The 144,179-nt window shown below is 43.5% G+C and overlaps 2 protein-coding genes across 3 annotated transcripts; both read right to left on the bottom strand.

Moving 5' to 3' along the window:
• Positions 1-4,435: 4,435 nt before the first annotated feature.
• On the bottom strand, positions 4,436-17,505 carry ISM2 (isthmin 2). 2 transcript variants are annotated; one of them, XM_037031619.1, is made up of 5 exons: positions 17,108-17,505; positions 11,011-11,223; positions 9,162-9,549; positions 7,414-7,497; positions 4,436-6,024 (listed from the first exon to the last, which is right to left on the bottom strand). In XM_037031619.1, the coding sequence occupies exons 1-5, from the start codon at positions 17,246-17,248 to the stop codon at positions 5,507-5,509; spliced, it is 1,344 nt and encodes a 447-aa protein (XP_036887514.1). In that variant the 5' UTR covers positions 17,249-17,505; the 3' UTR covers positions 4,436-5,506. The 2 variants fall into 2 exon arrangements, with proteins under 2 accessions (XP_036887514.1, XP_036887515.1); XM_037031620.1 differs by lacking the exon at positions 7,414-7,497.
• A 9,616-nt stretch (positions 17,506-27,121) lies between these two features.
• SPTLC2 (serine palmitoyltransferase long chain base subunit 2) lies at positions 27,122-134,015 on the bottom strand. Its single transcript, XM_037031125.1, has 12 exons — positions 133,729-134,015; positions 111,530-111,724; positions 97,015-97,169; positions 95,575-95,723; positions 90,378-90,502; positions 85,372-85,465; positions 81,794-81,899; positions 80,999-81,218; positions 78,770-78,896; positions 35,315-35,450; positions 32,911-33,040; positions 27,122-27,764 (listed from the first exon to the last, which is right to left on the bottom strand). The coding sequence occupies exons 1-12, from the start codon at positions 133,855-133,857 to the stop codon at positions 27,645-27,647; spliced, it is 1,686 nt and encodes a 561-aa protein (XP_036887020.1). The 5' UTR covers positions 133,858-134,015; the 3' UTR covers positions 27,122-27,644.
• Between the last annotated feature and the right edge of the window lie 10,164 nt (positions 134,016-144,179).

Raw genomic sequence — 144,179 nt, 5'->3', positions numbered from 1 at the left:
TTTCCTAACACCTTCACACAAATGAACACCAAGCCAAGAATCTTCCAGGTGAAGTGCCGGGTAACAGGCCACGCCCCCAGCACCAGCACCAAGGGCTGTTGCGGCTTTCACTGCTGTTTGCAGTTAGCTACTGCATTGACAAGGCAGAGTGATGCAACTAGAAACCATGGACTTGGATGGACTGGCGTTGGAGCTGTAAATATGCCACTTCCCAACAAGCAGGACGAACTGCCTCAACTGCATTGTGGGTACGCCAGGTGCCTCGTGAGCATTTGAGCTGATGGACGCGGAAATGCTGGCAACTGGCGGCACTCGGCAAACGCACCTGCTACCTCTGCGCTCGTGAGCCCAGGCATTTTCCCTGGAGCGAAAATTATTTGAAAAGATGTTTAATAGGCCACATTGCAAATCCTAGGCCAAGAAGTCACCTCACATAAGAACACCTATTAAATGTAGAAAGTGAATCTCACCTCTAGAGATTCTCACTGAGTGGGTATAGCCCATGAACTTGCTTACTTTTTTAAAAAATTATTGATTGGACTTCCGCCAAGATGGAAGCATAGGTGGAAACACTGTGCCTTCTCCCACAACCAAGTTTGACTACAACAAAAGTTTTGGAGAACTAGGACACACCCAAAGACCAGAAAACGGAATTATATGGAAGTCCGACAGCTACGAACTGTTCAACGGGGACAGTAAGAGAGGCGTAGCCAACAGCAGAGCTGGGTCGGGCAGGACAGATCCCCCGACCTAGGCGCTAGACGTGCGGGCAGCCCAAAGCCAGTCGGGGTGCAGGGCAGACTGACCAAGGACGCACATTTGCGCACAGTGAGACGAACCACGCAGGCCCCAGGGGACGAACCCAGTGGTGGAGGGCCGACAGCAGTGGCACACTCGAGTACAGTGGAACGAAACGCGTGGGCCTGGTGATAGTGGTGGCTGCGGTGCCGGTGGGGGTCGAGGCAGCGGGCAGCAGAGGGAAGCCATTGTACCTCTTTGACCCCGCCCCCACATACAGCATCACAACCCAGCGACTGAGTTGCCCTGCTCTGGTGAAAACCTAGGGCTCCGATCCTGCTACTTAACAGGCACGAACAGCCCAAAAGATGGCGCAAGAGGAACTCAAAGTCCCAGAGCCAATAACTCTAAGTGACCAACAGATTGCCAGCCTCTCAGAAGCCCAATTTAAGACAATATTTATCAGGATGCTCACAGAATTGGTAGAGTACAGTCACAAATTAGAGGAACATATGAAGGCTAAACTAATTGAAATGAAGGGAGATGTCCAGGAAACCAATAGCGATGGAAAGGAAACTGGGACTCAAATCAATGGAATGGACCAGAACAAAGAACAAAACATCCAACCAGAAAAGAATGAAGAAATGAGAATTCAAAAAAATGAGGAGAGGCTTAGGAACCTCCAGGACATCTTTAAACGTTCCAACATCCGGATTATAGGGGTACCAGAAGGGGGAAAGAAACAGCCACGAGTGGAAAACTTATTTGAACAAATAATAAAGGAGAACTTCCCCAGTCTGGCAAAGGAAATAGACTTCCAGGAAATCCAGGAAGCTCAGAGAGTCCCAAAGAAGTTGGACCCAAGAAGGAACACACCAAGGCACATCATAATTACATTAGCCAAGACTAAAATGAAGGAGAGAATCCTAGAAGCAGCAAGGGATAAGGGGACAGTCACCTACAAAGGAGTACCCATCAGACTGTCAGCGGATTTCTCAAAAGAGACCTTACAGGCAAGAAGGGGCTGGAAAGAAGTATTCCAAGTCATGAAATCCAAAGACCTACAGCCAAGATTGCTTTATCCAGCAAAACTTTCATTTAGAATGGAAGGACAGATAAAGTGCTTCTCAGATAAGGTCAAGATCAAGGAGTTCATCATCACCAAGCCCTTATTATATGAAATGCTAAAGGGACTTATATAAGAAAAAGATGATGAAAAATAGGAACAGTGAAAGGACAGCAAACACACAGTTATTAACAACCACACCTAAAACAAAAGCAAACCAAGAGGACAGCTAGATCAGGAGTGGAACCATAGAAATGAAGAACACATGGAGGGTTAGAAATGGGGGTGGGAGGAGGAGAAGGGGGGAGAAGGCAGAGAAAATAGCATAGATGGTAGGTAGAAAATAGGGGGGAGGGCAAGAATAGTGGGGGAAATATAGAATCTAAAGAAACTGAGACACGTGGTTATAAACTAAGGGGGGGAGAATAGTGGGGGAGGGAGTGTGCGGGTGGAGGGGAATGAAGGGGGGAATAGAACAACTGTAATGGTATAATCAATAAAATATATTAAAAAATTATTGATTGATTTTAGAGCGGAAAGGGAGGGGGAAGAGAGAGGGAGACATCAACCGGTTGCCTCTCATATGCACCCCAACTGGGGGTTGAACCCACAACCTAGGCATGCGCCCTGGATGGGAATTGAACCTGCAACCTTTCAGTTACAGGACGAGACTGAATAAGCCAAATAAGCCACATGGCCAGGGCATGAACTTTCATTTTAATAAACATCTCAGCTGATTTCACTATCAGGAATTAAGCTTGAGAAGTGCCTCAGCATGTGAAGAAAATCTAATTGTAATGGGGGAGCCAAAGCAGCGCACTTGGGTCTCTTTGGTGAATGACAGGACGAAGGGTCTGAAGCACCCTGTCTTCCGGGAGATGAGGGCGGCCGGCAGGATCTGACGGCGTTCGTGCTGTTGGTTGTTTCAAAGCCTAGGAAGAATCCAATTTGACCAGTCTAACCTACCCTATGACCCTTCAACCAGAGGGGGAGAATTGGGCAAAACCCTCTTGGCGGCTGGAGCAGCTCAGTGGGAAACAGTTGCCGTGGCCATAAGTGATACATGGCCAGGGCGGCTCCCAGCGTTTGGGACACGAAGAGTAAATCACACGGGTGACATGACTGACACCGGATCAGAGTGGGGGGAGGTGCCCTCTGATTTCACGGGCCCCTCCTGGCAGATACCAGCTCCCCATGGGGGCTGGGCGCTCTCCCCGACTTCCTCCTCGCACACAGGTGTCCCCTAGGCCTGCAGCGACCTGCACATCTCTTTCTCTTCAGAGTCTGAACCATTTTAGAGCTGACCTCCTCCCCAGCCCCTTCAAGGCTCCATTCAGCCTCTTCTTAAGTTTCTCTCATCTGTGGCCTGACAGGGTAGCAATTTAGTGTGTCACTAGGTTTACAGATTAAAAATGGGACTGGCCACATACTCTTTGCGTAATAAACAGCCATGAGGTACAGATTAAATTTAGACCGCGTGTGTAAGTGTCAAGGTGAGTTATATTAGAAAGGAGGGGAGCCTGGACCAGGTAGTTCAGCTGGTTAGAGAGTCGTCCCGATATACCAAGGTTGTGAGTTCAATCCCCAGTCAGGGCACATACGAGAATCAGCCCATGAATGCACATATTATAAATGGAACAACAAATCAATATTTCTCTTTCTCCCCTTTCCTCTCTCTAAAAAAATCCATAAGTTCCAAAGAAAAAGGAGGGGAATTTGCAGTTTTCTGTGAAAACAGACTCTAGGACAGGGATGTCAAACTCATTTTCACCAGGGGCCAGCCACATCAGCCTCACGGTTGCCTTCAAAGGGCTGCATGTAATTTTAGGACTGTATGCATGTAACTGCTCCTTAACAGCTAAGCGAGAGCTCAGTGCTGCCTCTGGGTAGAAACAAGGTGCCGGGCCAGATAAAACAAGGTGGAGGGCCGGGTTTGGCCCTCGGGCCTTGCGTTTGCCACCTGGGCTCTAGGAAGTCCCTTACTTACACCTTTTGCCTCATTCTTTATTTATTTTAAAGAATTTATTTTTAGAGAGAAGGGGAGGGACAGAGAAAGAAAGGGAAAGAAACATGCATCAGTTGTCTCTTATGTGGGCCCCATTCAGGGACTGAACCCACAACCCAGACATGGGCCCTGACTGGGAATCGAACCAGTTACTTTGGTTTACAGGACGATGAGCAACAAACTGAGCCACGCGGGTCAAGGCTTGTTCTACTTTCTGTTTCCTTGACGTGTCTCCTTCCCCAAAGGCCAGGAGTGATCACCGAGCATCTGGTAAGGGTACCAGCTAAGGCGGGGCACTGGCCCCTCCCTGCCACCGTATTGGCCCAGTCTGTGGCAGCTCTGGGCCGGATCCCCTTGCAGTGAGTTATCTGGGGGAGTGGGGCCACTTCCTCTGGAGTAAATGCAATTCACCTCTTGGACCAAAAACCTCAGAGGGAAGGTGCCTCCCAGGCAGCCCTTTACAAGTGTGGGTGTGGCCTCATCTCTGTCCCCAGGAGCTCCCTCTGCCCAGCTGGCTGAGTGGTCCGATACAACCTGTGGGGACTGGGAATTTGGCTTGGGCTGGATGCAAAGGCTCGCCACCCAGCCCTGCACAGCTGGGCCCCAATTTCTTCATCAGACAGAACTGGAAACTAAAGTGCTTTATTGCCGAGGATCCCAGAGAGCTTCGAGACAGCAGTCCAGGGGCTGGAGTGAAATCCCCTACCTGTGGAGGAGGCCTTTGTGGACAGGGATCACCGGTACTTCAGCATTTTGACCCCATAGAAGGCAAGGAAGTGCAGGTTGGGGCCGTGCAGAGGCAGGAAGAGGCGCGAGCTGTGCTGGGAGATCAGACTGCGCGCATCTCTGCTCCACTCTGAGCTCAGTGCATCCAGTGCCTTTGCTGTGGGAGCCCAAAGTGGGCCACGGCGGGAGTGTCTACAGCACAGAAGGGGGCCCCTTCCCAGGGAACTGCTTTACCGGTGCGCCACAGGGGCGTGGCACACTCCTGAGCTGGTTCTCAGTCCACCCCAAGCCTGGCCGCTGTGACAGCTGGGGCGGTGCCATTTCCCAGCCCTGCCCACCCGGGCAACCTGGATGGAACACAGGTGGACTGGACCAAGGGGCCTGAACTGGGTGGTCCTTTCCCCACCTGGGGCCTGTCTTGGCTTGGCTACCTCGGCCTGTTTGTCCACTGATAGCCTTCAGCCCTGGACTGAAGTGGTGTCCACTGAAAGGCAGCTTGCAGCCCGGGAGCAGCCCTCTGCTCCGCAGCTCCCAGCAGGCAGTGGGGCAAGAGGGCCAGGTGCAGCCCCTCAGAGATAGCGGAGGGCTGGTTGCCCAGGGCTGACAAAGGGCAGCTGTGGGGTGGCTGTAGTGAAGGGCTGGCTCTCAGGGCTGGGGTCTGAGCGAGTCACCACAGGTCCTGGGGCCAGGCCGAGTGTGGCAGCCTGAGGGCCTGGCTCACATTGCTGTGCACACCCAGGGCAGGGGAACCCAGCTCAAGGGAGGGCAGGAGCACGAGCGAGCCAGGCAGGGAGAGCGTCTCCTTGCAGGCAGGAGAGGGAGGCCCCACAGACAGAGATCCCCACTGTACCCCCCGGGCCTTGGGGCTGGGCTCCTGCTCTGCACCCTGGGGCCTATGCACCCCTCATCCTTCTCTCCAACCCAACCCAGGTGCTGACCTGCCTGGGTTCATAGGCCAAGGGGCCTCCTCCTCAGTACTCCTTGGCCTCCTGCAGCTGGGCCAGGAACTCCTCCTTGGGAGGGTTGTCAGCACAGGCCAGGCCATTGTTGGGGGGCCGCGCAACATGGTAGCGGCTCCAGTCCCCCTTACACAGGATCCAGGGCTGCTTGTCCACCTTGAAGTGCAGCTCAGGGGAGAAGTCGGTGCTGACAAGGTCTGGCGTGCCAGCGCCCTTGCCACGGGTCAGCAGCCGGCCGCTCGCGTCGTAGCAGCAGTGCTGGGCGGCCGGGGTGCTGCGGTCCTTGGACAGCAGGGAGCGCAGGCAGAGGCGTGCTGTGGGCTGGTACACATCCAGGCGCTCTCTCGCACCACTGGCGTCCTTCCACTGGAAGCTGCGGCCCTGGTGCTCGTCCTGCAGGCTCACAGCCTTGTCTGCAGCCTCCAGCGGGTATGTGCATGGGCAGCTGGGCAGGTCCCGCAGCACCTGGCTCAGGTACTGGGCAAGGAAGTCACTCCTGCAGTTCAGCCACTTCTCACAGCTGTCCACATCTGCAGTGGGCAGGGAAGTGGGGGAGGGGTGGTCAGTCCCTTGGTGTGGTGTCGGGGATGCTGATCAAGGGCCAGTGTGGGGGGAAGAGGCCAGCCCCAGCGGGTACACAAGTGTGGCCTGGTAGGGCCTTAGGACCCACACTAGAACTGGGGGCAGTTGGACCTGGCCTCCTGTGCTGGCAGGCAGGGGCTTCCACACAACACCCGGGCAGGCTGCAGCAAGAGGCCATGGTTTGAAACAGACCCTGGCCAAGGAGCTGGAGGAGGGGCCCAGATGCCCTCTGCTCTGCCAGCTGTTGATCCTTTAGGTGCTGGGAGGTGGGCAAGGCCCTGGGGAAGGAGCTGCGCATTTGGGGCAGGGAGAGCAGTTTAACCAAATGGTAAGAAAGTGTTTCAATTCAGAGTGGGGCAAAAGTAGGTTTACAGTTGTTCATATGGAAATAATACAGTCATTAAATAATAATACAAGAACGAACTCTGTTTGCATACTCACAACTGGACACCTACTTGGGCCCCACCCTATCTTTACCCACCGGCCCATTCTTGTCCTTCACGCTGCCTTTTTCAGGCCACTTGACCTTGGGTCAGTCACCGTGCCACTGCAGGCCCCCAGGGGCCCCCTCACCTCTCTACTTTGAGAAAAGTGGCTTCTGACGCCCAGCACACAGAATGAATTGCTCCTTCCTGTGCTCCAGACGTCTGGGCACACCTTTCAATGCAGCACTCATGGTGGCCACGGGGCTCACCCCAAAGACCTGAGCCCCTCAAGGACAGGCACCAGACCGTGGTCCTCTGGGAATCCCCTGGCCCAGCACACTGCCCGTGCACAGTGAGCTTCTACACTGTAGAATCTAGTGTTGAACAGGGGCCTCCTCTGCAAGGGAGGCTGTCAGCAGCCTGCAGGCCCCTTTCGAGGTGCAGCTGAGATACAGGGACAGATGTCGAGCGTGCTGGTAAGAGCACAGCCGGCTCCAAGCTGCTGGAAGGAGCAGTCCAGAAGATGCGGGCCCCGACCCACTCCTGACCGCAGCCCCTTCCCAGACAAAGCCTGCCCAGGAGTCTCCAAGGGGGACCCAGGAGTGAAAGCCAGAATGGCCCCTTCCCACCCTGCTGCCAGGGAGAATAGGCCCTATAGGATGTTCTCCACACTCTGTGGCTCCCATCAAGCCCTTCTCAGCAGGAGTACCAGGCTGGGAGAGGCCATGGGCCTGCCCAGGGGGCAGCTCAGAAATGCTAGGGCCGCCTTGCTGGGGAGGCTAACCTTCCAGCTGGAGGATGTGCTCTGTACCTCAGTGGATGGAAGCGAGATTGTGACCCTGCAATGACCTCCTGAAGCTCCACCTCCAGAGAAAGGTCCTTCCCCACCCCCAGGCCTAGCCCCGCACTGACCTGGGCCAAGCATGTCCGTGGCATTGTAGATCAGGGGATGCCCCTCCTCACTGCGGAAGCCCAAGGGCTCCTCAGCCTTGGTGCCTTTGGGAAGAGAGGAGGCCAGGCTGGTGGTGCCCCAGGGCACCTCTGTGCTCCCACTGGGGAAGCCCAGCCCTCACTAGGCTCTCAGTGCCCATAGCATCCGGGACAGACCTGGGATGAGGCAGGACGGCCATGTTTGTGAGCTCCCTGCATCCCTTCTGCCAAGTCCACCCCTGGTACAGGGCCCACATGTCCATGTTCCCAGGGGACCAAGCCCAGAGTGTAAGGCATTCCCTGTGCAGGAGCCATGACACATCTCACCAGGGCGGAGAGACAGTGCAGGCCACGTCCTATGCTGGCTGCCACCACCGCTGCAGCTCACACTGTAGGGAGACCAGGGGCCTCACTCCTCTTGAGGCTCATAATCTGGGTCAAGGCAGGGAGCCGGGGGTGAGCGAGCACAGCCCACAGGGCACATTGGAGAAAATGAGCAAAAGGCACCCTTTCCTAAGCAGGACACAGCACGCGCCAGGGCTCCAATACTAGTGGATGGAGCAGGGGCTGGGTTTCAGCACCCACTGCACAGTGAACACCTGGCAAATGGAGGAGGTGGCCCTGAAGAGCGAGCCCAACCCCCAGCCACACACTCTGCGCCAACATAGCAACAAAGAGGCAAAGACGGCCGGGCTGGGGGCTGCCTGGCCACTGTCGGTGTGACCTTGAGCAAGTCCCTCTCCACCCCTGAGCTATAGCTTTGTCAGTCAAAACCCAGGGTGACAATACTCCCCTGCCCCTGGGGGTATTAAAGAATGCCCCTGCCACCCATGTTAGGAAGCGGTCCTAGGGGGAGACCTGAAACACGCTGGGACTGCACCCTCTGGCTGTGCAGGGCCCGAGGCCCAGGGCTGTCTGCGGATCCCCCCAACTAATGACACAGCCGGTTCTCCTAGGTCTCACCAGGCCCACGCAGAACGGCACCACAAGCTTACGGATAACTAATGGAAGGAAAGTTGAATGTCATGAAACCTCTGCCTGTTAGTTCACCTTATTTTGGTGAATTGGGAAGAGCCTGCCACGATGTGGTCTTAATCATAGGCACCCCCATCCAATGACAGCACCAGGGCCACGGGAGAATGGCCACACGTCTGAGTGGAGTCGTCTGCACCCGGGGAGACCCTGAGCTGCAACCTGCAAAACTAAAAGTGGCCGTCACGGGGGTGGGGCTGCTGGCAGGCTTTAGGTAATATTCTCTGAATAGACTGGATTGTATTTTTTCTAATAAAAATCATCCAGACAGTGTTTACTGTAGGCTGGCACTTTAAATGTATTAACTGACTTCATGCCCTCTACACCCAGTCCCGTGTAGTGAGGGCTGTGCCATTTTCGGTATACGCAGGGCACGAAACTGAGGCACGGAGAGGTGAGGTGTGAGTGGTGGGATTTATAATATTTTCCAATTTGGGGGGAACATAGACCTGAGTATCTGTAATATTAAAAATGTCTGTCTTGCTTAGGGGATCTCAGGGCTGCTGTGAGGGTCAAATGGGGAAGAAACTTTGCAAGCCATGGGCGAAGTCACCATTTGGCTGGTGGCGTTTGCAGCCCTGAACTCCTGGTCTCCAGGCTGCCCCGTCCAGGAAGCTCTCAGCCCTCTCTCTCTACCCGCATTTCCACTCCTGGCCATGAGGGGCAGCAGCCAGGGGTACCAAGATGGGAGTGCTCACCGTAGCTGCCCGGCAGCTTGAAGTCCCAGTCCCTGGGGGCTAGCCAGCCTTGCTCCCGGCCGCCTGTGGCCCCACTGAACCCAGCCTTCTCCTTGTCGTCATCTTCCTTGTCATTGCTCTCCTGGGCCTCGCTTTCTCTGTACTCTGGAAGGTAGTCCTCCTCCTCCTCCTCACTGTACTCTGAAGGGTAGTCCTCTTCGTCCCCTGGGACGCTGCCCTTGAGACTGGACCCCGCCTCCTCTCCCTCTGTGTAGCCCCAGAAGAGGGGCCAGAAGAGCTCCTTGGTAGGCTGCCAGCTGGGGGCGCCCTGGAGCCCATGACTGCTTGGCTCAGCCAACAGGTCCATCTCCACCTGGGCCTGGGGGTCCTCCACCACCTCAATGGTCACCTGCAGGGGGACAGACCCCAGGCCGGTCAGTGAGGGAGGGCTCAGAGCTAGACACCAAGGAGAAGGAAGATGACAAGGGCCGGAGCAGTGGGGGAGGAGCCCGACATCCTTGGCCTTCTAGGGCACGTGGGGCTCCAGCTTACAACCTGGCTGTGCACCAGAATCCCCTGGAGATTTTTGTTTTTAAGATGTTATGTATTTATTTCCAGAGAGAGGAGAAGAGAAGGAAAAACAAAAGGAGAGAAACATCGATGTGTGAGAGAAACATCAACTGCCTCTCGCACATCCCCCCACAGGGGTCCCGGCCTGCAGCCCAGGCATGTGCCCTGACTGGGAATTGAACCAGTGACTGTTTGGTTCACAGGCCAGTGCTCAATCCATTGAGCCATACCAGCCGGGGCTCCCCTGGAGATTTTTGACTCCCCAATACAGCCTCAGACATGGATTTAACTGGTCTTAGGTGGGGCTGGGCACGGCGGCTCTAACACGTGTCTGGGTAGAGACCCACTTGTGTAAGAGAAGCTGGCTTTCAATTCTGGCTCCACCAGCCTGCAGGCTGCACAGCCTCAGGGGCCACTCACAGCCCCGAGCCTCCGTGTCCTCATTGGTGAACCAGAAACTAACAGCAAAGGCAGCAGAGCCCCTGCCCCTGTCCCAGGGGAGCGAAAGCAGGGGCTCTCTTCCGCCACCTTGTGGAGGGGAAGTAAGTAACATGAAATCATTTATGTGAAAGTGAACTGTCAAAACACCATTTGAGGTCATTATAAATGAATCTGAGATCACTGAACAAAATTCGGTGGGGGGGGGGTGGAACACAGCGGAACAGAAGGAAGCAAGTGAGCATCACCCACACCCCATCACCAGCAGAGGACGTTTTGGAGATTAGCTCCCAGGTGTCACATGGGCACCTGCACACACACACACACACACACACACACACACACGCTTTCAACAAAGTTAGTTATGTTCTACACTCTTCTCCTTTGGGGAAAGTGTTTTGTAACTATAGATGCTACACAAAAATGCAGAATTATTACCACCAGGGATTCAGCACCGGCTGTGGAGTATGTAACCCGGAAGTGCCCCGTCCCCCCACCAGCCCTTCAGGGGGCAGCACTGAGGAAGGGGTTGGGCCTGGGTGGGGAGCAGACCTTCAAGCTTTTCCATGAGGCCACTCCCCAGATTTCTGGAACCCACTGCAGCTCAGAAAGCCTTCTCCACTCATTTGGTCCTCATGACACCTAGCCGGGTGTCTGTCCCTTGCTAGGGAGTGGGAGGCACGGTCGTTGCTCACAGCCTGCAGTTTGAAAGCGGAGAAGCAGGCCCTCCCAGCCTACAACTCCACAGGGACAGCGCAGGGCGTCAACTTATCCCACACCTGCGCCTGAGCTTGGAGTGGGCCACTGAGCCCAGCTCTTCCGCAGGTGGTCACTGGGCCCGTAGTCCTTCTGTGGCTCTCACCTGGATTTTGGGGTCTGGGGTACTCAAGTCTGTATTGACCAATCCTGGCAGCTTCTGCAGCTCCAGCAGCAAGGGAGTGTCCTCCTGGGTCCCAGCAGAGGCCGCCCCTTCCAGGCTCAGGGCTGCGTGTGGCCCCGCCTGGAGGCGGGTTCCTGGGAATGGTGGCGTCTGCTCCTCTTCCCTGGGAGAGCTGGGATCTGGGGAGGCTGAGACCTAAGGAGGAGAGAAGGGGAGGAGGAGGTCATGGAGGTCAGGGCTCGCCCCATGTGCACCTAAAAAAGGCTGGTCAAGGGCAGTGGGGGGAATTCAGGAGCCGGGGCTCTGGCCGATCACAAACCCACCTGTGACTGTGCATCCAAACACGACCACTTGAAGGCCTCGGAGGGTGAGTGAGGCATTTCCACAAGGCACTTGGACAAATGGTGCCAACGTGAAGCATGAGAGGAGGGTTAAAATCAGGGTTCTACACAGGGAAGACACAGTCAGCCTCCTCGTTTTTCTGAGGAAGAAACTGAGGCACGGCACTCCCTCTGTCTGTAGCCTCTGGGGCACAGGGACAAGCAGGCTTGAGGCAGCAAGAGTTCAGGGTCATGCAGCCTTTCTGGCTGACCCAGAATCCCTTGCCTCCCTGGGCAGGTGGTTAAGCAGTGGTTCTCCTCTGGGGACATTTGGCAATGCCTGGGGACCCCTGTGATTGTCACAACCGGAGAGGGGTGCTCTTGGCAACTAGGAGGTAGAGGTCAAAGATCCCACAATGCATTGGACAGCCCTTGCGACAAGAATGACCCAACCCAGGATGTCAACAGTGCTGCAGTTAAGAAGCCCTGCTCCAGGGTCAGGCTCTCTGGGTCTGAGTCCCGGCAGTGGCTAGCATCTGACCTGTGGGACTGTGGCAGGGGACATAACCTCTGTGAGTGTTCTTACCTGTAAAATAGGGACAATGACGGGAAAGAGCTGGAACCTAGCAAGTGCTGAGCATGTTCAGTCCCAGCTCTCCCAGGTGGACCAGATGATGAGCCAAGGCCCTAGAAAGCCCTGGCTAAACATCGAAGCCACGCATGCCCCGCCTCTGGTGGAGCCTCCTGCTCCATGCATCAGCCCAGGGGGCTTCCTGGGTGTGGACAGGGAAGGGGTAGGGGGAGCCAGAGACAAGGATTCAAGGGCACGTAGTGCCTTTGGAAGGTGATCTGATCCCCAGAGACACCACTGTTGGGAGGGTTGCAGGGAGACACAAAGTCAGGAAGGGAGGCAGCCAATAAAGAATACTCCATCAGGCTAGTGACCAACGTGGGCAACTGGAGAGCAATCCCAGTGGGCACCTCAGTTATCCCCCTGGAGAGGAGGGGAGCTGGGCTGTCTACCTACCAACCCCACCAGCCTTTGGCTGAGGGCTGCTGGGGGCTGGGGAGAGGGTCTGCTCTGCAGTGAACGCTCTTGAGCAGCTGGACACTGGCTGTATCTTCCCCCCTTTTCTTTGTAAGTCTTCCTGGATTTTTTTTTCAGTTAGCAAAAACAGGTATTAATGGGAGTCTTCTATAAAAGTGAAGTGATGTAATGTGAACTTTCGCAAAGCGGGGCACGACTAGATGTGGATAGCTCTCCCCTATTTTCTCTGTCTCTGACACACACACGCACACACACAGCATGCCTACACATACCCTCCCCAGGCTTGGCCAGCAGCCCTGACCCACCTGTTTCCAGCTGACACAAGAGCCCTCATACCCACAAACCCTTCCTGCACTGCACCAGACTGCTTGCTGACCTGTTGCAGCCCCGCTGCGGCTCCCCTGGTCTCCCATCTCCTCTCTGGCTTGGGTCGGGAACCTGTTCTGGATAACAAGATCTGGTTGCCAGGTGCTGACCAGCACCTCCCCTCCCCGCGGCCCCAGCTGCTGAGGCCCAGGCCCACGCACACAGAGCCAGGCTGCACGCAGTCACTGTGGTCTCCCAGGAGGGGCTGGAGACCCAGCACTGAACAGCGATCACCTCCTCAGCCAGGCAAGAGGACCACAGGCTGCAGGAGGGCACTGGGCTTCACCCTCCTTGCCAGTGTACACCACTCTACCCCAGCCCACCCTGGCACCCCGTGGAGACCTCAAAGCTCCTTGCTGTAATAAGAGTACTCCTGACAGAGCACAGCATCCAAGCACCAGGGCTGGCTCATGCCGAGTGACCTGTGCCCAGGGCACAGCGCCTCGTTTAATGCTCTGCTGCGGTGTTCTGCACTGAGCCCCACAAACAACGCAGCAAGTCCTGCCGGGTGCCCTGTATGTGTGGACTCCAGCCCACTTGGGGCAGGTACTAGCATCCTCTCCATTCCAGGGATGAGGCAGTCAAGGGTCAGAGAGGTGAAGGAATGTGCTTGGGTCAGAAGGGGCTGGCAGGGCAGGTTAGAGGCAGGTGGTCTGGCGAGACTCTGCTCTGCCACCTCCAGGCAGGGGCTGCGCCTTCTGGTTCATGCCACTCTGAGTGCATGGAATGAACAAAACGCCAGAACAGGATGTTCTACTTCCCACATCCATCTTTCCCTTTGATCCTCGTATCAACCCAGTGGGGGGCCAAGGGGAGGACCTTGATTAGGAGACTGAGATCTGGGGAGGTTGGGGACTTGCCTGGGACCACGAGTGGCCTGCCCGGTCCTGTACTTCTCTTGCTCCATCAACCAGCTTTCTGGTGATTCTGAGCTCCAGTAGCAAAAGAAATGGTCTGGAGGGAGAATGAGGGGCACAGTCAAGGACCAGAGAGGTGCACAACTGCAGGAGGGACTAAGAGGTAGGGCCACAGGCTCCGTGCTGTGTGGACCTGGGTTCAAGTTCCCCTCTGACACTTACAGATTGGGCTAGGAAGACCCCCACCGAAGAACGCCAATCTTCAGGAAAATACCTGCTTCTTGGTGGAGGCTCCTCCCGCTGAGTGTCGCTCCTATCTCAGCCCATCCCCTTGCAAAGTGCCTTCTTCCCTGGCGAGTGGGTCTGCTGCTGCAGCAGGCACCTCCTCCACGCTGCCCCACATGGGACCCCTTCCTGCCGGACAGCCCCTGCAGCCTGCAAGGACTGTTCTCTCAGTTCTTCTCTCTTGCTTATTCGAATCTCCGTCGCCCTCTTTTATACACTAATAGCATGGCCCAAGCTCTGCCCCAAGTCCCCAGCACCCCTTCCCCACAGCCCAGTTTTCCTTTGCCTGCCTAGGAGGTGGTGGGCGCCAGGACTGGTGCTCAGGGTCCTAGAACTGAGCAAAGCTGGGTTTGGATCCTGGCCCACCACTTACTAGCTGCGTAGCCATAGGCTACTTACTGGATCCACTGTCAGTCCCCAAAGTGAGGACAGCAAGAAACAAAATGCCAGGCACAGTGACTGTGAGGCTGCCACTCTAATCTTAACAAAGGACACCCCGGGCAGAGCTGTGCCATTCTTTGCCTGTTCAGTACCTGGGAACAAACAGCCAGGCCCCAGCCCCTGGTGACGACGCTGCCTCCCATGCACACGTGCTGTGCTTCCACACCCGGCATTCACCGGACAGAACAGGGCTTCTCGTTTCCATCTGACTGGGAGTAAACTGAGGCCCGGCAACGGGCCTGCCCAGAGAAGGGGTGGCAGGTTTTGTTCAAGACGCTTATGATTTCAAGACTTTTCAAGGGTTTTGATGAACGTGCTGCGTCATGACATGCAAAGACAGCTCTTGAAATGACAGACCTGGCTCCCAATCCCAGCTAGGTTTAATGCCTCTGTGCCTCAATGTTCTTATCTGGAAAATGGGGATAATGCCCAAGTCGTAATGGTGTGACAACGGAGTAACATCATGCGAAGTCTTCGAACCCCCTCTGCAAGGCCCAGGGAATGCTTGCTCCCCCTCAGCCACCCTCCCCCTTTACATTTGGGGAGTTCATGTTCTTCGGTTCCTTCATAAAGCTCTTTGGGTTGGTCGGTTATTCCTGACATACCATCCAAGGCCTTAGAATAGCAGTCTGTGTTCTCTCAGCGATTCCCTGGCTACCATCTTTGATGAGTAACAGCTTGCACGGACGTCACACAGTCGCGTGGAGCAACGTGTGAGCTGGACAGGACCATGGAGATGACTTAGGCCCTTGTTTTAAAGGCCAGGAAACCATCCAAAGTGAGTCACACATGAGTTATTGCTGCCCTGGGACCCAAACCCCAGGCCCTGGCTCCAAGCTCGGTTTTTTCCCCTCCATGGCACTAATTTGCTTTAACATGTTGTTGAGCCCTGACCGATGTGGCTCAGTTGGTTGGATGTCATTCTGCCAAGTAAAGGGTCGCTGTTTCGATTCTAGTCAGGGCACAGGTCTGGGTCGTGGGCACTGTCCCCAGTAAGGGGTGTGTGAGAGGCAACTTGACACACATTTTACACATCGATGTTTCTCTCCCTCTTTCTCCCTCCCTTCCCTTCTCTCTAAAAATAAATAAATAAATCTTTTAAAAAATGTTGTTGAGGACTCAGCCAGGCCTTGTTGGGGCTGGGGATATGACTTTGGCTCTGAAATAACTCCTTCTCTAGGCTGGTTTTGGGGAAAGATCTGGCAAACCTACAAAAAGAATTACCATACAAAGCTGTTAAGCACTAACATAGGAAGTGTGTATGTCAAATACGTAGAAAAAACGCCAGTTGAATTCATTTTATGACCACTGCCATCTTTAATTAGGAGAGGGGACTGGTCAGAGGCTGCCCGGTGGCTCGGGACTGTCCACAGCACTGGTTTCCAGGGGACTGGTTCCCAGGAGCACACAGCACAGCCCGGCTCTGTCAGGGAGGGGTGCTTCAGGCGGCAAGTAAGTAGAGGCCAGGGATGCTGCCAAACACCCCACAGCGCGTGACAGAGAATTAGGCACCTCCAGATGGCAGTGGTGTGGAGGTTGAGAAACGTAGACGAAGGGGTATACTTCCAGGGGCAAAAATTGGCTCTCCGGGCATCTAAGAGCATCTAAGACTCTTAGATGCTCCAATGGTTTGTAACACTCCAAAAGGCCACATCCATGAACAGTAGATCTGTGTTAGTAAATTTTCATGGTGGGGGGCACTGAAAAACTGTCTGAAAAGCTCCTTAGGGCACCAGTATTGAAAAAAGGTGGACACACCCAGGGCCACACTGACCCCCCTCAAGTGCAGCCTGGGGTCCTTTCCTCCCTTTGCCTCTGGAGGGCCTCAGCAGCCTGGGCGCCGATAGCTTGTCCCCAGCTGGCTCTCACGCACCAGTCCCTGCACCCTGCACACCTGTCTGCACCCCTCCGTGTCCTCCTCTGGAAAATGGGAGAAACTGCTCAGCACTCCTCCAAGAACAGCTCCGTGCAGGGGAGGGGCAGGGACCCCTACCACACAGGCCCGCTCCTGCATACCTTGGAACGAGTCCGGCAGGTTTCATCCGCAACAGGATGAACGGTCCACTCCCGTCCAGGGAGGGACAGCTGGACTGTGGACCGCGGTGACGGCTGACACAGGTTTCTCAGACTACGGTTTCTCTCCATGGCTAACACCACTCTCTAACGCCTTACTCCTGTCCTGCACCCAGCTCCAAGGCCCACTCACAGGCCGTCCAGGAAGTGCCCCCCGACGTCTCGGCGACGTCTTCTGCTTTTCCAAGTTCATAATAATATAAAGGTCCCAGGTGGAGAACTCACACCCAGCAAGTTGGAGGACTCCACTCACTATCTCACCTTGTCCCAATTCCTGCCCAAAGGGACTCAAACCCTTTGCAGATTTAAGAGGCTGCACCTTGACCGTTTGAACCGTGGCACGTCCAGCCCCCTGCCTGGCAAAGCGCCCAGCACCGGCTCCTCTCCTGTCCCGAACCCTCGGAGCTCGCACCTGGACTGAGCGGCTGCAGAGGTGAGTTTAGGGAGAGGCAACAACGAGAGGAAGCCGGGGCTTTCCTGGGTGTCTGCGCTCCTCACTCAGCAGACAAGTTGAACTTTATCCCAGGCTTGCGCGCTAGGCAGCCCGGGCAGTGGGGGCTCCTGAGGCCCCACGCACCTGGCCCTCGCCCCGCCGCCCAGCCCTAGCACCTGGTGGTCGCGTCCCCGCCCTGCTCCCCGCGAGGCCAGAGCGGGCGGGCCAGGACCAAGCGCGCAGCCCCGCCGCTCACCTCCGCCAGTCTCGCGTGGCTCCGAGGCCGGAGCCAGGGACCCCACGGCTTCTTCATGGGGAGCCCCCGCCCCAACTCCAGCAGCGCCATCAGCAGCACCACGCCGAAGAGGAGCCGCGCTCTGCCAGGGAGCTGAGGCATCCTGTCCCGCCGAAGCCACTCCACAAGCGCCTCTGCACCCACGCCGGCGACTTTATTGGGTCCGGGCTTTGCCTCCTTCAGGGGCGGGAAGTTGAGGGGCGGTGGCTCAGGCCTGGCCGTTGGGGCGCACGGGGTGGGGGCGGACGGCGCGCCGCCCTCTCCTGCCTGAGCCCCGGGAGGGGCGCATGCACTGCTCTCCGGGTCAGGGCCCGGGACGTCCCCTGCCCTCCCGGGAGGGCTGGCCTCTCGGCTCTTCCTTTGATGTGGCCTCCTCCCTGCCCTCTGTACCCGCCGCTGTGGCCCTCGCAGCTCTAAGGGAATTCTTGTAATGGGGAATTTGCAGCGCGCCCGCAGACGCTCTCTAGGCCTGGCTAGGACTCTGCGAGGGTCGCCCTTCCCGCGGGTGCTCTGACTGCGGCACTGGGGCACGCGGACGACCAGGGCCTCGCGATCGAGGGATGCGCTGCAGCCCAATGCCAGGCCCTTCAGATCTTGGGCCAATGTTTATGTTTGACTCCAGATAGGTTTGCTTGGGGAGGAAGGCCTGGAAGTAACTCCCCAGGCTCTCCCAGCTCCCCTCCTGGATGCTGAGACCACCAACACACCGGCCACTCCGCACCTCGTTTTCTCAGGGTGTTTGTTCTCTGAACACTGCAAAAACCAGCTTGAGACTTAGATGTGAGGACTAAAGGGAACCAAAGTTTTGCCACCCCGAAGCAACCTTTTTGGGATATTGATTTTAAGTGTTTATTAAGAGAGAGAACCTTTGACCCACCCCCTTTCCTGCCCAAGAGATTCAGACAGAAAAACCTGTTTCAGGAAGATCTTAGGATGCTGCCTTAGCCTAACTTGATTTGAGTATAGTGAATACTTGTATCTGTGGCTCTGTCCGGGGAGGCAGAAAAAGGACAGAAAAGGGACAGTGGCCTCTGCTCACCCTTTTGTCTGGGAGAAAGCTGCCCCCAGCTCCCACCTTGATGTCAGACTTTCAGTTTCTCCCTGTGTCCGTCTGGTGCCTTTCAAGCTGCTACCCCAGGGCTGAAGCTCGGAGGATGTTGCAGACCCTGTCCAGCAGAGTCCGCCTGTTGTGGCTGACGACGAGAATCAATGCACAGGTGACCACAATCCTGTGTGGAAAAAGGGAACAGGCACGACTACTCTCTCAAGGGGAGAGTGCCTATGGGGGCCTCCGCCACTCCCTCAAGAGGGGAGCGCCCCGACCCTGGCCTAGACAGGCTTTTATTGTTTTCCTGGGGTCTTACATCATAGAAAGATTTATTATCTATCATGTAGAATATTATTGTCTACATTCTAGGTACAATCAAGGAAATGAAAATGACATGCAGAGGGGGGTGGCAATGAGCTCATTAGCTCTGTCCTTGGGAGAGCTCACACAGGCTTTGGAAATTACCTTGAAGATAGACAGTACACATTTGTTGCTTTAGACCAGGGTGAGGGAGTTTTAGCAAGAGCAAGCCATAACAGTCTGTAAGTATTTTCTAGGCCCGATTCCCATGGGAAAATTCGGTTTGCAAGTCTGGCTCCTGCCCACCACTTCGCATCTGTAGGTTTTCCATACAGAGCTTGAGTCACCTTTGCCAGGCCAAGACAAACCGGTCCCCTACAGGAGGGAGTGAGTCTGAATAAGTCTGCATGTGGGTTACGAGAAACTTCTTGGAACTCCAGAAGTTTTTTCCACCAACTCAATCCCCACTGGATTTTTGCAGCCCGAAGTTATGGGGACTTATCTTCCTAGTACTGGAACCCTGGGCTAGGGGGCCTGGGGCGGGGCTGGGACTCCTCACTACTAAAATATCCCTCCCAGATTTTTATCCACTGCTCTAGGTGAGGGACCAACCAGCCCCTTCAGCACTCCATGCCTCCATCTCTCCAGCCATTCTGGACATGTTACTGAGCAGCACTCTGGAGTCCTGCCGCCTGCGGCCACCCTCTAGGCAAAGTTTCTGAGGCAAATGCTTGGTGATAAAGGAAAGGAGTCTTTTTCAAAAGTGACACACTCTTGGAATAACAGCTTTCAACAAGAATTACTGTATTTTGCTATGTACAAGGTACATTTTTGCCCAAATTTTTGAGGGGAAAAAATAAGGATGTGCATTAAACATGGGTAGTACTAATTCTGTATTTATACAAATGTTTTTAATTTTTATTTATGCTTGTGCATTAAACGTGTAACTCTACAAAGTAATAATGGTATCCATATGCAAAATAATACCCTGGAATACGATCATCAGTTTTGTTTCTAAATATCAATTAAAAATTGAATTAAAGCCCTGGCTGGTGTACCTCAGTGGATTGAGCGCGGGCCTGCGAACTACACGATTGTGGTTCGGTTCCCAGTCAGGGCACATGCCTGGATTGCAGGCCAGTTTGCAGCAGGGGACTCACGAGAGGCAACCATACATTGATATTTCTCTCCTTCTCTCTTTCCCTTCCCCTCTAAAGATAAATAAAGAAAATCTTTTAAAATTGTGAATTAAAAAGTTAAAACACAAGATTTTTTTCCCTGAAAGTTTGGGCCAAAAACATGGGTGTACATTATACATGGGAGGTCACTGTACATGGGAGGTCACTGTACACGGGAGGTCACTGTACACGGGAGGTCACTGTACATGGGAGGTCAATGTACATGGGAGGTCACTGTACATGGGAGGTCACTGTACGTGGTAAAATGCTGGTGGTGCTCGGGGTTATCAACTAAGACTAAACTCTTTAGATGCAGCTTTAATCACTTAAGCCCATCAACTAAGGCTCAACTCTAACACCTGGGTTCTCCTGGCATTCCCCCCCCCCACACCCGTTAGTTTTCAGTTATTTCTATAGGGTTAGTTTATACACTAAAAAAATGTAAGACACAACAATTCTGGGAGAACTGCAGGCTTCTGTCTCAGAGCTCGTCCCCTCGAGAACACCCATGAGAACACCCAAAGAACACGCCTGCCACCCTCTGCCAGGCCAGCCCGCTGCGAGGCTGTGCCGAGTTCCCTCCCATCCAAAATACTGTCCTTTGGGAAACACAGGAGCTGCAGCACGGTCGCCCAGGCGTTCTCGAGGAAGAAGGGCCCTTCTGAGTCAGAGTCTGCCGAGTCAGAGCGCCAGCCCTCTTCTCACTTCCCTGCGCTCTGAAGGCGTTCGGCTTCTCTGCCAGTCCTGTGCTCGGCTGCTTGCCCTTGCCCGACAGCCGTCTGCAGTCTCCCCCGACTCCTCTCCAGAGGTCTGATCAGATCTTTCTGTACCGGGCGGATGTGGTTTAATTCCGTGGTTGTCGGACTTCCATTCAACTTGACTTCTGATGGTTCTGAGTGGTGTCGTTCTATAGTAATTTTGTCAGTTTGTCAGTTTGTGCGAGGAGGTAAGTCATGTTTCACCTATGCCTTCATCTTAACCAGAAGTCCCAAGTTTATCAATGTTTTGTCATGTTTTTTGTGTCCTAAGAAATTGTTGCCTAACCAAAGTCACATATTTCCTTTTGCGTTCTCTCCTAGAAGTCCCGCATTTTAGTTTTTATGTTCAGATCTATGAGTTAATTGTTGTACATGATGTGAAGGTTGAAGCTGTGGATGGAGATGGGTCCACAAACTAGACCTCTGGAGCTCAGGGGAGGCCGGCCTTGCAGGCCCTGCAAACTCATAGCCCAAAGGTCACCGCATGGGCTAGTCTGAACACACCAATGCCTGACTAACTTCGCAGGTCACAGCCCGTTTACTGTTTTTGCACCCAGGGTGACGTATCTTTGAAATGGCAGAGAACTCTCCTTTCTGGACCCTCAGGGCACTGTCTCCCACTGGAGCAGGAGACCACAGGATCCCATTATCTTGTTCCCCAAACACCCTCTCCGTGTGCTGTGTGTTATTTATTAACTGTCCTGTGCCCTCCAATGCAGAACAAGCATGTGTCTGCCTTACATTTTACCCAACCCCAGAGATGTCCCTGCTTTGTGTTTCCCCACCCCCTCAATTGACCGCCAGTGGATTTCATGTAACCCCCCCTCTGATGCTCATCATGTATAAAGGCAGCCGAGGACCTGCCACTCTCCAGGGCGTTTTCTTGACCGCTTGAGGTTTTGCTTCCTGGCAACTGTCAGTTTGGCTCAGATAAACTTAAAAAGTCTCAGCAGGCTTGGACCTTGACAAAGGTCATTTCCCCTAGACACTTAGCTGTTCTAGCACCGTAAGTGGAGGCACTCTCCTTTCCCATTGAATCAACCTGGCACTTTTGTCAAAAATCAACTAACCCCATCTATGTGGGTGTATTTCCGAACTCTAGTCTGTCTGTCTTACCGTTCAGTCTGTCCGCCCTAATGCCAACTGCGCAGTCTTGGCTACTGCAGGTTTATAAGGCTCTGAGATCAGGCAGTGTAGGGACGGGAACGGCACTCCACATTTACGGGGTGACCCCCCTTTCCCTCTGGTCATCACTATACTGTCTTGTGTCTGTGAAGTTTTGTTTGGTTTTGCTTAACCCCTCACCTTTTCACCCAGCCCTGCAAACCTACTCCCCGGAAACCCTTCAGGTCTCGACAGGCGCTCTCAGAGGTCCCGCACCGAAAACTCACACCTGCTATTTATAGAGCTTCAGTCATCCAACAAAGTTAAAGGAAAAATCACTTGGCAAAAAAGGGAGACAGGGATAAGGAAGAGAGAGCAACATTTTAACACTTTACTTAAGTTGTTATTGACATCTCCCCTTCTCTCACTTTCTCAGATTATATGAGCATTGCAGCTACGGAGAGGGGTTACCACGGCTACTAGGTTACAGGTAAGTTGGGCAATGGAAAAATGAGGACCAACAAAGTAAGGTATCAGCTCCCCATAAGCCATTTCTCTATCCCTACTCTCTCTCTTCCCCCTTCCCTTAATGCTACTTTTACGCAGAGAGGGATGGACTTCAGGCGGGCGCGCTGGCTGAAGCCTTGGTGGTTTCACCAGTACCTGTGATGGCCCATCAAGGATGCTTTTTGTCCTTCCGACCCCCGGTTTAACATCACAGAGGTGAGACCTAAGGGCTAGGGTGCAGACAAGCTTCCCTTCCACCCTAGTCAGTGACAGGGCCCACACTCCCTTGGAAGGCTGGGCCAAGTGGCCAAGCTTTGCACAAGGAACTTGGGAACCGTGTTGCAAAAAGCGGACCCTGACTTGGCTCCAGGGTCCACATATGTGGAAGGAGCCACTTACCCATGCAGATGGCAGCGAGGCGGTCAGCACCACCTCGAGGTACTGCTTACCTGTCTTTCAACCTCCCACAACGGCTCCAAAAGAACCGAGTTTTGGGTATTGCTTCATTAGAAACACAGTAACTGCAGTCTAACAGCCAATGCATTCTTTAGGGTCGGTCAGTTTATTATCTCATCATACCACAAAGAATCACAGTTTAAGGCCATTTTTCACGTCTGCTATGCAGTAAGCAAGACCTCACCCACAGCTCCCCAGCCAAGCCACCCACCAGGGTGGACTGGAACGTGATACCTGCAGACTCGCCACAGAAAACCTGAACAAACATTTTCAATAAAGGCTGCAGATAATCCCTTTGGTTTCCTCCCTAGAAAAGGTTCCCCAGCAGAACGTGCTTGGAATACAGGTCACTGGAAACAACAAAAGGGGTGGCAGCATTTTCTATACAATTAAAAGCAAATGGATCATTGGCTGGTCCTAGCGCTTCTTCAGGATGAGAAGGCAGGAAACCAGCCCTCTATTTCGGCTATCTGGGCACCTGGCAACTGGAGCCTGGATGCTACAGTCCACGGGGACAAAGCTGAGGAGAGAACAGACGTGCTTTTCTCCACACAAAAGTTAGTTTGATTAACTGGCTTAATGGATTAAGAGCTTCTATGATAAACTGGTAGTAGCACTGTCCAAAAAACTGTCCTGGGGCTGCCCCTTGATGGGGACGCTCGAGAATTGGATAATTTTAGTTTTAGGTAAGAGTTAATAAGCCTTCTAATGAATGCATGTAAAACACTATTGTTTCAGGAACAGGATATGACCCACCCTGACTCCAGGACACCACCGGCAATCGGACCTCTGTGCCCCAAGAAGGGGGTGGGTGGGGGGGAACTGCAAGCAATCACGGTGGTGTTTGAGCCACTGGGTTCTGGGGGAAGACATTCACCACTCGGACATAGGACACAGATACAGAGTGGCCCAGGACGCAGATAAAGAATCACCAGTCAACAGATGAGAAGATGCTAGGGAAACTGCCGGGCTGCAGCTTTTAGCTGATTAACCTTTTTCTGAATTCCAAATCCCTTTTTCCTCCTTATAAAAATGCTGATTAGAAATGAAATGTAAGACAGTCTTTTGGGGTACATAACCCGCTGTATTCTCAGGTCGCCGACTATCTGAATGAAGCGCCCATAAAGATTCAATCCTGTCTTTACTTTTTGGTTCTGGTGGCGACAGGCAGCACGAACACTGGCTTTTCCCATTTCCCATTTAAGCGGAACAGCTGCTCAAGTGCCACGAACCCTTTCATTCTCGTAACAACCCTTTTTCACTGAGCTGATTTTCCCTGTGTGAAATGCTCAACAATCCCCTTGATCTTCATGAAGGTGGACAGACGGGAAACCACCACTCTCCCCCCTCCCCAACCACACAAGTCACATTAACTGCATTTCGGCTGACCTAGGACACTAGGAGACACCCTGGGAATGAGGACACAGCGATTCTTGGAGAACCAGGTGACAGTCCACTGTATTGAACTTCCTGCAGGTGGCTCTGCCACATCCCTACGCATTCCTACAAAGCAAGAATCACTCCAGTTCTTTCTCCTCTGCCTGCGGCATTGCCAGTTCTGTGCTGTTGCTCAGTCCAGTGTGACCAGGAACCAGAGGGCCTCATCAATTTGGAAAGGGAGGCAGAGGGAAATGTCACTTTGTGTCCCCTTCTCTGAAAACCAGGAAACCTCTCCCTGCACGTAAGTAAGCCACTCTTCCTCCTGGTTGTCACCAATAGGAAGAAGTGAAGTGCCTTCCACACTCTAACACTCCACGTAAGTGCTCGTCTTAAGCTTAGAGGCAGGCTCCCTCAAGTAGGGAAGAAAGGAGGCCCTCATCTCCTCCTGAAACCTAAGGCTGCGTGTACAAGGAGAACAAAGAATCTGACTTAGCAACCGTCCAAACGCAGCACCGCCGCAGACCAGTTATCCCCGGAGTTGGACTTCTGCAAGTCAAGAATGAGGGGAGGGAGGGAGAGAAAGAAAGGCCAACTACAGGAAGGAAGGATTGCACAGACAAGTCCTCGGACGCCTCTTTTATTCCTTGGCTTCTGATGGGGCGTGAGGCAAACACACAGCCCACCATGGTGTGTAGGATGCGCCTGTTCCCTATGTGGCTACACGAGGAAGCAGCGTGTTTGGCCTGCCTGAAGTCCTCACCCTTCGTCACAGTTAAAGAGAGTGACTGAAAGACTAAGATGCCGCGTTCTTCAAACAAGCCAGCAGCACTTTGGGGTTCTGGAGGCTAGAAGGTTTTATAGAGAGAAGGTATTTTCCAAAGCAAAGCAGTAAGTTAAAAAAGTGCTCCCAAGCCCCTGGATGTTTTCAACATTTACTTGCTTTAGGAAGTACATTGTATTCTAGGGTAAAGGTGGGAGGACGCTCTGCCACTTGCTCCATCCTGCGCCTGTGATTTCCATGACCCCTCATTATAGATTTTCTGGTTTTGATGTGATCTGCAGACAAAGGTCTCATAAACCTGAAATGGACCAAGGCAATGCTCAATAAAGAGGGGTGAGAAAACGTGATAAGCATTCGTCACACCTGTGCTGACTGATTCTGGTTATCATCAGCTCTGGTGGTCCTGGTTAGCTGGTGCGCCTTTGAGTCCCATCAGATTCTCAAGTCAGGCTGACTTGAGAATAGTCTTAAACCACGCACTACACAACACTTACACGTCCCAGATTTCTATTCATTTCCGACGACTGTAATCATATGCACTTGTATCTCCCCAAGTTCTTGGTTGAATGATACTTGTTATACGACTGGACCCTAGATTTATATTACAGTTTCAAGAAGAGACAACCAGTGTGAATAATGTTTTGTCCTCCAGAAAGAAGAGGCCCTGGAGAGATCACAGGACTTACATCTCTTCAAAGTAAACCTGTAATTTAACTACATGTATCCTGAAATAACTGCCAGCAAAGTGATACACGACTTTTTAAATGCCCATTTTAACCGATATTTTATATTGCAGTGACTTCACGCAAGCCAAAATAAAAACACTAGCAGGTGAGTTGTTGCTTAAAGCTTGTGACTTTTGCAAACCCCACGACATTACACAGTAACTGCAGTGCAAAAGCCGTCTGGTATTCCAGTGGGTTCTGTGGTAAGGAACTAGATGCACAGGCGAGGTCAGCAATGTACTTTATTTTACAGGACTCATTTACTTGGTTACCACAGTTTGTCTTACTGCAACGTCTACGTTGCTACGTATAGTCCCTGCCTAGCTACTTGGTTCTTTTACTCACCCTTCACTGTTCTTCAAAAATAAACTAAAATGAAACCTTGGACTACTGCAAGGGCTTAAGGATCTCAGACGCTGAGAGTGACCAAAGGTAACTAACTTGAGGCGTGAAAACAAAACTTCACAACAATAATACTGTTTACACCCTCTCCTACACGCAGCAGTGCAGACACAGCTCATGAGAAGCCGCCCCAGAGAACCCGGTCTGCAAATGCGTACCAGTAAAAGCAGTGGTTTCAGAAACGAACGTGCAAGAGGACTCCACAGAGTTCTTTTCCACTGTGTTCCCAGCCCTTTCCTACAGCACCCGATGGTGCCTTAAAGACAAGCTGATCTTGGGTATAACAAAGTCAAAAGCTTTTTCCACTTGAACTTTGGTTAACAGAAAAAGAGAAAGAACTTCAACATGGTGAGTTTCAGATTTGTTCTTTGGTCAAGCAGTGAAAGCTCTCAGAAAGAAGCCCCCCACCTGGTGGGAAAAAAGAGTCCAAGGAGAGGGGATCCCCGTTTGGCAAAGACAGAAGTGTTAAGATAAGCAAACAAACAAAAAAAAAGGTAATAGAAGGCAAGGGAAACCCCAAACCCCCAAAGTCAGGTTAGAATTGTCTCAGGACATCAAGAGTAAAGAGAATTAGCCCTCGTTCCTGGCCAGGTAGCTCAGCTGGTTACAGTGCCATCCCGATACCCCAGGGTTGTGAATTCAATCCCAATCAGGGCACACACAAGAATCAACCAATGAGTGCATAAATAAGCGGAACAACCAATCAATGTTCCCCTCCTTTCCTCTGTAAAATCAATTTTAAAATATTAGAAAAAGAATGCCCCAAAGAGTAATATTTAAGTGGGTCAACTTCTAAGAAGGCTAAATTAATAGCTTTAACCCTTAAGTAGCAACAGGACAAATGATTTCTGAGCAGAGGATTTACCAATAGTATTTGCCTCTATCAGTTTTAATCCTAACCTGGGCCCAGACCCAGGCAGAAGCTGACACAACTTCCAACAGCAGAAAGCAGTGAGGAGCAAACCACAGCCGATCCCCAGGCAGTAGTCAGCTCTTCCATGCTGCTCCGCCCATCACTCAGCCCGAGTGCACTGCATGTCACTTCTCAGAGCAGCTTTGTCCCCAGGGTGGCGAAGTGCAAGTCAGCTTCGCCAAAGAGGTCTGATGGGGGTTGGATGTGGGTGCTTTTAGAACAATTTAATTGTTCTAAATAGGGGGCTGGGGTGTTACATCCGAGCTTGGGAAGAACCCAGAAATTGGACATACCCTCAGACAATGACCGTCATGGAGAAGTACGTGGTGATGAAGGAAGAAATCCCTGTTCCATTCCAGAAACTGGAGCAAGACCAAGCCTCGGGAGGCTCCAGACCAGGGGGAGTTATACAAGGAGGAGCAATTTCAGCACGGTTAGCATTTACTGTTTTCTTAAAAGGCTGAACTTAAAACAAAAAAGGAGAACACTTCGGATGATTACTTGACTGGCTAAATAAGGGTTCCAAGGTCGGCAACCTCCGAGACCCGGAGCGGAAGTAAGTGGAAGGCACTTGCTCCCTGGGGAGGTGGGCCCAGGCCTGTGAGGCGGCTGCGAGAGGGTGACGGCCTGTGTGGTTAGCAGAGACAGGCTAGGGTCAGCGTGATTTCACAAGTAGAATAGTTATAAAATAAAACATTTTTTAATGAACAAAAAAGCAAAGTGAGTCACCTCTTTTAAAAGGTGAAATGCAGCAAAGGAAGATACGAAGCAGTTTTTTCCCCACTATTTACAAAATGCCACGTAGAGTAGAGGTGGCCACCGTCAGGAGTTGAGAAATGTCTTTCACATGAGACGGCCACCGAGGTGTGGTTCCTGGAACTGGCTCAGAAAGGCCACACACTGTCCTGGGTGAGGGAGAGTTTCTTTAAGGGAGCACCAAAAAGGCTCAGTCTTCTGTTTCTTCATATGTAGTCTCATCAAAAGGCCTGTCCAGCAGAGGTACCAACCGATGACGGGAATACTTCAGCTGTAACAGGTCCCCAACTTCATCTATCTCCTTTAAAGCCTAAAAATACAGAGCAGAGGGTGGGGTCAGAGCCAGTAGGACACAGGCATGCCCGGAGCTTTCCTCTCCTACAAACAATCGCGGCAAGGTTATCCTCGGTGGGCCCGCCTGTGTCTGCATTGAGTCTGCGCAGACCACAGCAGAGCTGCAGGGAGAGTTGCTCTTGGAGTGAGGATGTCAGGCTGACTGTGAATAACGGGTTGTGAATAGTAGGAATGCAGGATAAGGGGCAAAATTCATCAATGTATGTTATGCTTGGTAGAAAAAGGAATATGCACCATGGACTTGCCAGGCTGGCCAGGATTTGCCATCCTCTCCTTCCACACTTCAGTACTTGCTCTTTCCATTACGACGCTAAAGAAAACTGGTGAGAAACCTGTGCTGAGATGCTTCCTAGATGCAAGAAGGAGAGAGTGCCCAGGTGGACTGCGGCCCCGACTCAGTGAGACACAGTGGAAGCCGTGAAAGGAGGCCCTGAGTGGTGTGGGACGGGCTGCAGGTGAGGGAGGGGCAAGGGAAGGGCAGGGCTGCAGTCTGGGATCTGAACTCCAGAATCCTAATCTTGAGAGAGTATCTCCATCTTGTCTTCCCATCAAAACTCAATTAATTGTCTCAGTATAACTTTCTTTTCTGTAAAATCTGCCCTTTATTTGTCAAGGAAAACAGGTTTCTTACAAAAAACTCAAACACTACGGCAAGTTATCAAATGAACAGTCTCGTCCTCATTGCTAAGGGAATGTTTTAGGGCAGCTGTGCCCATGAGCCAATAGACCTGCCCTTCTCATTTTTAAAAATAACACTTTAATGAGATACAATTCACATGCCACAAAATTCCCCTTTTTAAAGTGTTCAAGTCAATGCTTCTTAGTATATCCAGAGTTGTGTAACTTTTACCACTAATTTTAAAGCATGTCACCTCAAAAAACAAACCCATACTCATATCAATCCTCATTTCTACCTCCCCCACAAGCCTTGAGAACCACCAAGCCATTTTCTGAGCCTAGAAATTTGCCTATTCTAGACATTTTGTACAAATGTGGTCTTCTGTGTCTGGCTTCTTTCACTTAGCATAATGCTGGCAAAGGTCACCCATGCCGCTTGTATCCAACGTCATCCTTTTGCACGTACTTATCCAGTTGCCCAACATGATCTGTTAGAGACTAGTCTTTCCCTATTGACTAGCTTTGGTTCCCTTGTTAAAAAAGCAACTGGTGGCGCAGTTGGTTGGAGCATGATCTCATGATCTCACACGACAAAAGGTTGTAGGTTTGACCCCCACTCAGGGCACATAACTAGACTGTGGCTTTGATCCCTGGTCAATCACAGATCAATGTTTCTCTCTCATATTGATGTTTTTCTCTCTCAAATCAACGAACATATCCTCTGGTGAAGATTAACAAAAAAATAAAAACAAACAAACAAACAAACACACACCCAGCTAGATGCTTGAGTTCATCTCTGGACTCCCAGTTCTACTCCATTGGTCTAGATGTACAGTCTTATGCTAGACCCCTATTGTTTTTAATTACTGTTACTTTGGAGTAAGCTTTGAAGTCAGAAAGCTTGAGTCCTCTGACTTCCACTTTCTTTTATTAATACTGTTTCGGCTACTGGGGGCCCTACAGTTCCATATGCATTTGAGGCCCAGCTTTTCTGTTTCTGTTCCAAAGGCCACTGGGACTTTGATGGGGATTGCACTGGGTCCGTGGACCTGGCTGTACTGCCATCTTAACAATATTAAATCTTCCAATCCACAAACATGGGATGTCTTTCCATTTATTTAAGTCTTTTTTCTTTTTATACATTTTAAAAAATGTATTCATTTCTGAGAGTCAGAGACAGAGACAGAGAGAGAGAAGCATTGACTTGTTCTGTTTATTCCTGTGTTCACTGGGTGCTACTCGTATGTGCACTGACCCAAGATCGAACCTGAAACCCTGGTGTATCTGGACGACATTCTAACCAACTGAGCTGTCCTGTGGAAGCCATTCTTTTCTTTTGGCAACGTTTAAATGTTACCATACATACCATTTTCTTAATTTCATTTGTTTAGTGTTGGTGTACTAAAGCATACTAATTTTTGTGTGTTGATCTTTCATTCTGCAAGTTTGCTGGCTATATGTTTATTAGCTGAGCAGGTAGGGCTTTGTGGGGGGTTTTTTTGGTGAATTTATAGCATTTTCTCTATGTAGAATCACGTCACAAAGCCCATTACTAAACAAAAATTCATTTGTATCTAATAATGTTCATATTTAGTTCCATAAAACATAAGACAAAATGACTTCAAACCTATGACTTCAAAATATGCACTGCATGCTTTAAAAAAACTGAATGGGAAGGCAAAGTCAAACAATCCCTCAGGTGAATCTTATGAGAAGAATGAGAATTCTCAATTGGCAGGCATATTTGTTGGCAACAGAAGTCTATCTGGATACCTGGTTACGTCTAAATTCTTTCATGAATGTGTACAGTTCCTAGCAGCCAAAGTCGTGAGAACTTCCGGAAGCGTAGGTAAATGCAGTATTTGCCTCTTCCCACAACCACATCAAAATTACAAATAAACTACAGAACCACCAACATTCAGAACTGCCTGAAATCTGGCTCCCTGGACCTACGCCTAGGGACTTCCAGGGACCTAAAGGAGCCACACGGAGAAACGGTAGGAGGTGCGGAAAAGCGGCACAGCCACACAGATAAAAATCACGAGGGATATCCACAGCAGAGGTTCCCTCTGAGGAGCAAGGCTGTCCCAACCCCAAACCAGGAACCAGACCCCCCAGCCCAGGGTTCTAGAGCCAGGAAGAGGAGTCCCAATAACTTCTGGCTGTAAAAACCAGTGGGGGGGATTGTGGCTGGGTGAGACAAAGGACTTCTGGCGTCCCAGGCAGTTTCTCTTAAAGTGCCCTTGCATAGACTTACTCAGACTCAATCCCTCAGCTCCAAGGCTAGGGCAGCAGTCTGAAAGGAACCTGAGGCATATGAGGAGGAACTGAATTGTTTAGTATCACAGGTGCAAACTGTGGGGGACATCTTTCTTCCAGACAGAGTGCAGGCAGAGGCCACTGTTCTGTTGATTAGGCCTACCCTCACAGAGCCGACAGGAAGGCACCATATCTGAGTCTCCCTCAACCTGGCTATCACAGTTTGCCCCTCCCCGGTGATTCCCTGAGACCACACCCCATCCAACTTGTAGGCTCACCCAAGATGCTTCCACAGAAATGGCCTGTCAAGGATTATGCTTCAGATTTTCCTAAAATCTCTAAAGCAATCTACTAGATAGAGATTTCAAAATACTGGTTATAAGGATGCTCACTGAATTTAGTGAGAATTTCAACAGTATAAAAAAGGACCAATCAAAGATGAAAAATACCCTAACTAAAATGAAGAATAATTTGTAGGGAATCATCAGTACAGCAGATGAAGCCAATAATCAAAGCAGCAAAAAGGAAAAAGAATCCAACCCTGGCTGGTGTGGCTCAGTAGATTGAGCATGGGCTTGCGAACCAGAAGATCGGGGTTCAATTCCCCATCATGGCACATGCCTGTGTTGCAGGACAGTTCCCAGCAGGGGATGCACCAAAAAGCAACCATACATTGATGTTTCTCTCCTTCCCTTCCTCTCTAAAGATAAATAAATAAAAATTAAAAAAAAAAGATATCCACTTGGCTAACTCCTTAATTGCTTTCAAACCTTTGTTCAATTGTTCAAATGTCAGCCTACCATGTCATCCTGTTTTAAATTCCATCCCCCACTCTAAATATCTATTAATTTATTTTTGTTTTCCCAAAGTATTTATACCCCTCAAATATTAGATAATTTAGTTTATGATTATATGCTTGTTTACTGACCTCCTCCCACTAAAATATGTTTCACAAGGGCAAGAAACAAAAGAAAACCAAAGTTGTTGTGAGAAGACATAACGCATTCCTACAGCATTATTTGTGATGACACAGATGGTTTTCAAAGGCATGTTAAATTGCTAACCATCCAAATAGAGAACGGAAGAGAAGCTGACATCACAAAGTTAAAAAAATCAATACAGAAATTCATCAGTAAAATCTTTTAGAAATGAGAAATCTATTGAAAAAAATCTGAAAGCCTTAATCAAAATTAAGAAAAAGAAAAACAAAGATACAGTTAATAAACGGAATCCAATTTCTCAGTGTCTGAATGTGATTAAGAATATATTCATACTTGTAGAAATTTTGCTATGTAGAAACAGGAAGAAAAAAATCAGTCCTCAATTGCTCAGAAATAGAAAAGGTTAATTAAATGGTCATAATGAAATTTTAAAAACTTGCATTCATGACATTCTTTAAGATTAGGTGCTCTCCAATGAATTTTATGCAAATACCATGTGTTAGAGCTTTATAAACTCCGAGAAAGCAATACTTATTTAAAGTCCGAAGTCTTAGATGTGTACAAATAGCACATTAAGAGACTATCAAGAGGTGAGAATATACTTAAGAGACCATAAATAATTAAATGTTACAATAATTAGGAGGCTCTACTATATGCCTGGCACTATGTTAGGTCCTGGGGACAGAGAATGAGCAAAATGGACGTAGTTTCTATCTTCAAGATCTATCTAATGGAGAAGACTGCCGTATGTAATGACAGGTATGAATAGCTTACTGGGACAATCATGAGATTCCAAGGAAAAACATCAAGTAAGAGGGATTGGGAATACCCTTGGGCAGGCTGTCTTTAAGTGGAGATGTGGAGAGTGAGTAGGAGTTAGCAGGACAAAAGAAACAGAAGGCTCAAGAGAGGAAACCCTACAGACAAAAAAATACACAAGAAAGTTTAGAGTAGAAACAGCTAGAGTAGAAAGAGAACTGTATGGTTTTAGAGGCCATCATGAAGGAGGGGGTGGAACAAAACAAAGCCAGAAAATTTCCAGAATCCTGATGATCACACAGGATCTGGAACAGTTCCTGCTAACAGTTTTGTGGGGTTTCTTGTTCTGTTTCGTTTTTGTAAACAGCAATGTTTTAAGTAGCACCAGACATTTCTTCCCCTATTGTACCGCTAAATATTTTAGGTGCTCAAAGAACACCAGAAGAACAGATGATTAATTTCATGTGATAATCAGGCCTCCTTAGTATAAGGTATATTTATATGAAGGTAGAAGTGTCTACTCACAGTATCAAGAATTTCTTTGGTATGAGCTGCAGACAGGCAGAACCTGGCTCGGGACTCAATAATCGGGGTGGCGGGAAACCCCACCACAACGACTCCAACGTTCCGCTTCAGCATCTCCCGTCCAAAGGCACTGTGAGGGAAGACGAGGGAAAGAACCAAGAAGGCTCATAATGCATACAAGGCAAAGGTCTCGCAGTGATGAACAATCTACACTCCTCTGACTGACAGGCACTGGAGACTTCTATTAGAAATTTCCTTGAACCCCTTTTAAAGTAAAAATAGACAGTCCACAAAGATTTCTTTTATTCAACCCTAAAGTGGTTGTCTCCCAAATGGTTTCCTTCACAAGGGTGAAAGAATACAGTTGGCAGAGAGCAATTGTTAATAGGGCTTGCCTAAAATAATGTGCAATCGTGGCCTTCAAGTGTCCCAGACAGTTAACAGTGGTTCAGAGGCTTCAAAATGAACTTGGGTTTAAATCCTGGCCCTTGAAATGTAAGGCTTGGTAGTTTAAATAAAGTCTAAAGATTATAAGGATGCCAAGCATCTGTTGTACCACGGACAGCTTCCTGCTGGTAGAACGGTCAACCAGAATTACCCTCTCCTTTCCCCCAACAGCAGGCAATTCTCTGACTGCCTTGGGTGTCCAGCTGCCTTTGGAATTCAGGGTTTCCTCTGGTGTCTGGGAAGCCAGCACATCCCCAGGTTCAGCTGCTTGATCACGCAGCTGCCATTTAACACCCCACCCCATGGCAAGGCAGTGGCATATGACCTTTCTCCAGTTCTGTGTCTTGTCTAAAACACAGTTCTAACTTTTATGTAAATTTTGTCATGTTTATTAACTTATGCTTTATATTTTTCTCTTGTTGATTTACCTTATTATTCCTTTTTTGATTTTTTCCTTAGCTGTTCAAAGCATTTGTTTTAGAATGTAGAAACCTCACACGTTTTACACTACTGACTGCTTGGATTGGCGCCAGCTTTCCCCACCCCCTCGAGCACCAGCAGGGCCCTCCACGTGCTGCCTCCGTGGCAGAGCGCGCCCGGGGGCCCTGCGTCTTCCGCTCAGGCTCCTGGACTGTCCAGTGCTTCAGTCCAGTTCTGCCCCATCCTCTTTAAGTCTTAATTATAATGTACACAGTCAGAATAGAATCCTCTCTAAAGAAAGGGTTCTTGACTAAGTCAGTCCTCCAGACTGAGTAACTCTTCAAGTTATTTGGTAATTCCATTCCAAGAATAGGGAAAATTCTATACCTACGGTTGGTTCACTTCCGCCATGGCCTCTGAAGGCTGCAGGCCAACTGCCCATGACTTCCTGTGGAAATCTGAACTCCATTTTTCCCTCCATGAGCACCTCTGCCCAATCCCCCCCCCATTATCATCTTTGAAATCACTATATTTCCAGGTTCCCCGACTGAAGTTTTCTTCCTATTCACACTTTAGTAAACACTTACTGAGTGGCCTCTGAATGCCAGGGACCGTGGTGGGCAAAAAGGATTCAAAGGTGAATGAAAATATTTGCTACTTTCCTGACTTCAACTAAACCTTATCCAATTCCCTGTCAAAACTCACAAATCCAAATTATTTTACATCTCTGGTGCAATTTTACGTAATTATTTTGCAAATAATTATACCAGTTCACTTCATATTTAGTTTTCGAATGTTTTCTGGTTTCGTTATACATTGGAAGCTATTCCAGGGCAAGGCTTTCCATTATAGACACTTTGTACAGGCCACAGAAGCTGGTGCAATCTGCACATCGGCTTACTACACAACAACGTGCCCTGACCTCACAGCTCACTAGCTCCCCCCAGGGCACAGCAGCTCTTCAGCTCCCCTCACCTGCTCGCTACTCTCCCATTGGTGGCGCGTGCTCCTGCCTTCCGGCCTTGGCACAAAAGTGTCTTTCTCCCAGTGGCTAACTCTCTCAGCGCCTTTAGGTTCAGATGTTATCTTTTCCTCCCACTGAGACCCACCCCGACAACCCCACTTAATACTGTAAACTGCGCGCCCACCGGGAATGCTCAGTCTCCCATATCTGCTCCGTATTTCCCACAGCACTCAACGCCTTCTAACGTATGATGCCATTTACACTTGCCTGACTCTGTGCCACTAGAACATAAGCTGCACGGGACAGGGACTTTTATGTCTGCGTTTTGTTTGCTGATCTAACTCACTCCCCTTAGAAGAGTACTTTAAACTCAAAATTTTTAAATGAAAGACTAACAAGCTAACATACTGTATTTTACAAATTGACATCCACTCATCTATGGCATGTCTAGCAAATAAAGGTTAACATAGTGAGGCCAGGACAGCTTTCCCTGGCAAAACACCTAAGGCTGACTCTCACTCATGGAGACCTTCAGTCTCGAGAGAGCAGCCTGTCATCTGCAAGAGCAGGTACCCGATTTTGGCTGGCATGTAGAGCATCAAAGGCACCACCGGAGAGTCTTCGTTCCCATAGATGATGAAGCCCATCTCTTTCAGACGCCTCCTGAAATACCGCGTGTTTTCAGCTAACTGCTGTATACACTCTTTGCCTGGAAAATAAGGGGGAGGGAAACAAAATAACACTAAGAAAAAAAGACTGGAAAAAAGATCGCAATCGCCTCTATCTCCATTCTATCAATCAGTCCTATGGGCTGTTTCTTCTTTTCCAACATAAAATATTTTTGCAAACAAGCTGTATGAAATATAAATATATCTTGCTTTGTATTCTGTCATACAAGGTGTTGACAGCAGATTTTATAACAATGTACAAAATAAGTTTTCAACTAATATTTCCGTTGCACACAAATCTGCTCAAACATTTTCATCAACACCATCTCATTTAACACTCTGCTGTCCCTTTGCAGTAGGTGATGTTGACTTTTGTCTTCATTTTATAGAGCAGGAGACTCACAATGGGGGTGGCTGACTTATAGTCGCATGGCGCTAAGTGACACAGCTGAGACTGGGATCTAGGTCTCTCAACTTCAATATTCATTCCAACTAACCGTGCTGTGATTAATTTTACACGAGACCAGAAATGGAGCCACTTAGAGCCTCAAATTTTCATCTTCAGAGTGTGATTTCATGTCACCATTTCCCTAAAACTGCCAGAAGACAGCAATCGCATATCCATAATATGTAAAATCATATTTTAATCCCACTTTGTTCATCTTTCCTACAACACAAATAAATTAAAACACACATTTCTCTAATGGCTGACTAAAAATTTGGCCTGTTTTAGACATTATAGTAGGTCAATCTATGAACAGATGTTGAAACAATTTTTCTGGAATAGAGAGCAAGCCGTAAATTCAAAAGATCAGCTCCCAAACAACCAAGAACTCTTTAGTGATCTTAACCACGAACACTCTCAGGTAAGACAAGTTTTGCAGAGGAGGGTGGAGGTAGTGGAGGGCAGAGGAGAGATAGACGGTGATGGGAGGAGCCTTGACTCGGGGCGGTGAACACGCACTACACAGATGTGTAACACATCACATACAGATGACGGGTTACAGAACTGCACGCCTGAGACCTGTGATTCTATTAACCAACGTCACCCACTAAATTCAATAAAAAATGGTCTGCAGTCATTTTCTCACATACAGTAGATAGCCAGCAAACTTAATATTTTTAAAAACACCAGTGTCATACAGTTCAAGAGAAAAACCAATCAAGCAGAAATACAGAGGACTAACACATTTCCTTAGAATTAGAATTCTACCACAGCATCACTGATGGGAAGCTACTCTAGGTAAGTTTGCTACAAATAACCCCCAAAATAACAGTTCATGTAAATAATTTTAAGTTGACCAGGGAACAACATTCAAGCCAAGAGCAGCTTAGTGTGAAGTCTAAGGAGCACCGCTTAAATCATGACATATGTCTTACAAATAATAAAACAGACACTAAAGTATATTATTATATTTAAGAATTTTGAGAAGTGATGAGACATATACCCCAATTTCCCCCTGGAAATAGCAATATATGCTCACTCTACATTTAGAAGAAAAGAATTCTACTTCCGGCCATGAGAGCGTACCAGTGACAGGCTCATCTTCCTGCCATAAACAATAAAAAACTGGATGAAGCACATAAAACATGGCTTTTGTACACTCTTAGGCAGCAAGGGACCGTGCTGCCCAAGCAGGTTAGCAGGGAGTGAGCCTTTGGGCCACCCCGCACTGCCCAGAGCAGGCTCCAGGCTGCCGCCCGAGGAGGGGGAACCTAGTCCTGCCAGGTGAGGACACCAGAGAGGGGAGTCGGAGAGGCTGAGGGGGCTAGAACGTGTGGGGCAGTGCACAGGACAGGACAGAGGTGCAGAGAGGGACCCTGGGGCACCTGCAGGAGGGTGCCCTTGAGCCTACGAGAAGAAACCACCAGGCGCCAGGCCGATCCACCAGCAGGCAGCAGACTGAGTAACTCCCAGCGCTCACACAGGGTTGGCGGTAGTTTATAGTCTCACCAAAACAGAAAGGCCTCAGAAGAGTGTCACGCACTAGTCATGGAGCTAAATTGGCCTGAGACTTTAAAAGCTGCTCTGGACCCACTCTACTGAGACTTAAATGCAAGTCTCCAAAGGACTCAACTGATTCCAAGAACAAAGTCCAAAATTACCAAAAAGAAACAACATAATGTAGCACCCAATAATGTAAAAATTCACAATGTCTGACATATAGTCAAAACCTTCCAGGCATTCAAAGAAATGGGAAAATACAATGCACCACCAGGAGAAAAGCCAATCAACAGAAGCAGACCAGAGATGACAGAGTATTAGCAGACGAGGATGTATATATAAATGGTATTAAAAAATATGTCCTACATTCACTAAGGTAGAGAGAACAGAATAAAGAAAATATGTAAAAGCAACTAATACATATAACAATGCTGATGAATCTCAAAAGCATTATGTTAAATAAGCCAGTCACAAAAGACTATACATTGTGTGAATCCATTTACAGTAAATCTAAAAAAGACATAATCACAGTGACAGAAAACAGGTGTGTGGGTGCCACGGCGTGGAGGGGAGACCGACAGCAGAGGGCGCGAGGGGACATGTGGTTCACAGGCCGGTGCTCAGTCCACTGAGACACCAGCCAGGGCTGCTACGAGGGAACCTGGGGGTGTGACGAACATACTCTACACCTCGATTGTAGTATGGTTCCATGACTATACATTTGTCAAAACTCATAGAATGATACACTTAAAATTGGTTAATTTTATTTTATGTAAATGGTATCTCACTGACGGTGACTTCTAAAAACTTGACTGCCCATTTGCATATCGTTGTACATTAGTTTTTCCCACACTCACTTTATCATTTTGCTACTTGCTATTTTCTTATCACAAACCAAGTATCTTTTATTTAAAAATCCCTGATATATGTATTCCAAGAATATCAAAAAAGGAGAAATGTTAAGAGATTAAGACCTCAACTTTTCCACTAATTGCTGTATCATTTTAAACAAAATTTCTTTAGTGAAAGAAAATGGAAATCTCATCACCACCTGTTCCCTGACAAGAAGAGTCCCCCAAGAAACACATCTAAACTGACACACATATCCATACCCTGAAAATACTGGGAGCAGGCATTTAACACCCCCAACTCATATATCCTTATCACTACCAAATAGTGTTTCTTTGCAGAGATATAACACAATTTGTTTATCTTTCATAGCTTAATAAACACCAGAGTTGAGATTAATTTGATGTTAATAAACATCAGAGTTGAGAATCAACATTCATGAAAGCTGATTCTTTCATCAACTTTTACTTTGGCAGCTNGAAAGAAAATGGAAATCTCATCACCACCTGTTCCCTGACAAGAAGAGTCCCCCAAGAAACACATCTAAACTGACACACATATCCATACCCTGAAAATACTGGGAGCAGGCATTTAACACCCCCAACTCATATATCCTTATCACTACCAAATAGTGTTTCTTTGCAGAGATATAACACAATTTGTTTATCTTTCATAGCTCAATAAACACCAGAGTTGAGATTAATTTGATGTTAATAAACATCAGAGTTGAGAATCAACATTCATGAAAGCTGATTCTTTCATCAACTTTCACTTTGGCAGCTATAAATTCAGATTAAGAACAATTCTCTCCTTACGAAAACATTAATGCAAAAATATGTATGTATCCCTTTGTTCTCTGCAGCATTACTCACAGCAGCCAAGATACAGAAACAGCCTAAGTGCCCATCAATGAATGAATGGATAAAGATGTGGTACACACACAGACAGGAGCACACACACTGGAATACTACTCCGTCGTAAAAAAGATGAAAGTTACCATTTGTGACAACACAGAAGGATCTTGAGGGCATTATGCTAAGTGAAATAAATCAGACAGAAAAGGACAAAAGCTGCATGATTTCACTTGTGTGGAATGTAACACAAAAAGTAACAAATAAATAGACAAAACAAAAACAAACTCATAGATACAGACAACAAAAAGCTGGTTATCAGCTGGGAGGGAGGGAGGGGTGGGAAGATCAAATGGGTAAAGGAGGCCAAATACATGGTAATGGATGGGAACTGGGCCTTTGTGGTGAGTAGGAAATACAGTATACAGATATCAAATTATAATGGTGAATACCTGAAATTCGTTATTAACCAAAGTTACCTCAATAAAAAAATTAATTACTTTTAGAAAGTTTAGCGTTGTTAAAAAATACTAACTCTTAAAAGGTCCTTATTTTTGCTTCAGAAAGAACACGGGCGGTAACATAAGAGATCAGCATTCTTTTCTACTTTTCACACATAAATCTTTACTTTTAAGTGTGATTAAAAGCATAAAAGCAATTTGGAGAAAACCTGTGCTAATTTCTCTTGAACTCTGTAAGTGAACCTCACTCTGTGGTGGTCCTTTTGGACTTCATCAGTGTGGTTTGTTAGAATGAAACCGCTTTTAGAACCTCTTCTATAAAAATGCACAGCCTGGCATGAGAGAAAACTAAACTTGTGTAGGTAACTTCTCAGAAAACTCAGCAGATATCTTTAATAGGTCCTTTTTAGTCCTCAACTTCTGTGAGATTAAACTTTATGCTCAGGAAGGAAGTGATGAATATGAAGTTAACAACAGGCTGTGACGGAATCGTAAGATTTGACTCTCTGAGGGAAACAGAAAGCCTCTAAAGAGTGGAGGATGGAGGTGTAAGAGGCCTCACAATTATCTACCGACTGGTACCTTTAAACCACTTTTACCAGGCACTATGGGAGAACTACATTTATTATCCATTGCCAAAGAGATTTTTAAGTTGTACCATGTGCATTTCAGCCATTTTCAAAAGGAATTATTTTAATCAAGTCTCAATCCCGAATTCTCAGGAGTCTCAGCCATGTAATCTTAAGGTTTGAAGTAAGTACTGTGTTATTACTCAAATAAAATTCCCTAAGTCCTCCCAGACAGGTATCAGGCAGAACACATAGTGCTCTACCAGCTCTTGGGACTGGTACCAAGTAAGGGATACAAAAGGCAGCATTTGTCTTAAATGGCATTAGTGCCATCTACTCAGAACTTATGCTTCTAAGAATATAGCATGTATGCACCTGCTTCAACAGCAATGTTAATTTTCAATTTAGCTGATGAGCTTTTATATAACATGATATAATCAACAAGCTGTGTTTGAATCTGCAACTTCAAAAATAACATTTACAGTGTTAAGTGAAATCTTTCAAAATAAAAGACAGAAACATCAATGATGTTCAGCCACAGCTGCTCCCCTAATTCAGACTATATCCATCACTCAGCTCCTAATCCTCTCAGAGTCCCTGGGCATACTGATATAATCTGCCTTCCTGGGAAAAAACAGAGTAAAATTATTGCCACTCTGCAGACGTATACTTTACAGTTAATTATAACTGGTTGGCAAAACCTGAAATCCAAGTATTTCTTCCCTTCCTTCCTTTCTTCTTAAAGCTCATAATCTCAAAGCAGATAAGGGTTTTCTCAATTTACGGTCCCCAAATAGAACAGACAGCCCCCCAAATGGTATTGGTTAGTTTTCTGCATTAATATAAGTTAAGGGATTTGAGGTGGGGTAAAATATGGAAAAGTCCTACCCCATATATATATACTACCCAAATTAGGACACTGCTGTGTCCTAATTTATACTATCAAAAACATTACACTGTAGATATTTTACATATCTCTTTAATACATTATGTTTAATAAAGTATTAGCTGTCAACCATTTACTTTAACCATCTGCCCAAGGTATTGTTTTTGCTATTTGAAAAGTTATTTTTTCTAATATATTTCTCTTTGATTGAATTATACTGCAGAGTAAAAAGGAACATGCTTTACTCCTGTGGTTTTCCCCTTCAAAAGCATTTTTAAAAAAATAAACAGAACAAGCCCAGATAGCCTCAGTGTTTACTTTGCCCACGTTAAGAAAGTGTCTCTGTCTGGACCAGTGTGGCTCAGGTCACTGGGTGTCGTACCGAACGTCACTGGTTTGATTCCTTGTCAGGGCAGGTGCGAGAAGCACAGATCAATGCTTCTCCCCCACCCCCCATCTCTAATAAATTAAAAAAAAAAAAGGATGTGTCTCCACCGTTATCTAAAACTGGAGTTTATAACTCTAAGAACTCTTATACAAGTGTTTACAACATCAGGTAAGCCAAGTCACACGCAGACTATGTTTTCCAAAGCTATTCTGACAGTAATTATGGAAGCTCTTAGTACAGACCCCCTTTAAAGCAAAGAAAGTATACAATACAGTAACCACAATGCCAGGTTCAATAAGTGCTTCCCTTTTCCCAGGAAAGCAATTTCTAATAACGAAAAAATTAGATTTTGCTTCAGTTACTACATCTCAAAATATAGTAACTATTAACCTACGTTACTTCGCGATAAGAAAGATATATTGAACCCAAATATGAGCCTGTTCTATGACCCAGCAATTCCACTCCCAGGTACATACACCCAACAGATCTGTGTACCAAAAGACAGATACGAGGATGATATTCTTGCTAATAGCCAAAATCAGTAAATAATCCAAATGTCTACCAGCAGAATGGATAAACTGTAACACAGTCAAATAATGGGAACTAGACAGCAATAAATGAACTACTGTTCCATCTAAACATGTGGGTGAGTATCAAAGACATAATGAATAATACAATATGCCAGATTCAAAATAGTGATTATATGAGGGGGCCCCCCCAAACCAGAACTGCCTTCTGGAGAGCAGGCCCCCTGTAGTACAGGCTTCCCCCACTAGGGGAGTATTCAGTACTCTAGGAACTCACCTGTATCAGTGTACCACCTGGTGTTGTTGTGAGAGGTTGTACTTGGCTTCAGTGAATATATTTTTTAAAGATTTTATTTATTTACTATTAGAGACAAGGGAAGGGAGAGAGAAAGAGAGAAACATTGATGTACGACTGATACACTGACTGGCTGCCTCTCCCACACCCCAAACTGGGACCTAGCCTGCAACCCAGGCAACGTGCTCTGACAGGGAATCAAACCAGTGACCTCTTAGTTTGCAGGCTGGTGCTCAGTCCACTAAGCCACCTAGCCAGGGCTAAATTAATAATCTTAAACACATACAACTATAACTTAATAATTATCCCTTAATTAAAACAAACGAATAAACAGACCAACCAAAATCCAAAGAGAACCATACAGATTTTACAGGGATGGGCTCAGGCATTCTCTCAGCCTTTGTTGTTTAAAACCAACTAGAGAAACAAACATTGAAATTATTGGTGCACGTGCTCCAGAAATTTTTAAGATGGGAAGTTTATAAAAACAGCATTTCAGAGTTAAAGGCAGGAAATGAAAGCATAAAGGGGTTGGGCCTTACATGCTTTCCTCTTTTTCCTTTGAAAATAATCATATGAATGAATGCACAAATCTGACAATGTTGGCCATTAAAAATACATTTTCTATCTGTGCATCTACTTTGGTTTCCACAAAGTCATTTTTCCCTTAGATGTTTTAGTACTAGGTTTTTCTTGTACATATTCTACTGAGAGGGAGAGGCAGACAGAAGCCTGGCATTGTAAGAAGTCTTGTTCCGGCTGTCTACCGGAAGACCGCCATTTAGGAGATTTGCGCGATGTTTTCATGGAAATTTCTAGGGAATACAGACTATTCAGCAAAGAAAAAGTTAAAATGACCTCACGGTAGTACTAAAGTATAAAGCAATGTGTCATGTTCACTAAAAAGGTTAATTTGGGATTTTAAAAAGCTTTAACATTTCTGGCCCTGGCTGGTGTAGCTCAGTAGATTGAGCGCGGGCCTGCAAACCACACAATTGCGGTTCAATTCCCAGTCAGGGCACATGCCTGGGTTGCAGGCCAGTTCCCAGCAGGGGACACATGAGAGGCAACCATACATTGAAATTTCTCTCATTCCCTTCCTCTCTCAAGATAAATAAATAAATAAAAAGCTTCAACATTTCTGGGTGAGCAGAATATCAATGTACAACAAAAGTTCTCCTGACACCGTAGGAAAAGTGTTTTGTAGGAAGACTGGGACCCAAAATTCTGAAGGTCAAATATGGTAATACTAGGAATAAGTAACAATTTTCTTAGTACTAACATTTTGCTAAATCAGAACAGAAGGATGGGTTCATTTGAAAAGTAGAGGGTTTGACTTCCATTTTAAAAGAGGCAAAACTGAGTAGAACGAGTATTCACAGAGAGTTTAAGGATGGCTGATCTGTATCAGGACTTAAGATGCTCTTAAACTAAACAGACCTTACATAAATAGAACATTCATTACATATGCAAGCATATCCTTTTTCCCCCCAATACCATTTATTGAGGAGGATTTATTTTTATTTTTTATCTCCTTTGTCAAAAATAATTTGCCTATACACATGTGGATTTATTCTGGGCTATCAATTAAGCATATCCTTAAATAGTGGGAATTGCTGGGATTCCTGATTCCACTTAATCAGGAAATCAGAGTTGCAAAAATAACTTTTACTTCTTCCAAAAGGGGAAGTGGGTTGACGACAGGTGAACATTTAGATTTGATACTAACAATAGTAGATTTCACTTATTTCATATATATATTTGCTAGAGAGATATAGGAGATAGAGAAGTAGCATAAAGTTCATTACACCAAAGGCAAAAATATCACCAGGAAAACTACACAGAAATGGGAGAGCATACTGTGTGCTAGACAAGCAGACATTAAACAAATATACCCTGTGCGCCCACCCACTACGCACCAGACACTTCTCTAGGCCTTAGTTACTTCTTATTACATAAAAGATGAAAAAACTCCTTTCCCCATGGAGCTTACTTTCTATTATTGTGGAAGACAGACAACAAAAAAGACAAAAGCAGGGGTTAGGTAGGCAAAGGGAGAGTAATGGGGGAAAAATGGGGACAACTATAATTGAACAATAGCAAAAAAAAGAAAAAATTCAGAAGAGAAAGAAAAACGAAATACAAATAAAATGTATTTGTCAAAAAGAAAAAAAAAGAGATAAATGCCTCACTCAAGTGGCATCTGAGAAAGGACTTGAATGAGCCAAGTGGCATAGCACCAAGGCTGGAGGAGCATGACAGACACTTCCAAGGGCTAAGCTGGTGTGGACAGAGCTGAGAGAGAGTGGGAGGAGTGGGCTGGATCACAAGGGCCTCACAGGTCTTCACTGCAAGACTGACTTTGACTTTAAGAAGCATATGCACCCCATGGGAGGGTTCTTATACAAAAGATTCCTATGATATCCTACATTTCACAGGATCACCGAGAGTGCTGTATCTAGAATAGATTCAGAGACGGCAGCAGAGAGCACCTGGGAAAGATGATGAAGGCTTGGATTAGGATGACGGCAATGGATATGAAAAGTGGACAGAGTAGACAGAGTTGAACCTTGAGACTTCTGGCCAAGATGGAAGCATAGGTGGAAACACTGTGCCTCCTTGCACAACCAAGTTTAAAGACAACAAAGTTTTAGTAACAAAAACGCAACCAAAACACAGAAAATTGAACTATACAGAAGTCCAACAACAACCAACCGTTCAGCCAACCAGTAAGAGGGGTGGAGCCAGCGGCAGAGCAGGGTTGGGCAGGAAAGATCCACTGGACCAACCCAGGCACACAGGCAGCCGTTGGCTGATGCCAGGTGTGCAGTAGCAATGGGCGGACCCAGTGAGGGCTCAAGGCAGCTGGCAGACTGCAGTCACACATTCATGTACAGATAAACCAGGCGAAGGAGCAAGCAGTCAGAAACACCTCGAAGGCAGACAGACCACACAAGCCCCTGTGATTGCGAGAAGCAGCAGAGGGGACCACCATTGCCCCTCTTTGACCCTGCCCCCACATAGAAAGTCACAACCCAGCAACCTGAGTTGCCCCGCCCTGGTGAACACCTAAGGCTCCGCCCCTCATACATAACAAGTGGGAACAGACCAAAACATAATGGCTCAAGAATTCAAAGCCCCAGAGCCAATAACTCTAAGCGACCAAGAAATGGCCAACCTATCAGATGCACAGTTCAAAACACTGGTGATCAGGATGCTCACAGAACTGGTTGATTTTAGTCACAAATTAGAGGAACAAATGAAAGCTAAACTAATTGAAATGAAGGGAAATGCATAGGTAACCAACAGTGATGGAAGGGAAACTAGGACTCAAATCAAGGGAGTGGACCAGAAGGAAGAAAAAAATGACCAAACAGAAAAGTATGAAGAAACAAGAATTCAAAAAAATGAGGAGAGGCTTAGAAACCTTCAGGACATCTTTAAATGTTCCAACATCTGAATTATAGGGGTACCAGGAGGGGAAGAGGAAGAGCAACAAATGAAAAACTTATTTGAACAAATAATAAAGGAGAACTTCCCCAGTCTGGCAAAGGAAATAGACTTCCAGGAAATCCAGGAAGCTCAGAGTCCCAAAGAAGTTGGACCCAAGAAAAAACACACCAAGGCATATCATAACTACATTAGTCAAGATTAAAATGAAGGAGAGAATCCTAGAAGCAGCAAGAGATAAGGGGACGGTCACCTACAAAGGAGAACCCATCAGACTGTCAGCTGATTTCTCCAAAGAGACCTTACAGGCAAGAAGAGGCTGGAAAGAAGTATTCCAAGTCATGAAATCCAAAGACCTATATCTAAGATTGCTCTATCCAGCAAAGCTTTCATTTAGAATGGAAGGACAGAGAAAGTGCTTCTCAGATAAGGTCAAATTCAAGGAGTTCATCATCACCAAGCCCTTATTATATGAAATGTTAAAGGGACTTATCTAAGAAAAAGAAGATAAAAAATATGAACAGTGAAAGGACAGCAAACTCACAGTTATTAGCAACCACACCTAAAACAAAAGCAAACCAAGAGGGCAGCTAGATCAGGAAGGGAACCAGAGAAATGGAGATCACATGGAGGGTTAGCAACGGGGGAGTGGGAGGAGGATAAGGGGGGAGAAGGTAGAGAAAATAGCATAGATAGTACGTAGAAAATAGATAGGGGGCAGGGCAAGAATAGTATGGGAAATATAGAATCTAAAGAACTTGAGACACATGGACATAAACTAAAGGGGGGAATGGTAGGGGAGGGGGTGTGCAGGGTGGAGGGGAATGAAGGGGGAAATAGGACAACTGTAATGGCATAATCAATAAAATATATATTTAATAATTAAATAAATAAATAAAATCTTTAAAAATAAGGGAAAAAAAGAGTTGAACCTTGAACAACATGGGTTTGAACTGTGCAGGTCCACTTATATTTGGATGTTTTTCAATAAATACACAGGTGGTTCTTTGTATTTGCATCCTCAGATTCCCAGGGACATGAAGGCCATTTTTTACACGGGACGTAAGCATCTGAAGATTTTGGTGTCCACGGGGGTCCTGGAACCAATCCCCTGCAGAAACCGAGGGACAATTATATTTCAAAACTGGACTGCAGTGAATCTTGAATAGGAGGAAGACACCGACTGGAGCAGTCTGGGAAGGCATCATGGAGTCATAAAATTTTACTGCGACTCTGGGCATGGATGTCTTCCAGTCCTAATTTTCAGCACTGTTTATTTACTGTAATCCTTCCAAATCGTTTTTGCTAGCCTTATTCCTGTACAATGTCTGACAATTATGTCCAGGTGAAAGCAGAAAGGAATTAAAGTTAAGTAAGTAACAGCGGAGCTGCAGAGAGGTAGACAGGTTCAAAGATCCTGAGGAGGAAGAGTCCACACGCTCTGGCCATAAATAGGGGAGAATGAAAGAGAGAAAACAGCATGGGGATTTCTTCTTTAGACAACTTCATGGATAGTGACGTCGCTACCTGAGAGAGGGAACATGAAAGAAAAAGCAGGTTCGAGGGAAAACAATGGAAAAGGCCAAAACCTTTTTTAGGGGAGCAAATATTTATAGTCTAAAGGCTTGCAATTTAAGTAGGTCAAGCCTACTGCTTCCAGACTTGGGTTGCATATTAAGTCAATTACAGCTAGGGATGACGAAAAAGTTCTGGAGATGGACAGTGGTGATGGTAGTAAACACTGTAAAATGTACAGAATGCCAATGAACTGTAGACATAAAGTTGGCTAAAAGGGTAAATTTTATGTTATGTGTATTTTACCACAACATTCACTCATTAGAGGCTGTTTTTAAAAATTGAGACATAATTATACTACACAATCTACCCTCTTAAAGGTTTACAATTCAGCCCTGGCTGGTGTAGCTTGGTGGATGGAATGCGGGCTGAGAACCAAAGGATTGCCAGTACATTTTCATCACCCCCCCAAAATGAGCACCTATCGGCAAATGGTCCCCATTTCACCCCAATCTTTCCAGCCCGTATGTCAGGTTTAAAGCAATATTTTTACATGTAATATAATTTATCCCAGAATCACTTTTTTTCTATGTAATCACAGACTTACGGGCTACATGTTGAGGAAAAAAAACCACATACTTCTCTTAAAACTTTTAAGTCTTTCTCTACCAGGACAATTTTTTCTGCAGTTTAGACGAAAATCACAAAAATCAATAAATACAAGCAATTTGTTGTGCATTTTCATTTTTTAACTTTTCTACTAATGTTTATGTATTTCTAATCTTTAGATACTCCAAAATAACCAAGAGCACCATAAAAGATGAAGGACAGAAGTCACAAAAATAGGTTATGGAAAAATTCCTGGCACACTGTTAAGATATGCCTTCACTCTGCACTTCATTAATTTGCTTTTGTTTGTAATTTCCTGCTTCTGATCTTACGGCTTTCAGGTGTGGCCCTGTGCCCTCAACACAAACTGCAAACTCTGGGGTCAAATACTGTGTTTTTTCTCCCTAGTACTTCCCCCACGAATACACAGCAGACATTCAAGTTGAAATATTCTGTAAAAATGAAAAAACCTTTTACGTTTTCAAACTAATTTAAATTCCACAGCAGAATTACCCATATTCATTACATTAAGGCAATAATAAATCACTATCTCACCCACAAAGGGCATTCTGGCAGTGGACAGCCAGGTTCAATTCACAGCCTTGGGTAAGCAACCTAACCTCTCAGCTGCTCTTCTTTGTAAAAGAGGGAGAATTACATGTAATATTTTTTTCTGAGAATTTAATAAAAAGCACTTAAAATTGTGCTCAGCAGAGAATAAATAAAATAAATGTCCACTATTACAATTTCCCTCCATTCATGTGTTTTTCGCTTAAAATTATTGCCATTCATAGCATCTTCCACACAACACTACACGTTCGAATCCTGTGGCTTACCCTTAGCTTTCAAAGATGAAATAAAAACTATCCTTCTTTCCCTTATTGTTTCTAGTTTTTCATTTTTTAATTCTTTAGCATACACTTTTAAAAAAAGGTTTTATCTATTCTTAGAGAGAGGGGAAAGGAGGCAGAAAGAGGGAGAAAAACGCCGATGTGAGGAAGCAGAGTTGACAGGCTGCCTCTCGCGCACACTCTGACCAGGAATGGAACCAGTGACCTGTAGGTGTCACCCAGTGAAGGGATGACACCCAACCCACTGAACCATACACCACTGGGGCTTTAGCACACTGTTAACTGACATAACTTGGGGTACAACTGACATTACTAACCTATAATCATTCTCCAACTCTCTCATTTACCATTTATAAATATGCCTCATATATTTTACCTTCTGCCATATTACCAATTTCCAAAGCTAATTTTAACCAGTTTCCCCTAATTCACCAATTTAAACTATTGCTACCACCATATCATCCACTAATTACCATTCGGTTGAGGCAAATTACCTTTACAAATAAATCTGAGTATTCAAGATGGCAGGCAGACACCCTCCTTTTCTAAAAACCACTCCTTACTGTACCAGACACAGAACCTTGCCTCTCCCAGGGCTGAAGTGATTCTCTCACCTAATGATGTGGAATAGATGTAAAATCTGAAAGCATCAAACAACCATTTGGATGCAATACATCAAAGCAGTAAAAGCAGGTCTGAGTAAGAGGGACAAATAATCCCACTATCTTCCTAAATTTCACTCATGACTCTGGTTTGGTTCTTTGGCGGTATATATGCTTCTGAAGGCATCTACCAACAGTATGACTCTGGCTGAGATTCAACCTTCCCGAGTCCCAGTTTCCTCATCTGCAAAATGGCAATGATGATTATGATTACATCTACTTCGTAGGTTGTTTTAAAAATTAAAGGAGATAATGCACATAAAGTGCTTATGAAATGCCCGACACGTGGTATTTAAAAAACCCATTTTAATTTACATCTGTAAGATACTGTATATGATTTTATTTAAGACATTATCCTTCTATCTTCAAGTTGGAAAAAACCAGGAATAGGTGAATACATATACTTTGTCTGTTATGGAGACATTAAAGATCTTCGGCAAAAATAGAAAAAGCATGCCAACTAACTTTTCTAACTCTAAGACCTCATCAGACACCAAGAGAGGAGAGAATAAAATTAGTAAAACACAGAGTGGGTAAGAGGTATTATTGAAAAAATACTAAGAAAATATTATTTTGAGAATTGAAAAAAGTCAAATGCTTCACCTTAAGAAGCAATGAAGAAACTATGTCATGTTTCATGGCCGGTGCCTGGCAAATAGTCCAAAAATGGCTGCTGAACGAGTGGAACTTCTATTGTGGCTGTAATGGCACAGAATCTGCCTCCCCAAGATGTGTCTCTCTGGCATGAAGATTAGTTAAGGCTGATTATTTTCAGCCTGAAACAAAAGGTTCATGAAGAACCTCTGACCTTCCTCCTAGTGTCTAAAAGAATTTTTATTTTTTTGGTTTCATGTGCTCATTTATTTTTTCTTTTAAATTATATTTTGACTATGCTGTTACAGTTGTCCCAATTTGTCCGCTGTTGGCCCACCTCACATAGCACCCTCCACTCCCTAGGCAATCCCCACCCCTTTGTTCATGTCCATGGTCATGAATATAAATTCTTTGGCTACTCCATTTCCTATACTGTACTTCACATCCCCATGGCTATTCTGTTTCTACCAATTTGTACTTCTTAATCCCCTCCCCTCTTTACCCATTACCAAAAACTCCCATTTGGCAACCATCAAAATGCTCTCCATATCCACGATTCTGTGTCTGTTCTTGTTTGTTTAGTTCCGTTTTTAGATTCAGTTGTTGATAGTTATGTTTATTGCCATTTTATTGTGCATAGTTTTGACCTTTTTTTCCTTAAATACATCTATTGAACATTTCATATAAGAATGGTTTGGTGATGATGAACTCCTTTAGTTTTTTTCTTGTCTGGGAAGCTCTTTATCTGCCCTTCCATTCTAAATGATAGCTTTGCTGGGTAGAGCAATCTTGGATATAGGTCCCTGCTTTTTACGACTTTGAATTATTCTTACCAGTCTCTTCTGGCCTGCTAAGTTTCTTTTGCGAAATCAGCTCACGGTCTTATGGTAACTCCCCTGTAAGTAACTAACTGCTATTCTCTTGCTGTTTTTAAGATTCTCTCTTTAACAATTTGGCATTTTAATTATGATGTGTCCTGGTGTGGGCCTGATGCACCCATCTTGTTAGGGACTCTCTGTGCTTCCTAGACTTGGATGTTTATTTATTGTGCCAGATTGGGGAAGTTTTCTTTCATTATTTTTTCAAATAGATTTCCAATTTCTTGCTCTTTCTCTTCTCCCTTCTGGCACCCCTATGATGCAAATGTTGCAATGTTGGAAGTTGTCCCAGAGGCTCCCTACATTATTCTTGGTTTTTGGATTCTTTTTTTGCCTTGTTCTGATTGGCTGTTTTTTGTTTCCTTTATGTTCCAAATTATTGCTTTGATTCTTGGCTTCATCCATTTTACTATAGATTCACTGTAAATTCTTTATTTCAATTAGTATATCCTTAATTTCTGCCTGGTTCTTTATTATACTGTTAGATACTTCCTATGTTTCTTGAGCATCCTTATAACCAATGTTTTGGATTATGTATCTGATATATTACTCACCTCCATTTTGTTTAGCTCTTTTCCTGGAGCTTTGATCTGCTCTTTCATTTGGGCCATGTTTCTTTGCTTCCTCATTTTGGCAGCCTCCCTGTGTTTGTTTCTATGTTTCAGGTAGAACTGCTATGACTCTCTGTCATGGTAGCATGGCCTAATGTAGTAGGTGTTCTCTAGGGTCCACTGGCACAGCCTCCCCTAATCACCCAAGATGGGTACTCAAGGTGTGCCCTCCATGTGTAATGAGTACACCCTCTTCTGGTGGTTGAGCCTTAACAGCTGTTGGCACGTCAGTGGGAGAGATTTACCCAGGCCACTAAGCTGCAAGGACTGGCTGTGACCAGCGACCACCAACCTCCGCTGTCCACAGAGGATCAGCTGTGCAGGGGCAGGTTGGTGGCATTCCAACATGGTCTGTAGCTGTCCACTGGGTGCACAGGCTCTGGTCTTACGCAGGTAGTGCAGGACAGGGTCAGCCACCATCTGTGTTCTACCTGGGGCCACCTAGCCTGAGTTATAAAGCAATTTGCAGATGGCTCCTGCTTGTACTGGGCTTGGAGGTTCCCAGGTGAAGTTAAACTGTGACCCCAAAACTGGCTGCTGCTAGGGCCAGGCCTGGGGTCACTTAGCCAGAAGTACTGGGGCTGGGGGTCAGGGGGTTGCTCACCAACACCAGCCATTCATATGGAAAATCCATTGCTAACAGTTTGGGTGGGATGAGGCCTCAGGGATGCACCAGGACAGAGCAAAAGTGTGTGAGACGAGTTGATGGAATCTCAGATATGGCCCCCACCTGTCCCTTCTGTGGCTCTGTTGGGGGAGGGCTCAGAAAAGCAACAATATACATTGCCCACCTTTCTGTCTGGGAGAAGGCTATCCCCAGCTCTCGCCCTGATGCCATACACTTCAGTTCCTCCTGGTGTGCCACTGGCGCCTTTCAGTCTGCTACCTAGTGCTGAAGCTCAGAAGGAAGAGATCTGAGTAAGTCTGTGTGTGGCCCTTTAAGAGGCACTTCTTGGGACTCCAGTAGTTCCTTTCACCAACTCAAACCCCACTTTTTTTTTCAGCCAGACGTTATGGAGGCTTATCTTCCTGGTATTGGAACCCTGGGCTGGGGTCCCAGTGCGGGGCTGGGACTCCTTGCTCCTGATGAATTTTTATCCACCACATGTGGGGACCAGCCTGCATCTCTATGCCTCCTACCAGCCTGGATGGATGTAGTTTCTTTAGTTCCACAATTGTCAGACATCCATTCAACTCCATTTCTGACAGTTCTGAGTGATGGCTGTTCTGCAGTTCAGCTGTAATTTTGAAGAGGTTGTGTGAGGAGGCGAGCCGTGTTTACCTATGCCTCCATCTTGATCAGAAGTCCTAGTCTCTAGAAGAATTTAGATAGCGGACCTACTTTAGACAGAGAACTATCACCACAGAGAGCTATAGCTGACCCTTGAACAACGCAGGTGTGAACTGTGTGGGTCCACTTGTATGCGGAATTTTTTCAATAAATATGTATAGTACTGTAAATGTATTTTCTCTTCCTCATAATTTTCTTTATAATGTTTTCTTTTCTCTAGTTGACTTTACTGTAGGTATACAGTATATAATACAAGACATACAAAATATGTTAATGACTATTTTTTGTTATCATAACCCTTCCAGTCAATAGTATCCTACTAATTAAGTTTTGGGGAAGTCAAAGGTTGTGTGTGAATTTTTGACTGCATGGGGGGTTGTCCCTAATCCCCACATTGTTCAAGGGTCAGCTGTATGGTATATACTACATGTAGTAGACAGGGAGTAACCCAGCAAAAGGCCGTTTGTTAAAATTCCTCTCTGTGTTCCGTTGTTTCCTGTATGATCCAGCAAACACCGTTTACTGAACATTTGCCCTTTTCATCTTCCTGTAACTTGCCTTCCTTCCCTTTGAAGTCCCTAACCCCTATTCCTTTCTGCTTAGCCCAAAATGGCGTATGTCTTATTTTACCTGACTGCCTTTGGAACCTGTCATGTTTATGTGGATGCCACGTAAGTATATATGTAATTAAAATTGATTTTCTCCTGTTAGTTTCTCAATTTAATCCTTTGACCAGCCAGAATAACTTAGAAAAATAGAAAAACACTTTTTATGACTCAATATAATTGAAACCAATAAAAAGCCAAACCAAATATAGGAGATGCTAGATGATTTAAAGATCAGATGTCAATAAAGAAATATGCCTTAAAAAAAGTAAAAAATCTAATGGACATAGCTCTTTATCTGCTAATAAAGTCAATTCACTGTGCAGATTGGGGAAGAGGGAAGTACAGCAGTACTTTATTATTTTAAACACAGGTTTATTTTCGTGCTAACGTTTACTTTTGGCGTAAATCCATATGCCCCAGTTCCACTAAGGGGAGACAACTGACAGACACTTTTAGCTGTAGAGGTGGATTATGATTACGAATGTGCCACAATCTGTTCAGAGCACCAAAAATACATGTAACATGCAAAATCGAAGAATAAGCAAAAATGTAAAGTACTAAGACTGTGTGCCTGCAATCATTTTAAACACACAGAACAAACCAAAAGCAGCACTCATCTGTCAAAAGTAAGCTTTCCCGAGCAATGCCTTCTTGTGGCCTACTTTCATTTAAATTACTGTTTTGGGCTCAGAAATGCAGAGACTCTATGTACACAGGCTGCATCATCTAGACCTATACAGGGTCTCCATGGAAATGTGTCCAAGCACAATGCCTATGGAGATGCACTTTCGGAAAGGGGTAGAGGAGCTGCGTCTCCTTCTGAATCCCATGCAGCCAGGGCATGTTTCTGAAACCAGGGTCTTTATGACTCTGACGAAACTTTGTGTTAAATCCTAGCTGCAGAAATCACATCCCTCTTCTATTATATACCCCTCGGAGACCAAGCCTTTCCCTTGATAATCAGCAATCCCCCAGGCAGCAGAAGACAGTGGGCTGGAGCTGACTAGAGGTCACACGTCGGGACCAATGGTAGGCTGAAGATAACATCTTGATCTAAGTGAGGTTTCAGCTCCTCAGCCCTATAGTGGAATGACCCCTGGCTACATGGGACCTGACACAGGCAGAAGGGAAAAGACCTCAGAGCTGCCCTCAAGATCTGAAGGAATGATTTACTACCTTACCTCATCTTCAACCAATCAGCAAACAGCACAATTCTGAACCACCTAACCCAGTGTCTTATGATTTTGCCCTATATAGTTTGTAACCTACACACCAGCAGGGAGTTGGGCCTTAAGCATTTAGCTCCCTGTCTATGGATTGGCCAATTCAATATTGAACTATTTTTCTTTCTACACTGAAAACTCCTGCTTGTGCATTTCTTTGCACATGAGCAAATGGAATCAGAACACTGAGATCTCGGGAATACTTCCGGCAATACCACTATTTCTTCTCACTACTCTTCTTAGAATTACTGGTTAATATGCCCAGGCTGCAGTGACATCTATGATGTGTTATACAACAACAAAGGCCTTAACTAAGTAATCCTGTTTCTTTTCTTTTTTTTATCCTCATCCAAGGACATTTTTTTCATTGCCTTTAGAGAAAGAGGAAGGGAGAGTGAGAGAAACATGGAGATGAGAAAGAAACTTCAACTGGTTGCTTTCTCATATGCACCCCAACCAAAAATCAAACCCAGGCATGTGACCTGACCAGAAATTGAACTTGCGACCATTTGGTCTACGAGATGATGGCTCCAACCAAGCCATACCAGCCAGGGGGTAATCCTGTTTCTTGATCATCATTACTAGCTATGTCCTTCCTTGAAAAAACCTCCAGAAATCATAAGATGTGCACCTGAACACCTGGCATACCCATTCCTTATTTGTGTGACGATAGCTCTATTACTTGCAAACACATCAAAACTGTTTGTCAGAACATAAAGTAAACAGCAGAAAGAGAAGACAGCAAGGAGTACGCCATCAGTGCTCAAGGCGGGTAAAGAGCTCCTGCCCAGGAGTATCGTGTTCTGTGAGGGCAATTCTCATTGGTTGAAAGTCTGGGAAAGGAGGCAATTGGTTACATTCAAATACACTCAATGGATCTTAAAAGGGGTGGGGGGGAGTAGAAAGAAACAGTAACAAAATGCCTTATTTTGTTTTTTACAGAAAAATACTTCAGAGAGAATTAACATGGTAACACACCAGCCTTATATGGGGTGCTATAAGATGGATGTATGCTGGTAAAATGCAGGGACAATATGGAACACTTCACTCACCATAATGACAGGTGTCAACTTAGATATTTGTCACTTATTTAGGCATTATTAGCACCCGATTTATGGAGACTTTACAAGCTGAGAGCTCTCTCACTTGTAATTTCCCTCTCTTGCTATTCTTGCACACTATTAAGCACTGGGGCGAGGGGAGACATTCTAACAGAACTCATCTATTTTTGTTCTTGCCAAAATTGTGGAATAAATTTATCTAACAACCCTATTATGAAATCGTTCCCAATAACTGCTGAAAAAGCAATAAATATGTTAATGTCCTTCCCTCCCATATAGTTACCAACTATCAAACTCTCCTAATCAACTGGTATGTATAAGCCCTTGCTAAAAAACAGTAATAAAAATTATTTGTACACAAGTACACACAAAAGAAGAAATCTATAGACTATATGCCAAACTGACACTGGTTAGTGAGATCGCAGTGAACAGTTTACTTTCTGTGACACATATCTATAATATCCAGGTTTTTTAAAATGAGTTACGTACTGGTTTTATAAACAAAACAAGTATGAACGATTAGATGAATACATTTAAATGTGGTATTGTAAATCCCATACTTGTGTGGTAGGCACTTAGGAATGAGCAGTGCAAGATGATGGGCAAGGTACAGAAGGTCACCGGGGCAGAAAGCCTCGGTGCCTAGCAATGGGCAAACCTGGGAAAACAAGGACCTTGCCCCCTGGTAGCCTTTCCTCCCCCAGCACATCACTGGCCCTGTGGTTTAGACTCCCTGACATTCCGTATCGCTGGGCATGTGGCTCACACCTTCTTGTGACCTTTCCCACCCTGGCATGTAGCCAGTCGTGCAGCAGACCCCCTTGGAGGAGGAACAAGGGACCGAAGAGTGGCCTCATGCAACTCCCATGTGCCCCCCGCCCCCCGCCAAGACCACGCCCTTGAGTATTAACCCCAGGGGCACCATCTTGGCCTCAGCTGTGTTTCAGCTCCAGGCCCAGAAGAGGGAAAAAACCAGCTAGGCCATGCCATAGCTGACACCAGGGCCAGCTGCACTGACTCATGACCCCCTGCCCTAGTGCTGACCAATCAGTGGAGACCACAACCGACTGTGAAAAGATATACCTGGAAAGTTGACGAATATTCTATTGAGATCCTACTCTAAAATCCCCACCCTTCAAAGCCCTTTAAGATGGAGGACCAGGCTTTTCTCCCTCTCAGGGAGCACCCCCCGCTTCTCCTTCCCCCCAGAAGCATTACCTTTCCCTTCCTCTCTCTCCCCTGAGCCCCAAGGACCCTTCTTTTACCTGTCACTCGTTCCCTGGCCTCATTTCTTTAACAGCCCACTTATTCTACCCCTGTGACTTTCTAAATACATTTTCTCTTATAGTCTGAGTCTCGGCTCTGAATTCTTTCTTAGCCAGACTCAAGTATCAAGGCTGCTGAACTGAGGACTGGTCTGACTCCACCAGTCAAACACCTGGTGCTGCTCTGTTGCTGCCAACATTCAGGCTCCTCAACGTCCATGATCTACACAGCTGTGTATATACACGGTGCAGCGAGACTCACAGTAAAACCAGACAGAAAGAATTCCGAAGTCAGAACTTCCAACAGAATATGAAAAACACACCTTCATATCTGTACACATAGACACCAACTTCATCTCCATCAGTTTTTATTTAGTCTTTTTCTCTTACCAATAAGAATTGTAAGAAAATTCACAAATTCATTCTTTTTGTATTTGACTGTTCCAAAAAATCCACTGTCTAGCAAATTGCCAAGGGTGTAAATGGCATGTATGGACCAACTAAAGATCAATTAATGATAGAAACTAAAAGTTAAAGTTAAAAGTTAAAGATGACATTAACTACCAATATTATAAAACTGTCAACATTCCAAAGAAAACAGAGTTTAGAACTCAAAGACGGTCTTTACTGCCAAGTCCAGTGTGGAGTGGGGGTGAAGCCGACAGACTCAGAACAGACTGTATAGACTCATCTACATCTACTGAAGCTCGAAAAGTCCCAAGGCAACGTTTAGTATTCAGAGAAAGTGTACTAATCAACTGAGAATACTGTGATGGCTAATTTTATTTATGTGTCAACCTCACTGGGCCGTAGGATGCTTAGATATTTGGTCACACATTATCTTCGGTATGCCTGTGAGGGTGTTTTGATGATGTTAACATTTGCATTGGTAGAATGAGTAAAGCAGATTGCCCTCTTTAATATAGGTGGGTCTCATTCAATCAGTTGAAGAGACCTCCCAAATAAGAAATACCTTTCATCTTGAGCCAGGACGCCACTCAAACTGAAGCATCAGCTCTTTCTGGGTCTCCAGTTGCTGACTGTAGGTCCTGAGACTTGTCTCCATAGTTAGCACTAGACAATTCCTTATAATATCTTTCTCTTCCTTTCCCTCCCTATAAATATACTTCCCAGGAAAAGTTCAGCAAATGCTTTATGATGGTGATTACAGCTTTGATGCCTCAGAAAGTGTAGAATCTTCTGCGAGAGAGCTATCTATACATTTGACCAAGTTATTTCAGGCCCAACGGGACTTCAATGATAACAGAAAAACACTTTCTTGAATAATGGTGAAGAAACAAAAATCTGCCACCCAGAAGCTGCTTTTGGGGATATTAATTTTAAGCTGTTTATTAAGAAACAAAGACTCAGCCCTGGCTGGTGTAGCTCAGTGGATTGAGCGCCGGCCTGTGAACCAGACAGTCACGGTTCGATTCCCAGTCAGGGCACATGCCTGGGTTGCAGGCCAGTTCTCAGCAGGGGATGCACGAGAAGCAACCACACATTGATGTTTCTCTTCCTCTCTCCTTCCCTTCCCCTCTAAAGATAAATGAATAAAAAATATTTAAAAAAAAAAAGAAACAAAGACTCAGAAGGAACCTCTGGCCTTCTTGCCTTTCCTGCCCAAGAAAGTAAGACAGAAAAGTCTGCTTCAGAAGGGATTCTTAGAATGTTTAGCTTAGTGCAATTTAAATTAAGCATGGTAAGTAAGAGGGTTTCAGGCCGGGGCCTGTTAGATAGATACCCTCATCTCCCATTACTTCTGAGCTGCCCAGCAAGAATTTTCTTGCCATGTTTGTTCTATTCTTCATCAACTATCCATTCTCACTTCTGAAATCTAATCCCCTGTTGTTCACTGCCTTTTCTCCTTTGTCCAAAAATGTCATATATATCCAATGTTGTCTGTCTTAGGAAACTGTAATGCTTATGTGAATATCCCATGTGCCTGTATTAAAAATCTGATTTTCTTTTGTCCATCTGTCTCTATTAATTTGATTATTAGCTCAGCTAGAAGAATTCGGAAGGTGTGAGGAGAAGTATCAGTTTTCTCTTTTAGCCCGCCACAGTTTGGGTGGACCAACCAGGAGAATACACTGGCAGGGACACCACCAGGTCCTGGACTGTCGCGGCTAGGTCACGGGGGACTGAGCACACCGGCTGAGGTGGTGCTTTACCCCGAGGTGGTGCTTTACCCCGTCAGCCTGTTTGAGCCAACACGCTCTGCAGGATTCGAAAAGTTGGAAGTCGTGAGAATCTTTTTCTCTCTTCCAAATTAGATTGGTAGGAGAAAATATCTGTGAAGCTAGTTTCTTGGGCAAATTCAACTCTGGTAAAAACTTGAATCTCTTAGACTTGACTTGGGGTGATAAACACACAATACAATACACAGGTGGTATATTCCATAACTATATACCTAAAACTTATATATAATTGTATTAACCAATGTCACCCCAATAAATTCAATTTAAAAAAGAAGCCTTGAGTCTCGTGTTCTCCCATTTTTTCCCAGAGATGATCCATCCCCTTCACCAGCTGGATGCTGCATACGTATCTGGCAGGCAGCAGATTGGGCTGTGGATTCAAGCTTAGAGAACCTGAAACCTTATTCCATTCCAAAGGGGGAAAACCAAGTGACCCCCTGAGTTTTGGGACAGCTGTTGAAAGACAGGGCTCCCCATCTTTCTTAGGCTCCTTCCAGAGACAAACTGTTAGATCTACAAGGGCCGAATTCTGTGCTCTCTTTGTGAAAGTCTCGCTTCCTAAGGGCTTATTGGTGTAATTTACTACTAAAATCCTATCATCACAGGCCAGATAACAGACACCTTGAATTTCGAAAACTTCTAAATTGAAAAATTTTAGAAAGCTCTCCTATTGGTATAACTACTAAGACATCCTTAATAAGACAGAAGAACAAATTAGAACATAAATCAAACCCACTGAGACCCCTTCTGGTTTTCACTCCCTTCTTATTTACCTTCAGATATTCACAAATATTGTAGAAAAAAAGAGAAAGGAAAAATTCAGGTAATTGGAAATACAACTGCCTAGCACTTAAAAAAACTTTAAAAATATACATACAGACATATAACAAGTCTGAAGACTTCTGAATTTGCTGTTTAGCATTTTGGTCCTTACAAATGCCAATTAGATTAACAAGAGGCTTTTTTATTTTTAATGCAGAGGGGGAAAATAAAAAGATTTCCCAACAAGGTGAAAGCTTTCAAAAGGTTACTGAGATATAACTTTATGAAAATTGGTATATTTGAATAGGTTTGAAAGGACTTAATAACTGATCAGAAATTTGTGAAAAGTGGAAATTGATTTTCCAAAGTCTGACAGCAATTAAAAAATAAAATAAAATAAAATCTCAGCGCCTCCCCAGGTCCTCCCAGGAAAACCAGGAATGTAACCACAGTCCACAACCACCTGAGACTGAGGAAACAAAAGGGAAAAAAATGGAAAAGGGGGCACTTTTAAAACAAGTAGCTAAAGTCTCCCATGCCTGACCACTCCTCTCCCCAGCATCCTTAAAAATTGTCAAGGGCCAATTAAAAAATCTTCTCTACAATCATTGGTAATTCTGTTTATGTGTATCTGTTTTTGGTATCTGTGTTTGTCTGTTTATATATGGTATGGTGTTTTCTACCTCCAGATGATATTACTAGGTTATAATATTTGACTGGCTTAAAGGTTAAATATAAATTAAGACTGTAACAGATGACCCCAAATGATTTTCAAGATTATAAGATTTGAAAAAGTATTTGATATTAAAGCGGATTTAAGTTGGTTTGATTAAAAAGACATGTTTTTCAAAATCTTTATTTATATATTTTTAGAGAGAGAGGAAAGGCAAGAGAAAGAGAGGGAGAGAAACATCAACTGTCCACTTCCTGCATGACCCTGACAGGGACTGAGTCCACAACCAAGGCATGTGCCTGACCAGTAATCAAACTGGCAACCCTGGGCTTTGCAGAATGATGCCCAACCAAGTGAACTGTACTGATCAGAACAAAAAGACATGTCTTTTAAGTTACTAACATTAAACTAAACATATTTTGTTTATCCTGGGTTTACAAAAATAAGCTCATCTTTGTTACGAAATTTGTAAAGAAAATAGCTTGGGTAATAATTGACTTAGAAATCTCATAGAGGTACTATGAACTAACACATAAAATGTTTTTAGGTAAAACTTTTGGGTAATAATTATATTACATACATGTTCAGAAATGGTTTTATAAGGGTTTTTGGTATTTTGAAACTTTAAAGTTCAAATCTGTTGTCATAGAAGGTAAGGACCTACATCCAAGATTACTCTATCCAGCAAAGCTTTCATTTAGAATGGAAGGGCAGATAAAGTGCTTCTCAGATAAGGTCAAGTTAGGGGTTCATGATCACCAAGCCCTTACTATATGAAATGTTAAAGAGACTTATCTAAGAAAAAGATGATCAGAAATATGAACCGTAAAGTGACAATAAACTCATATCTATGAACTGAACCTTAAAAAAAACTAAGGAAACAATAGAACAGGAACAGAATCACAGATATGGAGATTAAATGGAGGGAAGGAAGGAGAATGGGAGAAAATGTACAGGAGTAAGAAGCATAAACGGGTGGTACAAAACAGACAGGGGGAGGTTAAGAAGAATACAGGAAACGTAGAAGCCAAGAACTTTCATGTATAATCCATAGACATGAACTAAGGGGGAAGGGAATGCTGGTGGGAGGAGAGGTGCAGGGTGGAGAGGAGTAAAAGGGAGGAAAAAATGGGACTTTAATTGCATAATCAATAAAATATACTTAAAAATTGGGGTTTCAAAAATTTAAGCATTCTAATTAAAATAGAAATTATGTTTTTGGTAATAGAAGGTATAAGGTATAGGGATATATATATATATATATATATATATATATACATTTTTTAAGATTTTTAATTTATTTATCTTTAGAGGGGAAGGGAAGGAGAGAAGGAGAGAAATATCAATGTATGGTTGCCTCTCGTGCGTCCCCTGCTGGGAACTGGCCTGCAACCCAGGCATGTGCCCTGACTGGGGATTGAACGGCGATTCCTTGGTTCGCAGGCCCGCGCCCAATCCACTGAGCTACACCAGCCAGGGCGGGATATATTTTTTAAAGAAATGAAAAGAAAGTGGTTTGTCCTAAAGTTAGTTATTCTGAGTGAATTAAGAGGGAAACTAAAAGGGATAAGGAAAACTATAGGTTTGTGAAAAGAAGTCTTGAGAGGAAATTTTATATATGGTTAAGTTGAATAGAGATGAAAATGTAAATAAATAAATTTAAATATCAAAAGCTTACATAAAAATCAGTTTTATTCTTTCTCATGCTTTCTGGGTAGAAAACTTTTCATAATACCTTTATCTGGAGTAGAATATATTCTGTTTTACTAGTTTTCTGTTGTCTTAATCAGGTCCTTGATGACTTAAGAAATCAATCTTCTCAATCCTAAGAACTAAAGTTTTGCTAACCTCCATTTATGTTTGATACCTTTTATTGTCACATTAGGTAAACAAACAATTTAATATTGTTTCATAATGATATATGATCTTTTAGGTAAATTATGTTTGACAACCATCCCAGGGTTCGAATTTGGACTTTCTGTTAACCTGGGGCCCTGGAATACCTCAAAGATTTGTTTTCTTCTTTCCTGATAAAAAATACATTTTAAACTAATGAGGTCTATGTGATATGCTGAAATTACATGGGAAACTTTGTCAAAAAAAGAAATAATAATCATGGTGTGTTTGTGTGTGTGTGTATATATATATATATATATATATATATATATATATTACTAAAATGAATGTTCTAGAGATTATATTAAAATATCCAAGAGTCTACAAGCCCTATATAATTTCATTTGTAATTCTAATTATCTTAAAATGTTAAAAGTAAAGCAAAATGCTTTGTCAACTGCATTATAATCAGATCTAGAACCATGTCATTTTGGGTTTTTTTGTCATTTACAGTCATCATTTGATTCAGACACTTTTGCAAATATGTTTTAGCTTCAGAAAGATCCACAGAGAGGACTTATTCTAAAATACAGGTTTCTGAGAATTTTCAGATCATACCTTTTTAAATTTACTTATTTATTTATTTTTAGAGAGGGGAAGGAAGGGAAAAAGAGAGAGAGGGAGAAACAGCACTGCGTGGTTGCCTCTCGCATGTCCCCCACTGGGGTCCTGGCCCACAACCCAGGCATGAGCCCTGACTAAGAATCGAATTGGTGATGTTTTGGTTCGCTGGCCAGACTCGATGCACTGAGCTACACCAGCCAGGGCTCAGATCATACCTTTAAAGTGGATGAAGATTTACAGAACTCTAAGGAATAACTAATTTAATAAAATGTTGGCAAATGATTAGGATAAACCAGAATTCTACCCAACTGAATAAACTAAGGATGATTATAATTTTTATAACTTTTTATTCAAACTACTCATTTTTAAGAAATCTTTTGTTTCCCAGATATAAGGAAACACATTTTCTCAAAGCAATTTGGTAAACTGTACCTTTGTAAGCAGTATTAAAACATCTTTCTGTTTATATCATCCCTTCAGAATTGGGAAACCTGTAATGAGTATTGTTATTTTCATGGCAGTATGGTTATTTGCATAAATTCAATAATAACCTGTCCTCTTCATAACAGGACACATTGGAAATTGGTATTGTTATAAAGGCTTTGACTGAATATCATGTTTGAAATATTTAAGGAATTAAGATAGACTTTGGAAACCAATATAAGCACCTTGAAAAAACAGCTTAGTACCTTGCTGGCATGGTTCATAGCAGTATTTCCAGGCAAGGAGCTAAGGTTACTTTCCTGGAGACAGTAAAGAACTTCCAGACATTTGGGGAGACCTCGAGAACCTGAGGAATTCAGCCAAATCTAGACATTTTGCAGGTAAAGTCTGATGTGGTTTGGCTTCTTAGAAGCCAAGATTGAACTTAGAAGACAGAATGAACTATAAGAGTTCAATTCCTTTGCTGGAATTTCATAAAAGATCTCCAGATTGAACTCTTATAGTTCTATCTGGAGATCTTTTATGAAATTCCAGCAAAGCAGATTTAATACAGCTTATATAACCCATTGTTATATTTATGCAAACAATCAAGCCCAATTTATTAAAACTATACTTAATGCAATAATTTTGGCTATCTTTGATAAAATGAGCATGATTTTAGAAGAAATTATGTTTCAACAGAAACTGTAATACACAGTTGTGGATACCAAATTCTAGTTCAGTTACTTGTCTTTTTTATTTCTTTCCAATCCTCACTAGAGGATATGTTTATTGATTATAGAAGGTGTGGGTGGAGAGAGAGAAGAGAGAGAGACATTGACTGGTTGCCTCTTCTACACTCTGACTGGGGATTGAACCCACACCGTACGTATGTGCCCTGATCGGGGATCAAAATGCAACCTGTTTGGTGTACGGGATGATGTTCCAACCAGCTCAGTCACCTGGGGCTAACTTGGAATTACTGATAACTAATATGTGTTTTTTTCCTGAGCCTTACAATTATAAACTGCAGCTAGATGACACGACATAAACTTCAGAGAAACTGTCACAGTTTAGGCTTAAATAATCTCAATGACTAGTGCTGTGTAAACCAGGTTCCCTGAGCACCTGATGACATCATCAGAGACATTCAAGCTGCAGACCAGGAGAATCTATGGGGTTGTCACTGCTTGCATTCATTCCAGCAAAAGCAGCTTGGTGCCTTACATCTAGAATTCTTCTCCACTGACAGCCTTGGAAAATGGTTAATAATTTGCTCATATCGTGAACTATTTTTGTTTTCATAGACACAGCTCTCATTATAAACCTGCCTGCTTGCTTACACAATCCAGGCCTCTCTTTGGGAGCCCACCTGTATCACCGCCTGCTGAAATAACACTCAACAGTTTAACTGAACTGACTAATGCTCAGGACTAAATGATTGGCTGATGAAATATGGAGCAATCTACCAACTTACCTCTGGAAATTTGAAACTTTTTTTTAAAATTTAATGTTTCTTAAGCAGGATTGAAGGAAACCAAAGTGGTTTTTTTTTCCAAAATATTTTATTTATTTATTTTTAGAGAGAGAGGGGAAGGAAGGGGGAGAGGGAGAGGAGCATCAGTGTGAGAAAAAGCCTCTTGTACGCCCCAACCACGTGCCCTGACGAGGAACTGAACCCCAGCCTTTTGCTTTGCAGGATGATGCCCAAAGCACTAAGCCACGGTGGTCAGGGTGGAAACCGAAGGTTTGTCACCCTTAAGCTGCCTTTTTGAGATACTGATTTTTACACTGTTACGAAGAAACAGTACTCAGAAGGAACCTTTGACCCTGACCCCTTTCCTGCCCAGGAGATCCAGACAGAAAAACCTGCTTCACTAAGAAAATCTTAAGATGTTTGCCTCACCCTAATTTGAATTAAGTGTGATAAACAGAGGGCTTCGGACAGGGGCCTGCTAGCTAGGTGTCCCCCGCACCACAATGGTTCGGAGTGGCCTGGCACAGATCTGACTGCCAGGTGTGTTTAGCTCTTCTCCATTACCTGTGAACTGCCCCTTCTCACTTCTGAGATCGAAGAACCCTCACTCCCCACCCACTCCCCTGGCCTGTTTTCTCCTCTGACCAGAATGCCTCACATGCCCACTGTAGCCCCACTGTTTTTAGAATTTCATGCTTATGTGAACTCCCCATAAACTCTAGGTCTTCAGGGAAGAGAGCATCCTGTCATTGATGGAGTGGTTTTAGCCAATGTTAAATGGCACATATCATTCAAAATCCCATATTGTGACAAATATCTAGAACAAAACACACTTCTGTACATTCCTCTAAGAACAGAGTGTGCTAAGTTAAAAACTGAATAATAAGTAAAGGTAAAAATTTATTAATGGGAAAGAAAACACCTTTCTATAAGTAGTGGCAAACATTTGGTACTTGTTAACATTTTAATAATTTCTGCTTATCGAATGAATCTTATAAGTATACAGGCACTGAAGTTGATTTTCATGCCTACAGAAATATATTGATAACTAACAAGGTTAAACCATGAAGGAACTCCTACTCCACAACGTATTTTTTCATCTGTATATAACATTTAGATGATATCTTAGTGTGTGAGCTGGGCAGAACAGGGATGAATCCTATCTTCTTTATGAAAGAATTAGCAGCTCACTCAGCTTTCTTAATCATCAGTGTGTTACAGAACAGAGGTCCAAGGGTGGGGGGCGCAATATTTAGCTCACCCGGGGACACCAAAAACTGTTACGGAACAGATACACCGGGCCCGGACTCCAGAGGATGGTATACTAATACCGTCTGGACTACCTACTGGGCCTGATCGGCTGTCGCCAATTGGAAAGACATCTCTCAATGCCAGAGATTTGTGAAAAGAAAAGGAAATATTTATTTAATGCGATACAGGCCTAACGTAGTAACCTAACATCTTCATTAAAATATCAAAGTCCTTTAGGATATCCACCTAGGCACACAGCGCTCCCTTCTCCCCCTGCCCTAATTCAGGGTACCGTAACTCAGGAAAAGAGCACACGTCTGTGTTTCCAGGCCATCAGCTGTGTCGCCATCCAGGCCGGATGTCCAATTAATCCAAAGTCATGTGGCACCTTCTTACGGTCCACTGGCAAGAGTTCTTTTCTTTGCACCCAATTTTCCAGGCGAAGTCTCTCCTGCTTCCCAGGCCACGCGGCCAAAGGGAGCACCCCAAGGCCGCGTGGGCCTCTTCTACCAAAGCTGCAGGGGTCTGCACTCTGCCAAAAGCGCATGGTTTTCTTCACCTGGCTGCAGGGGTCCTCATTCTGGCAAAGCCGCGTGGTTCTCCCCACCACCTGGGCAAGAGGGGGTCCTCACTCTGCCCAAAACTGTGTGGCTCTCCCTTTCAATGGCTGCCGTGTCTGGATTTAAATTCCGGCACCAATCTTCCTCTGTACCCGCACTTCCAACCCCTCCCACAGTTACACCTGCCAGTATTTCCACACCATTGCAAGTTTACTGGGCTGCCATCACGAGTCTGGGCAGGCATGGCCCCATGTCATGAAGCCAATCTTCTCCAAGCTGACACGCAGGCGCTGTAACTTGGGGGGACCTGCCCTCCAGTTACATCTTGCGGGGGGAAGGGACTTCATCACCCTGGCTCCAAGCCTGGCCACAGCCATTTAACATATCCAAGTGACCCGCCAAAGGCTATAGATATGTTAAATGATCATGCCATGGATTAGCTGCAAGGCTGTGGCCGTACAAAACAGCCCTGCATGTTCCTGGTCTATGTGTCCCTCCCCCAACTCACACCTGGGGGGGATGGGGTGAGGACATCTTATATGTCTCTCCAATAATTCCTATACACCTTGAGTTCTGGACACCATTCCAAATCCCTTTTTGCGAGCCCCCCCACCTCCCCACCAGCTGCACCTGTATCAAGTGGTCACTTTCTTTGACCAGCTCTAACACAGGGGGAGAAGGCAGTGCTCTCAATTCTCATCGCAGTACTTTCTAGATCAGTAAGTTATACACGTGCCACAAGTATCCAGATAGGATGTATCATAAAGAGTAAAACCTCATGGCCCACTGGGAAGGGAAAAGAGGGACAAATAATGCCAATAATCACACAAACCAACAAGGTCATCCTTGTTCTTTAACTTCTACCTGAACACCTGGAGAAATGTAGACTGAAATTAAGATCACTATATCTAAAAATACCTCGAAGTACCAGATGGGACTGAAGCAGCGTAGGAGGAGAGAGAGTGGCACAGGGATACGAGAAAACATCAGTGAAGCTATTTTTAAAACCACACTATGTTGGAATTTGGATTTATCTGTTCAGGTTTTTCACATGATCTCAGAGAAAGAAGGATTGCGGTAAGTACCTTATCTAAACATGTCACGTAAAACAAAAACAGAAGAAATATTAGTCAAGAGACACAGCAGACTGATTTTAACAACATGGTCCCCTTAAGTACCAGATAAATGGCAATAAAAATTTGTGCTTCAGTGAATTGTATTGTTAAAGTGTTATTTCTAAGGGACTTCCAGGCAACAAGAGTTTAGTACCTTTATAACACTGAAGCAAAATGAATAGGAACTAGATTTACCATCTCTTATAGACAGCTCTTATTTCACTACAGTGGGGACAAATATGAAAGTGCTCAGTGCCCTGGCTGGTGTCGCTCAGTGGGTTGAGCACCAGCCTATGAACTGAAAGGTTGCAGGTTTGATTCTTGGTCAGGACACATGCCTGGGTTGTGGGCCAGGTCCCCAGCTGTACTGATGTTTCTCTTGCACATCGGTGTTTCTCTCCCTCCCCCACTTCCCCAATCAATCAATCAATAAAATGTTTTAAAAAATGAAATAAAGTGCCCGGCTTGGGCAACTGTCAAGCTAATGAACACCAAAGCCGATTCCTCTCCCTACCCTAGGGACACTGTTTCAAAGCATCCCTTGGTTCCTCCCTCCGCACAGGAAGGCATCCCAGTACGTTAATCTACCCTCCCACATCTCTACTGTTCTTCTCTCCTCTGCAACTAGGGCAGCCTTTGTGAACACCGAGCACCGCACAGCAAATTCCTCTCACAGGCACCCTCCTTGGTAGGAGCTTAATCCTTTAACTAGTTTCAATGCCAAAAGCTAGGATTTCCTGAAGACGCCACAGGATGTGAGACACGCAGCAGGGGCCACAGCTTAAAGTGGTTGATTCAGTCTCACTAAGAGTTTAAAAGAATGGTTGCTAAGGCACAGCCAGAAACAGAGGTTCTCAAACAACAGGAAGAAGGCCAAGTATCTGAAAAACTAAGGAACTGAGTTTTAGAGGGTGCCAGCTCACAGCCAGGACAGAAAGTCTTACTTTGTCCAAAGATCATCCTACTATTCTCCTCCTGGGCTGAAACACACCACAAGGTGCTTTTAGACAGAATTAAAGGGATGAGGGAATATGTGCACTGTGATGAAGCATCCACCTTCCAATGGAGAAGGTTATTAGCAAATAAGGCAATAAAGGCTAAGCTTGGAAGTCAACCGATAGTTTTAGAGATAGAAGGCAAGGCTATAGTTTCACAAAGTGATTAGTACTGAAAAAATTTATCTAAGTTTATACTGTGCAAGGCCATTCGTAGGTTATGTACTGGAAAATTTGAAGTTCTGGGTAATTACTAGTCTATTCAAAAAAGTAAAATAGAAGTAATTCCAACCAGCCTTTGGAAGTCTGACTATAGGTCTCTGGGTCCTTAGTGCTCTCCCCCTCCCCGCCCCGCAGTTGGTTTTGAGCTGTGTGCCTCATGCTCATTCAGCAAGGATCACCAACTCTGCAAGGAAGCATTAAGGCTTTCAGATTTCCAAAACAATGATAATTGGCACCGTGGTTTTACCACCAATGTCCTGTTCCTGAACATATTTCCCTCATTTCTTTTTTCGAAAAGAGTTTATACATCTTGCCTTCAGACTTCCTTTTCTTTCCCCAATTACCACCAATCAGTAGAGTTGCTTTCGATTCCCTTTGATGTAATCAAACTCAAAAAAACAAGACAACTCTTAAATCTCTTAAGTCAGTGTGATTATTAACTAAGTTTTTCTTTAAAACGCATTTAGTAGGGCCTTGCATTTACTCACCAAGACTCAGTGGTCTGGTAAACAAGCCCTACAGCAGTAAATCATGGGGGGGGGGCTTTTAAATAACACCCACGAGGCTCTCTCTCGTCCCGAAGTTCACTGGGTCTGTACAGGGGCCCTGACATCAGCATTGCTACTACATTTTAAGCTTTCCTGTGTGTGAGCAACACCAGGAACCCCCATACTAAAAGCACCTCTGATGTAAATGGTCCACGAACAAAGTCTGAGAACAGGGGTTAAAAGGAGACACCCTACCTGAATGAGGTCCTCTGAACCTTACTTCACTACCACAGTGAATGGAGGAAGATACAAATATTTAGATAATTAGAAAAACCATAAGTGAGCATTTAAAAAAAATCCTCTTCAGAAAGCTCTCAAATCTGGCAAGCCGTTAGGATATCTGTTTCTTAATTGAGAACAGAGTCCATCTAATTTGTCACTTGTTTATACATACTAAGTATTCTTAAAGCAATAAACAGCAACAAAGTTGATTAAAGGCTAGGGTCAAGTCTCCCAGACAGAGTCCTCAGAGATAATTCTGGGGGGAAAATGCAATTTCAACTATGTTAAGGTTAAGAAAATAATTTTTCAACAAACAAAACAGCATCTGGGCTATTAAGTTTGCAAATTAGAAGTGATGAGAAGAACAAGCTGAAGTAATGACCACATATTTGAGCCAACCAGTAAGTGAATGTATCAAATTGTGGTGAAATTTTTATTTTATTTTTTAATTTAAAAGAAATTTTATTATGAAAAAGAGAACGATGGTAATTCATCCCACTTCAATCTTACAGAAAATGGCCAGACATACAGCACTTTAATTAAGAGCTTAGCTTCTTTCTTTATCTTACCACATCTCCTAAAGGAGAAACGTCTAGTTCAGGGCTCCTTTCCTGTCCCGGAGGAACGCACTCAAACTTCTTATTTACGTTTTGTATTAAGAGCAATATTTTACTAGATGAACAAGTCTACATTTGTTCCAAGGTTAGCTTTCAGCCTGCTTCCTACGGGCATCTTAATAGCCAGCTTCAAACAAACTGTGAAACAAGACACAAAAGGAGAGACTACGCTTGTGACAAGAAGCTTTTATTAGCATTTGGATTTGGAAGAAGGAGATGGTAGTGGAAGAAGAAGTAGAAAGACCACGCCACAGAAGCGCCAATTACTCACAACTGAACTGTGCTCTTTTGGAAAATAAGCCGACCTTTATAATAAGGTTATAAAAGTCTTTTTAATAAGATGTTAAATATCATTAATGCAACATCAGAAGTAGAAGCAGATGGAATTCAGGAAAGTACGTTCTATTCAGAGACAAGATACACAGAAAACCTGTGGCATCTGTAAGTTCAAGTTTCTCCAACTGTCAAGTGCTCATACTGCTTGCTGCTATCAGAAGGCTTAAGCTATTGGTTAAAAAGTCCTATAAACTAGACAATGAAGAGACTACTTTACAGAAGAATACTCGTTCTTTTTCTTGGATTGCTAGTAATTTAGTACATATCGTCCATTAAAAAATCCACATAGGTAAAAAGACTGGTAAGGAACATCACAGCATTAATATCTGAGTTTGCTTCAAATAATTAGCTGGCTTTGAGAAAGCTTAAGGTTTTGGGGGTTGGCTGGGTGAATGAGGAAGCTTTCAAGGAGGAAGGAGGAAACTGAGAAAAGGGGAAGAAGCAGAACAAAGGAAGACTTCACCTGTGGCTCTGAGATCAGTCCTTTCCTGGAATCCCACCCCCACCACTACAGCAGGCAAGGACAGTCCAACTCTGCACCCCTTAACCGCATACTCCTCCCACAACAGAGAGTAGATGGCTTGACATGATACATGGTTGATTAATGTGTAACTGCATATTTTTAATGGTGTTCTAGGTAACAAAAAATTGTAAGACGGGATCTAGTCTGACCCTCATGGTCAGATGCAGTGCTAAACTGTACTGTGGCTAAGAATAAAACTGTTCACTAGAAAACTTGATTTTTTACTTAGATGAGTTTCTAATAGTACGATGAACAAATTATGTAAAACATAAATAATAATAAAGAAAAAAGTAAAACCCAAACATTCCTGGGCTCAGAAAGCACAGGGCTTAGTTAGAGACAGGGGTGCCCAGGCTCAACCAAAGGAAAACTCTGCCGGCCAAAAAAACAAAACAAGTGGATGTTAGATGCTGTCAGCTCCCTGAGGAGAAGCAGGAAATTCTCCTTATGACCACCTCCCCAGAAAAAGGCTGTTTTCAGTAACAGTACTGCCCCTCTGGTGTGGGAATCCTATAAGTTTTTTTTCCTTAAGTGTTTCAATTCTAAATTTGTTTTTGACAGTTCTGGGCTTCTCAAGGTGATCATTTAACACCTCATTAACAAGTCAATTGTAGGAATTAATTCAAATGAGCCAAAACTAATTGTAATTACACCTCAATCTGCTCAGGTATTTTTTTTCCTTCTCAACTGACACTGCCTGAGTGGGCCCAGTTCCTTTCAAAACTAAGAAGTGCTAAAAGCACAGTTTTCTATATAGAAAGTTACTTGTCATCATTTAAAAATTTATCTGGTAAATGGTTCCTATCTAGCTTATTTTGTTCCATGATTTGGCCATTCTGGCTTAATATCCAACTCCACGAGAACCCACTCATTTTCTACAATCTCTGGATTATGGGTGCATCCATTCATTCAGCAAATTTTTTTAAAAAATAAATTATTTATTTATCTTTAGAGGGGAAGGAGAGAGAGAGAAACATCAATGTATGGTTGCCTTTTGTGTGTCCCCTGCTGGGAGTTGGCCTGCAGGGAACCAGCCTGCAACCCAGGCATGTGCCCTGACTGGGAAGCAAATTTATTGAAAGGCTACTGAATGTCAGACACTAAGCTGGGTGCTACCCATTTTATTAACTATATCTTTAGCAAGAACTAAAACACATCAACACACAGCTTTTAAAAAGAGAAGCACAATTTTAGTTGCTCTGGTCAGACAGTTTCCTTGATTCATAAATAGATCTTACAGCTACATTTCTATTACTGGACCGAGGGTTAGTGATGTGTGAAGTAAAAACTAGAATTTCTAATATCTAAGTGAATTTGTCAGAATTTCCTAGGTTTCATTTTTTCTACCCACCAGCCTGTTCTAATGTAGTGTGTACGTCCACTAGAGATTCAAGCACAACACTCACCCATTGTTAACTTACTTTGGGTCCTAGTCACATGTCTCTCTCTTCTTTGAAAAAAAGGACAGGAACTGGAGAGGAAATGAGGAAAAGGTTGGGAGGAAGGAGAAAGGAGAATTTACAAAGCAGAAGGTACAGATCTCAACCTCCCTTGCACACTGCAGTTTTTCTGAAGGCTCTGCACTAAGGTCCCCAAAGGGCAGCGTGTCTTCCCACAAAAAGGGAAACATTTTTAAACAATCAACTATCTGTGTGTATGTCTAAGCCTTAGTTTCAACTTGTTTTAAGCAGGATTTATTTCCATATGTTATTAATGGACTCTGGAATCTAATAAAAGAAAAGGTTTAATCACAAAAGTAACATCTCCACGTGGTAAAACAAAATTCTAGTTGTAAAGAATATTAACTAAACAACAGACGTTTCCCCCCTTCTACCAGCTACCTCCATTCCCAGTCCCAGCAAGTGGCCCCAGGTTCTGTTTCTGGCTTTTCGGGTGGCACCGCAATGCTGAATAACACACTCACACCTCTGTTCTCGTTCCGCCAACCCTGGGTGGTAGACAGATGCTCCTGCATTTCACGTTGCCTCCACTAATCACAACCAATTTTTGTGATGATACTATTTTTAAGTCTTCTAGTGACTAATTACACAACTTCATAAATTTACAGACTGCTTCTTAACTTCAAAATGTGTTCTTTATACACTGAAGGTAGTACCTGACTCTCCACCAAGTATGACAATAGAAACCGACAAGTCTGCCCGCCTGGCCCTCAGCCTCCTTCCCCTTTCTCATCTCTGGCCTTCTTGTGGCTACTTTTACATTGTCAAGGGTTTTGATATTTACATCTGGGTTTATAACCACAGCTTAACTTCCTAACACTAGGAAGTTAGTGTTCTAGCTTTCGCTAGAACTGATCCTAACACTAGAAACTAATTAAAAACAGTATTATATTATTTCACTACATTTGTGTTAAACAAAAGAAAGTTTTTCAAGTGTCAAGGCTGTTTTCTCTGTTTTTAACCACTAAGAACTCAAGTCAAATTTTAGTTTTTATTTCATTTAAAGTGAAAGAGTTGCATAACATTTCATAGCTCACGGTGTAATTATTATGAAACAACTATTTCAGATCCACTCATTCTGGCTTGGGGGAAAAAGAGAGAAAACTCCCACTGAGCCCACAGAGAGAGAGCAGTAGAGAACACTGTGTAAAGAACAGACAGTGCCATCAATCTGACAAAGGTCATATCTTTGCTTGGAGTAGAACAGATGTTAACAGATGACCCTAAAATCAAGTGAAGTATTTAATGACAAACAAGTACTTAAAGTTCAACTCTAACCTGCTTTATGCTCATCTGTAAGTCATATTCATAAGAAAGTAAATTTAGCTGCTGTATCCTAATTTGATTCTTAACGTTCTTCCCAGGATGAGTTTCCTTATCCATATCATCGGTGAGATCCAGAACCTGCCGGTCAGCATGGAGCAAAAACTTCCCTGGCTGGGAAGCAGGCTCACAAACGGGTGCTCCTGGTTACAGGAGGGCCTGGCCGAGATGGTAAAGGTCACACCAACTGCATGAAGGCTTTCGCACTAAGAGAAAATCAGTAGCAGCATCAAATAAAATACTGCATTTATATTTAGAAAACCGAGTTATGAATATCATAAACATATTGTCTATTTTTTCGTAAGTCACACTGGTCAGTATACGCGAGGCTTCGATACAAGAGTAATCCTACAAGGCTGATCTCATCCTCTTTAGGTGCACAGCGTTCTCAACTTCCCAGAGTTGAAGAACATGATAATGGACTGAATCATAGGTCACTAACGTCTTACATCGCCTCTCTCCAAGGCACCGAAAGATTATTCATGTAACCATTCACCAAGTGTTTACTGCATGCCCACTGTGTGCAAAACACAGTTCTAAACAGAAGGAACGGAGTGAACAAGATGGCCCAAACTCCCTGTTTTCAAGTTTACATTCTACTTGGGGAAGAGAGATAATCATTTTGAGAATAAGTAAGTCAAACAATTATTGACTCTAAGGTCCTGAAACAGGCACAATTTAAGATACAAAGGAAGAGCAACACATGAGTGTCTGCCCTCAAAGAACTCATAAAATGAGCGTTACCCTAATACACTCAAGTCTAAAATAGGTCAGGACAAATTAATTAAGATCAAGTAGCAGGCTTTATGAGAAATGGTATTTTAATGTCTACTTTTGGTTAGATTTTTATTATTCTGTATTTTGGAAGAAAAATAACGTAGCAGACAGAAGTTTGTCATACTAATTCAAAGTTTTAGGGAGTAATTTTAAAAATAGATTATTGAAGGCCTGGCTGGTGTAGCTCAGTGGATTGAGCATAGGCCTGCAAACCACATGATCACGGTTCGATTCCCAGTCAGGGCACATGCCTGGGTTGCAGGCCAGTTCTCAGCAGGGGACTCACGAGAGGCAACCAAACATTGATACTTCTCTCCTTCTCTCCTTCCCTTCCCCTCTATAAATAAATAAATAAAATCTTTTAAAAATTTAAAAAATAAAAATAGATTATTTAAAATCTGGTAGTGGCAAATTTAAAAAATGGCCATAGACTTCCGCCAAGATGGAGGCATAGGTGGAAACACTGTGCCTTCTCCCACAACCAAGTTTGAATACAACAAAGGTTTGGAGAACAAAGACACAGCCAAAGAACAGAAAATTGAATTATACAGAAGTCCCACAACAACGAACCCTTCAACTGGGACCGGTAAGAGGGGCAGAGCCAGCAGCGGAGCAGGGTCGGGCAGGAAAGATCCCCCGACCCAGGCACCCAGGCACGCAGGCAGCCTGGATCCAGTCAGGGTGCAGGGCAGACTGACCGCAGTTGCACATTCGCACACAGTGAGACGGACCACGCAGGCCCCAGCGGGCAAACCCAGTGGTGGAGGGCTGACGGCAGTGGCACATTCATGTAGGACGAAACTCGCCAGCCCCAGTGACGGTGGCAGCTGCAGTGGCAGCGGCGGGAGGCAGCAGACAAGCCCACCATTGCTCCTCTTTGACCCTGCCCCCACGTACAGCGTCACAACCCAGCAACTGAGTTGCCCTGCTCTGGTGAACACCTAGGGCTCCGATCCTGCTATGTAACAGGCAGCAACAGGCCAAAAGATGGCTCAAGAAGAACTCGAAGCCCCAGAGCCGATAACTCTAGGAGACCAAGAAATAGTCAGCCTCTCAGATGCACAGTTCAGAGCACTGGTCATCAGGATGCTCACAGAACTGGTTGATTATAGTCACAAATTAGAGGAACATAGGAAGGCTAAACTAATTGAAATGAAGAGAAATGCACAGGAAACCCATAGTGATGGAAAGGAAACTGGGACTCAAATCAATGGAATGGACCAGAACAAAGAACAAAACATCCAACCAGAAAAGAATGAAGAAATGAGAATTCAAAAAAATGAGGAGAGGCTTAGGAACCTCTAGGACATCTTCAAACGTTCCAACAGCCGAATTATAGGGGTACCAGAAGGGGGAAAGAAACAGCCACGAGTAGAAAACTTATTTGAACAAATAATAAAGGAGAACTTCCCCAATCTGGCAAAGGAAATAGACTTCCAGGAAATCCAGGAAGCTCAGAGAGTCCCAAAGAAGTTGGACCCAAGAAGGAACACACCAAGGCACATCATAATTACATTAGCCAAGATCAAAATGAAGGAGAGAATCCTAGAAGCATCAAGGGATAAGGGGACAGTCACCTACAAAGGAGTACCCATCAGACTGTCAGCGGATTTCTCAAAAGAGACCTTACAGGCAAGAAGGGGCTGGAAAGAAGTATTCCAAGTCATGAAATCCAAAGACCTACAGCCAAGATTGCTTTATCCAGCAAAACTTTCATTTAGAATGGAAGGACAGATAAAGTGCTTCTCAGATAAGGTCAAGTTCAAGGAGTTCATCATCACCAAGCCCTTATTATATGAAATGCTAAAGGGACTTAAAAAAAAAAAGATGAAAAATATTAACAGTGAAAGGACAGCAAACTCACAGTTATTAACAACCACACCTAAAACAAAAGCAAACCAAGAGGACAGCTAGATCAGGAGTGGAACCATAGATATGAAGAACACATGGAGGGTTAGCAAAAGGGGAGTGGGAGGAGGAGAAGGGGGGAGAAGGTACAGAAAATAGCATAGACAGTAGACAGAAAATTGGGGGAGGGCAAGAATAGTATGGGAAATATAGAATCTAAAGAACTTGAGACACATGGTCATAAACTAAGGGGGGAAGAATGGTGGGGGAGGGGGTGTACAGGGTGGAGGGGAATGAAGGGGGGAAATAGAACCACTGTAATGGTATAATCAATAAAATATATATTAAAAATAGCCATAAATTCTCTGACCCACTTGCCATTTGGGGTACAGTCTGATGTCCCACGCACGTCTAGCAATCTGGGCTGGCCTTAGTGACCTGCTTGCTAACAACAGGTCAGAAGAGATCACGAGGACTCAGTAGGTTCTTTGGGACACGTGCTCTCTGAAGCATGTTCTCTAAACACTCCAGTCGTCATGCCATGAAGAACCATGCCACATGGGGAGGACACGTGAAAGTGTTCTGGTCACAGCCCCTGCCTAGCCTACCCTTCAAGTCGCTCCAGCCTAGCTGACATGTGAGTGAAGAAGCCTCCAGATGACCCCAGCACCAAGCCATCTGAGTCTAACCCAGCAGCTTGGGTTAAACTCAAGCCCCAGATACTGTGGAGCAAAGACAAGCCACCCCTGCTGTGCTCTGACCGAATTCCTGACCTGAAGAATTTGTGAGCACAAGGTGGCTGTTGTTTCATGCCACTAAGCTTAGAAAAATGAGTGCTAACCCAAAGCCTGTATCTAATTACCATATTTCATTTCTCACCACCTCAGTTTCATCACTTAGTACAGATAAGTTATCCAGAGATCATATGTCACACAGAGCCGTGGGGCAAATAAATGATCCAAAGTTAATTTTTCAGTGGCCTAAAGCTGTGTGCTGCTTTAAGGGTGTATACGAGGAAGGTTGATGCACCTACGTGAAGTAACTCGGTAAGTGCTGTCTATGTAGATGGAAAGATAGCTGCACTGCAGATCAAAGCGCACTGTTGTTAGCAACGCCGTCCAGGAAGGAGAGAAAGTAACAGTGTGACTGTTGTTCAGAGCCGGTTACCCAGAAGGCTCCATGCTGTGTTCAAAACATTAGAGAAATGTCTTCTTTCTCCAGGAATCAGTTCATGAAACTAAAAATGATCAATGCTTCTAAAATCTATTCCCAAAAACCTCTCACTAGAGATAATAAGGATGGGTCACAGACTGGAAATAATATTAAGGTAAAATTGTGATGGAAGTAAATAGGATTCAATCAATAAAAATCAGGCATACATTTCTTATTTCTCAAGGCAAACCAATTTGGTGCCGTTTAACTGAAAAGTGGAGAGCTCAAGGCTGAGAATGTGAGACCTTTTACGAGAGTAAAATTGATTTTAGAAGCGCTAAAAAACAAAATGTGCAATTAATGTTTTATGCCTCTTTTAACAGAAATACTTTTAAAAGTGAAAAACAAAATGAAAAATCCACTAGTGCCCTTTTTTCTGCAGTTAACACTGCCCTCTAGTGATAAAGGATAAATGTCAATGATTGGAAAGCAAACATCACACTTCATTGCTCATTTTAGTGTGTTTAAGCCAGGACATCTAGTCTACAAATGCCACCAAAGACAGAGCAGACAAATTCAAGATGACCTTTATCAGCTACTGCATGTTAAATTCCAGACTCTTTTAACAGGCATTAAACCAAGGACACTAATGCATGGAAATGGCAGCTTTTAAATACAATGGGATTGAAATATCACTACACTGTGAATTATACTTTCATGTAAAATTGTGCAATTCAAGAAAGACCCTGTAGGCTCATTGCCTGTGATTTACAAGGGTAGGTAGGATAGTGACGTTAAAGCCTCATCATCTGTAGATGATGAGAAAATTCAACAGGTCTGTGCTCACGGCACATGTAACAAACACACTGAAAAATGTCTGCAGCAACCAAAGGCTCATGTACTTGCCAGCTTGCTGATCAGGGCACCTAACTCCTCATTTGAGGAAAAAAGCTCTAGAGAAAGAGTGTGCTTGGCTGCTAAGCCTTCCCCGAGCCCAGCACGTGTTCCAAGGGAAGAACGACTGACCTCGGGTGGTGCCGTCCTTCCCCATGATGCACTCCATCGAGGTGATGATCTGCTCCACCACGGGAGGTGACAGGGACGTGGCGTACACGGCGCTGTGCGAATGTGTCCGCAGATAGTCTATCAGCTCCTGGGGGATTCACAGAAGCAAGCCATTAGAGGCGAGGCCGGCCTGCACTGGCGATGCCACCGCCTACCCGCCCTTCCACAGCCCAGGAGCAGGGACACCAGTCTGAGAGGCAGCACGGTCAGAGCACTGTCAGCAAATGCGTCAGACACAGGGCAACGTCCTCAGGCTGTTAGGGTTTTTTTTTTTAAACACACCACAACGTAGAAAGATGAGACACTGGTTTAAGAGAAGACCTCTATATACGGAGAACGCACCGTTTAGTGTTATAAATAGACCTACAATGCTGAGTTAAACAAGAAAGTGTTTTGATTACTTTTGGATACAATGGTTTACTTGTAAGTACGATATTACAGAAAACATCGTCTGCATCTTAGCCCAGGCCTGCAGCGCCCATTTTTATACACCTAAATCAAAGAAACAACGTTCTCTAAATCAATTTAAAGGCACTAAATATCCTTCACATAAGGATTTATAAAGTGACTATGAATGTGCCAGAAATTCACTGGCTGTTTCATGAGAACACTACGGCCTGCCAGAAAGAAGAATGAGACCTTGTCCTGTCAGACACGAGGTTTTGAAACCAGTCAGTTGTCTATCCCTAATCTCTGGTACCTTCTAATTTCACTAAACCTTTAAATATTCACACACAAAAAAGCTTATGTACCAGAACCAAGACACGAAGGTCGCCTTTTTTTAGTGTTATCACTTCAGAAGTACTCAAAATTGCATAAAACCCACAATAGCGTAAATATACTGTACCAAAATGATCTCCCGGAGTATTATTTTTCTGTACTTTGGTTTAGCAACAAATCTTACCAAAAAGCAATCAACTCTCCAAAGTGAGCCTAGCCTCATTAACAAAATCAGAGGCAAAAAAATATATATATCAAACTTGACTAAAACTACTAATAATGGATAGTCCCTAAAAGGCATTCCACTATGAAGAGGAAGTCCATGCTTTAAGATTTCCGGAGTTTTGAAAAGGAATTAAGAACATTTATGAGTACCTACTATGGGCCACATACAAATACTTAATATACATTGTTTTTTCTCCTAAAACTGCATTTTTTAAAAAATCACTTTTTAAAAGGGTACTGCTCAGAATTTTGTAGTATATTCACAGAGCTACAGAACCTTCATCACTACCTAATTTTAGAACACTTTCATTACCTCAAAAAAGAACCCTCATACTCACCAGCAGTCACTCTCCACCCCCTCATCTCTTCAGACCCCAGCAATCACTAACTTACTTTCTCTGTCTATGATGTGCCTAGTTTGGATATACCATAAAGAAGGAATAATATAATATGTGACCTTTTGTGACTCCCTTCTGTAACTTAATGCTTTTAAGGTTCCCATGTTGTGGCAAGGACATGTATTACTATTCCTTAAACCCTCACTACAATCTTATAAAGCCAGCGTATTTGTCTCGGTTTTACTGATAAGGAAATTGAAAGGTTAAAGTGCTTTGCCCAAGGTCTCACAAAGTTAGGGAAATATTCAAACCCAGGCCTCTATCTCCATGGTTCAAACATTTCTACCACGCCACATGTCTCAAATACCTCAGCGTTCATTATATACTTTTTAAACTGAAAAAAAAAAAAAAAACACACAAAAAAAACCAAAGCCATATACACACCAGAGCTAGCAAAATAACCTTTTTCCTTCCTGTCTCTATGCTCACCCACGACGCATTTGAGTCCAAGGGCAGGGAACTGGTCTTTCATTCCCCTCGGCTCCCACAACAGCCCCGCCACCTTGAGACTGCGAGCACAACTCAAACCCAGCGAAAGGCTGTGGCAAGCAGGCAGCACCACTGTGCGTTCTCTCATACAAGAGGGCATTCTCTGTCTCAAACCAGCATGCAGTTCAGAGCTGAGCTCAAACAAGAAAACAACAAACAATGAACAGAACCAGCCTCTGGTGCATCAGAGTCACTCACCAGGCAGCTGAAGTGTGGCCCCGCTGGCACTATGAGCCAAAGCCACAAACAGTGAGGATCTCCACATCCCAGCCCAGGATGCTGTCTGCTAAGTGAGAAGGACCGCATCTAGCAGCCAGTACCTTTCTCCTCAACCGCTCAGTTCTCACAGCCCATTTACCTTCTTGCCTCCAATGTATCCTCCGGAAGCACCAAAGCTCTTGGTGAATGTTCCCATCATCACGTCCACATCCTCAGGATCCAGGCCAAAGTAATCTACCACACCTCGACCTGTGGGGCCCAGAGCCCCGATGCTGTGAGCTTCATCTAGGTACAAGTATGCCTTGTATTTCTTCTTAAGGGCAATCACTTCAGGAAGGCGGACAATAGATCCCTCCATGCTGGCAAAACAGTAAAAAAATACATACACTGAGACTTCTTAACTCCCCAAATTGGGAGCCAGACACTTTATTACTAATTCTTAAGTTTATTGCTTTGTGAAATAGTCTAACAACTCTGCAGGCCTCCAGGGGAAGGGGACTGGGTCTTTAGAAACAAGTACCAGGACACAATTAATCCTTGTTCGCCACAGAGAAATAAAACTCATAGCAGATTCTTCAAAAGCCTGTAACTATAAGCAACATTAGACTTTACAGCACACTGCATATGCAACTAAAATTATATTAGAAAGAATTAAAAAATGAGGAGGTAACAAAGTAAGTGCAAGGGCTGCAAATAGGTAACCAAAATAGTTCTTAAAATTAAAGGTCTATAATTTGTTTTGACATATTAGAAAACATATTCTAATTCTTGACCCTATGTATAAATTCCCTCTACAAACAGTAAAATAAAGGATCCAAGTAAAAGGGGGTCTTGGGGACCATGTAGCATGATGGAAAGAATAAGACAGAAAGACTTCTGTTCTAGTGCTTACTCTGCTTCCATCAGAAAGACAAGACTAATAAAGCAGGATTACCTATATATTCCCTCCACAAGGATCAGAATCTTCTTCCAGGGCCTTCGTGTCCGAGGTTGACCATACACAATGGCATCTTTCAATAACTTCTCTAGGCTTTGCATATCTGTAACAAACACAAAAGACTGTCAGCATAAAGTACCTTCCTCTTTACTAACTTTATTCCAGAAACGCAAATACACATTTCTTATTTAGGAAGTGTGTCTCAGACAGCAAAGGACATTAACAAGATCAGAACAGAGCAGAAAAAGATAGGGCAAAATGAGGGAGCTACTGCTAGCCTGAAATAAAATCTCATTTAAAATGAAACAAATGTTCAAAACCACAGAAACTCAATAAATGACTGGCACAGTTGAGTAAGCTGGTTAGCAGGCTTATGAAATGACCAATGTTTCAAGTTAAACACCTTGTGATGCAGTTTTTTTCGTATTTGCAAAATCAATTGTGTCTTTAATCCTAGTGAGTCATTTAGATTAGAAATAATGCATTAAGACTGAGCAAGAGCATGAAAAGCTACTATACACCTCCTAAAAAGCAAATATGGGGGGGAAAACTTCAAAGGACATACCCATTTCCTCTCACCTAAGATGTTCTTAATATACGCTTTTAGAATAGCTTTATCTTGGTAGTGGGTTACAAATACACCAGCCTGATCAGTGCCTTAGATGAATTCCTAAATGCACACGTCTGTCTTAAGCAAGCTTGACAACCAGTTGAGACTGTTCCATGTCTGATTTGATCTGCTATGTGTACACAACCAAGTTCTTACGGCCCTGTTGGTTCTTAAGGTGCTTAACAGGCGCAGGAAACAACGTGGCTGGTACTGCCATTAATGAGGGTCATGATGTCCCTTTTAGGGATCAATGCTTGGAAGACCACTGACTACACACGTAAACTTTTTGCCTTGAAACACTGTCCTCAGGAACTGCCCCTCCCCTCAAACCTATGCAGCATCTGGGGTATACTTAACAAGCGTGGAAGGAACACCATCATAAAATCTGATTTTATAGTCTTTACTGCTCCTCACTGAAGGGGGGGTTACAAAGTCACATGATTTTGCTCTTTTCATAAAAAATTACTTTGGTAGAAAAGAGAAATACGGTAATAAAAACACAAATAACATGGCCACAGGCTGTGACTGTTTACACCTCCAGTTTTTCGTAAGGACACAATCTGTCTGCTCCCCAACCCAGAGACAAGAGAGGCTGTCAGTCCCGCCGCAGAAGGCAGTGCGTGGCAACCAGCAAGAGCCAGGTAAAAATGTGCTCATTGTTTTAGTTCTCTCTGTTTACATACAGAAAAAAGGGGGAAATAGATATTGATTTAAAATTTTAGATGAAGAGGAAATATCTGTAGTATAATACTTAACCATATTATTAACTTAGCAAATAAATTTAATGTCTCATGTTATACTCCCCAAATCACATGAAAAATAAGGATTTAAATTAAAAAATACCACAAAACTACCAGAAGAAAATAAGAGACTAACCCTATTATCTTTGAATATGGAAGGCATTAACACAAAATCCAAGTCATAAGACAATAAATGTGACACCATAAACATTTTAATAAGTCTGCACAGCAAGACACTGAAAACAAAGTTAAAAGTAAAACAAAAAGTACTGTAATAAAAAAGAAAAGATAAAGGGCTCCTATAATTAGTAAAAAGGAGAAACCATTTAAAAATGGCCAATTTACAAAGAAATACAAACACAACATTGTATAAAAAGTTGTTTGATACCTAATAATCAAAGAAATTAAGATGTTATTCACTTACTAGAGTAGAAAGGGTTTAAAATGATTCATGATGGTCTGTGTGAGTCACTATCATGGTGTTGAGTAAAAATCGGCACAATGTTTGGACGCAATTTGGAAAAGTACAAAAATATTTGTGCCCTTTTACACGGGCATTCTAGGACTGCTAGGAATTCATCCTAAGGCACTGATCAGACCATTGAGCCAAAGTGCAGTACAGGGAGCACCATTCCTAGCAGAACAATTTAGAAACAAACTGGGAGGTGACTGAGTGAGGGCACCTGCAGGCACTGCCTGCCTCCCCGGCACCAGGGGAGGAGCAGAGTCACATGTATTGCCTGACCAAGTTCACGATGTGTTGTAAGAAAGAGCAGGTTCCACCAAAGTAACAAATTAGTAAGTCCCAATTACATAAACAAAATGCTACTTGCATCATCCTCACTGTAAAGCACTTTAGACGAGACAAAGACAGAAGGAAGAAAGTTATTACCATCTGTAATCTTCTAACCAGGAACACACACCTAACATTTGGGTGTGTGCTCTTCTCGACTTCTGTCTGTGCATGTACTCATTTTGGTAAAAGATGGTATTAAACATACAGTTTGGGCCCTGGCTGGTGTAGCTCAGTGGATTGAGCGCGGGCCTGTGAACCACACGATCGCGGTTCGATTCCCAGTCAGGGCACATGCCTGTGTTGCGGGCCAGTTCCCAGCAGGGGACTCATGAGAGGCAACCATACATTGATATTTCTCTCCTTCTCTCCTTCCCTTCCCCTCTAAAGATAAATAAATAAATTTAAAAAAAAATAAACATACAGTTTGGTAATCTTTCCTTCCTCCCCAGATNAACATACAGTTTGGGCCCTGGCTGGTGTAGCTCAGTGGATTGAGCGCGGGCCTGTGAACCACACGATCGCGGTTCGATTCCCAGTCAGGGCACATGCCTGTGTTGCGGGCCAGTTCCCAGCGGGGGACTCATGAGAGGCAACCATACACTGATATTTCTCTCCTTCTCTCCTTCCCTTCCCCTCTAAAGATAAATAAATAAATTAAAAAAAAATAAACATACAGTTTGGTAATCTTTCCTTCCTCCCCAGATGTGTTTTAACTAGAAAACTTATGCATTTTTATTGCAAATAATAATTTTAGTCATACATAAAGATATCTCCCTCAGGGAGAAAGTCTGGCTCAGTACCACCTTCCTCTGTGCTTTTGTGGCAGCTGTTCACATATGCACCTCAGTCTCTGTACACTGCAGTCTGACTACTGGTCTGTCTACAGTCTTCATGAATCAGAGATCCTTGAGATCAGAGAGCTGCTTTAACCACCATCCCAACACCCCTAGTGTTACGGCAAGACACACCACAGGCATCTAGAAAGTCAAATAAAAGGAGAACGTCCTATTTTTATCAAAAGGCTTCCTTCTGCCTTTATTTTTATCACCAGGTAGAAGACAATAACTTTCAAAAGACTGCACCAGAAGGACATTTTAAATGTTGCTACTTCAGCTTCACTATTTTCTACTATTAATGTAACCAATGTTGCCCTGGCTGCTGTAGCTCAGCAGATTGAGTGTGGGCCTACAAACCAAAAGATCGTGGTTCGATTCCCAGTCAGGGCACATGCCTGTGTTGCAGGTTAGTTCCCAGAAGGGGATGCATGAGAGGCAACCATACATTGATAGTTCTCTCCCTCTCTCCTTTCCTTCCCTTCTAAAGATAAATAAATAATTTTTTTTAAAAAAATGTAACCAATATTACCACTGTTACTAACCCAAAGAATACTACACACTAAGGTCAACAGTGAACTGCACAGCAAACTCACTGTTGTGTTTGAAGACCCGAATGGTTGCTCCTGAGAGCCTGGCACCTAGCACCAGCGACGCATGGTTCAGTTCATCACTCAGAATCAAGCAACCCTGCAAAATCACAAGCACAGGAAGTTAAGAAGCTGGGAGAGGGGGTGAATGGAGGAGTTTCATTACACAAATTACCAAAGGCTAAAGTCATTAATAACAATAATATCTTATTAAGGAAAACTTGTACAACCACAAAGCTATCAATTTCAAAAAGTATGTCTGTGTATACACATTTATATTTCACAACACTGATGTAGTAGATGTAAAATTCTAGCCTATTAATTTCTTCATTCCTAAGATGAACATAAATATTCAGATATATAGCAACAGATTTCTATTTATACCTAAAATCTGCTCCATTGGATAGTCTCATAGAGTTTCATGGCATTTCGCGAGTTTGGGTATGATGTACTCTTTTATTCACAGAAAAAGTGTTTGAGGGAGAAGGCAGCAGAGGAGGTCACAATGCCTGTGGAAACAGTGCGTTCTTCCTCTCACTCCTAACCACACCCAGAGTTCAATGAGGGCCCGCGTATTAATCCATTCCTAAAATGACACGAAGTGCAGGCTTAGTTCTGCCCTTAAAAATCACTAAACAAGCTTCACTCTAAACCCATGTAAACATGCAAGGCACTTTCTCAGTGCAGCAGCCAGCACGCCAGCCCCATGTAACCCATGTAAACACGGGTTTCTGCTAAGGCGACGAGGTCCTCTATTGAGGTATGCAAGAGGCAGTCAACTGATGTTTCTCAGTCATTCGATGTTAAGCTCTCAGGATTTTTACTTCTTCCCCAATTCTGACTCTTCCATATCTCATGGAGGCTCTAGCCTATACCATCTGAATGCAGAAACAGGCTTCTCTGCCAATAATGGCCTCAAAATAATTGATTAGATGAAAAAAGGTATAGAAAGTATTAGCATGGTCCCAGGAGAATACAAGGAAGAGATAAGATATACAGACATACATATCTGTATTTATTTGTTTATGTATTTATTTATTTATTTAATTCATTAATTACAGAGTATTCCTGGATGAACACTTAACAAACTTACAATAGCAACTGTCTGTCTGAAATTTTTACTGTGTGTGAAGCTTTTATTAGGATAAAAAAAAGTCCCCTAATTAAAGATGTGTAGGTTAAAAACGAAGAGAGGTGGAGTTGGAGGTACAAGGATGGTCTGATGGTTTTTGATGCCCCAGTAACAATAAACGCACCAGACATAGGTTTTGTAAACACTATTCTCCAGTAAGAGGAGTCAGGGCTCAGTGGAGAACCACGTGGCTGACCCCGAGGTCAGGATAGGTAAAAAGAGCCTAGTGCATCTTGTTATGCTACACAGAAAGTGCTTCAGAAAGAAAAACGGCTGAAACTGGAACAATGTGAGCCACAAAATTATGCAATACATCAACATAAAGGAACACTGAGTGAAAGGTACACAGGAACTCTCAGTACTCTCCTGCAACGTTCCTGTAAGTCTAAATTTATCTTTGGGGGAAAAAGTGCTAAAATTGAAAAAAAAATGAGAAACTGACAAAAAAATAAAGAGAGGCCGAATTCCTCTCCCGCGAGCCTCAGACCCTGTCCCTAACGGCTCTTGGCGTCCCACTGCGCTTTAGAAAGGGCCCCTCCTTTCCCTCTCCACTGCACAACTTTCCTTTCTTCTCTTCCCATCTAATTTTTCTTCTGGCAAAATCTGCAATATGATTGTATTCTTTAGGTTTCTCACCTCCTTTTTAGACAACCTTATTCACCACTTCTGTGTATCGATGTATTTTTTAATCTAATATACTATGAGGCTCTATTACATCCTTTGTTCAAAAATAAACATTTCATGTCAGCAGTGAACATCTAAATGTTTAACGTTTCAGACATTATGTTAAGGGTTGTAAATACAATATCACTTTTAATCCTCACAACAAATCTGTGAGGTAGATATTATTAGTATCCCCACTTTACTTCCGTGGAAACTGAGGTGTTACAAGTCTTGCCCAAGGTCACGAGCATGCGAAGTGACTAACAAAAAGCTTCTACTTCTCCAACACATGCTCTTAGTCAATCACCTGGCTGTCTCTGACTTTAAGCTGAGTAATCAATCACCTCACAAAGAAATTTAGTATGAAATTTAAGGAAATATTAAAACTGGATTAGTTGCTGCTTCGAATGGCTTAAATTATATTTAATAACATTTCAACTACAACGTTTGATTTGCACAATAGACGATGAAAGTAGTATCTTCCATGTCTGTATATAAGACATCTAATTTTAGACAGTTACTTTTAGAGTTTGTGAGCACAAGAGAAGCAGGGGGAGACTACTTAACCCCACTAGTATAAAAAAATTCTAAGACATTCCAAATAAGGATCACAAGTTTATGATGCCAAAATGTACCATTATCAATGTGAAGTCAAAGAACCACACATTCATGCCTCTCAGGACATTTGTCCATTGTAGCTCAGTCGCTGAATTTACCACCACAGATTTGTTACTATTTCTTTATACCCTTTTAATGTCCACAGGATGTGCAGCGATACACCTTCTTTCATTCCTGCTACTGATAATTTCTGTCTTCCCTCTTTTTACCCTGACCAGTCTGGCTAGAGAGCTATCAATTCTATTCACTTTCTCAAGAACTAGTTTCAGTTTCACTGATTTCTCCTACTGTCTACTTCCTAGTTCACTGACTTCCGTATTTCCCTGTATCACATCCTCCCAGTCTTTGTGTTTAATTTGCTCTTTTTCCCCCCTAATTTTGTATGTTAGAAGTTTAGGTGACTGATTCAAACTCTCATTTTTTCCTAACACAAGCATTTAAAGCTGTGTATTTCCATCTGAGCATTGCTTTAGTTTCATCTCACAAGTTATATCTCAATTCGAGTACTTTCTATTTGCCATTCTCTGACCCATGAACCACTTTAAAGTGTGTTGTTTACTTTTCCATTATTTGAGGATTTTCCTGATACCTCTGTATTACTGATTTCTAATTTAATTCCACTATGGTTAGAGAACATATTTTGAATAACTTCAATTCTCTTAAATTTATTAAGGTTGGTTTAATAGCCCAGAAAATGGTCTATCTTGATAAATGTTTTTCTGTTGTTGGGTGAAGTGTTTCATAAGTGTTAAGTTTATCAATAGTGTTTTTCAAATGTTCTATATCCTAATTGATTTTCATTCTATTTCTTCTATCAATTACTGAGAGATGGCTATTGAGATGACTAATTACAATTCTGTTTGTCTCTTTCTCCTTTCCAATTCATCAATGTTTGCTCCGTGCACTCTGACGTTCTGTTATTACGTACCTACACATTTAAAGTTGTATGTCCTCGCCCTGTACAGTGTGGCTCAGTTGGTTGGAGCATCGCTCCACAGACCAAAAAGTCACGGGTTTGATTCCAATCAGGGCACACACCCAAGTTGTGGTTTGATCTATGGTTGGGGCATGTACAAGAAGGCAACTAATCGATGTTTCTCTCTCACATCTCTCTCTGTTTAAAAGCAATGAAAACATATCCTCAGGTGAGAATATAAATGAATGAATGAATGAATGAATGAACAGAATTGTTATGCCCTGGCTGGTGTGGCTCAGTGGATTGATTGATGGCCTGCGAACCAAAGGGTTGCTGGTTCAATTCCCGGTTGGGGCACATGCCTGGGTTGCAGGTCAGGTTCCCAGTGGGGGGCACACAAGAGGTATCTACATACTGGTATTTCTCTCCCTGTCTTTCTCCCTCCCTTCTCTCTAAAAAAATAAAATTTAAAAGAGGTCTTAAAATAAATAAATAGAATTGTTATGTCCTCTTAATGGAATAACACCTTTATCATTAACAATGTTCCTCTTTATCTCTAGAAATATTCCTTGTTTTGGAATCTATAGTAATATAGTCACACCAACTTTTTAAATATTGTTTGCATGCTGTATCTTTTTCCCTCCTTCCACTTTTAACTTACCTGTGTTTTTAAACTTAATGTAGGTTTCTGGTGGAAACCTATTCAGTTTTGTCTAATCTGACAATTTTTTACTTCTACAATACCTGGAATGTATAAACCACTTACATTTAATGTGATAGCAATATAGTTGGGTTTAAATTTCCTCTCTTGCTATTTGTTTTCTATCTTTCCACCTGTTCCCTGGGGAAACATATTTATACAACTGAAAATGACTTCAGAGTTAACCTAATTCAAGTACTTCATATCACAAAAAATAATAATAGTAAGTAAATAAATTAAGCTTAGAAAGGTTGTGACATTGTTCACAGGCCCACAGCTAAATTTGACCACATAACCAAACAAAAATTCAAGTCTTTAACTCACTAATCCACTGATTTTTTCAATACCATTCACAGATATCATTGTTAAAATGAGAATAAATAACACTGAGGAACTGTTCAGACAGACAGTGCCAATCTGCTACAGTGTGATTTACATCCTCCCTGATCACTTCTCTTTTCTACTGCCCCCAACAAACTACCCGCAACCTAATGTGTGTGTATACGTATTACTTTTAGCCTACATTATTAGTAACCAATATTACTAACACACACACACACACACACAGGTTTTATCCACATATCTGTGAGCAACATACATTATAGTGAAAACAAGTATGTATTTTCACATTTTTCTATTTATAAACAAATTACCTGTTAAATAACTTCCAAAACTAAACATTCTTTCTTCCATAACTTTAGCCTTTTATGAGCTTTTATTTATTAGAATCTCATCAAAACTGGATGAAGTGAAGAAGGCAAGAGTCACCTAATGGAAGAGGGAAGGATTGTGGCTGCCAGAAAAAAAGCGTCAACTGGTGTAGTCTCCACGGAGCACCCGTACCCAGACATCTGTGACAGAAGTGTCTTCGGGTACCTATGTTAGCCTAATGTTTAGGATAGTTTCTGGCCTGCTCTGAATGCTTTAAAAATAAAGTAAGATATATACAAGGGAGTTTTCACTCATGACAGACTTGGTCTTACTTTGCTAACAAGAGCAGGGATGTTCATTGAATTTGTTGCAAATCCCATGCCATATGCCATAGCAGCTTCCACTCCCAGGAAACTCGCCACAAGCTTTTCTAGTTCTTCATGCTTGTCCAGGTTTCCTGTGTGAAGAAGTTAGTGCAGTCAGTATCACCAAATCCCAATTTAAGCATTATTCGTTATTATCAGAAATCACAGAGACCTTGTCAAGACAGTGGCATAGGTATAAGAGGTACTCACTTCTTGCCACAACCACATCAAAAATACAACTGAATTACAAAACCACCATCATTCAGATGGTTAAAATCTAGCTGAAAGAAAGTCCCACAACGAAGGCTTTGAAGAAGCCACACTTGGAGATGAGAAATGGGCTGTTCCCACCCACATGTGGTGAATAAAAATCAACAGTCTCTACTGTTGAGATTCCCCCCGAAGAGTGAGGGGTCCCAGGCCCCGCACCAGACCTCCAAGTCCTGGGTTCCAGTGCCATGAAAAGAAGTCCCTATAACTCTGGCTATAAAAACCAGTGAGGATTGTGGCTGAAAGAAGCAGAGGGCTTCTAGAGTCCCAGGAAGTTCCTCTTAAAGGGTCCATACAAGGACTTACTGGGACTCACTCCAAGTTCCAGCACCGAGGCAGCAGCTAGAAAGACATCAGGGACAATCAGGGAGGAGCCAAACTGTCTGGCTTTAGGGTGACAGCTGAGAAGCAGCTTTCTCCCAGACAGAAATGCTGGCAGGGGCCACTGTTCCTTTTCTGAGGCACCCTCCTGTCCCCCGCCCCCCGCCCCAACACACAGCCAGCAGGTGGGTGCTATACTGAGTCTCCATCAACCTGGCTAACATTGTTTACCCAGGCCTGGTGATTCTGCACTACCCAACTTCTGGGTCCACCCAAGATGTTTCCAGTGGCTTTTCCCTATGAACAGCCTATGAACAGCCTTTGTTTGCTCAGGCTTTGGGATCTCCTCAAATGTCTCAAACAAGCAACATCTGGCCTTGGCATGCCCCATACCTCTCGACAAGTGGTCCCAGGCCCAGCCCTAGCAGCAGCTGGTCTTGGTTTATAGCTTGGCCTCTCGTGGGCACCTCCCAGCCCACTAAAACTAGCAACCATCTGCAGATCACTTTATAGCTTCTGCTAGGTAGCCCCAAAGCTGAACACAAGTAGCAGTTGACCTTGGTCTGAACATCCTGGGAGGCCCCAGAGCCTGTGCACCCAGTGGACGGCTTCAGACCACACTGAAGCACCACCCCACCACCTCCACAAGAGACACACTCAAGGAGAGGACTCTGGGCACCAGAGCCCTTCTGAAGTAAGTCCTGCTCTGTGGTGTGGGCCCCTGCATAGCTGGTCCTCCATGGTGCTTGCAGCCATTCAGCCTGGGGTAAATCCCTCCCACTGATGTGTCAACAGCAAGGCTCAACTACAACAAAAAGGTGTATGGGATGTGTGCACCTGCAGTGCCCAGCTCAGGTGAAAGGGAGGCTGTGCCATTGGACCCTACAGGACACCCACTGCATTAGGCTACTCTACCAAGGCTGGGAAACATAGCAGCTCTACCTAATATACAGAAACAAACACAGAGAGGCTGCCAAAATGAGGAGACAAAGAAACATGTTCCAAATAAAAGAAAAGAACAAAATTCCAGAAAAAGAACTAAAAAATGAGACAAGCCATTTACTAGATATAGATTTTAAAACATTGGTTATAAGGATGCTGAATGAACTTAGGGGAAGAGTAGATGAACTTAGAGAAAACTTGAACAGCACAAAAAAAGACATGAAAACCATTTAAAAATCAGTCAAAAATAAAGGATATACTAACTGAAATGAACAATAATTTACAGGGAATCAGGGGTGCTAGAAGGAAAAAAGAGAGAGCAAGAAATTGAAAATGTATTTGGAAAAATTACAACAGAAAAATTCCCTGAGCTGGTGATGGAAATAGACATGTAAGTTCAGGAAGCACAGAGTCCCAAACAAGATGAACCCAAAGAGAACCTCACCCAGCCACATACATCATAATTAAAATGCCAAAGGTTACAAAGAGATTCTTGAAAGCAGCAAAAGTAAAGCATTTAGTTGTTTATAAGGGAGTTCCCATAAGATTGTCAGCTGATTTCTTAACAGAAACTCTGCAGGCCAGAAGAGATTGCAAGAAGTATTCCAAATGATAAAAAGCGAGGACCTACCCAGTAAAGCTATCACTGAGAATCAAAGGTCAGATAAAGAGCTTCCCAGACAAGAAAAAGTTAAAGGAGTTCACCGGCACCAAATTAGTAGTATACGAAATGTCAGAGGGTCTTTTTTAAGAAGAGGGGGAAAAAAGAGCAAAATATGATCAGTAAAATGGTAATAAATACATTGAAACTAAAAAACAAAATAAATGAATAAGCAGAACAGAAACTCACAGATACAGAGAACATTTTGATGGTTGCCAGATAGGAGATGGGTTGTGGATGGGTGAAAAAGGTGAAGGATTAAGAAATACAAATTGGTAGTTAAAGAAAAGTCATGGGGATGCAAAGTACAACACAGAGTACACAGTCAATAATATTCTATTAAGTATATATGGTGTCAAGACGGGTGTGAGATTTATCAGGCTGATCACTTAGGAAGCTATATCATGTCTCGTCAATGTATACACCAGAAACTAATATAGCATTACATGTAATAGAAAAGAAATCGTAGTCTACATGTTATAACCTTTCAGACTAAGGTATAAAAAAGTCAGTACTATGAAGAGTAACGGCTCATAAACAGCACAACAGTTAAACTGAGATTCAGCACCTGTGGTAGAATTTCTGTAAGAGGACTGCCAACAATTTCTCCCGTTGGGAACCCCTGCCTGGTTTCAGGAGCTGTAACCCCACCATGGCTGAGGCTGAGTGAGTGACCTTTGGACCATAAGCCACTAAGGAGACAAAGCTTATCTCCCTGGTGGGTGCACCGCTTTTGCTCCTTTTACTTCATCCATAACTGGCCCCCGATGCTTGATTGGTTAGCCAATGATGGGTAAGATTCTCCAAGGAGGGAACAACCTAAGACAGGCACGATCACATGGAGGTCCCAGGGAAGGACTTGGGGGGCATGGAGAAAAGGGGTGATGGACCCTCGCCCCTTGGCTTTGATAAAGCCTGACTCCCTTGAGTCCAGCAGAAATCTCAGAAAATTCCTCGGCTATCTGCCTCCTCTGCCTGACTTAAGCCTGAAACAATGACAGAGGGCCCTGTGCTGGGAATGGTTGGCTCCCTGGGTGATCAGGCCTGAGAAAGGATGTGTAAAATCCTGTGAGGCCTACTTTGCTAAGAATGCTCTTAATTAAATGATAAAGACCCGAGCAGGAAATGAGTTTGTTTCCCAAAGTTTTGTAGCCTATTAGCTGATAGACCCTGACTCAGAGGAAGCCATAATAGTTCTTCAGGGCTTTTAGCATAATAGTATACTATCTATTGTTTGATCCTTACTGCTTGACAATTAATAAGCTGTACCTGTATTCCTGTGCAAATTAAACTCAATAAAAGCCTGTCTAGGCAAGGGTCAGTGCGCTCTTCCCTTGAGAGGGTGGCCAAGCCACTCTGAGGTGCGCCCTGCCTTGAGGGAGTAGCCGTGTGGTCCCTTTTCCTCCACAGGATTCAGTAGCCCGTGTGAATTTGTCTCATGTCTCATCCATGACACTGTGGGCACTGCGAGCCGGTGCACACACCATTCTTCCAATTCCTGTTCCCACATGGTAGGTCCACATCTAGGCCTAGGAGGCCTGGAAACATTTGCTTTTATACTTTTGAAGTTAGTTGCCACACATACTAATCTAACTAGCCTGTTATAAAAAGAGACTATGGACAGAAAGGGACTCTGGAGAATAAAGACTAAGGGGAGGGTGCAGCCAGCCCTAAGCTTGTCCCACTGCCCAGCTGAGGTGCAGACATGAGGGTGAAGCCATCTTGGATACTCCATCCTCAGTCATAATGACCTGCCCTACACATCATAGAGCTGAGATCAATGTCAATCCCTCACCAAACTGCAGAATCACAAGGAAATAAATGTATGTTTCTGTTTTATGTCACTAAGCTTTGGAATGGTTTGTTACACAGCAAAAGACAGTTTAGCACCTTCTCTCACTTAGATCTGACTAGCAAGTTTGTATTGTTTACGCTGGTACTCAATTCCTTAAGGATGGAATAATACTGACTAGGGAGACTGGCTACAGGCAAAGACAAAAGATGTTGAGACTGCTGAACTTGGATGCTGAGTGTCCTTAAAGCTTAATGAAGTCATTTAACCTCTGTGGGCCTCAGTTTCTCCTCTGTTAAATACCAATAGTAATATTTGCTCTATCTACCTCGTGACATGTTACGAGGATCAAGAGAGATAATATGTTCAAGCACATTATAAAATATCAAGTGTCACAAAGATGTGTGATTTCTGTATGTTGCCAGTGCTCCCTTAACCACATCACTGGGGACCCTGAGTGAGGACAACCCTGCTGTACTTGCCAGTCTCTAGACCCACAAGAAATAACAATGAGTCACTGTTTTAATCCAGTAAGTTTTGGTGTGATTCACAGTAGTAAATATTCAGAAAGGTGCCTTGTGACTTTTATGGTATCAGTCTCTGGATGGAAGAATCTGGAATCTTCCTTTTAGCTAAACAAATGAAGTCTCTTTACATGAATCTGTTATCTCTTACATTTTATAGACTTATACTACTAGTAAAAATAGTTAGCATTTATTGAATATTTACCATTTTGCAAGCACTTTACACGAATTAGCCTATTTAAACCTTCAAATAGTCCTATAAGGCAGGAATTATTATTAGCCCCAGTTACCAGTATAGAAATAGATTAACCTTCATATGCTCACGGGCTCAGACATTAATGGTGCTCGTTAACCACTACCATTTGCAAAAGTCAATAAAGTCAACATTAAAGTTATAAATGGAACAATAGTACAGAACTTTTCTAGAGATATTCTGTATGTATGACATAATGGAAAAGATAAATATATCTCAAAGTGTGTTGAAAGCACTAAAATCATCCATCAGTTTAGAAAAATAAAGCATTCTTTACTTGATATAAACTACATGGCCAAGCATGTACTTGGGTACGTAATATTCTAGTTCTCTATCAGTATTATTCCCTCCTGAGTAAAAAAGTTGAGACTATCAGCGAGCCCAACCTAGCCTACACTCACCAATTTCCTGCCGAGTGCTGCAGACACCAACTCCATACTCCTCTAGGACTCTGGCAGCTGCCTCTTGACATGATCCAGTATTCCGTGCAAATCCAAGATAGTTGTAGGAACCCATGTTTATAACACCTTTAATTGTATTCCCTGTGTACCTGTATTTCAATAGCAAGAAAGTTCATGAAACCCACAAGCAAGTCAAATGCCTACATGTGACAATAAATACCAAAGGAAGCACTATGCATAGGAAGTAGAGAGAATATGGTCTAAATAAAAAGTAGCTCAAATTCACTACCAGTAAGCAAAATGAAAGTTAAAAATACGAGTTTTCATTGATCAGTAATGATAAATATTTAAAAACTGACCATATCTAGTGTTGGCCAGGGCAGTTTTGTGCACTGTAGATAAGAATGTCAGTCAGTACTTTTCTTTGAAGGCAGTTTGGTAGAACTTATCCATGAAAAGATATACAAACTCTTTGACTCGGCAATGTAATGCCTACACAATGGACCACAGAGACACTACACAGCTGACCACTTCCCTTTTCCAGGCACACAAACCAGTGACATTCCAAACTGTGGAAGCTCAAGGTGGCCCCCTAAGTGAGGATGACATGGTTCAGAGACCCCTGAAGTGAGGACAAGAAATGAACTGCTCATCTTTCACCTTGAGACTTTCACCTTTAGCACAGGATGATGCAGCCTAAGCTGCATGTATGCACCGCAGCCATCAATACAGTAGGACACTCAGGAGCCACTACAAATAATGAGCTTGCTGCAGATATACACAAGAAGGATGTTACCGATATGGTAGCAAGTAAAAAACAAGATGTAATATGATTCCTACATATGATGCCGTTTCGTAAATTGAAAAACTACCTATGTGTGTAGCCCTAGTACATACACTGCCCCACAGAAAACATACGGAGAGATAATACACAACAAACTGACAGCACCGATTACCTCCAGGGAGTGGATTTACAGAGGGACAGTGGACGCTGTCCTGGGGGAGTTTCAATTTATTTGTATTGCTTGTCTTTTTAAACAAAAAATGACAATGCAATTGTATAATACTTGAGCTATCTAATTAACAAAATAAAATTTTACGAATATAAAAAGCTTTCTAAACTACACAATTCATTTAAGTAAAAACACTCCACATAACCTTGAATCTTTGAGAAACCAAAATATGCAGAAATAAATTCCGATACTTGACGCTGGGAAGTGGTGTAATAGAAAAAGGCAGTTTGTCTTTGTCCTTTATTTTGTTTGATTAGGTCAAATTTTGGTTTCAACCATAAGCCAACAATATAGCAAACTAATAAAAAATGTATTTTAAATGTCTCAGCTTCTGCTGTTTCTATGGTTACATTTGCAACAGAGTATTTTCTGAAGTGAAAAAGCTCCTTTTTTGTTGTTAAGAAATAATGTCCCAAACAAGACTCACCTGAACGACCAGTTGTAATCACGAGACTCTCTCTCCATGATGTCCACCCGGGCCCCAGGCACGCTGCAGATGGGCCGATTCCAGTTGTCTCTAATCCTCATGTAGAGGTTCCTCGTATAGAAGTTTTCAAAATCCTGATACAATGACACAAAGTCCTGCCAACGAATGGCGAAATACAATGAACTTAACTGAGTCACTTTTTAAAACTTTACAACTTCCCTTTTCATACTGCAAGGGCACTTAAGATTGAAAAGTCAATTTCACTTAATTAACAGATATGAAAAACATTCTTGAAAGGCATAAATTCTGTTTACTTTAAAACAACCCAATCAGGTAAAAGCCATGTAGCTTTGATGGCTACCCTATAAGAAATGGTTGCAAATAACTACCTGATTACATGAATACAGAGGCAAAGAATTTAACTAATAAAGTAGGTCTCATAAAACTTGGTTGTACATTTCTATCATTCAATGGTTTTCCTTCCTAATAAACTCAAAAAGATTGCTCTTCTGCCTGCTACCTCAAGTAAAACACAGACGTGGGGAATTGCCATAAAAAAACCTGTAATTCCAGCTTTAAGTAAGAAAATAACTCCAAAACTAAGATTCCATTCTTGGCATATTTTCAAGAATCAAAATGAAACAAATTCAAAGAAAAATGATAAACAAGAAACACTAAGAAGTAGCTTATAAAAACAACCCTATCTCCTATTTCTTTCCTTAGCTGGGAGTTTTTATAAAAATTTAAAAAAATATATTACAAAATTCTCAAAAATGAATTTCCATGACCACAGACCTTTAAAGCCCTTCTTTCCTCCAGGAAATTACATTATACTAAAATTAAGTCTGTAAAAAATGAAGTCACAGTGGAGCTAAAATGAATGAATTATGTGCTATTTCCCATGTGGTTTGACCACTCTTAGAATACACATGGCCAGACCACATAGAATCTACTTAATTCCTGAAGGTAAAGAGTAAAACAAAGACAAAAAAACAAACTGTACTACAGTTTACTACAGTCAGAAAACCACTGAGCTCTACCCTCAGGTCCAGACTTGGTGCTAATCTAAATTAATCTAGTAAATAAGCTAATCAAAGACATTTGAAGTTGATGCCTCATTTTATTTTATTTTATTTTATTTTAAATATTTTATTTATTTATGTTTGGAGGGGAGGGGAAGGGAAGGAGAGGAGAGAGGAAGAGAAACATCAATGTATGGTTGCTTCTCATGCATCCCCTGCTGGGAACTGGCCCCTGCTGGGAACTGGCCTGCAACCCAGGCATGTCCCCTGACTGGGAATCGAACCGTGATCGTCTGGTTGGCAGGCCGGTGCTCAATCCACTGAGCTACACCAACCAAGGTGATGCCTCATTTTAGTTAAAAGATTTTCATTGCTAAAGAAGGCTCTAGATAAAACTTTAGTATTAATAACCTTCTATGATATTGAACTCTAAAATGCCTACTAAATAAGCCTCACAGTAGCTAAAATTTGTTTGCAAAGGCCCAGCTGAGTCAGAAAGTACTCTTAAGAATTTGCAGTACGTGATACCATCTCTCTTGCAATTGGTTTTAACATTGACATTTCTTTGAGAAAACGTCTATAAATGATATGTCTATCACAATTGGAAATTTATTACTTCAATAGCATGTGCCTTTTGACAGTCTCCTCTTCTGACAAGAATCTGACAAACGGGGCTTCTGGTCAAGGCAACCACGTGGGTAAATGTGGTCCTGGCACCCTCCCGTGACCACATCAAAATGACAACTCAACTACAAAACAACTGTCACAGAGAACTGACTGTAATCTAGCTCCACAGGAGTCCTACAACTAAAGAGATACAGAAGCAGCCATGACCATTGAAAACAAAAAAGTATTTAAAAAAATAAATCAAAGTGATGGACTAGAGCAATGCAGATGGAACAATCCAGAAGAAAGGAAGAGTGGAAGATGCAAAGGAGAAGTGATGAGCCCAGGTGGCTGAGAAGGAAGAGGGAAGCGGAATCCAGAGGGGAACTGGCCTTTGGTCCTCAGCCGGAGGACAGACTGAGGGTAAGAGCAGACGGGGCAGTTGCACAGATGTGCTGGTGAAAGGGGAGTTCCGGTCGGGGTGCACAGGCCAGCGCAGGAGGTGTGAAATGCACATGCAGGAGTGGGGAACGGAGGCCGCCTACAGATGTGACATCAGAGGACTGGGCTCTGCTGTGGGAGCTACAGCCTGAAACTGGAGAGGAGGTCTCAGAGGTCCCGTGTGAGCAATAACTGTTGTCCCCAGTCAGCATTTTAGGCTACAGTTGGCAACGGGGACTTATCCAAAGAACAATCACTGATGAATGTCTACACTAAAAAATATCACCCTCAGGACAAATGATAAGTAACTGTATATCACCAATATTTTAAGATCTTAATATTACATAAAAACTTCTTTTAGAAATCTTCCCTGACGTCCTTTCTTTCTCAAATTTTACCAAATAACAGACAACATCAAAATGTCCAGACTGCCATATTTCACATCTAGTATGACTAAATTGTGTTATTCCCCCCTCCTCCAAAATTCGTATGTTGAAGGTCAAGCCCCCAATGTGACCATATGTGGAGACAGGGCCTTTGCAGCAGTAATGTTAAATGAGGCCTAAGGGTGAGACCCTAATCCAACGAACTGGCAACCTCACAGGAGGAGACACCAGAGCTCGCTCGCTCTCGCGCACCTGCGCACGGAAAAGGCCATGGAAGAACACAGTAAGGAGGCACATCTGGAAACAGTGAGAAGCCTCACCAGAAACCAACCCTGCTGGCACCTTGACCTTGGTCTTCCGGTCTCCAGAAGCGTGAGAAAATAAATGTCTATTGTTAAGAAAAAAGAATACGATGAATAACAATTGGAAAAGAGATATCCATGGATTTATTTTCCAAAGGAAAAAAACAAAAAGCTTGTCTCCAATCCTTGGTTATGTTCCCTTAGAATAAACAGTAATAACTCTTCTTGATCTCTTTTCTTTCTAATCTTACTAAACAAATGCTCTATCACAAAATTTTATTAGCAATGGAGAGCAATATTTTTTGTTTTTACAATATAAGCATCAGAAGAAACTTAAGCGTGTCTGGTCCTATTTCCCATGAGGGTTATCAAACTCCAAGGCAGACAAAGGGTAGAATGAGGCAGACCTTTGGGTAACCAGAGACAAAGCTGTCTGTGACTAGCAAGGAAGAGATGGATTCCAATCTCCTAAAAAGAAACTGCCAAAGTCAGGGAGTTCCACCTCTTCTTTTCATTAAAAGATAGAAGAATTAAGTCCCCAAGATGGGAACAAACTGACTGGGAGGGATGTCAGAGATCAAAAGCAGGTGGGGCGAATTGTAGAAAAGAGGATTCCCTTCACCCCCTAGCTAAGTTCCAGGGTAGCAGCTTGAAATGCAGTTAAAGTCAGGCAGAGAGAGGCGAAGGGCAGCTAACCAGCTCCCTGCAGCCTAGCAATGCTAAGAGAGGGGACAGGAAGGAGTTGCTATCTGAGGTTCCAGTTCTAGGCAGCATGAACGTCTCTTTCCAAAAACGTTTCATATACTTTAAATATTCTAGGACTTTAAATATACTTTAAATATTCTAGGGTTAAACTATAGGACTTATCTTTTCATCCACTCATTCAAATACCTTTTACTAGAGACTCAATATATGTTGGATTCTCGGCTAGACTCAGGACACATTAAAGAACAAAACAGTTCTCTGTCCCACAAATGACACCCCCACTAATTCCTACCCTCGCCCGTCTCCACATCCCATCCCTCCAGCTCACTCCCCATACCCCTCTTCTTCCTTCTCAGTTTAGTCACTGTGATATGATTTTAGTCAGGGCCAACCGAATACTCACTCGCTTAGTCACTAAACATTTACTGAGCAGGACTCTCCAGGCACTAAACTAAGCACTGAGGATAAAAATGAGCAAGACAACCTCCACACTCCCCAGGACCTCCCGTGCGGTGGACAGGCACACAGTTAGAGCACAGGATGACAAGCACTCTACAGGATGCTTGCCCAGAGAGCGGGCCTAACTGGTAGGTGACGGCAATGACAGTCAAGCTGTAGCCTTCAGGGTGCACTCTTCAAGGGCACTCTTCCTGAAGATCCTCGCAAACCCCATTACATTAGCACCAGACATGGTAAGTAGAGAACAACAATACTTAGCTGAGACTACGCTCTGGATTTCTGGGCTTGAAGAACTCACCCGTTAAGTGACTTCTAGCCTCTAGCTCCAAAGAGAAAAAGTCAAATTTAAGGATTTGTTAATCAAGGATTGCTGAACAACTTACCAAAAGTAGTCTGAGGTCATCTCAATAATTGGCCAGTGAATATCCATTTAAATATACTATTTAAGCCTATTTGAGGTGAGTCTCCTAAAAAACATCCTATATTGTTTAAAATAAAGAAGTACCATATATTCAAGTGTCCCCGTAGGCCTTAAGGTCACAGGGGAAAAGGCTGGGTGCTACCACTTTCAGAAGTTGACTTTAGAACAACAGTACATGTTTGTCGAGAGCAATTCTGGCCAACACTGATGTACAAATACTTCTAAATGATGAAGATAAAGATGATAAATAACCATGTCGATAGCAAAAATAGTTCTCACTCACTGAGAACTTATATATGTCCTTTTTATATATTTTCTCTTAAATATCCCTGCACCCTCTTACACAAACCATTACTCCCATTTTTTGAGAGGCAAAATGGCTTTCCCAGTTAGGGAACGAGTCAAAAGCAAAGCCAGGAACTGATCCAGGTCTTCTGATTCCAGAGTCTGTGCTCCTAACCACAATGCCACACTGCTGCCTGTTCTGTGCTGCTGCTAAATCGGAAATTCTCTCGGAAGCATATAAGGCATGTCACACCACTGTGCTCTTGGCCTTGGCAAACTTCCGGTCTTCTTCTGCAAATGCATGTGCATGCACATAGAAACGGGAAGGCTGAAAACAGTATTTCCCAGATACCCTCACGACAGGGACGCGACAGGGCTGTGGATGTGGCACAGATCCTACCGGTGGGAGACAGAAGCTGCTGTTTTACACCAGTGCAGGACACGAGCTCTCACAGAGCTTCAGGATGGCAGCCCCAGCTAGATCCCACATTCCTGCCTATGCACCGGCTTTGTGGGTGAGCAGTGGCTGGCCATGGTGGCGGCAACAGCAGTACTCATGGCAGGACCAGTGTCCCAATTTGGGGTGGCTGCTTGCTTAGGGGAGGGAGGCCCGCACTTCACTGCTCCACACCCTCCACCAAGTTCTAAGTGCTCAATTCCCTGTTGGCTTAACTTTCAGTGATTTCAGTTTACTCCACTGAAACTTGACTGTTTCAAAAGCACATTCCCTGTGATTATTTTTGAGAAATAAATATTTAATCAGTTACTACCTGTCTTTTATACATTAAAAGAATAAAACTTGCTGAAGTCACAATTCAGTGATATAGCAGAAACGAAGTCTCTGGCACTGCTCCAAAGTGGACCCAGTTGTACCTTAGTAACTTTTACTTATTTTAGAGTCTAAGGCACAAATCTCAATGTATCAAAGGGTAAAACTTCTCTCAAAAATGAACATTTCAGGCACACAGTCACTGCTTTTATGTTCAGGTGGAAATCTTAGAAAACATGCTCAGAAATAGTTCGTCCTTCTCAGTGTCAAAATGATTTATAGCTCCAACCTTGACCTATTGTGCCCAGTGAAGGGGAAAAAATGTCAAAGTGAACTAACTCTCGCAGTCAGTACAAAGTCTTTAAAGAACAAATCAGAACCATGAAATAGCTTTGCTTCTATTCAAACTGTGTTAAGCAAAGAAAAACAGGGTAAGTGACAGCATATGGTACTAATTTTTAAAATACATTTTATTGATTATACTGTCACAGTTGTCCCATTTTTTCCTCCCCTTTATTCCCCTCTGCCCTGTAGCCCCCTCCCACCAACATTCCCCCACCTTAGTTCATGTCCACAGGTCATACATGTAAGTTCTTTTGCTTCTCCATTTCCCATACTTTTCTTAACCTCCCCCTATCTATTTTGTATCTTCCATTCATGCTTATCTCCTGTACCTTTTCCCCTATTATCACCCTCTCCCCTCCCCACTGATAACCCTCCATGTAATCTCCATTTCTGTGATTCTGTTCCTGTTCTAGTTGCTTGCCTAGGTTGTTTTTGTTTTTTTTACGTTCAGTTGTTGATAGTTGTGAGTTTGTTGTCATTTTACTGTTCATATTTTTTATCTTCTTCTTTTTCTTAGATAAGTCCCTTTAACATTTCATATAGTAAGGGCTTGGTGATGATGAAGTCCTTTAACTTGACCTTATCTGGGAAGCACTTTATCTGCCCTTCCATTCTAAAGGAAAGCTTGGCTGGATAGAGTAATCTTGGATGTAGGTCTTTGTCTCTCATGACTTGGAATATTTCTTTCCAGCCCCTTCTTGCCTGTAAGATTTCTTTTGAGAAATCAGCTGATATTCTCATGGGAACACCTTTGTACATAACTGTCTCTTTTTCTCTTACTGTTTTTAAGATTCTCTCATTATCTTTATCTTGGCGAATGTAATTATGATGTGCCTGATGTGTTCCTCCTTGGGTCTAACTTGTTTGGGACTCTCTGAGCTTCCTGGACTTCCTGGAAGTCTATTTCCTTTGCCAGATTGGGGAAGTTCTCCTTCATTATTTTTTTCACAGAAGTTTTTAATTTTTTGATTTCCTCTTCTCCTTCTGGCACTTCTGTGATTCGGATGTTGGAACATTAAGTTGTCCTGGAGGTCCCTAAGCCTCTCCTAATTTTTGTGAATTTTTGTTTCTTCATTTTGTTCTGGTTGAATGTTTCTTTCTTCCTTCTGTCCAAATCATTGATTTGAGTCCCACTTTCCTTCCCTTCACTGTTGGTTCCCTGTATATTTTTCCTTATTTCACTTTGCATAGCCTTTATTTTTTCCTTTTTCTTTGCGACCCTATTCAATCATTTCAGTGAGCATCTTGATTACCAGTGTTTTGAAGTCTGCATCTGATAGGTTGGCTATCTCTTCAGCCCTTGGTTCTATTTTTGGAGTTTTGATCTGTTCCTTCATTTGAGCCATATTTTTTTTGTCTCCTTGTGCCTGTTACATAGTAAACAGTGGAGCCTTAGGTGTTCACTAGGGTGGGGCAACCCAGGTCACTGCATTGTGGCAATGTATGTGGGGGAGTGGTCTGAGAGGGAACAATGCTACTTGCTCAGTTCTCAATTGGCTTTCAGTCACTTCTTCCACTACCCACAAGCAAATCAGCTTCTTTTTTTTAAAAAAGATTTTATTTATCTCTAGAGGGGAAGGGAAGGAGAGAGGGAAACATCAATGTATGGTTGCCTCTCGTGGGTCCCCTGCTGGGAACTGGCCTGCAACCCAGGCATGTGCCCTGACTGGGAATCGAACCGCGATCCTTTGGTTCGCAGGCTCACGCTCAATCCACTGAGCTACACCAGCCAGGGCTTAATTCTTGGTGGGGGTGGGGGAAGATGGGCTTGTGTACATTCTAAGACCTTGTGGATCTCTCCAATAAACTCTCCTGTGAGGCTGAGAGTTTCTCCTGCTGCCTCAACTCCTACAAGTTTTTTTATTCACATGTTTGAGGCTTCCTATTCCCACAGTGGAACCCTGGGTTGTGCAGCCCGTATTGCTCCCCAGTCATTCATCCTGATTTATGTGTACACAAATGTGGGGCCACCCGCTGCCAGGCGTCGCCTTGCCATGAATCCTCCCCACCCTGGCTGCCAGTCTTCACCCCTCCTATGGGTCTGGATGAAAGTACCTTCTTTCATTCCTTGGTTGCTGGACTTCCACACCGTACCATTTTCCATCGGCTCTGGTTGTTTTTTGTTTTTATATTTGATGTTGCCCTTTTCTGGGTTGTGCGAGGAGGCAAAAAATATCTACCTACACCTCCATCTTGGCCTGAGAATATATGGTATTTAGACTCTTTTTAAACAAAATACTTATTTTAAAAAACAACATTCTCACTGAGATAATTAGATATCCATAACACCAAAAAAAATAAGAAAACTTGACCTAAACCTTACATCTCATACAGAAATTAACTCAAAATGAATCAAAGTCTTAAATGTAAAATATACAACTATAAGATATTAAGAACAAGCATCATACATTGAATGTCAGAGGATAAAATGATGCAGCCACAGTAGAAAAAACGTTTGATGGTTTCTCCAAAAGGTAAACATGAATTTCCAAGTAACTCCATTTTTGTATATACCCAAAAGAATTGGAAACATATTTAAACGAGTACACAAATGTTTATAACAGCACTATTCACAACAGCCAAAGGTGGTAACAATCCATGTGTTCACCAATAGATGAATGGGTAATCAAAATGGGGTCTACACACACAATGGAATAATAGTCAATCATTAAAAGAAAAGAAGCGCAGGTACATGCCACAAGATGGATGAACCTCAAAATCTTAAGTGAAAAAAGCCAGTCACAGAAGGTTACAAAGTACATGATTCTATCTGCATGAAATATCAAGAATAGTTAAAACCATGGAAACAGAACACAGCTTAGTGGTTGCTGCTCTCTGGGCTAAGAGCCTGGGCTAACAGGCAGTGACTGCTTAATGGGTCTCCTTTTGGAGTGATAACATGTTCTGGGGCCAGATAGAGGAAATGGTTGCACAACACTGTAAATGTAGTAAATGTCAATGAATTGTTCACTTTAATATGGTTAATTTTAAGTTATGTGAGTTTTCCCTAAAAAATAAAAAAGCAAAAAGTAAACCAAAAAGTTCCCTATTAGAAGAAATCATTCACTCTCCAGTTCAATCTAGTCATACCTTTCGGGAGCTCCTAGAAAAGAAAAAGGGTTCTGTTCCTGTCAGTGACTCTGCCCCTCCTCCTTCCATGTTAGAGGACGCCCCAGGCATATATTAAATACTCAGTTTCAACTGCTGGCAATCAAGCTGGCAGCCCGTGACTGGGAACCCTGCTGTGCTGCCAAGGACGCAGGTGTGACTCTCCCCGGTGAGCACAAGGGAAGTGAGCAGGAGCGTGAGTGGCTTGGCACCAACAACTCAATGCATTCTGACTCGTCTACTCCGTCCCTAAATCACCCGGTATGTCACCAAAACTTGATTTCTTTATGAAAAATGCACCCTCATTCTTCAACAAAAAGTGTACTTTTTACACTGCTAACATCAGTGAGGGGTCAGTGAGATGCGATAGAGTTCTTAGAAAATACAACTTGGAAATGAAATGTAAATTACCAAATTTAACAATTATTTGGAACAATGACATGTACAACTTCTCTAATCAATAAATTATTCTCCTCCACAAGAAAATTCAATTAGTGAAAACCTTACATTTAATGTTTCAGCCAGTACACACACACACAAACACACACACACACACACACACACACACCCACCCACCCGCCCACCCACCCACCCTGCCATCACAGCAGTTGACTGGAATATAAACACCACAGCAGGGGTGGAAAAGTAAAGCTGAATAATGTGTTTACATGACTTGTGGTGTGAGAATAGGCTATCATAAGTTATGACTGCAAATACAGAGTTTTCCAAATATCTCCAGATAAACTCCAGAGTCTACTGTCCAGAGTCTACTGGAATATAAACACCACAGCAGGGGTGGAAAAGTAAAGCTGAATAATGTGTTTACATGACTTGTGGTGTGAGAATAGGCTATCATAAGTTATGACTGCAAATACAGAGTTTTCCAAATATCTCCAGATAAACTCCAGAGTCTACTGTCCAGAAGGACTATGGCTCTCATGACAAGGAAGCTTCCTCTGAAAAGCTGAGAACTGTGGAAATATTTCAAGGCATCTGATGATGATAAACAGAATACTGTGTACCAAAGACAGGCTAGTGGAAAAAGGTCCCGTGGTGTTTGAATTTCTATTATGGCAACATCTTTACTAGAGAAGGAAATAACTCTGTAAGATATACATAGAAATGGCTAAAACATGACAAGATTGTTTCAAAATTTAAACTAAGAGAATTTTAAAATCCCAAATAATTTCCACCTGAAGAAGTGTTGAAATTGGAGTCATCCTATGGTTTAAAAGCAACTAGGAGTATTTGGTTTAAAAGCAACTAGGAGTATTTAGTCATCCTATGGTTTAAAAGCAACTAGGAGTATACAACTAGGAGTATTTATTTTATAAACCATCAGTGTTGTCTTTACTTCCATTTAATGAAGAAAACTAGGTGAAATAACCCGTGAAAGGCCGTTGAAACTGGTGATTAAAGGCTTTGAGCCACAATTAAGTGTTCTCCCTATTAACTAGTGTTTGACTTATAGGGACAGTATAATTCCTGTTTTTAATACTATAAGCAGGGCCCTGACTGGTGTAGCTCAGTGGATAGAGTGCAGCCCTGCGAACCAGGCGATCGCGGTTCAATTCCCAGTCAGGGCACATGCCTGGGTTGCAGGCCAGTTCCCAGCAGGGGACACACCAGAAGCAACCATACATTGATATTTCTCTCCTTCTCTCCTTCCCTTACTCTCTAAAGATAAATAAATTTAAAAAAAACTTTTAAAAAATACTATAAGCAGGAAGCTACTTCCTTGCTATTCTATGCTGTCCTTAAAGGCATACAGTGAGATTTCAAGATTAAAGACACATACTTTTTTCCCCTACACCTAAAACTGAGTCATCTATGTGTTTGTTACATGGCTTTGTATTACACACACACACACAACCTGACTGTAAATACTTCGAAAGACTCAAAATTTTTGTTGTTATTGCCACCACTTACCATGGCATTCCTATGTGAAACATTTACTGAATACCTAGTATGTGCCAAGCACTCTTCTGTACACTAGGTATAGAGTAGTAAATAAAAAGATAACAACAGACGCTACACGAGAAAAATGTGTAAAATACAAAGTATGTGAATGAAAAATGCCAATGGAAACGGAAATCAAACAAGGAAGGCGGATGTAAAACACTGAAGTCATGCTAAAATCTAGCTAGGGTCGCCGGGCAGAGCAAAGAGGAAAAGGAAGTGAGAGAATTATCCTTGATGCTCTCTGGAGGAAGAGCTCTCCTGTCCGGGGAGCAGCAAGCCCACGGGCAGTGAGGCAGGAGCATCCTTGGTGTGTTCGGGACGGCAAGGCGCCCAGGCGGCTGGAGCAGACGAGTGAGGGGCTATGGTAGGAGATGACGCCTGGGTGAGAGTGGAGGTTGGCAAGAAGTAATCGATCTGGATTTGCTCCCTTCTCCTCTGTCTCCAAATAAATAAAATCTTTAAAAAATAAAATCCTTCCACAAATCCTATGAATATATTTCAATCAATTCCTTCTTTTGTACCTTGAAAATCAAACGTATCAGGATACGGACACATAACGTCCCTTCCCACTATCCTATCCCTTCCATTTCTGAATATTTGATCATGAACAAACTGTAGAGGCAAAGTGTTAGTTTAAAATTTAGTAAGTGTGTGGTAACTTCTTACCATAAATTCCTCCTTAGATTTCTAGGTATTTCCTATCTATTAGAACATTTTCATTAATTCAAGCTTTTGCTTTGTCTATCACATACATGTTTTCTGGACTACTAGCTTCATCTCACACAAAAAAGAAATAAACCACAGACTGGTAAAAACAACACTCTCATCCAAAACAGCACTATAAGGACAAAGTAGCAAAGAATTCCAAGAATTTTATGCACTATATATAAAATAGAACAAACTCATGCTAACTATCTCTATTAATAGGACTGAATGATTCAGTTCTATCCAAAACATACTAAGCGATAAGAGAACTCAAGAGTTAAAGATGTTAGCCTCGTGATAGCTGACAGGGTCTGCAAGCCATAGAGATGGTATCTGAGCCTCCGTGTTCCAGGGAGGGAACATCCATGACGCAAATAAAGAAGTACGAGGAAAATCGCCACCAGACTGCAACTCTTGCCCAGTTAAGAGGTTAATGTGGGTTTCAGGGCATATAACCAACCCACTGTCTTCTCATTCTTTTCAGCTCACCAGCATCTGAACAGAACACCCACAGAGATTCAAACACCTTGTCTTCACTCATGGGCTGGGCAGTGACAAGCAGTACAAACATCAACTTTCTGGTTTCATAAGAACTAACATAAACAGTTAAAATGGGCTCTCCTTTGTAACGAAACGAGAAAGAAAATGAAGATGTGGTTATGAACACCACTCACTAAGTGAAACAAGGAAGTGGCAGCATTATATTTGCATTTATGATCCCAAGCAAGCACTTTCCCTCACCTCTCTCCAGTGTTAACACCTTCTATTTGCCTCTCCCTGGACTGCATCTAATCCAGCATCAGAAAACAAACAATATCTCCCATAAGGCTGAACGATCCTTTCTTTCCCTCTGAAAGTAATATTGCTGATTACTTCCTCCAAGAATTATTTCCTGATTCACTCCATACTATGCAGTTTACTTTTTTATTCTAAATCAGCATACAGTTCAAGCACTGTTTACCTGGACAGAGCTCTCTGCAAAGGCCCGTAAGTTCAAAGTGTCAATATTTCTTCAAAAAAATAGAAACTACTGAAGGAAAAAAATCTGTGTTCCAATTTTTTCACACAGAGTTAAGTACCCGCAGATAGTTCCAATACTTAAACGATCAATTTACTGTGAAACATGAAACAAGTTTCTAAGATACTGTCCTCCTTTACAAAGTATTCAGATGAATCACTTCCTTCCTTCCTTCCTCCCTCCCTCCCTCCCTTCCGTAACACTCGACAGAGCACCGGCTATGCAAACTGGTCATTCTCCCACTCAGAAACTGCGAAGGGCTCCTCAGTGCCTACCAAACTTCTCAGTATCTCATTCGAAACAATTTCTCACACGCCCACATTCTGCATTCTCCCAAACACTCCTCACACCTGTGCCTACACCATCCTCTGACCAGGGATGCTCTACACCACAGTCAGCACGCCCCCCCCCCCCACTTCTGTGTCATTTATTAGGTCTCTACAGTGTGTTGACACTATGAGAGGTCCCTATAAAGATTTTTTAGTTTGAATATGTGAATAAAATTTTAGGTCCCACCAGCCGTTACTGCCACCAATTCAGTCTAAGAGCAAAATACTGCCTGTAAACACAAAACTGTAGCACCACATAACACAGTAAGTGCACAGTAAGCTCTGAGTTACGGTAAGTAAGCCACACCTGAGGGATGTAAAAAAAAGGCAACAGGCTATGGATGCATACTAGCTAGGAAGTTTATCTGGGACGTACACAGGAAGAAAAAAGGGAGAGTCAAAGAAGTTTTTAATTCGTTCTGGTTCTTGGTGATGAGAATTAGTTCAGCCAACTGGATCAAGTTCGGAATGCAGGGCCTTGCCTGCATCAGGTATTCAAAAAAAAAATACCTTCTTAACGAAATTAACTTGTGGAGGCATTTCAGGGCAATGAGTAACAAAGCCAACTTGTGGTGCCAGGGCGGGAGAGGGTGCAGAATGGTTGAGGTAAGAGAGCAGAATGCCTGGATCCTGAGTTCTCCAAGGGCCAGAATCTTAGATCAATATACGGATTGGTCTGGGCGTCCTCGTTGCTGGAGAGGTCATTTTCCTCCCCGATGTTTCTGGATGCCCCCACGTGACCACAGTCCATCCTCGGTTTACTGGCTGCCCTCTCAGCGGAGACCCGGCTGCCACTACACCTGCCTCCCTCCTCTAACACCACACAGAAGTCAGAGGGACGAGAGAGGGAAAGAAGCTAACTTCTGATTCCCTTCGATAATCGAGTACATTGCCCGGGCTGGAGCACAACCTCTCCATATTTCACACGCCAAGAACAAGTTTCTTCTTCATCGCATCAGGCATTTTCACCCTAGCTAAATTCATTTTTGAGACCAGGTAATACTTGTATATTGTGCAAAACTCTAGAGGCACAAAGGAACACACAGAGAGAAGTAAAGTGAACTAGGTCTCCCTCCCCAACGACGACACTGTCACTTCTGTTTACCATTACTAACACAAGATCGGCTTCTACAAACACAGTAGTTCAGCCACATTCCTCTTTAGGGTTTGTTTGTTTGGGGAGAGGAACTGATCTGTGACCCAGACATGTATGTAAAACATGTCTGTGAGAAAACATAGCATGAGTTCTAAGCACACAATCTTTTCAGATGACTGTGGACACAACTTGGGATCCAGTATGGCATTGTGAACAGAAAGAACACGGCTTCTGGCACTGCACCACGCGGTGTCTGTGCACTAGCTCTGAAACGAGGCAGCTTAGGAGAAATTACTTAACTTGTGAATGTTAGTTTTCTTATCCATAAAATAGGAATAGGCTCTTGTGATGATTAAATTAAAATATGTTAAATGCTTTATTTTCTCATGCCTTTAACCTTGCTGTCAACGTTCTTTGTGGGATGTTTTCTTTTACTACATCTGGAATATTTTTATTTTAATGTGCACCAAAATATCTAAAGAACAAAATGAGTGAAAATAGCAAGATTTCTAAAAAAGGCTTCTATTCACAGAACTAAAAGTCCTCTAACAATCACCTTTTGTTCTTCTCTTTCCGTTGCATGGTGACACTTCTCAATTCTCCAGTGCCTCAGGAAATCGCGAAGATACCCAAAGAGGGTGAGCACCCCGTACCCCACATAAGTAAGCACAGCGACCAGCATGGGCGTCTCCTCGAAAGCTTCATTGAACGGTCTCTTGTACAGCCCTCCATTGTGCGTGATGTGATGGATCTGAAAGGGAGATTTACAACGCTTATTTCAACCACACCGAGAAAGAAAGTTCTACTTAAAAATCTCAGTAGTCATTACATATGTGTATAATTATACCTTCAGAATTCTCTTAGTTAAAAAAATACCCACTAAGATTTAAGCAGGGCACATTGTTTTCCAAAAGAAATGAGTTAATTCAGATGAACAGCAAAAAAAAGAGACGAAACAGGGAGAGGGACCGCCTAAGAACAATGCCTAACTGACCTCTATTGTTATTGGATTTCATGGAATAGATCCTAAAGTACCACGGCTGGAGAATACATGATTTCCTTTGTTCTACTAAAGAAAACAAGAACGACCGGGGGAAACACTTTGTAAAGTACCTAACTGTCTAACCACTGTGCTATATACCGGCAACTAATACAAAATAATGTTGAATGTAAACCATGATAGAAAAAAAAGCAAACATATATAAATCAACAAAGAGAAAGTCTATCCTGAAAAGCAGTATGTTAGCTTATAAATGAAGTGATCCTAAGTACATTCAACACTGTCTGGTGTGAGTCAGTGGACTGAGTGCTGGCCTTCGAACCAAAAGGTCAAGGATTCGATCCCCAGTCAGGACACACGCCTGGTTGCGGTCCAGGTCCCCAGCTGGGGGCGTGTGAAAGGCAACCAATTGATGTCTCTCTCACACATGGATGTTTCTCTCCCTCTTTTTCTCCCTTCCTTTCCTTCTCTCTAAAAATAAATAACTAAGTTTTTTAAAAAGTAAATGCAGTTTTAGAATAAACTATTTGTAAATGTTTTACCAATCCATGTTCTTAAAGCCACTCAGCCATAGAACTCTAAATATCAGCATTGGGCTCCTATCAAAACACATGCTTCACAGTCTTTCTTTTCAATGGTAAAACAAATAAATTATGCACAAAAAGTAAAATGCTTATTCTGTGAGTGGCCCAGCATTACAGAAAAGTAGAAAGTGAAATCCAACACAGGGAACAACTGTTACAATGATCAGTACCCATCACAAAATCATTCTGCCCCCGTCATCTAAGTACCTGTTCAAACACTAAGATTATCACTGGTTCATTCATCATTTGAGGTGCTCAAATATTAAAATACAGATATCAAGTCACTGTACTTTTGACCTAATAACTTAAAGCTTTTTATTTTTTGGTCAATTTTCATGGAAACCTTATTTTAGAAAAAAAAACAAAACACCAGAGTATTTTGTGTGCTAACTTTAATCTTCTTTGAAACAAGAGAGCAGTGAGGATAGTCAATCAAATTTACCAGGAGCATATTTTTCAATTGAGCCCTGTACTTGAGTTAAGGAGACTCCCAAGGGAATAAAAGATCCTTGCCCTTTCAGACAATCTGATCAAAGATATGATGTAAACTAATAAGAACAAATAAATAAAAATTTACAAAACTACAGAAACTAATATATTTACATACCCCAGGGCTAAATATGTTTTGGAATATTGAATGCTAGTATTAGTTTGGGAAAGCTACTTGAATGCTACAAGTTAGAACAGTTTGGAAAAAATAGTTGTATTTAACAAAAGAGAGAGACATTCAGATAAGCATGATACATGGAATCTGTTGGTACTGATTCAATTTGATGGTCTGAAGAACTTCATGCAAACTATCTGTAAAACTAGTTTAAGTCTTCACCAATTTCTTCCCCAAAGGCATATTAATACTTTTATGCAGAAGGCTGCATTATGTTTATAAGAGAATAGCTAGAAATGAGCCAGTATCTGAAAACAGAAAATCTAAAAATTAACAATACAACACATAGCTATTAAGCTGAACAAAATCAAAAGCAATCAAAACACAAGAAAAGTAAACAATGATCATCTCTTTTAAAAAGCCCATCTAAAAACATTTTGCCATACCAGTACCCAAATCACCTGAACTCTGAAATTGTCTAAACTATTTTCTCTCAATTGAACGTAAAAGCAAAAAGTGAGGCAATTTTCAGAGCTCCTAAATCTAACAAATGTGGGGCAGATTTATACGTCAGGAATGCTGCAGCGGGTCTCTTTAAAAGATGTCCTCCTGGACTTGAGACACACCCCCACCAGCAGGACCAAGTAAATGCACATAGCTGGCGGGGCTGTCTAGGAAGGAGGAAGTTCAACTATTAGTTTGGTTTTAAGTACCATGTGATTCTATCACAGCCACACTTAAAATCAAATGCATTTTAAAGAACTGAGATTCAACTATGAAGGAACTTTTGGAATGTGGCCTCAGTCAAAAACACAGGTCACTCTTCTGCTTCACTGAATCTGCTGTTGATTCCATCCAATGTATTTCTGACTGTGTGTGTGTGTGTACGCGCATGTGGTTTCTCTCTTTCTGTAAGTTCTCACTGAGTTCATCTACTCTTCCCTTAAGTCCATCAAGCATCCCTGTTGCCAGTGTGTGAACTCTGTATCTGGTAGGTTGCTTGCTTCCATTTCGTTAGTTTTTCCTCTGGAGATCTCTCCTGTTCTTTCACCTGGGGCATTTTTCTTTGTCTCCACACTTTGGCTGCCTCCCTGTGTTTGTTTCTATGTATTCGGGAGACCTGCTACATATCCCAGTCTCGGTAGGGTGGCCTTATATAGTAGGTGTCCTGTGGGGGCTGTGTAGTCCTTTGTCCTGTGGCAAAGTCCCCCTGGTCACCTGGGATGGGTGTTCCAAGGGTGTCCCTCATGTGGGTTGTATATGCTCTCCTGTTGAGGTTGAGCGCTGACAATTGTTAGCACATCAGTGAGTGGGACTGGCCTTCAGGCCGACTGGCTGTAAAGACAAGCTGGGACAGGCTGCTGTGTCGGGGGGTGACCCCACGGAGCGGGATTCATTTTAGTGGTGCTCTGGTGCCTGCTGGAACTCTGGTGAAAAACACAGGTCACTCTGACCATGCGAGGTCAGAATGGACAGGCCAACTGATAGCAAACCTATGACAAGTGAAAAAGTCTCAACTCAGAGAACGGAATTACTTGATCTTCAAGTACTGATGCTAAACATTATCTCTGACACTATCACTTACTACAGTATTCCATAAGGGAAAGCACCAGGCTTATTTTGCTCCTTGCTGCACATCTAGCACTCAGGATGGTATTTATTAAGTGCTAACAAATAGTAAGTACTCAATTATGTTTCCTTTTGCTAGTAGCAGTATTTCAGAAAGTAGCTATAGGGTATCTGTTAAATGAGTGAAAATGCACATTATGATCTTTGCTCTTTCAACAAGTACCATCATAGAAGGGGTGAGGTAAGTTGCAGTGATTATATAATTAATATTAGGGCTTTTCTGGAACCCAGATGTGACATCATTTAGTTCTCAACTGGACCAGAGACCAGATTCACTCCAAACAAAACACGGGCTACAAACTCAAACAGTGTATTTCACCATGAAAGAGGGCTCTAAGGAACCTTGTATTCATTCGAACTTGAGAATCACACTGTCAACAAAGCAATCAAGAAAAATATAAACACAGCATTCCCTCCAGATTAAAGAAACAATCTATTCACATTAAGCAGAAAAAAATGTGACACTGTTAGCAGTGCTATCAATCAAGGGTAGATTTAAGAACTCCAGTGAATACCAAGATGTGCTTGCTTAAGCATTAGTATTATTTTTCAAGAAAATGAGGCCCTGGCTGGTGTAGCTCAGTGGATTGAGCACGGGCCTGCAAACCAGTCGATCGCGGATCAATTCCCAGTCAGGGCACATGCCTGGGTTGCAGGCCAGTTCCCAGTAGGGACCAGTTCCCAGCAGGGGACGCATAAGAAGCAACCATACACTGGTATTTCTCTCCCTCTCTCTTTCCCTTTCTTTCTAAAGATAAGTAAATAAAGTTTAAAAAAATGAAAAAAAAAGAAAAAATCAAGGAAAGAAAATTTTTCAGTCAAGATTGTAAGTTCATCAACATAAAACACATTAGAGGACAAGGGGAAGGCAAAACAAACAAACCAAACCAAATGGCTTTTTACCATTTCGTTCACATGCCTGTAGTCTATCAACCACACTTATAAGTAGCTGAAAAGGCAACCAAAGCAATAATGGGGTGTGGTCTAACAAAAAGACAAAACCATACACTAAGTGCATATGCATGAAAATCACCTGGAAGGAGAAGAAACTGGAGTGCGGAGCAGGATGGGGGAAGGGAGCATACTTCCTTACAACCCTCTGAGCCAATTTATTTTTCATTTTTAACCAACAGTGCGTATCACTTAATTTTTGTTCACAAATTTGTTTTTCAAGTGTTTAAACTAAATTTTGTCACTGATTTTATTCACTATCTGGGTGAAAACAGAGTAATAAAAGCAACATACACCTCACACCATAACCCCAGACGCTACAGACGGTCTACAGACGCTAGAGAATCTCATCTACTTGTTTGATCTCAAACGGACCTGACATGCTGGTAGGTAAGTACATGCCTACATTTCAGTCCCCGATTTCCCCCCAGAACTCCAAATTCATATTTCCACCTGCCTCCTATGTGGCTCCACTCAGATACCCCACAATTCAACAAGCTGAAGCTGAACATATTTCACCATCTGAACTCCTCCCTCAATGGAAACCTGATCCTCCTGGATCACCTCGCTGGGTGGGAGAACCACCATCCAGTCTACCCAGTCTCCCAAGTCCGGGTCATCTTCAGCTCCGCCTTCTTTTCTGGCTACCACCGAGAACTAGGAATGAATTTTTATGCCTTCGTTCAAGACTTTCTCATGAGGCACCAGGGAATTTCAAGAAGGCTGGAAATGTTCTACATTTTGAGAGAAGCATTAAAAAATCATGGAGTTGTGTACACCTAGTATATTTTATGCACTTAACTGAATGTATGTTACTCCTCAATTTAAAAACAAAATCTCAGTGCCTCCTCCTTCAGTGGACACTGCAACCCCCTCCTTCCCATCGAGTCTCCCTGCCACCAAGAACCAACCCCCCACTCCAAGTATCCTTGCAGTCACACCAAACTTCTTGCCACAGTTTTTCCAAAAAGGAATCCTCCTCTAGAAGGAGAGAAAATCTTCTAATAGCGATAAGTCAACAACACTGTAGCAACTGGACACTACAGTGTCCAGTATTGAATGTTAGTTAGAATATGGAAGTAAACTCCAAAAGAATCTGCTAAAAGAGAAAGTAGTGTCCTGGTTGGGTAGCTTGGCTGGTCAGAGCATCATCCTGGTACACGAAGGCTGTGGTTCAATCCCCAGTCAGAACACACACAAGAATCAACCAATGATTGTATAAATAGGTGAAGTGACAAATCAATGTCTGTCAGTCTGTCTGTCTGTCTCTCTCTCTCTCTTAAACCAATAAATAACAATTTAAAAAGAAAAAACCAGAAAGTAGTTACCTCTGAAGATGGAGAAGAGGGGCAGAGGCCATTGACATATTTCCAAACAAGCCTTGTGGAACTGCCTGATGCTTCAAACCAAGTGCTAGGAATTCTTAGGTCCTACGGCGCTGGCTATTTTGGCTGTGAATGTGTACCACTTTCAAGACAAAGAAAGAACAACTCCAAAGGCGATTCAGAGGTTATCAGGGTCCCAAGGGGAACTTGCCTCAGACTCAACAGTTCAGAGACTGAGTGGCAGGCAAGGAGCATGGGGTGTTGGGGGGGTGACACATGACCTTCATACTCCCACTAGGTCCAGAGGACAGTGCATCAAGCACCAAACCAATAAAGATTATTCTTAAGCCTTAAGATCTCATGCAATTTGCCTAGCTAAATTTTGGACTTGGTTGGGACCTGAGATCCCTTTCTTCCCTCTGATTTCTACCTTTTGAAATGAAACTGTCTATCTTCTGCCTATCCCACCATGGAATTTTGGAAGCACATAACTTACATGGTTTCACAGGTTCACAGCGAGACAGGAATTCTGTATCAGGATGAATTATCTCAAATTTCACTTGTATCAGATTTAGACGATACTTAGATGAGACTCTGGGCTTTAGACTTCAGAGTTGATGGCGGAATGAGTTAAGACTTTCAGGGCTGTTGGGATGGAACTAATATATTTTGCATGCAAGAAGGACATGATGTGGGGGAATCCATGGGCAAAACATGATAGGATGAATGTTTGTGTCCTGCCCACTAAACACATAGGTTGAAGCCCTAACGCCTTCCTCCCAAAGTAATGATATTTGAAGGTGGGCTCTTGGGAGGTAATTAAGTTCAGATTAGGTCAGGAGGGTGGGCCCTCATGATATGACTAGGGCCCTCATAAGAAAAATAAGCTGAGATCTCCACTGAGGCAAGGCCATGTATGCACACTATGAGACAGTTGCCATCTACAAGCCACGAAGACAACCCTAACCAAGAGTCAAATCTGCCAGCACCTTGACCTTGGACTTCCTGGTCTCCAGAACCATAAGCAATAAATGTCTGTTGTTTAAGCTACCCAGTCTATGGCCATCTGAAGTACGATAGAGGTGAAGACACATAATGCATACAATGTATTCTCAACTGGTTGAGGAAAAAAAAAACTGTATGCATGTGTAAGTGTAAAAAGAGAATGGTGGAGAGCTTTCTGGACCATTTGTAAGTCAACTGCAGTTATTATGTATCTTTACTTTTTTTTTTAAAGAATCTATTTATTTTTAGACAGAGGGGAAAGGTGGGAGAGAAGGAAACATCAATGTATGGTTGCCTCTCATGTGCCCCCTACCGGGGAGCTGGCCCACAACCCAGGCATGTGCCCTGACTGGGAACTGAACTGGTGACCCTTTGGCTCGCAGACTGGTGCACAATCCACTGAGCCACACTAGCCAGGGCTGTAACTTCACCTTTTAATACTTCAGTGTGTACATCTTAAAAACAAAGACACTCTCTCACATAACTACAGAACAATTGCCAAAATCAGAAAATTGATAGAATACTAATAACTAGCCTGAAGATTTAAATTTTACCAATTGCCCTAATGATGTCTTTACAGCAAAAGAAAGTCCTGGATTATGTGTTTCATTCTGTCTCTTTGGTTTCACAAAAGGAAAAGAAGTAAGTTTTGATTACACTGCAAACTGACTTGGTCAGAATGATCCTGAACAGAGCTTTCAAGGAGCCCATGAAAGGACACAGAGTAACTCTGCAATGATGGGATAATGGGGATGTAATCATTGGGAAACAGCCTACATTTCCAATATAAATACAAAACCACATAAGCATCTTTGTTTAAAGCAAATAAACCCGTTCCTGCTGAAAGCCGCGGCAGGATAATAGAACCTGCCCTTTCACCATAGCAACTGCCCACCTGGCGGGCAATCTGGAACACTGTATCAAAAAAAAGTAATGTCCAAACGAACTACCATTATTCTCCAACAATCAAAGGACTGTTACTACGCTTTTTCCACTAAATAAACCCTATTCATTTCCAGCGGCATAGTCTGTTGTTCCTTGAAAGAAGTTCTGCTGAAATGGTCTTTTCTTGGAATTTTATTGCAACGTACTAGCCTCTCCCTACTGCATACCATACATACTAGAAAAAATAGCTCGGAGCTTTGTGCGTGTCACATAAGCTAGTCCGTGCTCTGAACGTATATGTTCAGAAGAGTCCTCTTTGGAGGACAGGCAAATTTTGAAAAGCAGGGAGCACATTTTTTTTCTTGCCAACAGAATAAACTTCCGAATTTTTGACAATTAAGTGTCTTGTATAGAATGAACTGAAAAGTGCTTCCAAAGCAATCTGTAAACAAATTTGTATTTTGACATTACCATTTTCTGACTGAAAATCCAAAAGCGGAGACCTCAGAGTGCACGTGCACTGGGACATTTCAGTTCAGAGGCATCCCGTGCACGCTGTGCAGTGATGCTCTGCATGAGTATGGCCACTCTCACTTGCCACCCACACCTCCTCTGCAGCACGATCCTAGCCCCAGATAAGCATCATGGTGTAACAGATGACGTAACTGTCAGGAGGTCTGAGTGCCAGCGCAGCTCTGCCACAGGTTCTGCACCTTCATCAGAGCTCTCTTCCACCTCTAACACGTTCTGGGCTCCAACACCAGGCCTTCCACGCAGCCCCTCCACAACACTCAACTCAGACTTTGGAAAGAAGACCAGCTGGAGAGGCAACGCGGTACACATTAATTTTCCTTCTCTGGGAACATGCCCTGATACACAGGGGTGAGCCCCTGGTGGCCACAGTTGTGCAGTATGACTGTATTTCCTGGGTCATAACTGGTTGACACTGGGTAAGCACCCATGGCAAAATGAACCTAACAACCCCTCTCATTGGGATTTAAAATTTCAAGGGAGCACTGGGCCAACATCTCAGAGAAAGGGCCATAAACCTCCTGCCACGAAAGTACCAATTAACGTGCTATTTCTTGCATTTCTGACTTTTTGAGACAGTTGTTCATCAATTCCTCCCTGGTCTTGCTTTTTTTTTTTTTTTGCATACCTATTATCCTTGCAATACACCACCTTTTTGTTTACCTAGAGTCAGTTTCTGTTGTTATCAATGGAAAGAAATCTAATAGACACAGATTCTATGTTAAAATCTCTTAGAACTTATTTTCTACACTTACTGGATACTCACATGTTAGCATAGCCTGCAAATTTTTAGAGCTTCAGTAATTTTTTTAATGGCTCCCAACTTTGTCGATATTGTGCATTTGGAACATTGTTTACTATCTTATCTAGGATAAGGAACACCTGGTTCCAAATTATAAACAGGAACTTCACTATATTGAGGGACATCAGATTCTAACTGCCTACTATAACCTCTTCTCAGGTTCTCATTAATGCACATGAAGATAGCACTCCACCCCACCCCCCGCAAAAAAAAAATCAGGACTAGTATCTAAGAAAAGGCAACAAAAGACCCCAAACCAAAATTCAGATAGTGTCTAACTACAGAGAACAAGCCCATAACCATTAAACAACACTAACTCTTTAATAGTAAGAACCATTAAACAAATGGAAAATACTGTATTATTTAATACAAGATTTTAAGAAAACTGACTGTTTGGAAAAATTACTCTACGTAGAGCTTCTTATACCATACTGTGGCAGAGAGCAATGACTGGCCCCCCATAAAGATTCTCCTGTATCTTCCCTTCAGTAAGGGAGCCTGTTTTATCTGCGTACCCGACGACCCAGCCACAAACTACATTTCCCAGTCTCTCTTGCTGCCGAAGTAGCTTTTGGTGTGAAATTCTGGCCAACAACAGGAAGTAAACAGAAGTGATAGGTACCAGGGCCGGGTTGCATCCTTTAAAACAGAAACTGCTTTCCCTCTGTCTGTGGCCTGAAATGTGTATGTGGTTGAAGATTTAGATGCAAATGAAGACAAAATGCAAAGAGACTGCACAGCAACAAAAAACATACCACATAACCTACCTACCTAGAACCACCTGTCTACGTTCAGACTTTACAAAGTGAAGTACTTTCTATCTTGTTTGAATGACTTATTCTTTTTCTAATAAAGATTTTTTTCTTGGTTAAATTTATTTTTCAATTAGAGTTGATATACAATATTATTTAGTTTCAGGTATAGGACATAGTAATTAAACATGTATACACTTTACAAAGTAATTACCCTGATAAATCTAGTAATCATCTGAAACCATCCCCAGTTATCACAATATCACTGATTATATTCCCTATGCTGTACTTTAAACTCCCATGACTATTTTTATAACTGGCAATCTGTACTCCTCAGTCAGTCTCTTTCACCTTTTTCGCCCACCCACCCGATACCCTTCCCATCTGGTGATGATCAGTTTGTTCTCTGTATCTATGAGTTTGTTTCTGTTTTAAAAACTTTATTTTTATGTCACTTAGAGCAACAAAAACAAAAATCAAAAACCAATATTGAGACGCCTCCTTCCAGGCTGGAGTCAAAAGGCAGAGGCAAGCCATCACCTCCACAGAACCACCGGATGAAACCACAGATCACTCAAAACAAGAAACTGTTCTAAGACACTGAAGAGATGTTTTCAATGCAAAGCAAAGAGCACACGATGAACTGAAATTCCCAAGAGCGAACAGCCTTTCCTCGGTAAGCAGAAATTGCCAGACGTTTTCTTTCCTGGTGGTATCCGTAAAGTTTCAGTACGGCCTGACTGATCGTAACTGGGCTTGCCACAGGCAGAATAAAAACTCTCCAAGAAGAAAAGCCAGTGGAGCTCACGGTAGCTGTACAGGTTGGTAAGAGAGGCAGAATCCCAGACACATGGCCACTTCTCTGCACAGGACATTTACAAAGTGCTGGAGAAGCTGGAGGGCTGGACTGGAAAGGTTACTTGAAATCAACCCCAATCTCACAAACACAGAAGATAAAGCCATACGTGCTACAGCGAGGGCCCCCAACAAACACACACAGAGGATCCCACGCTTAAGACACTGTGCTCACTAGAGTGGATGAATCTACCCCAAACTTCAGGCCAGCCCCACCCAGCTCAATCTCTGGTTAGATGGCAGCTTAGCCCCTCACTACATCTGCCTAAGAGAATAAAATGAGAAAAACAACACTGACTTTAGTCTCTGTACGTCTTTTATACATAATGTCTAGCAATCAAAAGCTTCTGCCTTTCCCAGGAGGCAAGGAAGTCATATGAATAAGACTGAAAGAGAGAAGGCAAGTTATATAGTAGTCTACATATTCGCCCCTCGTCATTTCAGTATTGCTAGCCTTGGGAAATCTCTCACAACCTGATCTTTCCTCCCTCCCTTTAATGTCACATGCCTGGAAGTGGAGAATCCTTTGATATAACTTTTTAACCTTTCTGAAACTGCAAAAATAATTTTCAGACATCAAAGTCTCTCCTAGGAACCCAGAGCCCCATTGTACCAAGGAGTTCAAAATTACCGTAACAAAAAAATCATCATAATCATCTCATTCTTTTCATTCATTCAATAAATACTTCATTTCCTTCTATGTTGAGAACTGTTCTCTGTACCTGCTGATACGCATAAAAGATAATCCTTGTCTTCAAGAAGTCTGGAGGGGTTTGTTTGTTTTTTTGTTAAAGAGAGAAAAAGGATGCAAGATTGACATTTTTGTTGTTTTTTTAGTTGAGCTATAGTTGACATATAACACTGCATTAGTTTCAGGAGTACAACACATGATTTGACATTTGTATACATTGCAAAATGGTCACCACAAAAGTCCAAATAATGTCTGTCACCACAGCTACAAAATTTTTTTCTTTTGATGAGAACTTTCAAGATCTACTCTCCTAGCTACTTTCAATGAACAAACAGAATTTTTGAGATAAAAGAGAATAGGAAAACTATTTTAAAGAATACTGTCTGAAGGGATTTATATTTGAGGGAAAATGTACACAGAGTGAGAAGCCTTTCCTTTTACAAGGGATCCCCAAGCTGTCCCACTCTTCTCTCCACATGACTGACTGACAAAACCAAGAAAAGAAGATTAGGCATCTGTCCAATCACAAGAAAGTTACATTCAAAGTTGGAACCAGAATCCAAGTCTTTACGTTTTTTTCATTTATTGCCATTTCCCCCCTGAGGTTCTCTATGAATCAAACTGTCCTTTAATTATTTCAGAGCTATTATAACTTAATCTGATTGTTTTAAAATCACCAATGGCTTCATATTAGAAATGAGCTTCAAGTCACCCTTCATGCTTATTTTTGCTATTCATATTATTAGCTACACTTAAATGGAGATAAATGGTGTTATATCAGTTTCCTCTGCTAAGAAAATGTCTATTTTTAGGAAACTGAAACTAATTTAGATGTACTGGCAATAACTTGCCTCCTTTTCCTATACACAAGCCAAGCTTATATAGGAGGCGGTAAAGAGATTACCCCTTAGCTCGTAAGGCAGAGGTGTCCAACAGGTAGTTCCATTACAGTTTAATCAGTGATCCCAGGCCAGGTTTCTGCGCCCAGCTTCTTGGCACTTCCCGTCAGGGTAAGAAAGGGAGGCACGGCAGGAAGTCAATGCCGACAGGTTCCCTTCCCTTGGAAGCACTAACCAGTGTCTCACGGCTTAAATCCCTTCCAAGACAATGGGAAGGGTGCTGCAGAAGTCACCAGTGGCCAGGCCGCTCCTTAAAAGAGCTAATGGAAAGGTGATTAAATATACTGGAGTGTGTGTGTCTGTGCCATCTCCAGACCATTAGCAATGCTGCTGGCTGCTCCCTACCCTTCCGACGAGCTCTCACCATTACTAGTAGGAATATTCAGTAAGCCCCTATTGTTTTTAAACAATTGTAAACCCAAAACACTAAAAATTATGCCCTGGATTTCTTTATCAGCACACGTACCACAACTATTTCTCCTATATGTTTATGATACTATTTTGGAAACTGGCTGTCATCGACCAGCCAAGTATATATGAAATACCATACTACAATTAATACTAAAACAGAGATAAAAGCAAACCCAATACCTATATGTATCAAAATTTACCAGTTAGCTTATATGCTTTAGATATTATTCCATGAAATGAAACATGGAAGGTACCATTCATTCTTTCATATGTTCCTTTAACTCCATTAATACTTATTGAGCCCCTATTAGGAGCTCGGCATGATCTGAACATTAGAATACAGTAACATACGCTCTAATGAGAGATGAAGACAAGAAGTAAAGACATACAGTTTAATGTCAGGCAATTATAAGTGCTATAATCAGAAAAAGTAAGAAGAGAGCATTTCACTTTATTATTTTTAAACATTTATTGATGAGAACGAAAGAAACAGATTTGTTGTTCCACTTATTTATGCATTCACTGGTTGCTTCTTATATGTGCCCTGACCAGGGACGGAACCCACAACCTTGATGTATGGCCACAAAGCTCTAACCAGCTGAGCGCCCCCACCCTGAAGAAAGCATTTCAGACATGGACTAACTGACAGAAGGACATAATGGGCAGGCAGAGACCTGCATGGAGGGGGGAAGAGACCAAAGGAAAAAAACATTTCCAGGCCAAGGTAACTGCAAGGGCAAAAGCCCTAAGGCAGGCATGCCTGACATGTTCAGGGAACAGCAGTGAAGCCAGCTTGGCCGGCAGGCTATGAAGTCAGGGAGGTATGGGAAAGCCAGATGATATAGATAGAGTCTCATAAGCTGACAGACACCTTGCAATTTTGTTGTCAATGACAGGAAGCCTACAGGAGAGTGTCATGATATGACCTATGTTTAAGAAGTTCCCCAATCCTTATAAGAAGTTTGCCCTGGCCTTAGTCAATGTGGCTCAGTTGGTTGGGCATCGTCCTGCAAACTAAAAGGTCACTGGTTCATTTTCTGGTCAGAGCACATGCCCGGGTTGTGGGCTCTGTGCTCTGCCCCATTGGGGTGATTGGAGAAAGCAGAAGGCAATCAACTGATGTTTCTCTCTCCCATTGATGTTTCTCTTCCCTGATTTCTCCCCGCTTCCCCTCTCACTAAAATGCAATAAAATTAAAAATTAAAAAAGAAATTTGCTTTGGGGGCCATGGCCAGGTAGCTCAGTTGGTTAGGGCATCATCCTGATGCGCTAAGGCTGAAAGTTCAATCCCCGGTCAGGGTACATACAAGAAGCAACCAATGAATGTACAAATAAGTGGAACAAATCAATCTGTCTCTTAAAAAATCAACAAATTAAAAGTAAATTTTAAAAAGTCTGCCCTAGGGAAGTGCTATTTCTCTTCTTCCCTAGAGGTATAAAAGCTACCCTCAATTTGGTGTTTATCATTCCCATGAATTAAAAAAAAAACTTTACTGCATAAATACATAGCCATAAACAATATAGTATTTTTCTGCATGATTTTAACCCTTAAAGACCTATCATTTTGTATCTTAATAGTATGCATCTGGGATTAACCCAAATTCATAATATAGATCAATTCATCTTTTCACTGATGAGTAGCATTTCAATGATGACTATGCCATACTGTTTTTTAAATTTTTTTACTTTTAGGTATTTTTATTGATTATGCTATTACAGTTTTCCCGACATACTAGTTTTTTGTTGATTTTCTCTCTCTCTCTCTCTTTTTTTTTTTTTTTGCTATTCTCCTACTAATGGACAGTTAGGTTATTTCCAATTTTTTTAATTATATTTTTACAGTAAGCATTCTTAAACATGTCAACTGTGCCCAGTCGCAGAATTTCTTGGAAAAATTGTGTTACTGGCTGAACTGACCCCCAAAATTCATATGTTGAAGCCCTAACCTCAATACCTCAAAATCTGTATTTTTGGAGACAGGACCATTAAAGAGATAATTAAGTTAAAATGAGATCATTGGCGTAGGTCCTAAACCAATGACTGGTGTCCTTATAAGAATGGACATAGAAATATGGCCACAGAGAGAAAGATACAGGGAGGAAAAGGTCACCTACAAGTCAAGGAGCAAGGCATCAAAAGAAACCAACCTTGCCTAAGCCTTATCTCAGACCCTCTCCCATACTACAAGAAAACACACTTCTGTTGTTTAGGCCACGCAGTATGCGGTACTTTGTAACGGCAGCCCTAGTAAACTAATAGTGTTCAATTCAAACTGTGGGTTATAGCCAATCAGTGGTTCTTAATATCAGTTTACTGTGTTTGTGATCAGGTTATTTTAAACTTTTGGTTAAAGAATTTCATTGAGTAGTCAAATCTCTTGCTACCTTCCCCTTAGAAGGTCATGTGTGATTACTTTTAGAATCTACCTGGATAATCCTCATCACCAGAACCTTAATTTACTCATACCTACAAAGCCTTAGGCTACATAAGGTAACATTCGCATGCTCTAGCAATCAGGGTGTGGTCATCTTGGGGAAGGGGCATTACTCAGCAGACCATAATTTTTTTATCTTTACTGAGTTTATTGGGGTGACATTAGTTAATAAAATAAAATGGGTTTCAAGTGTATAATTCTATAATACATCACCTGTGTATCATATTGTGTGTTCACCACTCAAGTGATTTATGAAACTTTTGTTTCAGTTATATGTATATATAGGTATGAAATATATAAGGTACATAAAATATACACACATTATGTATGCATTGGATTGTGATGTAAAATATTATTTCTTGGTGTGGGCTGAAATAAAGGTTGAAAAACCTCTGCTCTCATATCTACCTAGATACTTAGCAGGATAATCATTATAAATACTCATATTTCAGCTGCCAAATTGTTCTCCAAAGCAACTGCACCAATTTTTACTACAAGTGCCCATATATAAGCTCCCATTGCTAAACCACTGTGAACATTTAACACTCTCACAGCTTTTAAACTGTAAAAGATAAAAAGTGTCTCATTGTTGTAAGTTGCCATAAGTCAAGAACTGGTGAGAATGAGCATATCCATATATTTATTTCCCAGTCAAATTTCTTTTTCTGTGAGTTTTCAGTTCCTATCATTTGCCCACTTTTCTACTGGATCACATGTGTACTTCACTGTGTGTAGAAGTGATCAAAATGCAGACTTGTTCACCACTAATGATATTAAAAAATGAACCCCCAACACGGGGTTATCCCAACCCTCTAGGGCCCTACAGTACCCATGTATTATTTCTTTAGTCAGAAGCAAAAATGATTTTAAAACAAAAGAAAAAAATACCCACTTAATGTTCATAATGGGTCTTGAAGGTAGGCTTAAAGACAACGTAAGCTAAATTTCCTGAGGTTAAATGGGTCAAGAGGAAAGGCTTATTTGCTTAATTGGTCACAAATACAAATTACATTATAGAAACTTTCTCAGAAGCTTTTCACAAGGAAACTGACTTTTGAGGCCACAAGCCAGATATTTAATCAAAGATGGCAGACCGACTCAGAATGCAAATCTGAGTAGAGGATGGGTACTGTCTCTACCCAAGTCTCTACCCATCCTTCTCAACTGCCTACTCTGCCAATAAACACTGCTGCTCTTTTCCAAAAAACGGAGCCTAACTGAATGTATCAATCAGTTACCTTGCTCAAAGCACTATAACATTCCTAGGACAGCTAGGCCAACCTTAAAACTTGGGCAAGTTTGTCTTCCCTGAATATCCAAGTTCTAAAGACTATTTTAATACAGCGATTTACATATTAAATACTGATCTCATTTCCCAAGAATTTTTACTAGAGAATTCCTGAGTATCTCAAATGACTCCGGAATCTTTCAGATCCAGCTAATAAGAACTGAAATGTTCTTCCTGTTGGAACAAAAGCGTTTGAAACAAAAATCCAGTCCAACAGGTTGTGAACAGTTACAATTCTGCAAAGCCTTCAGGTCTTTTGTATTTCAGGTCCTGTGAAACCTGATCAGGTATACTGGACATTCTAGCTACTCCTCCTGTTCCTGTCCCATAACTTCTCCGAGTTACTGTTTCTGCTCAGTGGAAACAAAAGCTAGTAGCTATTTAGTAAACCACCTTCGTTAGCTATTCATTTGCAACTGAAAGTACTGTATAAGGAGCAGGACCGGCACTTTGTCCCTCCTATTTCTTCTGGCTTAATATTTAAAGAACATAATTTGTACCCCAATTCCTCCTTAAGACAGAATCTTATTTATTCTGGTGGCCAGAAGGCTGTCATCTCTCTAACATCTCATTCGAGGTAGTACCAAAGATGCCTGGACCAGCATGGCTCAGTGGGTTGAGAGATGTTCTGCAGAGCAAACGGTCAGAGTGAAAGGTCACTGGTGCAATTCCTGGTCAGGATACACACCTGGGTCACCACCGGTCACCACGGGTCACCACGGGTCACCACGGGTCACCACGGGTCACCACAGGTTTCGGTTGGGGTGCATGCCAGAGGTGACAGGATGAACCAGAGTTTCTCTCCCACTCTTTCTCCCTTCCTTCCCCTCTCTAAAAATAAATAAATAAAATCTTTTCTTTTTTAAAGTAGTACTAAAGAGACTGGCTCTGTGGCTTAGCTGGTTAAAGCACCTGTCTAGTAAAGTAGTACGAAAGAGAAGAAAGGTCCAAAACTGTCTCAAAAGTAGATAATTTTTCCTTCTATATACTTATTAACTAATAAGAAAGGTAAAATGTGTATTCACATTTCACAAGTTCTATAAAGAAATTAAAGATCTAGAAAAAGTGCTGTTAACAAGGAGTTTTTTTAAAAAACCCAAACTCTTGGAAACTAAGATCACCAAATACTGTAACATGCTAATGAGAAAATTTCCTGCAAATCCTCTAGAGGTCTTTAAAAATAGGATGGAACCATCTATCAAAATTAGTTTTAATAAAGTCCTACAAAGAGATAAAGGGACTGAATTACATAACCCCCTAAAGGTTCCTTCCAGCTATAATTCTGCAAAAGCTCCCAATTCTAATTCTTTCAAAGATTCCCTAATGCTAACTGGCACCCTTTACGTCCAATAAAGGTGGACCCTCTTTTCATTTTTTGAATGGCAGGGAGAAAAAAAAAATACTGCTTTATTGCTACTCCTCCTTGTGAAAACTGTGTCTACTGACATCATAAAAAACCAGTAACACCCTTGGCCGGTATGACTCAATTGGAGTGTCATCCCATAAACTGAAAGGGTTTGATCCCAGGTCAGGGTACACCTAGGTTGTGGGTTCAGTCCCTAGTTGGGGCAAGTACAGGAGGCAACTCATTGATGCTTCTCTCACATGGATGTCCTCCCTGAAATTAGCAAAAACAAAAAACCCCAGCAGTGTCTACACCCATGAGGATGCTTACTATAAAAGCCTAATACCCAACACTCTGTAATATTTCTCCTTTATTCACTCTACTACCGCACGCACACCAGTTGTGACACCAGACTGGGAAGGGAGGTGTGTGTGTTTCCACACCAACCAGTGATACTTCAACAACAGCTCAGCGCCCTACAATTAACTCAATTCTAATGCTATTTACCAGGAGATATCGTCACACCCCACAGGTTAAGGGCTCAGTCCCACAAGACTACCTAGCCCCCCAAGCCCCAACTTCAGATGCCAATCACAAGCCTAGATTCTCAACTGTGTTTCTCACACTCAGCTATAAATCAGAGGTTCCCACAACCCACTCTTTCAGTCTGATTAACTCACAGAACTCAGGAAAACTGTTTACTGACTGTTTACCAGTTGATTATAAAAAGATGCAATGCAAGGTACAGGTGAACGTGTAGTGTGAAGAGAGGCATAGGGCAAGGTGTGTGGGAAGGTGTGCACCACCCTCCCAGCACCTCCGTGTGTTCAGCAACCCACAAGTTGTCCCAACCCCATACCTTTGGGATTTTTATGGAGGAGACTTAACTCCATTTGCAGCCCCTCTCCCCACTCTGGAAAACGGGAGGTAAGGCTGAGAATCCCAAGGTTCTAATCATGGCTTGGTCTTTCTGGTGACCAGCCCCTATCTTGGACCCATCAAAAGTCACCTCGTAGGACAGAACACTCAGAAGGCTCCAAGAGATTTAGGCACTCTGTGGACAGGAGTCAGGGTCAAAGATCAAATACAAAAACAAAACATGCTCTCAATACTCTTATGACTCAGGAAATCACAGAGATTTTAGGAGTTCTGTGCCCGGAACTATAGATACGTACTCCTATTATCTCACAGCTACAGCCACTGTGGAAAATATTGTGGCATTTCCTCAAAAAATTAAACTACCACATTCCAACAATTCCACTTCTGGGAAATGAAAACAGAAACTCGAAAGAGATCTACCTATACACCCGTGTTCATAGCAGCATTATTCACAGTTACTAAAAGGAGGGAGTAATCCGAGTGGCCACTAACAGGTGAATGGCTCAGCAAAATGTGGGATATATGTATATGCGACGGAATATTATCCATCCTTAAATAGGGAGAGAATTCCAACTCCTGCTACTACATGGACGAACCACGAGGACACTATGAGAGAGGCAATAAGCCCATCACAAAAAGACAAACACTGCACTATTCCACCTACATGAGGTCCTTACAGCAGTCACACGGATAGAGACAGAAGTAGGAAGGCAGTTACCAGGGGCTGGAAGCCTAGGCGAACAGGGAGTTACTGTTTACTGGGTACAGAGTTTCAGTTTTGCAAGATGAAGAGTTACAAGGATAGATGGATGGTAGGGGCAGCTGCACAAATATGCATCCATTTAATACCACTGAACTCTACACAAAAATGGTCAGGATGGTAAATTTATGTTATGTGTATTTCATCACAACAAAACAAAACAAAAAGGGAAACGGAAAACAAAACCAAACAGTAATGTCGGATTGTTTCACATGCCCAATCTACCGTAAGACCTATTTAACTGAACTCTAAAACCCGAATTCGACAAAGCGGCAGCATATACACACAGTCCCCGACTTAAAGCAGTTCCGCTTAATAATTTTCCGACTTTACGATCACGCGAAAGTGACACGCATTCAGTAGACACGGTGCTTCAGATTTTGAATTCTGACTTTTTCCCTCACTAGCGAGGTGTGGTTAAGATACTCTCGTGATGCTGGGCAGTGGCAGCGAACCACAGCTCCCAGCCAGGCACATGGCCACCAGGGCGAATGCTGATGCTCGCAGTGAAGGGCTCAATGCGTGCCTGACCTCGGACCGGACCGGAGTTGGCAGCATGTAACCCCACCATCAGATGGCAAACATCTGTCCACGCATCTCTACAAACACAGACACAGACTCTGAAGAGCGTACAGAAATCTCAGAAGTTTCTAACTTTTCTCCTGTTCATAAAAGACGAATGCTGAAATATGTGAGGGAATATAATTATATTGAAGTATCCTGGGGTGGAAAACCATGTTCTAATCTAAACTACTATTTTAGTAAAAGCAGAACCCATACTTATGCACTTAACATCTTATATGTATTTTTATGGCAAGCATATCACCCAGAAACTACAAAGAAGAAACCAGGGCTGGGGTGCTACCATATCACTTTAATTAAAACAGAAACAACTTCTTAAAAAAATCCTCACCCAAAGACAAGTTTATTGATTTTTTTTTTTAAGAGAAAGAGGAAAGGAGACGCAGAGACACAGACATCAATCAGTTGCCTCCCACACGCGGCTGGACCCAGAATCAAATCTGAAACCGAGGCATGAGCCCCGACCAGGAGTCGAACCTGCAACCCTTTGATGCCCTGGATGACACTCCAGCAACTGAACCATCTGGCCAGGGCAAAACAGAAACAGCTTTAAAAAATATTTTAAAGATACTCTTGATGTCGTAAGTTACCAAAAATCTCTCTTTCGTTTAAAAGAAAAGAAAAAAACCCTCACAGACAATATTCCTCACGCACTAATGTTTAGCAGCCCTAAACGTCCTTTAGGCCCTTCCACTAGACCATTCTTCCAAATGTCACCCAGTGAAGCGCCGGTGAAGACTGGAGTACAATTTTTCCCTAAAACCTATCAGGAGAAGTCAGTCTTGGAGTAAAATTTTTCCCTAAAACATATCAGGAGAAGTCAGCAGATGTTTGAGTCATACAGATTTTTAAGTTTCATTTTAGCAACTTGGTATTTCTTCACCATATTAGTCCGCAATTTCTGAAGAAACATTATGTTTACTGATGCTAAATTGTTAGGGATTAAGGGAGGGAGTAATGGGATTTACTGCTAAATCAGAACCTAACTCCTTTGTATTAAGTGAAAAGAGCCCTTAAACACAAAGCAAGTCAGAAACATTGACGCTTTTCTCTCGATCTCCCTCCCCCTTTTAAATAGCCCACTCATTCACCTGCAGTGGATTTTCTACCCCTCCCTGTTAGGTTTCCCTGTTCCACTCTATTCCACGAGTTTGTCTTATTAGCCATGTCCATTGCTAGAAAACGATTCCTTGCACTGCTTATAATGAGCCCATTCTTAGTATTTCCTCTCTCTCACAATTATTCCTTTAAAAATGAAAACAAACCTCCTGAATTTGTGTATTCTATTGCCTCAGGCCTCACAACTTCTGGGAAGGGCAAGTCTCTGGAAGCATTCCCCTCAAACTCATAGTCTTACTCTCTCAACATGCCTTGGAGAAAAGCTTTATTTTCTGTTTCGCACAAAACAGCAACAGGCCTATCTATAATATCTACTGACTGGGGGAGGAGACGGCCAGACATTTACCTTAAAGCCTAGCTAAATCACAACAGTCACAAGCCTACTACAGCGGACAGACTACTATTTTGGGGCGGGGGGGGGGGGGAGCGGAGTTTTCCTTCATATCCGAACAAGGTTTGTAAGTATTAAAGTCGATTGCAGACATCACAACGCTCTCTTCCAGCACCGATCTAGCATCCTTTCAAGCAGCTTGTCTGTAAAAACACGTTTCGGCAAACTATGTCAATCCAGAGAAATGGAAGGTTAATAATTACTGTCTTGAACTAAGAACTTCTCGAAATATTTCAGAACTGCCTGGACCTGGCTGGTGATTCAGCCTTGGTTAATTAGTACAGACTCATCACAAGTCACCCCCAGGTTAAACAATCCCCTTGGGTGACAGAACTGTTGCTCAAAGAGTCAAAGGGACAACGAACTCCACCTGGAGCCAGGACGGGGTCTCTCCCACGGGCTGGGGGCGTACTGCTTCTGAGGCACCGGACCGGGTTCCGTCCAGACCTGAGGTCCAACGTCTTACTTGCAGAAGGGGGAGGTATGTGGTAGGAAGCGCCTAACTACGTTTCCGCTGGGTACCTCCCGCTCACTTTCTCTGCCTTCTGAGGACCCCAAGACGGTTTTCCTTGGAGAGCTTCAGGACTCGAAAAGGAAGCACTCATCTCGAGGGCATGAGGAAGGGGCCGCGAAAGAATCAAGAGCCCCCAAGGGGGTCCGCCTGGGTCCCAGGAGCCACCCCCTGCCGCCAGTGGAGGGCACCCCGCCTATCTGGCCAGATCGGGTAGAGCAAAGTACCCAGGATTCGAGCACAGCTCAAACCTCCGGGCGCAGGAGAGAAAGAGACCTCAGGCGCGGGGAGATGGGGGGAGCCCCTATGCTGCCCTTGAGGTTCCGGCTCTCGGCAGGCCCGGTCAACACCGGGACGCCACCGCTAGCACACCTGAGCCGCGCCGGACGCCTGCCCGGCTGGCGGTCACCGCGATCTCCCCCATTCCCCAGCCCGGCCACCTCTTTGGCCGGCTCCGCACGGGCGCGCCAGCTCCCGGGGTCCGGCCCACAGCCCTGGCCCGGCCGCCCGGTCCCACCGTACCTGACCGGCTGCGGCGGCAGAGGTGGCAGCGCTGCTCCTCACGTACCCATTCCTCACTTCCCCGTTCGCCACGCAGCCGTTTGCCCGCACCGGGCGACGGCAGCAGCAGCCTCCGGGCTCCGGCCGCATGGTCCAGGCAGCACCAGGCGCAAGACACTCTGTAGGCGGCGGCTCAGGCAGCAGCGGCTGCTCCAAGTCCCGCTCTGCACCCCACCCACCTCCCCGAAACCGGAAATGGCTGCACGGTGTCGCCAATTCCCGGGCGTCACGTGGGGGCGGGGCCCACTCCCGCAGTGGCCCCGCCGCCCACGGGAAGACCCGGTGGGGCGGGCAGGAGGGTCTGGAGCCTATGGACCGCTGACCAATCTGGAGGAGGAGGAGGCGGACCCCATGCTGCTCCCCGACCAGTCACGGGCGAGAGTAAAGAGTTTCATCGGTGTCCGGGCTTTTGGAGGGACTCGTGGACCTGGCACCCGATTGGAGGTCCTAGTCGGTCGTGGGAAAGGCTTGGATGCTTAATGGTCCACACTGAGCAGGGGCCAGGAAAAAGTAGCCAATAAGAATGTGAGGGAAAAACAGGGGGCGGAGCCCGTCTCCAGAGCGGGTTCCTTGGTTCTCCTAGACGGGTGGCGCCCCCTCTCCCTTGCCTCTGGGTAAATTCTCGGTTTTAATCACAGGGCAAAACAAGACTCCTTAATTTACTTAACTAAATTCTTTATGGGTGTTCATGGAATAGCCTTTCTGACATTGTCTCACCATTCATTATTCAGTATACGTTAACGTATTTCTTTTTTCCCCCACCTGCCAACATTTTTTCATATTTTTAAATATTATTTTTCAGCCCTGGCTGGTGTTGGTTGGTGGATTGATCTCGGGCCTGTGAACCAGGGGATGGCCGTTCGATTCCCAGTCGGGCAGGTGCCTAGGTTGCAGGCCGGTTCCCAGCGGGGGACACACGAGGGGCCATGCATTGATATTTCTCTCCTTCTCTCCTTCCCTTTCCCTCTAAAGATAAATAAATAATTAATTAAAAATATATTATTTTTCAGTTACAGGTTACATTCAATATTAGTTTGTATTAGTTTCAGGTGTACAGCATAGTGGTTAGACAATCATATACCTTACAACACATAAACACGATTTTTTAAGTAATAATTCAGATGCCTCTGCCCTTCACCATGTCCCTATCAGAGTTTTCTGTTCAATTTCCTTTAAAGGGTACTTCCTGGAAAGTCAGGAAACCTGGTCTCCTTCCTACTCCACCAATAACCGTACACTAAACCTTGAATATTTAACAACTTTGGGAGTCACACTTTTTAAAATGGAGTTAATGCTTCCTGCTTCATAGACTCATTGCAAGAATTATTTTAATAAAGCATCGTGCATCTATCATAATAATACTTGGCCATGCTAGGAGCATAATAAATACTGTGTTGTTTCCTCACCCCTTTAATTCTATCTTCCCATAGGGGTTAGAAAGAAAAGAAGTGGATATACATTATAGCAAGAGACTTTTGGTTACCCATAAAGAATGCAGTGTCATAGTTAAGGGTATGGACTCAAGTCAGGCTGGGTTTGAATCCTGGCTGCACCACTTAATAACAGAGTGACCTCTATATGTCCTCATCTGTTCAGAGTGGATAATAGATAATAGACATCTTCAGGATTTAATGAGTTAATGCATGTAGTATATTTTGTAGACAACCCGGTAATTAGTAAACATCAAGTGTTGGTCATTATTAATTGCTGAATGTGCCTGTGAGAGCCCCTGCATTCTTCCCCCTCACCAGGAGCTTTAGAAAGGGGGTCTGACAAGTTAGCAATGTTGCATGATTTGGGAGCTGGGCAATCTAACAGCAGGTGGGCAGAGCACATATCCTCTTTGAGCCATCAAACAACATGATCCCAAAGAACCAAAGTTTGCAATAAATGTATGAAGCGAAAAAAGAAGTGTATAGCTTGTGCCTCACCTTCTGGTGAGAAACAAGATGTGTACATAGTAAGCAACAGTAAGGCAGTGGTGAGTCTAGTCTTTCTACATAAGAAGCTTTCAGGGAAGAAATCTGGTTGGAAATATGGCTAAAGGATTTTAATTAAAATTTAGGTAGTAGGCTGAATGAGTTTAGAGAAGACTTGAGAGGAAGATGTGGAATGAGCTTAATCCTAAAGGATGATCAGGATTTAGAAAGCTGGAAATGAGAAGGAAGAGGAGGATGTTCCTGGGAGAGGGAACCTTCAGAAGCTCAGGCACAGCAGCTGTAAAGAGCAAAGCCTTAACTTGGAGACTAAGAGTACAGGAGCCTGACTAGTTTAGAGGAATCTTGTTAGCCAATCCCTCCCTCCGGAGGGCAGGATACCAAGTCCTTGTCTGATTCTGCCACTTACTCACCATGTGTTGTCTGGGACAAGTCATGCAACATTAGCCTTGGTTTCTTCACCAATCTTATGAAGTCAATACTTTTGTGAGCACTGATGATACACTACACAAATGATCTCATGACCTTGTATGCCATTGCTAAATCACAAAAGGGGTGCCTCAGAAGGCAGCAGGAAATACCCCGTCCTCCATGTAAGCAGAAAAACAACTCCTTCCAGATGTGCAAGCAGCCTGATCATCCTTGTATGGAGTTCACATGCAAAGTTCTGTGCGAGGGACCAGGGTCACAACTCTTCTCTTCCTCCAAGATTGCGCAAACCTTCTCAACTGTGAAACCCTTCTTGAACTCCAACCTCCCCACAAAATTATTCACTTTCCTCTCTGTGAACTTTATACACCCCCATGCAAGCATATGTCACATTGCTTTGGAATTTTCTTTTGAAAGGAAGGTTACAGAATTGTGAGAAACCATATTTCTGTAGTTGGACAGGATTGGAGACCCAACTCCAGCACTTAGAAGCCTGTGACTTTGGCAAAGCTGTCTAACCTTTCTGTGACTCAGTTCCTTCATCTATAAGATAATATATACCTAACAGAGTTATGAAAATTAAGTGAGAAAAATATTTAGTACCAGGGGCTGTCACATAATATTCAATAGGTGTTGGCTGTTATTAGTTAAATAAATGAATTATTTGGTAAGTGAATGAATGACTGAATGAATATATCTATACCCCAACTAGACAGAGAGTAGGCTCTTTGAGTTCAGGGAATTGTCAAATTCATTTTTGGGTTTGCAGCATCTAGAAAATGCCCAATAAATGATGAAAAAATAAATGGGTGAATAAAGGAGAACCTGGCCCTGACTCCAAAGAGCCTTCTATCACATGGAGCCTGTGTTAATTAAGGTTCTTTTGGTTGATGATAACATAAGCCAATAATAGAAAACTTAATCAAGAAAGGCAAATTTATTGGAACTCCCCTCCAGATAGGTAATATTGGAACCCAGAAAAAAAAATCTCAAACCTCAACAATGAAAATCACAGACCTTTCTCCTAGCATCAACTTACTTCTGAGGCTTAGCTCTCAGCAACCTACAATTTCATATTTTCTAGGTCAGACTTGTAAAGTCCCAGAAAAAGAGAAATCTGATTGGCCCTGTTTAGGGTAAGATGTCTAATGCTTGACCAGTACCACTTAGCTGGAGGAGCATCCCACCTGCACTATCAAATAGGTGTTTTGGTTGCATGCAATGCTGGCTGACTGACACAAAAGGGAATTCATTGGAAGGTTAGTAGCAGCCTGGACCTGGTTGCCAGCTGAGGGATCAGGCTAGAAAAGGCAGCAAGGACCTCAGTGAGGGTTTGTGGCAGAAATAGGCTGGTGCGCTTGATACCAAAATAAATGAGCTCCAGCCAGCCCTTCCATCCTTGAGCCGCTTGTCTAAGAGTCAAAGTCCTAGGAGAGATCATCAGAATGACAGAGGGAAGGTTGGACAAACAGAAGGATAATATGGTTTCTTCGACTTTCATGTGGGAGGTGCTTACCAGGATTCACCCTCCCCAAAAGAGGACATAAAATGAGGAGAGCACTTTCCCAAAAGGAAATTGTGGACCTCATAGAAAAAGGGAACAGACGTTGGACAGGCAACAATGACCAAAGTTCACATTATCTGTTAAGAAAGCAGATTTAGAGGCAATCTGCTTCTATACAAAACCCAGGGTTGGACAACTCAAAGTTATCTGATCCTGATTCTGAGAGCATCATCTGGTCTTCCCTTTCCAAATCTTTCATGCCTCATTCATTTTGGGCATCATATTAGGTACTACAAATACACGGATAAGGAAAACAAACCAAAACATGGTATTTGTTCTCATGGAGTGACAGTCTTGGTTTAGAAGAAAGGGATCTGTTATTTCCCTTTTCGTTATTCCTAATCTAATACAATAAATAAAAGAGTCTACCTTTTCTCTCCTTGGGTTTCTGGCCCTACTTTTGCTGAAAATCTTGGATTACATTTCTGGGCCATTTTCAGTGGCAATATTTGCATCTGCAAAACTGAGTCAGCCTAGGGACCAGGGTTTAAAATTGTACTATCATTGCAAGGCCTGGGGCTCTTTTAAAGAAATGATTGCATTCAAATAGGAAGCCTTAAGAGGAATGATGGTTTGTGATTGGCTCAGAGTGGCTGTTGAGCATCCACTGGAGTGATTTTAATCTCTGTCTAACAAGGCATTTGCAATAGGAGCTTGGAGATAAAAAAAACAGATGAGTGCTCCAGGAATAGGCAGCTAGAACCTGTTTCTTAATGGTAGGTCTCTGCCCTCTTGTTTCCTGTGCCCCAAAAGTGCCTCAGAGCCTCCTACTCAACTGCCTTGCCCCACACTGCCACCCTGGACTTCCTGTGGGTACTCATGGGCTGACTGTTGCAATCATCTGAGGCTCTGCTTCAGGAAGTGGACTTTTACTTCTGGCTCCAGGAAGGAGGAGAAGGGGTGGTGCTGCAGATAACAATTACGTTGGTGATGGTATTCGTCAAGACTCTTTGAGTTGCAAGTTTTGAAACTGAATTCAAATTGGATTAAGCATATACATTTATTGGCTTACATACTGAAAGACTAGGGTTAGATCTAACTGGATCTAGATGCTCAAACCATGTCATCAAAAATCTGTCACCATCCTTGGTCTGATGTCCCAATAAGTTGGGCTCATTCCTAGTTAGGAGGTCAGCATGTGATGGTAAATTTGGCCCATGTCTGGCAAGCTTGCAGTCAAACAGCTTTAACATCCCAGCTGAGGGAGTGCCTCTTTTCTAGAGTCCTAGGCAGAGTCCTAGCTGAGCCTCCATTGGCCCATCTCAGGCCACATGCCTCAGGCAAATTTTGAATTGATTGGTCAGACCTGAATCTTGTGCCATCTACTCTGACAATCCTGAGCCACAGGCTCTGAGACTGGGAGACCAATGATGTTCCAAGTGGAAGAGATGGGTGCTGTTACCAAAAAAAGGGTACTCGGCGGGAATAAACAACAGATGTCCATTATACTGTTCACGTTGAATATTACAATGATAACAAGAAGCAAGAGGTAGGAATGCCTAGGAGATTCTCAACATTTCTGGAAGATGTTATAAGAAATTCTAGCTTAAGACCCTCCCTCCTCCTCAAATCCAACCTCCAAAATTTACCCCAAATTTATGTTTACTTAAACTGGTTAGAGTGATTGCTAACTTATCATCTTCATCTTCACTAAATCATCATCCCAAGGCAATTAATAATATCCTCTGTGTATGTAGTTGTATAAGAAAAATAGAAATGTCATCTCTACAGGATGAGAATTTACTCTTTAAGAAAGCATGAACGATGACAAAGATCTCACAGCCAACCACACCAGCTCTGAATATGTTATGCATTCCCTTTTAAATTACACAAATTGAATCACACTACATGTAAACTATACTTCAATAAGAAACAGTTAAAAATGACAAATAAGAAGGTTCCTAGGCAATGTGGTATATGCATTCTATGGAGTGATGATGGGATTTGCACATTTAAACAGAATAGGTTTAAGGTGAGGCTGCCATTTCTTTTATACTTCATTGTAAGCCCTTTCGCTGTCTTTCCCATCACTTTCTTTTTGTTGTTGTTTTATTTTTTAAAGATTTTTTATTTTTATTTTTAAAATATATATATTTTATTGATTATACCATTACAGTTGTTCTATTCCCCCCTTTCCTTCCCCTCCACCCACACACCCCCTCCCTCAACATTCTCCCCCCCCTTAGTTTATAACCACGTGTCTCAAGTTCTTTAGATTCTATATTTCCCATACTATTCTTGCCCTCCCCCCTATTTTCTACCTACTGTCTATGCTATTTTCTGTACCTTCTCCCCACTTCTCCTCCTCCCACTTCCCTGTTGCTAACCCTCCATGTGATCTCCATTTCTATGGTTCCGCTCCTGATCTAGCTGTCCTCTTGGTTTGCTTTTGTTTTAGGTGTGGTTGTTGATAACTGTGAGTTTGCTGTCCTTTCACTGTTCATATTTTCCATCTTCTTTTTCTTATATAAGTCCCTTTAACATTTCATATAATAAGAGCTTGGTGATGATGAACTCCTTGAATTGGATCTTATCCGAGAAGCACTTTATCTGTCCTTCCATTCTAAATGAAAGTTTTGCTGGATAAAGCAATCTTGGCTGTAGGTCTTTGGATTTCATGACTTGGAATACTTCTTTCCAGCCCCTTCTTGCCTGTAAGGTCTCTTTTGAGAAATCCGCTGACAGTCTGATGGGTACTCCTTTGTAGGTGACTGTCCCCTTATCTCTTGCTGCTTCTAGGATTCTCTCCTTCATTTTAATCTTGGCTAATGTAATGATGATGTGCCTTGGTGTGTTCCTTCTTGGGTCCAACTTGTTTGGGACTCTCTGAGCTTCCTGGATTTCCTGGAAGTCTATTTCCTTTGCCAGACTGGGGAAGTTCTCCTTTATTATTTGTTCAAATAAGTGTTCCACTTGTGGCTGTTTTTCTTCCCCTTCTGGTACCCCTATAATTCGGATGTTGGAACGTTTGAAGATGTCCTAGAGGTTCCTAAGCCTCTCCTCATTTTTTTGAATTCTCATTTCTTCATTCTTTTCTGGTTGGATGTTTTTTTCTTCTTTCTGGTCCATTCCATTGATGTGAGTCCCAGTTTCCTTTCCATCACTATTGGTTTCCTGTGCGTCTCCCTTCATTTCAATTAGTTTAGCCTTCCCATGTTCCTCTAATTTGTGACTAAAATCAACCAGTTCTGTGAGCATCCTGATGACCAGTGCTTTGAACTGTGCATCTGAGAGGCTATTTCTTGGTCACTTAGAGTTATCAGCTCTGGGGCTTTGAGTTCTTCTTGAGCCATCTTTTGGCCTATTTGTGCCTGTTACGTATCAGGATCAGAGGAGCCCTAGGTGTTCACCAGAGCAGGGCAACTCAGTTGCTGGGTTGTGATGCTGTACGTGGGGCGGGGTCAAAGAGGAGCAATGGCGGTTCTGTCTGCTGCCTCCCGCTGCTGCCGCTGCAGCTGCCACTGTCACTGGGGCCTGAGCGTTTCGTCCCACTGCACGCAAATGTGCCACCGCTGTCAGCCCTCCACCACTAGGTTCGCCCGCTGGGACCTGTGCGGTTCATCGCACTGTGCGCAAATGTGCGACCGTGGTTAGTCTGCCCCACACCCTGACTGGGTCCGCGCTGCCTGGGTGCCTGGGTCAGGGGATCCTTCCTGCCTGACCCTGCTCCACTGCTGGCTTCGCCCCTCTTACCGGTCCCAATTGAAGGGTTCGTTGTTGTTGGACTTCCGTATAGTCCAGTTTTCTGTTCTTTAGCTGTGTCTTTGTTTATTAAACCTTTGTTGTATTCAAACTTGGTTGTGGGAGAAGGCACAGTGTTTCCACCTATGCCTCCATCTTGGCGGAAGTCCCATCACTTTCTTTATAGTTACTTGGCGATGCTACATATTCTTGGACAAAATAACTTAACTTCCTATAAAATGGCCTTTTATAGCTCTTCCCCCAACCCTCAATATTTCCGAAGTTTTTGTCATATTTTTTCCTATCCTGTACCACACCCACAAAGCCAGTAATTTTCGGAGCCCAATATCTAGGAAAGCCATTTAAACCTGTATGTGAAACCAGAAAAGTTGGTGTTTGTGCAGCCTGTCACTACCAGAACCAATAAACAGAGACAAGGATTGAATCTTTATGGTCGCTTTATTCAGATGCTGGTGATCTGAGAAGACGGTACATTATGTACCCTAAATACCATTGTAACATCTCATCTCAAGCTGACATCTTTACAGGAAGAAGAGTGTAGGTAAGGGGTTTGGAGAAAGGTTATTCAAATAAGAGCTGCAGTTGGGTGGTGATTTTCCTAATATTTCTTTATCTATTGATCAATGCTTATTTTTTACAATTAGTTTATTTATTTTTAGAGGGGGGGAAGGGAGGGAGAAAGAGAAAGAGAAACATTGATTGGTTGCCTCTTGCATGCCCCCAACCCATGCCCCACAACCCAGGCTTGTGCCCTAACCAAGAATTGCACTGGTCATCTTTCATTTTTTCAGGATGATACCCAACCCACTGAGCCACAGTGGTCAGGGCTTGATCAACAGTTTCTTATCTGCATCATGGAAATTCGATTCCTGGAACATTAGGGCTTAGATACCATCTTGCAGACCCCCTGGGGCACAAAGGTTGAGGTGCTTGTCGACCTCCCGGAGGCCAGTAGGTCAGGAGTTCCAGTTCCTGGCACAACAGCTTTCCACATGCATTAATCACTTAAGCCTATCAACTGTACTCCTTACCGTGAAAAGACTGAATATTGTCAAGATGGCAACACTTCCCAAAGTGATCTATAGGCTCATGTAACTCCTACTCACACCTCTGCTGCCTGTTTTGAAGGTATTAACAAGGTAATCCTAACATTTGTAGGAAATGCAACGGGCCCAGAAGAGTTAAAACAATGCTGATGAAGAAGAACAAAGTTAGAGGACTCACACTTCCTGACTTCAAAACTCATGGGGAAAAAAAAAAGCCCTGTCTGGTGTAGCTCAGTGGATTGAGCTCAGGCCTGTGAACCACACGATCACGGTTCGATTCCCAGTCAGGGCACATGCCTGGGTTGCAGGCCAGTTCCCAGCAGGGGACTCATGAGAGGCAACCATACATTGATATTTCTCTCCTTCTCTCCTTTCCTTCCTCTCTAAAAGATAAATAAATAAAATCTTTAAAAAAAAAACAAACTCATTACACAGTTGCAGTCATCAAGACAGCAGGCTAGCATAAGGGTAGACCTATAGATCAATAAGATAGACTTTAGAATCCAGAAATAAACCTTAATATTTATAATCAATTCATTTTCAACAAGAGTCCCCAGATAATTCAAGGGGGCGGGAAATGGTTTTTCAACAGCCCCATGAATCATAATTGGTCTAAGCTAATCATGGCCATCCAATTTTCTTTTGCTAGGCACTCACTCTTCTGAACGCTCTTGCAAGTGGAGTAAATATGTGACACGGTTCTAGCCATAAGATATAAGAGGAAGTCTACTGTGGAGACTGAGACAGAAGGAGACTGAGACAAAAGATTTTATTTGTTTGTTTGTTTGTTTGTTTGTTTATAGAGGGGAAGGGAGAGAGAAAAAGAAAGAGAAACATCAGTGTGTGGTTGCCTCTCATGTGCCCCCTACCAGGGAGCTCACAACCCAGGCATGTGCCCTAGATCAGGAATCGAACCAGCGACCCTTTGATTCACAGGCTGGCAGTCAACCACTGAGCCACACCAGCTGGGGCAGATTTCTCCTTATTAACAAAAATTAAACCTCTGTCCCATCTGCTCCCTTTCTTCCTTCTTGATGCAATGATGTGAGGACATGATGTCTGGAGCGATGGTAACCATGCTGAGACCATGAAGCAACAAGCACAGAATGAAAAGTCAACATACTGAGAGGCATAGACAAAAGATGGAGAGAGCCTGGGTCTTCAATGACACAGCTGAATTGAACACACCCTGGCTCTGCTGGCCTCCAGACCTCTTAAGGAAAACAACATATTTTAATGGTTTAAGCCCCTATCATTTAAGTTCATCTCTTACTTGCAGTCAAATACATCTCAGCTCAGACTTACACAACATTCACAGTGAATATTAAGGAACCTAACCAAGGGCAGCTACTCTCAAAGGTCAGGAACCTGGAACCGGAAAGCTGGCACACCCCTAGGCAATTACTCCCTTATCAGCCTCGATTCAACATCCACAGGGCAAAGCCCTCCTGTTTGCATTTCTTGCATGTAACAGACGAGTTCCAAAGTCAAGAAAGGAAATAGGCTTGACACAGGTGTCATGTTACTTGTGTACATCCCTGGCCCAATTAACACCAGGGGGGAAATGTCACGTCTCAACCATGGTTGCTGAGGGTCCACCCAGGGTGTGAGTGTGAAATTCTCAGAGAAAGGGGAGGCACAGGCTAAAAAGATACTCCTAAGTGACCACCATATTGGGTGAGGACGAAGGGAAGTGACCAAAAAAATCAGGTTAAGTATGTTAGGGAGTGAGCA

The sequence above is a fragment of the Sturnira hondurensis genome, unplaced genomic scaffold, assembly GCF_014824575.4.
Source record: "Sturnira hondurensis isolate 20B ecotype Veracruz unplaced genomic scaffold, ASM1482457v3 Scaffold0021143, whole genome shotgun sequence".
Classification (NCBI taxonomy): Eukaryota; Metazoa; Chordata; class Mammalia; order Chiroptera; family Phyllostomidae; genus Sturnira; species Sturnira hondurensis.
This window is presented reverse-complemented; position numbering and strand designations above follow the sequence as displayed.

Excerpts from the sequence above, each read along its gene's own strand:
- SPTLC2 (XM_037031125.1), bottom strand. The coding sequence starts at position 133,857 with ATGCGGCCGGAGCCCGGAGGCTGCTGCTGCCGTCGCCCGGTGCGGGCA. Across the intron at positions 81,900-85,371 it reads TCGGGTCTTCAAACACAACA|ATATGCAAAGCCTAGAGAAG; the intron begins GTGAGTTTGCTG and ends TGTTTGTTACAG. Across the intron at positions 27,765-32,910 it reads CCAAAGAAATTCTTGATACT|GCTTTAAAGGAGATAGATGA; the intron begins GTGAGTAGACAC and ends CTGTATTTTTAG.
- ISM2 (XM_037031619.1), bottom strand. The coding sequence starts at position 17,248 with ATGCCTCAGCTCCCTGGCAGAGCGCGGCTCCTCTTCGGCGTGGTGCTG. Across the intron at positions 9,550-11,010 it reads CCCCAGACCCCAAAATCCAG|GTGACCATTGAGGTGGTGGA; the intron begins GTGAGAGCCACA and ends GTCCCCCTGCAG. Across the intron at positions 6,025-7,413 it reads CACGGACATGCTTGGCCCAG|ATGTGGACAGCTGTGAGAAG; the intron begins GTCAGTGCGGGG and ends TGCCCACTGCAG.